The following is a 138,992-nucleotide window of genomic DNA, read 5'->3' on the forward strand; positions in this document are numbered from 1 at the left end:
AAGCCAACTGACCATCCAATGCGTTTTCGCTTCGCTGAGTGGGCCTGCGATCGACTTACAGAAGATGCCGATTTTGCCAAAAAAATCATCTTTTCGGATGAAGCTCATTTTGATCTTGGCGGGTATGTAAACAAGCAAAATTGTCGTATTTGGGGCACAGAAAACCCGCACGCATACATTGAAAAGCCGGTACACCCAAAACGAGTCACTGTTTGGTGCGGATTTTGGTCCAGAGGCATAATTGGGCCATTTTTCTTTGAAAATGAGCAAGGAGTGGCCGTTACAGTCAATGGCGATCGTTATCGGGCCATGTTGAACGGATTTTTGTTCACAAAAATTGAAGAGGAGGATATTGGCAACATTTGGTTTCAACAGGACGGCGCTACGTGCCACACAGCCGAAGCTACACTCGATGTTTTGCGCCCTGTTTTTGAAAAAAAAAAGTTATTTGGCGGACCCTTTATATATATATATATATATATATATATATATATATATATATATATATATATATATATATATATATAAATTTATCAAAAATAACAAAGCCCTGGTGAGCTTGTATATGAGTTTATTATCAGGTTCTTATCTTGACGCATTGTTTGCGGGAAATGCTTAAAAGCGTCTTTTACACACTGTTAGTAGAGAGCGGAAGACGCTTATAAGCATTCTATTTGCTTACTTTTGGTAGAGCGAGAGACACCAAAAAACATTGTACAAATGGGAATTGGGTTTGCGGTTACTTGTGATTAGTTACTGAGGGTCGGGCAGCAAACTGTTTGAGTATAATTAGGGTTGGAGTTGATGAAAAAGCCCCCTTACAACTATGTGTTATGTTCAAGTAACGTCTTACGATGAAAAGATACAGATAATAATCTGCAAAGGCAACGGAAATAATAAACACAATTTTTTTTAAATTGTAGGAAAACAAATACTATTTAGTTTAAAAATTATAAATAGTATAGCTCTTATTTATATACACGTATAAAAATAATGAAGAAAACTAATAAAATCAAGCAATATTAGAATAAGGTGTTTAAATAAATAATATGTAGCTTGAATTGAAGACACACTTTTTTTGTCAAAATTTACATTAGTGCTCACAAATTTAAAATGTCTAAAAACTTTTTTTAAACATATATGATGCGAATAATGACAAACAATTATTATTACTTTTAAAAATCTACAAATATGATATAAATTATCATATATTATTTCGAGAAATAAAAATACTTTGTGTTCTGATCCACTCACATTTTTATTAACCAACTAGTTTTGGCAACAACCTGTTGCCCTCTTCAGGGTTTAATTTATTACTATAATAAATTAAACCCTGAAGAGGGCAACGGGTTGTTGCCGAAACTAGTTGGTTAATAAAAATGTGAGTGGATCAGAACACAAAGTATTTTTATTTCTCGAAATAATATATCAATATGATCCACAAAGTTAATGCTTTCAATATTCAAAACATAAATTATCATATTTTATTTGCTAGATAGTATTGATAAAAATTGACCAAAAATTACATCAGCTTTGTTTTCAAGAGTTTTTTTTTCTGAAATTTTAACAACATAAAACCTGTATTAAATGTGACTTTAATAGACTTTTAAAAACATAACTTCAGTAATAATGGATTTGGCCACATTTGATTTGCATCAGCAATTATTTTTCACATACATTTGTGCACTCAATTTAATCTTTTGTGGATTTTCAAATTTAGACTACATTAGAAAATCAACCAAAACCGATTATAAATAATTACTAATCGCACATATATGTCCATAAAAATTAATCATAATTGTTTCAACGTTGCATTTGATATGTAGATGTATTATTGGTAGTGTTTTTGAACTATTATAGATGGGTAAGGTAAGAGGGTAAATGCAAAACATCAAATGTTCAAGAGAAACAAATCAGTGGTTTATTTAAAAAAAAAATGTTATGATTATTATGCAATAAATTGTGTAACCTGTTTCCATTGTCCGCCTCCGTAGTGTAATGGTCAGCACGCTCGGCTACCGTTCTGGAGGTCCCGGGTTCGATTCCCAAGTGGGGTGAAATAAATATAAGTGATTTTTTCACTGTAATATTTATTTAATATTACCCTAGACTGGTACCTGAAGCGGAGGGCTGATCACCTTTCCTTCATGTGTAAACGATCAAGATAACACTGCGTTTATATGACGCAGTGCCCTATGCACCATTGGGGTGCGGATAAGGGTTTTATTATTTTTTTTTAATTACCTGTTTCCACTATCCAAAAAGTCATTAAAAACGAAACTTAGTTTAAAAGGGCTATATGCTGAACAGCTATATGCTAAAACTATCCTTAGGCATTCAAGAATTGTTCTCACATAATACAAGAAAGCACCTCCCAGCAAAGCATACAATCACAATTAACACACTTTATGGTAACATACATAAACTCCCCGATGGACTTAAACAGAGGAAATATTCAACAAATTATAAATTATAAAAGCCAAACAACTATATGCTAAAACTATCCTTACATATGCATTTAAGAATTACTCTCAAATAACACAAGAAAGCACCTCCCAGCAAAGCACACAAATCACAATCAACACGCTTTATGGTAATATACATAGAACTACATGATCTAAAACCGTGTACTGCAAATGTAATTAAGGAACACCTACCAAATTAAGAAATTTCAGAGGTGCGTATTTACCATATTTATGGTAACATATCGCTCACTCCTTTCGTAATAAATCAAAAAACTTGATTTTTCAGGAGAACGTTTTCAAAGTTTAAAAATATAATACAATGTATAAGAAATAAATATCAAGCTACTTATTGAACTTTTTACTGTGCAACAGATCTTTCTAGGTAAAACCTGAAGATTTTTTCTCCATTTAAAAAATATTTAGTATATTTAAAAAAATAATTAAACAATACCTTTTCTTCAAAATACAAAAACAAAACTTTCTGCCCTGAAGCGGGTAAATATTAAATTAAAAATATGCCTCTTTTGCTGGGATATAGTAAATTTTCTGGGCATTTCGAAAACATGCACAACTGAAAATTGACAATTTTTTATTTATGACGTTCTTGAAAGGAGTGAGCGATATTTAACATATTATGTTTAATGCGAAATGTGAGCCTACTTAACTGAGCACAGGTGATCAAAATTTAGAGCAATTGTGTTATTTTCACAAAACTAGACTTTTTTCTGCGGCACACCTACTAATCACCACGGTACATCAGTGTGCCGCGGCGCACACGCGGCGGAACAATGATCTAAAACATAGAAACACACCAAACACAACCTATCATACATATACCTCTTTTGGTTGGAAGAACTTTGATTATTATGCAATAAAGTTGTACAATATGCTTCCAATATCCAATAACGTCAAAAAAATATAAACTAAACGTAAAAAAGCTTTAAATCATGGGTGACCAACCTTTCAGCAGCCGGGCCAGATTTTAGAAATGACATTTTACACTGGGCCGGAAAAGAAAATTTCTCCTATTATTCAAAGCAAACATTATATGGGTCTTGACATTGTCACGATAGTGAAATACTTCCATATATTCGTTCCAAATACGAACTACGCACGGTGAAATGTTCTTTTGGTGGTTTTGTGTACACTTAAAGAAAAAATATGTGAAATGCTCCGCGGGCTGCAAATAGACACTCGGCGGGCCGCGGGTTGGTCACCCTTGCTTTAAATGACTAATGGAGGTAGGTAGTTCTGAAATAGATTGCATCATTTGGCTATGTCGTATTTGATTGTGTCATAAATAAATTTCTCTCATATACTTTTATAAACAAGCATTGTAAAATGTGCCCTCGGCACAAGAAAACTCAGTGAGGGCACATTATTGTCCTTTGTAATGTATATGACGAATATAAATAAATATTTTTTTCCTGTAAACTGGCAGTGAAAAGTTCTAATTTAAGAAAAATACCAATTTGTCTCTTCCGAGCATTTGACGTTTTGGGTTTGCGCTTCACACCCACCAATATTGTATGGAAATGGTAAAGAGTTTTGTTTTATTTGATGAATCATTTGTACAAATGTTATTTATTGTATTTTTTTATCATAATAATTGTACTTATAATTTAAATTCATGTTAATAAAAATATTCTGGTAAAACTGATTTATTTATTTATTCGACACTTTTACATACTGTTGGTAGAGAGAGGGAGACGCTTATGAGCGTTCTATTTACAACATTCTTTACATCTCACCAATAGATGTCTCTAGTGAAGTTCTAGTAATTCAAGAACAAGGTTTCTAAATTGGTTCATATATATAGAACTTCCAAGAATTTGAGTAGTATGGTTGTCAATAATGGGTAGAATTGGTGAATGTTACACGTGTGTAAAGTGATCACTTAAACCAGCCTATGACGGTCGTCAGCCCCGTAAATGCCCAGACTTCCATATTTTTCTTCATCTTTGATGAGATGTCAAAAAATAGCGTTCTATTTGCTTACTTTTGGTAGAGCGCGAGAGACGACTGCAAACATTGTACAGATGGGAATTGCGTGTTGCGGTTACTTATGATTAGTATACTAAGGGTCTATGACAGGTCATAAGTCCTGGTAACACATTGTAGTCGGGCGCTTGAACAATAGACTCTAGCCTATAGCTGATGTTTTTCGCAATTAGCGCAAAAATATATCGCTTTCTTAAAATTGACAATTTCTAAACCAAACAATATTTTCAAAGAAATCATAAATGACATTTGATCATCAAAAATTAATTACAATCATAATTTTTAATTAAGTATTCTGTATTTCACAATTTTAGAAGCATTGTAAACTCTAAAAAATAGTCTTCCCCTCCGAAGTATCATTCCCTATACAATGCTAATATATTCAAATAATAAAATACCAAACAGTAAACAAAACAGTGCGAGTGGTATGAAAAATAGTCCAATATGTGAAATGACTGAAACTAAACTGGAGATTGAGATCGCATAAAAGCTCTAGATTTCTGGCGATGCCTTTACACGCGGCACACTAGCCAATCCGGACAAATACTCAAATAACGTTGAAAGACTATCGCCTAGCACCCAGATAGCAAATTACCCTTCAACGCGTTTTATTTCACGCTGATAACAAACCCGTATATTGCCGTTTCCCGCTGATAATCGACAGTCGACAAAAATGGCACTTGCCGTGTCCCGCAGTTGACCGACAGTCTGCGAAAAACGGCAAATGCCGTGTCCCGACGACAATGTGTTAATATACCCAGACTTCCATATTTTTCTTCATCTATTTTGAGATGTCAAAATTAGTTACTTATTGAGTTCACAACATTTTGAGTGTGTCCAAATACTAGTTCACAAATCTGGGTTTTCTCCACTTAGGAGTTATTTTTACAAAACCAGCCCATGACAGGTCATAAGCACTGTTAAAATTATAAACTTCCACATGAAAACTTAATTAAGAAAGGTGTGTTGAGATGTCTTAGACATGTGGAACGAATGAGTGAGGAAAGAGCAGTTAAATAAATTTATGAAGCGAATGTAATTGGAAAAAGGAGCAGAGGTAGACCATGAAAAAATTGGCATGATCAGGTAAGTCTAAAGTAAGATACTAGAGAGCAGTCAGCTCATGAGTTGAAATATTCGGTGGATATGTACGAGGAGATGCATGAACGTGGAAGAGGCGAAGAATGTTTACAAAGACAGAGTGGTGTGGCATTCTATTCTCACTGCCTACTTCTGCGGAGAAGCTAGTTAGTTAGTAAGTTGAAAAATGAATTGTTTACCCTCCAACACATCAATTTATATCCTATTTAAATCTATGGTAAAAAATAATACAGCAAAAAGATTCTCATTTTTTTTATTTATAAAATATTTAAACTAAGCATTACATAAATAGGTATTTAAATACATAAACACAAAATGATTTACATTAAAAAAACAATGTATTGTAATATTCATTTAATCTTTAGTTCTTTGGAAAAAAAGCTTACAGTCTATCTTGCAATTGATGAAGAGTCATATATCCACACTCAATAGTTCATAGGGTTCATTCATAACTCGATAGTTGATTTAATAAAATTTAGTTTTTAAAACAAGAGTTAAATAAAATTATATAAATAATATTTATCATGTCAGACACTGGATTATTATATTTACCCTATGGATGAGATGTCAATATTATAGTTATCTCAAGTTGATATGAAACTATATAATATATGAAAGAAGATGGAAGTCATTCCAGGGCTTTCGGCCATATTTCCAAAGTATCGAAAATTGTTCCGATATGTGAAAGGTTCCACGATCATTGTATATATACAGATTTCAAGAATCAATGTATCATTTCAACAATTATACAGGTTTCAAGAATTAATGCAATATGGATGTTCAATAATGGGTAGATTGGTGAATAATGGTGGACAAGTCGCTCACTCCTTTTAAGAACGTCATAAATCAAAAATCGTCAATTTTCAGTTGTGCATGTTTTCGGAATGCCCAGAAAATGCACTAAATCCCAGCAAAAGCGGCATATTTTTAACTTAATATTTACCCGCTACAGGGCAGAAAGTGTTATTTTTGCATTTTGAAGAAAAGGTATTGTTTAATTATTTTTTTAAATATACTAAATATTTTTCAAATGGAGATAAAACATTCAGGTTTTACCTAAAAAGATCTGTTGCACACTAAAAAGTTCAATAAGTGGCTTGATATTTATTTTGTACATTGTATTAAACTTTAAAAACGTTCTCCTGAAAAATTTTTTTTTTGATTTTGACATTCTTGAAAGGAGTGAGCAAAGTGTACAAAAAAGAAGCCAGCCAAATCCCAGGTCATAAGTCCCGGGATGCTCAGATTTCCATCTTCTTTTATAAAAAAGGAAGAATGCATGTTTTATATCAAGTTGAGACAGACAATTTTAAAATTAAAATCTGTTGAAGATCTTGAATTTCATCTATATTTATTATTTGAAAAATATGTGTTTACTTGCCACATTCTTGCAGCTGCGATCAAATTCCTAGCATATCAGTGCTAATATGGATAGATGGCACATGGAAAGAGAACAAAAAAATCAATGCTGGCTTAAATCAATGTTGTCTTAAAAGAAAAATAGTACAAACACCCCATCCACAGACGACACATCACCAAATATAAATTCCGGGACATTCAAACTTACACAGTTAAAAACGAAAACAACTTTTGTTTAAATAGAAAACTTAACACTTTCTTTTGACTCAGTAAAGTTTTGTGTTCCATAACTTTGATTAGTTCAGTTGAATACTAGATCCTTGTAATTGGAAAGAAGGTGATAGTTTGAGACTCGGCAATTGGTAGTTGTTCTCACAACCGTTGTGCGGTCGGCTCTCTCAAAGTTCGCTTTCACTATTTCGTAGTAGCGTCCATCACTGGAAGAAAAATAAATGCTCCAATTATTGACATGTTTATTTATTTATTAAACTTATTGTACAGAATAAATGTACATGACGGTTTATTGCTCATGAACCGTAATAGTGCTTAGATTTTTTTCTTACAATAGTAAATTTGGATAGTTTATACATCCCCATTTTCATAAAATATAAGATGTTTTTTAAGAGGTATACAAATTCAAATTTCCCGCAATAAATTGATGGTTGCACCGGCCGTGTGGCATGTGGCGCCATCTTGTTGAAACCACAGCTCTGTCACATCAATTCCATTCTACTGAGGTACGAAGAAGTCAGTAATCATGGTTCTGTAGCGCTCTCCATTGACCGTAACATTCTGGCCGGAATCGTCTTTAAACAAATATGGGCCAATGATTCCACCTGCCCATAAAGCACACAAAACAGAGACTTATAGATGTAAGGGCGTCTCGACAAAGGCGTTTGGGTTTTCTCCACTCCAAATTCGGCGATTCTGCTTATTGACATAACCATTTAACCAAAAATGTGCCTCATTGGTTAACAAAATTTTCTGTTGAAAAAGAAGATCAAGCTGAATATTGTTTTCGGCCTATTCACCGAATCTACGACGCGCATAATGGTCATTCCAGTCTATTGATGGTGAAATGGCAAAACGTACTGACTACATCAGCTGTCAATAATAATTTTGGAAAAATTATATAAGGAAAGAATGCAAGGCTGAGATAAGCATATCTATATAATAATTTTTATTTTTATTTTTTTAATTTGTTTAATACAGTTACATTTTTCAGTACAACATAATACAATTTCTAAACATTTATACATATCGCTTACTCCTTTCAAGAACTTCATAAATCAAAACACTAGATTTTTCAGGAGAACGTTTTTAAAGTTTAAAAATATAATACAATGTATTAAAAATAAATATCAAGCCACTTATTCAACTTTTTATTGTGCAACAGATCTTTTTAGGTAAAACCTGAACCATGTTTTTTCTCCATTTGAAAAATATTTAAAAAAATAATTAAACAATACCTTTTCTCCAAAATGCAAAACAACACTTTTTGCCCAGTAGCTGGTAAATATGTTAAAAATATGCCGCTTTTGCTGGGATATAGTACATTTTCTGGGCATTCCGAAAACATGCACAACTGAAAATTGATGATTTTTGATTTTTGATTTATGACATTCTTGAAAGGAGTGAGCGATATGTCAAACTTAATGTTTTAGATTCGCTGTGCCTCTCCAAAAAAGAGACTGAGCTCTTGTGCTTGGAGAAGGACCTACACTCAAGGTTTAATGTTTTATATAATTAATGATATAATATGTAATTTATATAAATTTTATTATAATAATATATTACATATTATATGGATAATCTGCACCAAATGATGCATAGAGATGGTATTGTGAAGAAAGAAGTTAGGACATACCTCAGGGCGAGGCACCTCATCTTGAGACACTTGACTCGGAGGATATCGATGGCCTTTTGGCTCTTGTCGGAGAATCTCAGGTTGTCGGGATCCCATCTCAATTCCAACCTCTCGAGAACTGGACAGTTGTTGGCGATTCCATCCATCAGCTGAAAAAGATTTTTATAGGATATGATTTTTTTTAATAACACATTTTTTGTTAGTTTATAATAAAACAAACAGGGAGGTATACCACAATATTTTAAGTATGTTGTTGTTCACAAATCTGGGTTTGTCCACTTATGTGTTATTTATATTGACATCTCAACATAGATGAAGAAGAATATGGAAGTCTGGGTTAGAGTGACTTACAGGGATTTAAGTTTAATAAAAAAAAGTTAAATTATTTGGGAAGAATCTACATATATTTTGTAAGGATCTCTGCTAAATAAAACTTAATCCACTCAACCATAGAGGTTTAATATATAAAACCCTTATCAGCACCCCAATGATGCATAGGGCACTGCGTCATATAAACGCAGTGTTATCTTGATCGTTTACATATGAAGGAAAGGTGATCAGCCCTCCGCTTCAGGTACCAGTCCAGGGTAATAATATTGAATAAATATTACAGTGAAAAAATCACTTTTATTTATTTTACCCCCCTTGGGAATCGAACCTGGGACCTCCAGAACGGTAGCCGAGCGTGCTGACCATTACACCACGGAGGCAGACAAAGGTTTAAAGATTAGATAGAGGTTTAAAGTTTAATAAACTAAAATAAAATTTTTGATGTAGTAAATAGGAGCGAAGAAAGACCGAGGAAAACTTGGCGAGTTCAAGTATTTCAAACACTTGAAAGTGGTCAAGTCGGGTATCGGAATAATCGGCGTGTATATATGAGGAGATGCATGAATAAGGAAGAGGCAGAGATTGTTTACAAAGACAGATTGGTGCGGCATTCTATTCTCTCTGCCTAATGTTGAATTCTGATATAAATGGAGTGGTAACGTATTTTTTTAAAACCCTCATCCGCACCCGATGGTGCATAGGACACTGCATCTTGCGTTATTTTGATCGTTAACTCATGAAGGAAAGGTGATCAGCCCCCCGCTTCAGGTACCAGTCCTGGGTAATATTAAATAAATATTAGAGTGAAAAAATCACTTATATTTATTTGTCCTCCCCCTGGGAATGGAACCCGGGACCTCCAGTACCGCTGCAAACCGTGCTGGCCATTACACTACGGAGGCGGACAATGTATGCATTTATTAAGACGGTATTTTCTATAAGATCATTGAAGAAGTCTTACCTGATCTACGTGTATATTAACACCCAATCTCTCCTGAGTTCCCATCACGAGAATCCTAAAAACATAAACGTTATTAATTCCCAATTCATTTATTTTCTTATATTTTAGTTTTATTATCAACCGGTTTAGTGCTGAGAGTTTTTAAAAAAAAACTCACTCCCCAGATACAGTTTTGTCCGGAGAAACTCACTCTCAGACAGGTTCAATGGTATTAAAAAAATGTCAAATATGAATGTGTGTGATATTTATTGTTTGGACATTCACTTAGTGAATGCCGAAACTAGACATGATTAAATTATAAATAAAACACATGTTTTTTACCACTTAAGTATCGTATTGATACGACTTATTTCGGACGCTACAGATGCTTCCATCTACGGGTTTGAATATAAACTAGATGGAAGCATCTCTAGCTAACGAAACTAGTTGTAACAGTATAATACTCAAGTGGTAAAAAAATCTCTCCTCTATCTTATTGCTATGTGCAACATGTCCAAAGAACTGAGGAATCCGTTGTGTACAGACATTGTCAAGTCAGTCAAGTGTTACTCCTGACGAATGGACTCGTTGGTGCGCCTAGCTGTCCATGGGATTCGAAGCATGTGCCTCCAGCAACACATTTAGAAAGCGTCAAATTTTATCCTTTCTGCTGCTTTTATATTTTATAATCTTTTTACAAAAATGTTAGTAATATTAGTATATAACCACTCACCGAGATTTTGATGTATACCGGTTTCAAGACGTACCCGTCTCTTCGTCAGGACAATCACTACCACAGCATGCAAACAATACTACCCTTCACTACCATAGCACTATTCACACACTTTACTACACAAAATACTAAACACATGCGATTTTGGTCGACCCGTAGACCAACATGCACTAGGTGTTGCAGCACAAAGAGCTAAGGTCTAACATGCACATGCACAGTGCAAAATTACTAACTTTTTTGTAAAAAAAAATATAAAAGCAAAAATGACTAACCACATAGTAAATGCTTTAAATGTTAATAATATTGAGAATATAATATAATCTCTCAACACATTTCGGATTTATTCATCTGCAGACTGCTGGCGACGGGATTTGATAATTATTTACATATAGTTAAGACCTCAACAAAGAGACTGGTATGTAATATTCATATGAAAATATTGGATAGTTACTTCTTTTCTGGCCGGCGCAGAAAGTAAAAATCCCTTCCCGTCCTTAAGCATCAATCAACCAAACGGGTAGAAATACCCATTCGAAGACCTTTCCAGTCCAAAGTATTTTAATAATCTCATAATATAATCTCTTATGCTGCTGAAGCAGCATAGAAATCATATTACCATACGTGTGAGAGTGTTATATTACCATATCACAAAGTTAATAATGCTTTTAAAAGACGTGTGTTAGCGCGTTTACTTGGCATTGGTGAGGATGGGCAAGACACTCTGCCAGAGCTGGTCCGTGATGTGCGGCATCCCGCTGAGCACCAGGCCCCACAGCTGCTGCCCGTACCGCGAGAGGAACTTGTACAGCGCGTCGTCCGTCAGGTTGTCGGAGCTGTCCAGGTCCAAGGCCACCAGGTTCCTGAAATCAAAATGGAACGCGGGGCTCTGAGATATGTTTTGCATAGCTAAAGGAGGGAACTATGCACTAAGGATAATTTTCTTCTGTTTGTGTTATGTCAGGTCTCCGTGACGTCGACTATCACATGAGAGTGATTGTCCTTGTCTTGGGCAGCTCTAAACAGCGCTTCGACAGTCCTTATCCCCGTTCAATCTCGTATATTCCGGAACTAAATACCGTAAATACCACTATTTCTTAAAATTTACTATGACAAAATATTTCTTTTTAAATTCTCTCAAACTCTTCATACACAAATTCTTCATTCTTCATACACAAATCTGATTTATGAACAAGGAACACACCCAAAAATTTTGTGAATTTACTTTCGTATTTATATAATTTGAAAATAAATATAGTAAAATACAGCAAGGGCACATGATTTTAATTTGCACTTATGTGTATGATGAAATGAAAATGAGTAAATAAACTGTATTTCATTGATTGATTCATCAGACACTTTGTGGTAATATTTAATCATTTTTAATTTAAGTTTTACTTGGTAAATACCACTATAAATCAGTGGCGTGCACCGAGTTTTTAATCAGAGTAGACAGTAGAGTTGGGTAGTAAGATAAGGTAGGCAATACTTAATAAGGCATAGTAGGCACTGGTCGTGTTTCTATATGGACCGCGAGTACTCCAGGGTAGGCACTGCTTTTCTGCGTATATAGAATGCATGCCTCTGCCATAAATATCTATAAATTTTAAGAAAAAGTGATATTTACCAAGTAAAACTTTAATTAAAAATAAACCGTATCTCGTTCATCATTCAAGTTGTTACCTCAGGTTACCGGATTCCATGAAGCTCTTGAGAACGGAGTCGTTGAAGCCGTTGAGTTGGCCAGCACTAAGGAAACGGAGATTCGGGATTCTGGTCAACATATCAATCAGGCATTCTGTAGACAGATCCGTCCCGGTGATGTCCAGCTCCTGCACCGAGGATTTCTCCCATTCCACTTGCATCAGGTACTCCGACTGGAGATCTGGAATGCAAAAATAAGAAAGTGTAAAAATCGCTGAAAGATCGAAAACCGAATGTTTGGATAAGAGAATAGACAAAGGTAACAGATGTGGTTCAGAGAATCGCGGAACTAAAGTGGAACTGGGCAGGTCATGTGCCACGTATGTTGAAGATAGATGGACGAAAAAGGTGCTTGACTGGAGGCCTAGGAGCGTGGGCCTAGGAGCGTAGGCCCCAGACAAGATGGTCCGATGACATTAGGAAAGTGGCATCTATACAACCTAGGACGCAAAGACAAAAGCTGGAGGCGCGTTGCAGGAGTCTGGGTCTGACATTGGATCTGTGTTAATTCATTACGTACGATAATGATAGTTAAGTCCCCAGAGCTAGTATCGTACATGATAAAAATAGTGAAGGACATTGGCACCATAAACTAAGCTAGGACACAAAATGCCAAACCTCTTCTAGTGGAACAGAAAGTCTGTTGACGAAAGTAAACACTCCGGCTTCTTCGGAGTTTTCCGTGGTTTCCACCCAGCAATGAGCAAATTATGAGAAGTTCTCGACAAGCCCACACTTGATTATCCCTCCTGTTCCCAACACAGATTAAAATTAAACATTTTTTTAGCTATAAGAACCAAAAATCCACTTAATGATTTATAAACCTTGTACGTTGTTACGGACAGATCGCACACCCCGTGCGGCGGCCCTGAAAAGGAATTCCAGGCGCCTGGCGGCGAGCGAAACGGTCGCCCGTCGGAATGCGGCCCGAAGAAGGGCCTCTAGGAATTATACCAATTTTGATATGGCTTCGGCACCAATGTATTAGATATAAGTAAGGATAAGAAAATGAATTAAATGCGCCTAGATATTAAGTAGAATAAATAGATATTACTGATAGGATAAAATAACTCGTAATTATTGTTGAACTGTTGGAACGGCACCGGTACGGTATAAAAGTGTAACCCGTCCGGCGCCCATTAGAGAGAGACAGAGATATGGCTGTCTCTCTCCCCCGGCCGCTGATTGGCTGTACTTTCCCACTGTCGGGCGGTACGCGATCACGGCCGGGTATATAGAGGGCGCATTTTTGAATAATAAATCAGTTCTGGTGTGACTGCTGAAACCTGTGTTTCATTTCTCCGCTCCCGCTCCTTGGACGACTCGCCGCGCCGCCAGCCTGGACCGTTTCGCCTCATTATACCGATTCACGGACCAGTTTCGGAAAGCCCTTATCAGGGCTATTGAGGTTGACTTGTCGGTCCAGTGCCGCTCTTCCCGGCTCATACATCCAGTCACCTCCGTCCGTATCCAGCTTACTCGGTAACTCGGTACGGCGGGGCCGTCTGGAACGTCACCCCTTACAACGGTGGCATAGTTGGGAGATTCCGAGTGAAGACCAGGCGTATATATTTCTTCAGTCATCGCACGTAACCCTCGCCGGTTACATACGTAATAAACATGGTTAGTAAGAATGCAACTCCCATCTAAAATTTATTTTCAAAGATTTCCGGCAATCCTTGGTATTGAGTGACCATCGCATTGAGAGGTTCGAGAGTTTCAAGTACTTGGATAAAATAAGAGAGAGCTCCTACCCCCTCTTCATCCTTCAACGTCCCAAGGGCACAACTATAAAATTTAGGCTAGGCTTCACATATGGTGTTTGGCAATGACAATGAATGTGTTGAAACACGTGTCACAGTACATTTTAACACAATTTTTACGGGAAATGGTTAAAAGCGTCTTTTACATACTATTGGTAGAGAGCGGGAGACGCTTACAAGGGTTCTATTTTCTTACTTTTGGAGGAGCGTGAGAGATGCCAAAAAACATTGTACAGATCTGAATTGGGTTTGCGGTTACTTGTAATAAGTATTATGAGGGTCGGACTGCAGACTGTCTGAGTATAATTAAGGTCGGGGTTAGTGAAAAAACCACCCGACAACAACGTGTTAATAAATAATGGTACATATTCACCAAGTAATAATTTAAGTCAAAGATATCGAACTCACTTGTTCCACTCATGAGAAGGCACCGCAATCTGCGTGATCGTTGGAAAAGGGTCTTCATGGTGGATCCTGTCACCTTATTACAGTAATTGACAGCCAAACATTCCAACTGAAATATTCATCTAATCATTATCAATTATCATCCATTACTAGCTTGCTTTTGACATAATTTATGAACATTTTCCAGAGCAAAAAAACCTAAAATCTACATATACATAAGCCATAATTTTAAGTAGTATTTATTTTTGACATTATTTTTAAACAATTCATCTTCAGGACAAAAAACATGATGTTTTCTTGATTCGGATTTAAGCGGGTTTGGGATTACGGAGCGTTCGGATTAGTGAGCTGGCACTGTATTTGATACGATCACTATAGTTTGGTCTACACAGCACTTATTGCAATGTTTTTAGTTTGATGTTGGAATTGTTTACCTGTATGCAGTTAGAGCTGAAGGCATCTATATGAGAATCATCCACAAAGTTGATTCCGTAAAGGTTTATCACTCTCAAATTCGGAGTAGCGGATTTTAGTTTGTGCACGTTGATTACTTCGTAAATTTCCTCCTCTTCTTCTTCAATCTTTTCATACGTACCTGAAAATTAATATAAACAATTAAAAATATCAACCATTAATGGCTTTAATTATATTTATAACCATTTTTTACTATTGGCAAACCTAGGCTCTTGTTTGAACTTGAGAAAATCAACGACTCATTCTTTGATGTTTTGATGGAAAAAGACTGAATACAGTCGAGATGCGATCATTCAAACTAATGTGTGGTAGAACAGTAAAGCATGGAATTGGGAAAAGAAGGATGAGAGTAGACTTAATGCAGTTGAAATGCAATCATTCCGATGAATGTGTGGCAGAATGATGTTCAAATGGTGAAATAAGGAAAGAATAAATATTATCAATAAAATTAAGAAAGGTTTGCTGTGTTGGTTTGGAGATGTTGAACAAATGAGTGATGAGAATGTAGTTGGGAATAGAAGAAAAGGACGACCGAGGAAAACTTGGCAAGATTGAGTACTTTAAATACTTGGGGGTGGAGTTAGAATAATCAGTAAATAAAATAATTGGAATAATCAAGTAAAGTGCATATTATAAAACCAATATATTAACACACTAACACATTAACACACAAGGACGAGTGGTTTTTACACCTGCGGACCGCTAGCGATGGGATTTGATAATTACTACTTATAGTCAAGACCTTATCAAAGAGATTGGTACATAATATTCATATAATTCCTTCTTTTCTGACATTGAAATGAGGCTGTTGCAGAAGGTAAAAATATCCTTCCCGTCTGTAAACATCAATTGACCGAACGGGTAGAAATACCTTTCCCGTCCTTAGTGTGTTAATATTCATTTAAAAATATTTACCAATGAGGTGTAATATTTCTAGACCATTGATAAAGTTGTATATTTTCCTCATGAAGCCCTCCATGAAGATGACCTCAGACAGACAGATGCACATGTACTTCAACTTGGTTGGAAAAGCCTGCATCTCGGAGAAGTCGTGCAACTGCATAGCTGAAATTCAAGACAATATTTTCATTATTTAAAACAATTAAAATAAATAACAGTTGTTCTGTTTTATTGGTCATCCGGAAAAATGTCAGCAATAAGGTTGCATAGCCCATTGTCTGAAGAAATGCGTGCCAGGTTCTTTTTCTTTCTCTAACTTATTAATCGCATTCTGTAATGCATAAGTTGTACCTATATTTGTGTTTCAAACTCTGTCTCTTAACACATTGTTTGCAGGAAACGCATTAAAGTATATTTTATATACTGTTGGTAGAGAGCGGGAGACGCTTATAAGCGTTCTATTCACTTACTTTTGGTAGAGCGCGCGAGACGTTTATAAGCGTTCTTTTTGCTTACTTTTGGTAGAGCGCGAGACGCCAATAAACATTGTACAGATCAGAATTAGGTTTGCCGTTACTTGTAATTAGGTTACTTGTGATTAGGTTACTTGTGATTAGGGTATTATAAAAAGAATATTAACGTTGAAAAATGGGTGCTGAGTCTATGGTCTAAATAATTGAGAGAAATTTTATGACCTGTACTGAAGTCCAGAAGCATATGTGTCAAGTTGGGACACTTGTTGGCTAGCTCGTGCAGCACAGTGTGCGTGATCAGCTCTATGGGCAGCTCTATGTAGCGCAGAGATGGACCAAACCGGATAGAGATGAGAGCCAGGAGAGATTCCAATGATCCTGAAAAGTTAATCAAATTTTGTTTTTAAGGAATTACCGGCACCTTTGAGTGTTATATGATATTCTGAATTTTAAGCGAAAATATTGTAGATTGACTTTTTTACAAAAATGTTAGTATAGACACGTACCTGTCTCTTCATCAGGACAATCATGATAGTAGCATGCACCTTGTCCTGACGAAGAGACGGATGCGTCTTGAAACCGGCAGACTTAAATCTCTGTGAGTGATTATATATACCAAAGAAAAATTGATAAAAAAGTTGAAATTACTATCCACAAAGTAAATGCTATAAATATTAATAATACCATCATTTTTATTTTCAAAGAACACTTTAAATGCCAGAAGTTTAATTTTTTTGATAACATTTGGTTAATAGGTCTTGAAAAACCTATGAATATTTCCTTGTGTAACTGAACTCACGTTTTAGGATTGAGTAAAAAATTGAGTAAAAAAACCATATCTACTTTTTTTCTGCAAAATCGATTGTTCATCAGTTAGATGAAGGTTTGCACAGTTATCGGATGGTATTAATCACAAGTTATCTAGTAAATGAGCGGTGAACATGTCACTACCATAGCACTTACAACTACACAAAATATTGATCAAATGCGATTTTGGTCAGTTAGATTTAGACACAGTCCATGTTAAACTTCAGCCTTTAGTGCATGTTGGTCCTCGGGTCGACCAAACATACATGTGATCGATATTTTGTGTAGTTGTAAGTGTGTTCATAATGCTATGATAGTGACATGTACCACATGACATACGTGCCACGTGACCTGACCAGTTCCACTTTTGTTCCGTAGTCATATGGCACGTATGTCTGAGGATAGATGGACGAAGTTTAGTGCTTGACTGGAGGCCTAGAACAGGACGCAGAAGCGTGGGTAGGCCCCAGACAAGATGGTCCGATGACATTAGGAAAGTGGCGGGCCTGCATTGGAAGAGAGCCGCGTCCAACAGACAACTGTGCAAGTCCTAGAGGGAGGCCTTTGTTCAAAACAGTAATACAAGGGTGAAGTAGGTAAGTGACATGTAGTATTGTTTGCATACTGGTGATTATCCTGACGAAGAAACGAGTACCTCTCGAAACCGGTAGACTAAAATTTCGGTGAGTGGTTATGTCCTAACATTACTTACATTTTATCAAAAACTAAAAATGACTAACCACAAAGTAAATGAAAAGTATTAAAATTATTAATAATATAGATTGACCATTCTATTCATATAACTATATATTGATGATAATTTTTATATAAATACATTTTTATTTGTATTGACTCACCAACATGCAGGCCGGAGATCTCTGGCCTCAAGCTGACGTGCTTCCACAAGCGCGTGTCGTAAGCGATCATCCTCCACTTCTTGCAGACTCTGGCCATTCGACATATTTCACGGTGAGGTATGTACGAGAATATGTTGAGGAGCACTTTGTCTGGCAGTTTCTCTATTGTCTAAACAAGAAAAAAGAAAAATTTAAATAATATTCGAAATGTTCTCTTAAAGGTGGAGACTGACCGGAACTATTTTATCGATAATGCTTATCTCAACTTTGCATTCCTTCCTTATTTCACAATTCGAACATCTATCATACATCGTTTTGTCACACATGCTTCTGAGAGATCGCATTTCGACTGCATTCAGTCTACTTTCATCCTTCTATTGCCAACTCCACGTTTCACTTCCATTCATTAGAGTTAGAACCAGAACTCCGTTGTGTACTGCCAGTTTAGCTTCCGCTGATAGGTTTTTTATTTGCTATAACTGATTTTAGTACCCATTCACTTTGTTCCCAGCATTCACTCTCCTTTCTATGTCTTTTTCAATCTTTCCATCCCTAGAAAACATACTACCCAAATATACAAAATCATCTACCTGATCCAAAATCTCTCCATTTACCAATATTTCACACACAGATCTACATTCATCTCTTTCAAAAACCATAATTTTGGATTATCGAGTAGTAAGATTTTAATAAAATTTTAACAGATCGTTTGTTCAGTTGGTAAAACATGTAACTAGCCGATAAATTATTTACAACATTTTCAGTGTGTCCAAATACTTGTTCACAAAATCTGGATTATCTCCAATTACAGGAGTTATTTTCATATTATTTTTTGACATCTCATCAAAGATGAAGAAGAATATGGAAGAAGAAGACATAAGAATAAGAAGATAAAAGAAGATGTAAGAAGAATTATAAGCTTAAATAATAAAAATGAAAATGGCATTTCTGGCGTTTCTCATGTGTGTGATTGAGATCCAGGATTTGGACCTCACATACTAATAGAGTTTCTGCTCAATAAAAAGCTTATTTTCATCTCAGTAATAGATGTCTCTAGTGAAGTTCTATGTGAGGTCCGAATCCTGGATTATAATCACATACATGAGAAATGCCAGAAAATTTCCTTTTCATTTTTATTACTTAAGCTCATAATTTGACCAGATAATTTATTTACAACATTTTGAGTGTGTCCAAACTAGTTCACAAAATCTGGATTATCTCCAATTAATTAATTGGAGATAATTCATCATTCTCCTTCGAACATCAATCAAACTTCGTTTTGCCACACATTCGTCTGAGGGATCGCATTTCGACTGCATTCAGTCTTTGATTTATCGTATAAAAATATAAACCAGAAACATCTATTTTCATAAATAATAAAAATGAAAACTTTTTGATTTATCTAAGGTACTTTTTTATTTCTGATAAGATATTATAATTCATATAATATAAGAGATATAACTTAGCAATATCATACAATATGACATATTCATGAAGTTCTCATCTGAAGACCTTTCATTAAAATTTTAAAATGTAAACAGTAATAATTTACAATTTTATCCCAAAACGGGAATTGACACACTTAGAAAATTTAAATTCGTAATGTCAAAAAAGCAGGTGGAGCAACATAACAATGTATAAATTATCCATAAACCACATAGTTATGCATGTATGTAAATGTAGAAAAAAAGTACTTATTTAGGTCGTACTTTTACAAGAGGGTGTGTTGGATTTTGTGTCGGGTTATGGTCCCGTAGTTAGTGTCGCGGACTCTTATTAAGTCAGATTTTCTCGGTTCGAATCCACTCTACTACAATTTGATACCTATTTTTAATAATGAGCCGCTCATAGAAATAGTATGAAATGGAAATATTTGTGCAAATAATAAAAACACAAATATTTATCTTTTTAAAAAAAAGAGCTGTAATAATTTTCTAAAAGACCACACCAATGCACTTTGATTTGGGGTAAAAAAGTCTTAAATTGTGTTGATTAAAATTGTGGAAATTATTGTACAATCCATGCTTCCCGAGCCCTGAAGTAGGCCTATGTCAGGATTCTTGGCAAATTTCCCTACCTACTGTTAAATCAAATTCTTGAATATATTATCACAGTACGTATTCAACAATGAGGTTATTAGAATATCTTTTGATACTAAAGTATTATACATAGGTTTGCTAGACTCTCATATTAGACCATGTCATCTATATTAGATCATAAAAGCAAAAGCATTTTTTGTTTTATTTTGAAGGATACTTTGCGTCGTTAACATTTATTTCGATGTTAGAATAATGTGAATTTATAATTCATAGAAAAATATCTTAATATTTTTTACATAATTTTTTTTAACATCTCAACATGAAAAAGAATATGGAAGTCTGGGCATTTACAGGGCTTACGACCGTCATGGGCTGGTTTAAGTGAACATTTTACACACGTGTGCACAATCATGGGTTTGTACCCATGATTGACAACCACACTATTCAAATTCTTGGAACTTGTAGATATATTGATGAAACTCGAAACTTAGTCCTTAAATTCGATAGACTTCTCTAGAGACATCTATGGTGGGATGAGGCAAGCTTTTTTTAAAGCATAAACTCTTTCATTGTATGTATATCTTAATATGTTATATACTTATAATAATTATTAAGAATATTAATTTTAATATGGCCGTACGTATTTCCTCTATTGAACTGTTAAATGTTATCTTCTGATATTCTGAACACGTTTTCTCGAAGCTTTAAAATATTGTTTTAACACATTCTGTGCAAAGAAAATGCCTAGTATGTCCATATGTGCCATTCACTGTATTCTCACGACACGCGTAGCGTGTTCATACCCTAAAAACGGTTGTATTTCGCGAAATAAACCTGAGCATATAGATAATGTTGAGATGTCAAAAAATAAACTAAAAATTATCTTTAAGTACTACTAAGAAATCAACTATTTCATTTAGATTTTCTATTGAATTATACTGTTTATTGGGTACAAGTTTTTGGTTTTCACTGCTCACCGTGTCGGCGAATGGGCTTTTCATGACACCATCCACCAAATATACTTGGGACGCCTCCAGCGCGATTTGGCCCCATACGTCTGATGAAATATCCATCTTGTTGTCGAATTACTACTTGCGGCTTGTCCAGAAAACAGAAACTTTTTCAAAAAGTAATCACAAATTCGGTTTTCCGTGACGCGCGTAAACGAATTTTGAGGAAACTGGAAACTTGGATCTCGAGCTATTTTGAGATGCTGCGGATTCAGCTCGCTTGTGAGTGCTCTACGTCAATTATTTATTTATATCCGCAAACATTTTTATGTGCTTTTGTTTGTTTGTAAATAAAATTTTGTCGTTTATAATTTGCTGGTAGATATTATTTATTAACAAAACTGGAATTTAACCATTTTAATATTAATTATAAATGATTATACGATGGGAAAGTATATTTGAATGAAATATATTTATTTTTAAAGTGTCTAATTAATTATCTAAATTCAAAGAATCTGGTGGAACACCCCAAGGGTCGCCTCAAGATCCAATTATTTTCCTAGTATTCATTAATTATATGTAACTCATTAAAACCTGTCCGGGAGTATGGACGTACATGTACGGCCATACCAAACTTTCCTCAAGGGGGTATGGCCGTACATGTGTGGCCAATTCAAAACATGATTTATGATATGATTTATATCAAAACATGTTTAAAATTATGTCAAAACTGTTAAAATTATGTCGAAATTATCGATGTTTCGATAAATCATGTTTACTGGTGTATTTATTATTTTTTTATTTAAGAAAATATGTTGCTTATAGCATCGACTATGATATAAAATTACAAACAGTAAAAAATTGATAAAAAAAACTCACTCCCTAGATACAGTTTTGTCCGCAGAAACTGACCCCCGAATAGAAAATAACCTATCCGGGAATATTATTGTATTTCCTCGTGTATGATTATGATCCCAAGGGTTATCATAAGTTTAACTCAAGGATTTAGAGCTGCCCAAGACAGGGAAAATTCCACATTGGGAGGACCTGACATGACACAAAGAAAAAGAAGAACACAGAGATCTAGTACAAGGGTGGCCAACCCGCGGCCCGCGGGTCGCATGCTGCCCGCCGGGTCTCTTCTTGTGGCCCGCGGAGCAAATCACAATTTTTTTCTATAAGTGTACATAAAACCACCAAAAGAATATTCCATCGTACGTAGTTCGTATCATATCTTGTATATGGAAGTATCTCACTATCGTGACAATTTTTTCTATGGTATATTCGTGATAAAACAATCACAACATTTTGTGATCGACTTTTAAATACACATCGATAAGAATACCGAATGCTATAACCGACTTATTACATATAAGATTTACTGATGAGCATTTGGAAAATTGTTTGCTTGAAGCAAATAGATATAACGTTATCAACATTGACGCACTTAGTTCTGACAAACAAATTCAGACGTCTCACGAAAATGTATTTCATTTTGTTTATTTTTTAATATTATTTTTTGTATTGCCTAACTCTAATCTAATAAATATGTTTCATGCTCATTTTTGTTTTATCTTTTTAAACAACAATGTATTTCATATTTGCTTTGAATAATAAAATAAATTTTGGTTTTACGGCCCGGTACGAAATCTGTTTTCTAAAATTTGGCCCGGCTGCTGAAAAGGTTGGCCACCCATGATCTAGTAGATTGTTCCGCAAAGTGTGTGCCGCGGCACATTTGTGTACCGTGGTGATTAGTTGGTGTCCCGCGGAAAAAGTCTGCTTTTGTGAAGATATCAAATAAATTTTGTTATGATATTATATGTTTTCGCATTATATTTTAATAATAAAACAATATAAAATAAACTTTGTTTTTTCGTTCTTTCTTTGGTATAACTCTGAAATTTCTTATTTTGGCAGGTGTACCTTGAACAGAAAAAGTTTGCAGAACACTGATGTAGTATACCTCCATTTTCAATTGTATTATTCCCATTTCGACATTATTCAACCTGCCATTTTTAAATTTTCTTTTAAGATTCCACTGTTATTCAGCATTCTACAACATATTTCTACAATGAATATTTCAAGCTAAAAGCATTCATGGTTATTTTTAACTAGATAATAAATTTGACAAGGAAAATGTTAACATGAATTTTATTACATTCGCACTTGGAAAAAAAACTGTCTTAAAAATATATATACCTACCTCGATTGTTCAAAGAAATATTGAGTATTTAACGTTTATAAGTTGCTTCCAACTATCCGTAATGTCATTAAATAACGAAACCTCTTATAATAGAACTACTCGTAATTAGGTAATGGAGGTGGGTAGATTTGAAATAAATAACATCATTCGGCCATGTCATACATGATTGAATAACCATAAACAAATTATTATTCTCATAATTTAATAAAAAAAGTATTGTGAAATATGCTCTGAGCACTGGAAAACGGCTGTCCAAACTCAAAACACAGTAAGGGACAATTTTTTTGTAGTACGTTTTTTTTGCATTTTTGGACTAAGTAGATTCTACTTAGCCCAAAAATGCAAAAAAAACGTACTACAAAAAAGATGTCCCTTACTGTGTTTTAATTTTGGACAGCCGAAAACCCAGTGAGGGTACATTACTGGAAATTTTAATTATGTGTATGATAAAAAATAAATGAAAATTGGCCTGAATATAATTTGTTAGTGTAATATAATTTTCTTTCGTAATTTCCTACTCGTGTCATATTGACTACACAGTGGGATAAGCAAACGAATTCGTGGTATAAAAATAAACTAACGGGCTGCGCAATGGCTTGGATACTGAATACGCATCGAAGTGGTTCAGTAGGCCGGGATAAATAATATAATATAAATCAATACAGCTATAACATCTTTTCAGTACATTTTTTATCTTTAAAAATTAATAGAAAATTATAATTTTCAATGAATTTAATATTTTTTATTATGACTTAAGTGATAATACTGAAATCAATCATAGTAACTCTCGTGGGTAGCTTTGAACTATTTGAAAAATTTCGTTTTGCCTTTTTAATACGTCTTATAACTGATGCGGTGTAATAAATAAAAATAAAAAAAAACACAAAATTTGTGACACCATACACGTGATTAAAGTGAAATAAAAAAATAAAGAAAAGAGATTTAGAGAGAGAGAGAGAGAGAGAGAGAGAGAGAGAGAGAAAGAGAAAGCGATAAGGCTCTTTGGTACAAATATACCCATATTCATTCAATTATCCAAACCCTTATCCGCACCCCAATGGTGCATAGGGCACTGCATTATATAAACGCAGTGTTATCTTGGTCGCTAACCCATGAAGGAAAGGTGATCAGCCCTCCACTTTAGGTACCAGTCCAGGGTAATATTGAATAAATATAATAGTGACAAAATCACTTTTATTTATTTGACCCCCCCCCCTGGGAATCGAACCTGGGACCTCCAGTACGGTAGCCCAGCGTGCTGACCATTGCACTACGGAGGCGGACGTATAAAGTCTATATACCCATATAAAGACGTAAATACAACTTAACACAAAAAACTTGATTTCATTATTTAATTTGGCAGTCACTATGTGTTAAAATCCATCCATTATAAATTTAATTTTACTTAGTAAATACCACTAATTTGTCGGTAAAACTTATAAATAACCTAACTTATGCATTTGGGTAACATTGAACATTTAAAAAATATAGTTTGTATTCGGATTTGTTTTCATTATAATAGTCATAATGAAACACTAATTGTAAATCCAAGTAAATTTCAACATTCAGTGTTTTTAAAATGTAAAAAAAAACTACAAAAATACGACAACAAAAAAACCATTTCAATTTGCTAGACAAAATGCTTTTTTCAAGTTTATAGTCGATAATTTAAAACAAATTATAAGTTTTGTTACCCAGATTATCGCATTGTACGAAAAATGTTTTTGTCTAACGTTGTAAAATGAAAAGAAGTTCTCTTCTTTGTCGCAGAGCGGCGCTAGTGCACACAATGTGAAAAACGAATCAAAATTCGCTGGCGGGAAAATGTACTCAAGATTGACAGCGTTATCTAACGTCAAACAAATTATTTGCACTGCCTGCTCAAAAATACTGGCTTTATAAATGTGAAATACGTGTAGGTGCCCCCTTACACTTTTAAATTAAAATATTATAACAATAATGATCCTGAATAATATATTTTTATTTATCGATGATTCGAAATTAAACAAAATTTCAAAAAGAAGAAATTTAACATTTATTTAATTATTCCTTCCAATTTTCTTATGCTTTTCTCTTTAAAAAAAGTCTTTAAGGTATTAAGTCTTTATAATCAATCTTATGTAAAGCACATGCTTCTATATCCTTACTTACGCAGAACGGCTGTCCAAACTCAAAACACAGTAAGGGAAATTTTTTAGTAGTACGTTTTTTTTGCATTTTTGGACTAAGTAGATTCTATTTAGTACAAAAATGCAAAAAAAATTACATTATTACAAAAAATGTCCCTTACTGTGTCTTATATTTGGACAGCCGAGAACTGATACAGGGTGGCGCAAAATGAATCATTCTATCGGAAGACGTTATAATTTTTGCAAATAATGTCGTACGTCAATCATATTTGACATTTGTAAACAAGACAGCTGCAGTATACAAACAAATTGATAAAATGGACACAAATATATATCAATTCTGGCGGCAGCCACTTGACGGATGTCAATTTTATGATCTTTGATGATCTTTTTTACTAAAGGTCAAAAAAAAGATTTCCGTAACCAAAAATATTTATTTTTTATTAAGTAAGAAAGTTATTCAATAACAAAATCGGATGATTAATTTTTAACCACCTGAATCTGTAAACCACAACTGCCTAGTTCAAAAATGTTAAATATGATTGACGTACGACGCCATTTGCAAAAATTGTAACATTTTCCGATATGATGATTAATTTTGTGCCACCTGTATCATGTGCCATCTATAGCAAGGAATTCATATGTTGTACAACCCTCGTACATAAAAAAAACATCATATTCTCTTGCAAATGAACGGCGTTCTACAACAATAAAAAAGACAATGAATTTCAAATGATAATTTATAACCATACCTACCTGTGTACTTTCAAGAATTGTCTATGATGTATTTGTCTATTGGTCAAGACGTCAGTTTACGCATGGCTAGACCTTTGTTTTAACAGAGTTTATATTAACTGTCGAAATGTTGGTTTGAATGGGGAAAAAACGTCTAAACCGCAATTATTATTAGATTATATATAGTTACTTCTTTTTATAATAATCATCCGAAGAAAAATATAATTTTATTTTCGAATATGTATTAGAAAATGACATGTCGCTCACTCCTTTCAACAACGTCATATATCAAAAAACTTGATTTTTCAGGAGATCGTTTTTAAAGTTTAAGAATATAATGAAATATATTAAAAATAAATATCAAGTCACTTATTGAACTTTGTACTGTGGAACAGATCTTTTTAGGAAAAACCTGAAGGTTTTTTTCTCCATTTGCAAAATATTTAGTAAATTAAAAAAAAATAACAATACATTTTGTTCAAAATGCAAAAACAACACTTTCTGCCCTGTAGCGGGTAAATATTAAGTTAAAAATATGCCGCTTTGCTGAGATATAGTACATTTTCTAGGCATTCCGGAAACATGCACAACTGAAAATTGACGATTTTTGATATTTGACGTTGTTGAAGGGAGTGAGCGATGTGTCAGGAATTTGTTTTCACAACATAACACATGAAAAATGACGACTCTACAGCTGTTGTCATTAGCTGACTATTAAATGACATGACTTGGATTCTTTTCAAAGAATTTTGCTTGGTTCAAAAGCAGTCGTTAATTGTTATTCAAACAAAAATAGAAATAAATAATTTGAGGGCGCAGGTAAAGTTGTAATAGTATTTTACGTATATGGGCGTTATCTTAAATTATCCAAAATTATTATTACTACTATTATTCCGTTAATGGGTTTTTCTCATAATGTGTTATTATTGGCTAGTATATTAAAATAAAAATAAATCACAAGACTATGGTAAGTTCTTATTGAAATCTGTAGATAAATAAGGAAGATATGAAGGTTTAAACATTAGATATTCGAATAAAATGAAAAACGGACACCGCATACGTCATCAAATTTTACGTCATCGGCTGTGTTATGGGGCGTATCCCTTTATGTATCTGCTTTATAGAGCTGTAATAGTAGTAGAATAGCAGTAGTAATTGACCCGGGTTCGATTCCCAGGGGGGTTTAATAAATATAAGTGATTTTTTCACTCTAATATTTATTTAATATTACACTGGACTGGTACCTGAAGTGGAGGGCTGATCACCTTTCCTTCATGTGTAAACGATCGAGATAACACTGCGTTTATATGAAGCAGTGCCCTATGCACCATTGGGGTGCGGTAAGGGTTTTTTTATCAGTAGTAGTGTGGATTCGTTTCTGTAATGTCATTCGTTGCCAACTTACGAAAACAACGTTTTTACGAAGGCGAATTTTGCAAATGAAAATGATGAATTAAAATATTGATTATATTGGCTGTTATAAACACAAAACGAGTCTAATAGAATCCTTTATAGGTTGAGTATGTTCAATTGACTTTCAGCTTTTCAGCTAACGGACATCCCCTCCCCTCAGTCCGTAATATCGAGGTTTTACTGTAATGCTATTATCCCATTCGATCTCTAGCACAAGGTGCAGTTTGTATGTTTTTTTTTCAAATATAATGTTTCTTTTTGTTTAGTCTAGTAATAGTTTGGCACAAGTTCCAAGAGATTCCCAGCGACAAAAAGAATCTAAGATTTCAACCGTAAAAAGCTGTCTTTTAAAAAGAACACGTGTGTTTTTTTCATCCGCATCGAAACAGACGACTTTGACATTAATTTTATTTTTTCTGTATTAAATGTTAAATCAAACACACATTTTTGAGTCTACTAAGTAGTATTTTATTGTTAAAAAACACATGAAAATGAATATTGTGACAATTGTTTCGCCTAGTTATGGCATTTTCAAACGAATGTGAAGATTAAATGGACTAACGGTCCTTATATAGTATATATTGTACAGGGATCTATATAGAATTTATTGTAAAATAAATACTAAGTCCCTCTCCAAGATTTAGCACTTACTCTCTTTATTAGAAAGAACTTTTGCTTTATTAATTTTATGATTGTAAAAGTAGAAATGTCTAGAAAATAAATTTAAATAAAAAAAAAAACTTTTGTAGCTATATTTAAAAATAGTAATTAAAAAAAAAAAGATATAAATATTTTGTTAATTAAAAGCATTGATAACCTTGTGCTAGGTGATAAAACACTCTCCTTATCATTCATCGTTTACTTTGTGTAATACCACTTTTATAAAAAAATAAATAAAAATAAGTGTTTTTACACAAAGTGAACGATAAATGATATAAGGAGAGTTTACAACATTTTGAGTGTGTCCAAATACTTGTTCACAAAATCTTTTTCATCTCACCAATAGATGTCTGTAGTGAAGTTCTAATGATTCAAGAACGTTTCGAAATTGGTTCATATATATAGAACTTCTAAGAATTTGAATAGTGTGGTTGTCAATAATGGGTAGAATTGGTGAATGTCACACGTGTGTAAAGTGATTACTTAAACCAGCCTATGAAGGTCGTCAGCCCCGTAAATACCCAGACTTCCATATTCTACTTCATCTTTGATGAGATGTCAAAAATAATATTAATTGTTAAATTAAACACAGATTTTTTTGAGTCTACTAAGCTGTAATTAAAAAAAGATATAAATATGTTGTACATTAAAAGCATTGATAATTTTGTGGTATGGTAATAAATCATTCTCCTTATTTTTCATCGTTCACTTTGTGTAATACCACTTTTATTAAAAATAAAAAATAAAAGTGGTTTTACACAAAGTGAACGATAAATGATAAGGAGAGTGTTTTAAAAGATATAAGACTTACGAATTTTTCTCTTCTTCTAAAACTGCTGTTCATATCATCTCTGGATATTGCCGTGGCGGCAAAATCCACGCTCAAAGCTCCCCACGAATCCATTTTGATGTTCACTTAATCACTTTTAACCAATACAACACAATCACTGATCAAAAGTCTTTAAACTGCCACCGATGTCAGCATAAAGAAGTTTAATCTAGGCGTCATAAATCTTGGAAGAATTGGAGGTATTCGATCTGGCTGAATCCACGGAATACTTGAGGTTTATAACGTAAACACCTCGGTCGACGATTAACTGACTCGGCTACATGGATGATAACGTATTTGATTTGGCAGACAAAAATAAGTGCAGCGTTTGTTCTAGCTCTAGTCCTCCCGGGGTTTGGTTTGAACACCGTTTGATCGCACACTCAGATTTCTTACTCGGTATAGTGTGAACCGAAAGTGATTGTAACTAAAATAACCGATCGAATGTTCGAGCACGTATTTTGTATTCGCCATTAAGGCCCAGCCTTCGTTAAGTCTCAACTGATTTTTTTCAATTCAATTCAATTCAAATTATTTATTCCAATTAATATATACAATACAAACTATACAAAATTTAAATCGTAAACATTAAAATAAAATATATGCAAGAACTGTTGCTAAAGGTGTAGAACAATCCCGCTTCGGAAAATTCCAAATTCGGAAAAAAATGGAACACATCAATATCCAATGAGATATTGTTCAACATAGCGGTAGCTCTTCCTACAGGCATACCCATTGTTGCGGACGTCTGGCCCTGAGCCATTAATATTAAGAATAAAATAAGCGTTAATATTAAGGATAAAATGTATAAATTAAAATAAGCCTGTATCCTATAGTATGTAAGCTCATACATGTAATTTGATGTAGTCCGTACGAGGCAAATCGGTCGACTGAGCTCCGCTCGCCCGGAAGGGAAGGCGGGGAGCGGGGAGCGCGGTCGCCAGCAGAGAGGGGCCCATACGGACAAGGCTCGGATAACGGTATAGTCCCGTTATCCGAGCAACGGTACTTTACCGTTATACAGCGCCGAGAAGCGCCGACACGGCATAAAACCGTGCCGGCTGTAGAAACCTAAATTTGATTAAAGCAGTGTGTAAAAACCGAATTGGTCTTTTTATATTTCTCCATTTCGCTCCTTCGCCTCAAGAATTCGCCGCCGGACTTCGCCTGACTCGCCGTCTCACTGCACCAACAACGGACCGTTGGAAAGCCTTTCTCAAGGCTAGTGAGTACGCTTCAACACACGAGTCAGTGCGATCTCCTTGTGATCCTGCTCTCCGTACCTCAGTCTGGTATCCATTAGACCGATACTCAAGTCGGAGGCCCTTTTCAGGGCCAGTGGATATTGTTCGGCTACGCCGACCGGACTGAGCTGCGGTGAGTCTCTGCCCCTTACAACGGCAGAGCCATAGCTGTGCTACAGACGACGGGCCCCCCAGTGGCATAGCGAGAGTTACGTCAGTAACACCCATCGGCAGGTTGGTCCTGTGTATAGGAATGTGAAACAATCTATGTCAACCGCTGTCTTAGGTAACTATCGGGAACATACAGACCAATGTTCCGGATAATTTCAGGATTATCGATCATACCGCGCAACAATCGATAAAAATGCGTAATCAAATACACATTCCTTCCAGTCTTATTCCAGTCAACTATTGCAGCCAAGCATGGGTATGGTTTCTCCAGGGTTGGAGAAACTCGGTCGGGTAGAGCCAAGGATAATAGCCGTACTCTCTCATGTAGAGATACCTCAGAAACTTTTTTTTCTCTAAATCCGGGTAATATTTTACGTAGGTAACTGATTTTTTTTCTCGAAACGTCGTTTTTGCATTTAAAAAATAAGGTTGTCTTAGAAATATATTTATAGTACCCAGACTTCTATATTCATCTTCATCTATGTTAAGATGTCAAAAAATGTTAAAATAAATACAGTACTTAGTAGAGAAAATCTTGATTTGTGAACAAGTATTTGGACGCACTCAAAATGTTGTGAACATCGCTTTTAACGAGACTTCGAAAAAAATTAACTCGGAAAAAAATCTAATGTGGAGGTCCTCATTAAAAAGTTAAATTTCCAATATTGCACAAAAAATCCTTTGAATGCAAATCTGTTCTGTTTACAATATTCTATCGAAATTTTGATTAAAGTTGCGACAAAACGTGGTCAATCCTCTGTTAAACCAATATAAAATCATTAAATCGCACCAAAAAATAACAATTTTACGAGCTATTATAGAATTATTGATAACTTAATATCATTTATAATGGAAGTGTATCGTTTTGGTGAGGACCTTCACAAATAATGTAAATAGCAAAGCGAACATTTTCTTTCGTGCTTAAGAGAAACCAATTTAAAAATTCCTTCTCTGTCCAAGCAGCCTGACTATGGAATGAATTACCTCTCATTGTAAAAAATGCACCCTCTCTGATAACTTTTAAGAAACGTCTGAGATATTACTATCTATCATTAGATATGTCCGCCTCCGTAGTTTAATCGTCAGCACGCTCGGCTACCGTTCTGGAGGTCCCGGGTTCGATTCCCAAGGGGGGTAAAAATAAATATAAGTAATTTTTTCACTGCAATATTTATTCAATATTACCATGGACTGGTACCTGAATCGGAGGGCTGATCACCTTTCCTTCATGTGTAAAACGATCATGATAACACTGCGTTTATAAGACACAGTGCCCTATGCACCATTGGGGTGCGGATAAGGGTTTTATTATTATTATTATTAGTATCATTAGAATCCTAACTATCCATCAAACCTCATCCCTTAGATTTTCTCTCTACCTCCTTCTCAAAACTCCCTTTTTACTTTGCCTACTTACTATCATCAATTTGTAATTTTCATAAATATTTAATAAAATATAAAGTAGTTACTCAATCCTCAATTCGTAATTTATGTTTTTTTTATGTCCAAGCACTATCTACCCTCTGATTGCAAACAGCTATATATGGCATCAAACGTTTTTACTAAAACCACTAGTCTGTTTATTGGTTGGTTGGAAGTTATTACTTTTTAAGCAATAAGCCCTCCAATGTACACATTTTTTTCTTTACATGAAGTTTAAGTAAACAAATAAATAAAATTTATTTTATACGATATAAAAAATTAAAATCACACCAGACAAGCAAGCTATTAAAGGGTAACCCTGTAGTCCATAAAGGTATTAGTCGGTCGGTTAATTTGGAACAGAATTTGCAAAGTTCATGGCGGAAATTCCGACTTGTTCGACAGAGACGCGTTCGTCATGTTATACAAGTGTATAATTTGAATAGGCCCATTTTAACATCATTAAAAACCTTTTATATATCGTGGGTGTACTGGCAAAAAAGATTAACTCGAAAATATGCAATTTTGACTTAATTATGCAGTATTATAAAAATTTTCAACGTTCTATAAACTGGCAAAATACACTTAGTTGTTTAATGTGGTTTTACAAGTAAATGTAACTTTAAGTCTAATATTTTATTCAGGCTAAAAGCTTTTAATAACAGGGATTATTCAAACAGGGATTTTAGAGTTAACATTTTTTTCCAGTATATCCACGATATATTCATGTCATAAAGTCACAGATATAAATTTATTGTGTTTTTATTATTCACACAAATATTACTATTTCTGTGAGCCTAAGCGGCTAATTATTAGAAATACGTATCAACTTGTGGTAGAGTGGGTTCGAACCGAGAAACTCTGACTTAAGAGTCTGCGACACTAACCACGGGACCACAACCCGTTACATGTAATATCAAAGACACACAGGTTTTTATCATTATTTAAATTTCAATAATATATTATTTTCAATGGTCAGCACGCTCGGATACCGTACTGGAGGTCCTGTGTTCGATTCCCAGGGGGGTTCAAATAAATGTAAGGGATTTTTTCAATTTTTTTATAAAGTGTTTGAAAATGATAGTTTCATTCATTGGTTCGGCAGTCATTTTGTGGTAATATCTATCCATTTTCAATTTAAATTTTACTTTATTTTTGTACATCTCAACATAGATGAAGAAGAATTTGAAAATCTGGGTATAAGTATGTATCTATATAAATAAAAATGTATGCATATATGGATTATCTCCAATTAAGAGTAATGGAAGAGTTAAGAAAAGAGTTAAGAGTTAAGAAAAGTATATATAAGAAGTCTGGGCATTTACAAGGCTTACGACCGTCATGGGCGGGTTTAAGTAATCACTTTACACACGTGTAACTTTCACCAATTCTACCCATGATTGACAACCACACTTTTCAAATTTAAGGAACTTATATTGATTAAGCTCGAAACAGTCCTTGAATTCAATTGACTTCACTAGAGACATCTATGGTAGCATGAGGCAAGCTTTTTATTAAGCAGAAACTCTTTCATTCTTTCATCTATGTATGTTGAGATGTCAAAAAAGAATGTAAAAAATAACTCTTAATCAGAGATAATCCAGATTTGTCAACAAGTATTTGGACACACTCAAAATTTTGTGAATAAATTTTACTTGTTAATTACTACTATTTCTTTAAATCTATTGTGAAACGTGTTCCGATGCATTCCGCATCATTTTCAAACACTGTAAATGTGTTTGAAAATGATGCATCGAAACGGAATGCACCGAAACGCGTGTCACAACAAATTTTAAACTTTATTTTGGGTCGTTTTGTGGTTCCGTGGTTAGTGTCGCGGACTCTTGAGTCAGAGTCTACCAATATTTGATACCTATTTCCAATAATGAGCCGCCTAGGCTGACAGAAATATTATGAATTTTAAGTATTTTGGTAAGTAAGGAAAACACGAATATTTCTCTTTTAAATAAATTTGAAGTGAAATTTCAATTCAATTCAATTCAAACCCTTATCCGCACTCCAATGGTACATATGGCACTGCATTATATAAACACAGTGTTATCTTGATCGTTAACACACGAAGGAAAGGTGATCAGTCCTCCGCTTCAGGTACCAGTCCAGGATAATATTGAATAAATATTAGAGTGAAAAAATCACTTATATTTATTTGACCCCCCCTGGGAATCGAATCCGGGACCTCCAGTACGGTAGTCGAGCGTGCTGACCATTACACTACGTAGGCGGAAGTGAAATTTAAATTGATAATTTTAAATTTTCGTTTTTTAAGTCACTCTAATTAAAAACCTTCATTCCGTTTTTGAGATAAAACTAAGATGAATCGCTCGGCTTATGGCAAGGGATATTTGGATCTTCTGGAATGGTTTATCAGGAAATAGATCTCCATGTTGAAAAAATACCTTCGCGTCGGCAGATTTCAAATATCGCTCACTCCTTTCAACAACGTCATATATCAAAAAACTTGATTTTTCAGGAGATCGTTTTTAAAGTTTAAAAATATAACAAAATGTATTAAAAATAAAAATCAAGCCATTTATTGAACTTATTACTGTGCAACAGATCTTTTTAGGTAAAACCTAAATGTTTTTCTCCATTTGAAAAATATTAAGTTTATTTAAAAAAATAATTAAACAATACCTTTTCTTCAAAATGCAAAAACAATTCTGGGATATATTACATTTTCTGGGCATTCCGAAAACACGCACAACTGAAAATTGATGATTTTTGAAAACTTACATAAAACTTAACTCATGTATTTGGGTAACTTTGAACATATAAAATATATTAAAAAATAAATTCTGCATTTGGATTTGTTTATAATATTTACTATATTTAAAATAAATATTTAGTTTATTTAAAATAAAAAATTAAACAATACCTTATGCTGGGATATAGAACATTTTCTGGGCATTCCGAAAACATGCACAACTGAAAATGATTTTTGATATATGAAGTTGTTGAAATGAGTGAGCGATATGTAGCTCGTGTGGACTCATATATTGGACGCGTGCCACAATTTCATTAGAAGAATTAATATCATTTCTTGTTATGTTGTATCATTACACATGTTTGGATATAGGAGGGAATTCTTTGAATTGTAAAAAACGGAGCATTGTTTACGCGTCTACGCTTTTTGAGCTATGGCCAACGCTTCGTTGTCAGCCGATAACCCAAAACAAGGCTGCCACATCGCCAAACTAACTTTAAAAACTCCCGCCATATTCACAGGTCTGGTAAAATAATAATAATAAATCTTAATTCCAGCTTGACTAAGTGGTGGGTGCAATACGTAGTCAGCCATAAATGTTTTACAACATTTTTTTTATAAAATGAAATTCAAATTACAATAATAAACAAATTAAAATAAAGAAAAGAAACGGCGAAAGAAAAAAGAGAAAAAAAGTTTTTTTTGGAGAGATGTAGTATATGAAGATTAGCTCTTGAACTCTTGGTTTCCATTCGGAGTCATCCATTAAAAAAAATGAGGTTGCAAAGATTTTCGTAGTCAAAGATTAAAATTATTACTAATGGCTTCAAAGTCCCTTTCACTATCAGCGGGGCATGTAAGTTAATAAACAACCATCTAACTAGGCTCAGCGGCCGTCTGAGAGAATAAAACGCCACACCGCTGTACACGCCACTAAAGATACGAACAACATCATTGTATTTTTTTTGTTCTCTTAACCCTTATTCGCACCCAATGGTGTTATAGCGCACTGCATCGTATCGACGCAGTGTTACCTTGACCGTTAATTGTATGTAGGGAAGGTGATCGCCCTGCGCTTCTTGCGCCAGTCCAGGGTGATATTAAATAAATATGAGAGTGAAAAAACCCATATTTATTTTGAACCCCCCTGGGAATCGAACCTAGGACCTCCAGCACGGTAGCCAAAAGCGCTGACAACTACACTACGGATGTGGAATAGGTTATTTTGAATACGTATTCAATATTATTTTTCATGTCTTACCAGAGAAAGTGCTGAAAATATGACACTTTTTACAATGTTATTTTAATACTTTTTTGGCAAGATTTTCATATTATTTGCACATACCGCATAGGCGTCTAGAAATAATTAGTCTTCTTCTTCTTCTTTTTAATGGCTTTTCACCCATCTTGGGTGATATGGCCAGTATCGAGTTATTAATAATTAGGCTGTCGATGGTTTGGCCAACACTGCTCTATACTATACTATACATATAAATAAATAAATAAATAAATAAATATATATATATATATATATATATATATATATATATATATATATATATATATATATATATATATATATATATATATATATATATATATATATATATATATATACAATGTGTTGCTTTGTAATTAAAGTTTATTCTATACAATATTTATTGTTTATTCTATACATTATTTATCTTTACATTATTTTTCTATCTATCTATCTGATTCTGACAGTTGACAATATTATTTTTTTTCTATCTGATGTCTTTTGTTTTATTCAGTGCGACGCATGCGACATCTGGTGGTAGAACTGTTTTATGTAGGTACTATTTGTAAGTACTTAATAAAATGTATAGGTAGGTACCTAGGTATTTTATTACACACAAATATATATATATATATATGTATATATATATATATATATATATATATATATATATATATATATATATATATATATATATATATATATATATATATAAATATATGCAAGAAGGAAATCTGAAAAGATTAATTTTTCTTGTTTTAGTACTGATCCCATAGAACGAATTTCTTTATTCCGTCATATATATTATGCTCTATAAAGGCCAACTACTCGACCTTTATAAAGTTCATATTATTTCTGTGAGTGCCATTTTCGTCACATCGGTAAACTGTTTTAATATTTTGAGGGATTTTACAAAGGCGATAATTTCAATGATAATTTAATGAACTTCAATTATTTAATTGAAGTTTATTTTAAAATATCGCTTTGAAAAGTAAAAATAAAAAATGATTTTGTTATACCCAGATACTTTTTGATTGTAATCATTAAAACTCTCGTCCGCACCCGATGGTGCATAGGGCACTGGATCGTATAGAATCAGTATATATCAGAAAATAATAGGCTAAAAAATCACTAGTATTTATGCGGCTTATGCAGCACCTAGGAGCGATTCTGGAAAAACAAGTAACTAGTACAATTTAGAAATACATTTTAGTGAATTTAGAAACAAATGTATCTTCTCTAACTCGTTACACATTCAAAGTTCTCTTTAAATGTGTAACTAGTAAGTTATGCGAAATTATTAAGTTATTCTACATGTTTGCGTATAATGAATAATGAATGGTGTATTTCCTTTGTTGCAACATGTCTACGTTGTAAGAAATGTCATGACGTTTATTTCTGCATCAATTTTCTGCACATGCTGCCAAAGTCTAATAATAAACATCTCAACGAAATAAATCTCTTGTATGTACCGAGCGCCATATTTAAAATGTACCTTGTCATTCAGTAAAAATCCCTTTGTATATTATGAAAGTTAATGGTGATAAACTTGACAAAGTTAAAAGTATAAATAAAAAATGTATAATAAAATAAATATAAATGGAATATTTTCAATGTCTATTATTGCTTTATTTTTGTCGTTAAAATTTTGTATATTCGGGCGCGCTTCTATATTGTTGGCACCACTGCTTCACATTTTTCGTTGTAAACGCATAATGCAAATAGGAATGTACAAAGGGGAAAAAATGATCCTCAGTACCTTTTTATCTAAAACTAAACTAAAAACGACTAGTCGAAACGCAATTTCTTGATTTCTATCCACGCCTTGACGGTGTATAGAGCGCTTTGTCAGATCGAAACTGTGTTGACTCAAAAATGAATTAAATGGAAGTAACGTGTGATACTGACTAATACTGCGCTGTAGGATTTATAATTTAAGAGTAGAATATGTTCGATGGAATTGAGATAACGAAAGCAAAGCGAGCACAAAGTGAAGGACATTCCTGCTAACATAAATGGAAAAAGAAACCAACCATTTTATCTGGGGCACTCAAAGTTTCATACCTGTACTCATACTAGCTTGTATGACTTATACAGTGTCTACGAATCCGTTGGGGACTATAATTACATTTGGATAATCCAACCAAAATGAGTGTGTAAAATAAGTAGTGTGGTAAAAAAGCAAACACTTTTTTTGTACAATGCTCATGAATATATTATTCGAGCATGAAAATGTTGTATTTTCTCTTCATTGGGAATTGAAAAAGTTTAAAAATCTTCCAACGGAAAAGTTTTTTTTCAAACACATCAAATACCTCAGAATCTATGACGAAGACGAAGATTATCAAATATTTATGTCCATGTACATTTAAACACATATTTTCATCAGTACAAGATTATGTGATGGTACCTTTATAAATATTCAGTAATCTGTAATTCTGCACATGCTGCTTATTACGAATCGGATCACTCTCGCTTTTTTTTATTTATTATTTTGATCGCGTTCGTTGTGTTGGTAACGGGACAAATATTTTGCGCCGAGCTGTCATGTGCGGAGCGTTTCCGTTGTATTATTTCCATTGTTTTGGAAAACTTTGATCAATTGACAAAGGAGTGAATTTATCGGAACTTGGCTCAATCTCAGTGTAGATTAGCCGATCCGATCTTGATAAGCCGGCGAACGGTCGCGTGATAATTTATAACAATTTGTCAATCAGTTGCCATCTGAGCTCGAACTGTCAAACGTCACCCGCTCGCGATACGCAGTTTGTGTGGATGGTCGCGAAAGTATAACTAAAAAAAGTACCTACATCAGTATTATTGCATGTTTAAAACAAAATACGTAGCGCGTTACGTATTTCCAGATTTAATTAAGTGTCGTTGTGCGGTTTATTAAACTGAATTATAATGATTCAAGGTTAAGAAAGACTTACGAATCTATAACTCCAGTGTTTTTCATTCGATTATTGCTAAAATGGCAAACGTAACGGAGGATGGATTAAGTTATGTGTACAATGAAGTTGTCAAATTAGTTTTACCAGATTATTTAATAACTTGGTCGGAAAGTTTGGAGTATCATCCGTGGTTATTTGCGTTTTTGGGTTCAGCTCTCGTGGGTCTTAGTGGAATTTTTCCGCTTCTAGTCATTCCTATTGACGATAAAGCCGCAGTCACAAGCAATGGTGAGTCAAAATATTGTACTAATCTCCAAAAATTAAACTGTTATTAAGTATTTAAATATATATATGAAAAAAAAACTAATTTAAAAGTTGTAGGTTAGGATAATAATAACAAAGGAAAGTTGGCGCGTAGTTTTTATATAAAATATACGTTGTCATCACAAAAACATGGTATCTAAGTATGTATGTAGTCAGCGCAATTTAGTGCATATGATTATGAATGAAAATAATTTAATAAGCGGTTAAAAGTTTTATTTTTTTATTTTTATATAAAATCTTAAAATTCCCTCTCTTTCCTTAGAAAATGGCAACTTACTTTTTGTATGTGTAATATGGGTAGGTACTGTGTATACATAGTACATAATTTACGTGCAAAAGTTTTCTGTGGGTAGGTATTTAAAAAAATAAATAATAGGGACCTGTTTGAATATTGTTTTTTTTTATGTGTGGCATCACTTTTCGAACATTATAAAAAATAATTTCAAAACGCTCGTTCAAATTTTTTTTTTTGTTCCATCGTCTTTTTGGAGCTAGCGATATAATTTTTCAACCCATAGCTTTCGAGATTTTTATAAGAGAAATTTATGTTTTAAAAATCAATACATATACTTATACGGGTTATTGTACGAATAATAGTTAATATTAGAAAGTGGATACCGCGGCCACATCGTGTTTTAAAACGAAATATTTTCTCAATAATAAATCATTATACGTAAATTTCCATTATTCCACAGAAGAAAAAATATTTTGCCCAAAAGCATTAAAATTTTATGAACCCTTGTGTATAAAAGGTAAATTACGCTTAGCTGGAAACAAATTTGTGATGCAAATAAGCGAAACATGGAGTTGGCAAAAGAAAGATGAAAATAGACTGAATGCAGTCGAAATGCGATCTCTCAATATGGCAAAACTATGTATAGTAGATGTTCGAATGGTGAAATAAGGAAGGAATGCAAAACTGAGATGAGCATTATCGATAAAATTAAGAAAAGTGTGTTGAGATGGTTTTGACATGTAGAACGAATGAGTGAGGAAAGAACGGGTAAAAAATATGAGGCGAAGTAGTTGGAAAAAGGAGCAGAGGAAGACTGAGAAAAATTTGGCACGGTCAGGTATGTCAAGTACTCGAAAGCGGAGGTCGAGTTAGGAGTCGGAATAATCGGCAAGTATGTATGAGGAGATGCATGAACTTGGAAGAGGCGAAGAATGTTTGCAAAGACAGAGTGGTGTGACATTCTATTCTCCCTGCCTACCGGGGACGAGCCAGTTGGAGCAGCAATTAAGGCTGAGATCTCAAACGCACAAATTCAGAACGCGACCAGCCGCGCTAGAGGCTAGACGTTTTTCCGCGAACAATTTTAAAAATATATACGAGTATGTATTGAAATTTGATTTTTTAAAATAATGTATGTATATTGAAAAAATTTTATTTTTGAATGAATTATGCTCGCTATGGGAGGTTCCAATGTATAATTATAATCTAAATAAATCTCTTTTTTTTTTACATTTGACCGGATTTTTTGTTTGTTATATCCGTCGTTCGTTAGTTAGAAGTTCGTTAAATCGAGGTTTTACTATGCAGCGGAGATAACGTTTCGAAATGGTGGCAAGTCGGCGCTTAGGCGTCGATATGATATTCAGCTAATTGATCGAAATTCGGTCAGTACATATCTTCCATCTATAATCTAAATGATTATTATTGTTTTATTACTCTCAGTTCTGATTTCAATCGATAAAAAGACGATAAGTATAATCGATTTGCTTGTTCAAAAAGACATCTCTTTAGCTGATCAAAATCTATGCATTCAAAATTTATCTCATATTGTAATTTTAGACGGATGGCTTTAAGCAATGAATTTATGAATTTATGAATTTACCCAAGCTCGTAACACGTAGGAACAATGCTGACCTTATTTTCCTGCATATTTTTTAAAATAATTATGTAGATTGCCCAGAGTTTTTATCACCCATCAATTTTAGAGTCCCGGGAGCAAAGACCAGAAACAAAAACTTATTTAAAATCCCTAAAATGCACACCAAGTCTTACCAAAATTCATTTTTAAATATAGCCTGCGATATCGCTCACTCCTTTCAAGAACGTCATAAATCAAAAATCGACAATTTTCAGTTGTGCATGTTTTCAAAATGTCCAGAAAATGTACTATATCCCAGCAAAAGCGGCATATTTTTAACTTAATATTTACCCGCTACAGGGCAGAAAGTGTTGTTTTTGCATTTTGAAGAAAAGGTATTGTTTAATTATTTTTTTAAATATACTAAATATTTTTCAAATGGAGAAAAAACCATCAGGTTTTACCTAAAAAGATGTGTTGTACAGTAAAAAGTTCAACAAGTGACTGGATATTTATTTTTAACACATTGTATTATATTTTTAAACCTTAAAAACGTTCTCCTGAAAAATCAAGTTTTTTGATTTATGACGTTCTTGAAAGGAGTGAGCGATATGTGCAGTGTAATACTTAATGAAAGGGTGCACCATACATAGATATAAACAAATTGAGCCGCCAATAATTTAGCAATGTTACCAATATTAAAGTTTCTGTGACGTCATTCATTACCAACTTACGAAAATAACGTATTTACGAAGGCGAGTTTTAAAAAAAAATGAATGAAAATATTAATTATACTGGCTATTATAAACACAAAATGAGTCTAATACAATCCGTTATAGGTTGAGTATGTTAATTAGATATTCCTCCCTTCTGACAAAGATCCTTTAAACAGTTTTGGACCCATGAAGATTAAGTGTCTGCGCGAGTCTGGATTTGAAAAAACGATGAATGATAATTTATGAGGCGAATGTTAGTGGGAAAAGAAGCAGAGGAAGACCGAGAAAAACATGGCACGATCAGGTATGCCAAATACTTGAAAGTGGTCAGGTTAGGAGTCGTAACAATCGGCGGGTATGTATGAGGAGATGCATGAACGTGGAAGAGGCGAAGAATGTTTGCAAGGACAGAGTGGTGTGGCGCTCTATTCTCTCTGCCTACCCCTGCGGCGAAGCGGCGTGATTGTTAGTTAGTTAGTTAGTTAGTTAGTTAGTTAGTTATGAATGATAATGAGAGCGTTATATTCAAAGAGTTTCATTCGGATATGTTTTATATCGATTACGAAAAATCACAATAATCGGTCAATTTTAGATTTCCAACTATGTAGTGTCCCGCCTTAACCCTTTGAGTACAGAATATAAAATATTTTAGTAATACATTTTAATTTCTAGAAATTATTTACAAATAAGTGTATACAGCAACTGAAAATTCACTAAAAATTGTGCACACAGATTGGTACAATATATATCCCTCAGCAAAATTAAAAATACACATTGTGTGCCTGGTGGTTAGCAACAAAGACCATGATTTTATAAAGTATAAATAAAAGCATTTATTCTTGAAAATATGACGTAATATATAACACTACTTATTTTTAGTATTATTATGACTATAACTCACCTGTCATTTTGTTTCTTTCGTTCAATAATCTCACAAAATTTATAAAATAAGATACAGATAACCTATAAAAATCCCGACATGTGCACATCGCCACAATTAATAGTCTGAAATAAGCTCCAAGACAATGATACCAACATGAAATCTATACAAGCACTATTTCTGTTACATAGCCAACACATATTGCACTACGGTTTTAACTAGAAACCTGTAGGCACTTACACAATTTATTTTAAATTTGTGGTTAGCAGCTGTAACCAGTTGTCCTGAAAGGGTTAAGGAATTTTTCATACCGCGAGTTCCGCGTCCAACCGCGATGGTTGCTATGCTGAAATTTTTGTTTGTTACTAGGAAACGATTCAAACTGATCTGATTTGTGAATTTCGGCACTGTAGAATTGCGTCATCTTTATCTGAAATTGAAAGTACGCTTAATAGTCCGTAAAAATGTATAGGGTGTTTTTTTAGAGGTATATAAATTCTAATTTCCCGAAATAAATTGATGGTGCCACCCGCCGTGTGGCATGTTGCACCATCTTGTTGAAACCACAGCTCTGTAAAATCAATGCCGTTCAACTGAGGTACGAAGAAGTCAGTAATAATGGGTCTGTAGCGCTCTCCATTGACCGTAACATTATGGTCGATATCTTCTTTAAAAAAATTATGGGCTTATGAACTTTTAATTTGTACGCCTCTAAAAAACACCCTATCTTGAAAAAAAACATGCTTATGAATAGATTTACAAACAGATTTTTAATCTCTTTTCTTCTGGCAGGTCTGTAGCCGTATACACTACGTACTGCATATACTGCAGCTGTCTAGTTCACAAATGTCAAATATGATTGACGTACGACGCCATTTAAAATAAATATAACATCCTATGATAGGGTCATTAATTTCGTGTCACCCTGTATATATGTGACTTATGTGTGTAATATGTTTAAATAAATAAATATTACGATTGATATGCACTAAGTCAGTGTTCCCCAAACTTTTTCTATTCAAGGTACATCTGCTAAATCAAGAAATTTTAGAGGTGCACTAAAGAAAAAAAGTTTGTTTAACCTCAGATAACTAAACTATATTTGTAGATACACAGTATCTAAACATTCGTCAGGCGGACTAAGCAAATAAAAACGTGAAAATTATCAAAAGTATTTATTTAAAATAGTAACTGGTTACATGACACTTAACAATAATAATAAAAACCCTTATCCGCACCCCGATGGTGCATAGGGCACTGCGTCAGTATTATCTCGATCGTTTACACATGAAGGAAAGGTGATCAGCCCTCCGCTTCAGGTACCAGTCCAGGGTAATATTGAATAAATATGACAGTGAAAAAATCACTTATATTTATTAAACCCTATAAAGGATTGTATTAGACTCGTTTTGTGTGTATAACAGCCGATTTAATCAATATTTTCATTCATCATTTTCTTTTGGAAAATTCGCCTGCGTAAATACGTTATTTTCGTAAGTTGGTAATGAATGACGTCACAGAAACGATGGACTTATTTTAATATTGGTAACGTTGCTAAATTATTGGCGGCTCAATTTGTTGATGTCCATGTATGGTCCCCACCCCCCCTCCCCTCATATTTGTATAACACAAATGGTAGTGTAGTGGTAAACAAACAATCTACACTACTACTATTAAAGCTCTACAAACCATAGGCTATAAACCATATGACGTCATAAAACGTTCAATGACGGAAATTTGATGACGTATGCGAATGCACGTTTTTCGTTTTATTAAAATATCCAAAGTTTAAACCTTAATATCTCCCTTAGTTCTCTACAGATTTCAATGAGAATGTTATCGATAGTCTTGTGATTTTTCATATTAATTTATGCCAACCATATTACATATTACTAGCCAATAAATAAACCAACATCGTTTATCGTTAAGTGACTTTTTCCGCGGCACACCAACTAATCACCACGGTACACCAGTGCAGTGCGCCGCGGCACACACTTTGCGGAACACTGGACTTAGTTGTATTTAAGACTAATGTATAACAGCCAATATGCCTCCTTATCTTTCTAGAGTGTGGACTGTATGCATTTTAAATGCAACGATGACAAATTGTGCTTATCTGCAAAAACCTACTTATAAATATTTAATAACGTCTATTCACAGTTCGAGGGTTCAATGAAATGGTAAAATCGCATTGTCAGCAGACCTTGGCTAAGAATTTACTACTACTACTACTACTACCATCACACCGTTTCTCCGCAGGGGTAGGCAGAGAGGATGGAACGCCACACTCTTCTGTCCTGACATACACTCCTCGCCTCCTTCACATCCATACATCTAGTCATACATGCCCTCCGATTATGCAGACTTTTGACACCGCCAGATTTTAGGTTCTGATTGATCTGATCGTGCCAAGTCTTTTTCGGTCGTCCACGTTCTGTTTTCCCTCTCACATTCGCCACATATATTTTCTTAGTCATTCTCTCGCTATCCATTCGCTCCACATGTCCATACCACCGCAAAGAATTCTTCCTAATCTTTTCAATTATTCCTCGTTCAGCCTTACATTCCTTTCTTATATCGTCGTTTTTAATTTTGTCATTGTAATAATATGCTGAAACATTATACAGTATGTTATTTTTTGACGATATTTTGCAAATTTAAAAAAAAAATATTTCAATGGCCGCAAGCTCGTCTTCAGAATCTGAATACACAATTTTATAATTTATTTATATTTTGTATATATTTTGAATTTTTGATTGAATTTCTAGTCTTTTTGTGTTTTTAAATGAATTAATAAAGTTCCACTTTTGTTTTCTTATGTAAATATTATTCATTTTTTGACATTTAAGGACATAATGAAAAATACGGTAACCTATCCTTGATGTTTATATGATTTCCAATAGGAAATACCAATTGACTTTGCGTTATTTCAATTTACTACTACTACAGCTACCATCACGCCGTTTCCTCGCAGGGGTAGGCAGAGAGGATGGAACGCCACACTTTTCTGTCCTGACATACACTCCTCGTCTCCTTCACATCCAAACATCTAGTCATACATTTGCGTTGCAATATTTTGGAACGTATCCACGACGCAAAGTGAGGTCTTTGTGAATATAAAACCAAACTAGTGCATTTTCTTTCCATGGTTTTTTATACTCAATAATAAGTATATAAAACCAAGTTGTTGCTAATGCTAATGATAATTCATTCAATAGTTTTATGCTTTTATAAGTATATAAAACCAAGTTGGTGCATTTTCTTTTGATGGTTTTTATACTTGATAATAAGTAAAACCAAGTTGGTGCATTTTCTTTTGATGGTTTTTATACTTTCTAATAAGTATATAAACCAAGTGGGTGTATTTTCTTTCAATGGTTTTTATACTTGATTAGAAGTATTTATTTAGAAAATCCTTATTTAGAAAATCCTTCCTTTCCCAGAAAATTAATATAAGGGTACATACCTACATCCCCCATTAGCTACTGTTGTCTCCCATAAATTATTGCTGCACGTGTTAAAACTGTCACTTAGAATTGTATAGCTACATAAGGACCGTAGTCCATTTGATCTTCACATTCGTTTGATAATGCCCTAACAAGGCGAAACAATTGTCACAGTATAATTTTTTATGTGTTTTTGTTAATGAAATACAACTTAGTAGACTCAAAAATCTGTGTTTGATTTAAAATTAATACATAAAATGATTATAAGTATATAAAACCAAGTTGGTGCATTTTCTTTTGATGATTTTTATACTTTATAATAAGTATATAAAACCAAGTGGGTGTATTTTCTTTCAATGGTTTTTATACTTGATTATAAGTATATAAAACCAAGTTGGTACATTTTTTTTCAATGATTTTTATACTCAACATACTCAATCGATATTTATCATGTCCATTTGTCATAAGAATCACTCTTGTTATTGTTGATAGATTGATTACATTTCTTGTTTTTCTCAATACTCTGGATAGTTCTACTGCAACGAGTAGATGAATAAATAAATACGTTCTGTATCAACAACTGGTTTTTGCACACGTTCGTAAAATAAAGAATGATATCATAATTTATTTACATAAATAGAATTAATTGTAGCATCTAATCACTGTTTGCCACAAAGGATTGCAAACTGTTATTCCAGCATTTCATTTGGTATGAGTCACTAGTATCAGATCAAAGAGTCAGAGATGTGCGAAGTATTGACAAAAATGGTGTTTGAAAGCTCTCTCAACCGCGGGAATCGAACCCGGGACCTCCAGCGCTGAAGCTAAACACGCTAACCATTACACTAAGGAGGTGGAGTCCACTTGATTGTATAGGTGTTTTATTTAGAGGTAAACGAATTCAAATTTCCTGCAATAAATTGATGGTGGCACCGTGTGGCATGTTGCGCCATCTTGTTGAAACCACAGCTCTGTCACATTAATGCCATTCAATTGAGGTGCGAATAAGTCAGTAATTATGGTTCTGTAGCGCTATCCATTGACCGTAACATTCTAATGCATAATTCCTTGTTTTTCAAATATTCATTCTTGTTTAGATACTTTTCAAACCAATAATAAAACATTATTTTTTCATAAAGTGTACAACTTGTATGATTTATGTACAAATTGACTACGGCCGTTAATAAAGAAAAAAAAAAGTAAATAAATATCTTCAAACGGTAACCCCATCTATAGTCGTAAACAAATCAATAATACCTCAATTAATTGCATATTAAATCAGAAATTCCGAATGAATACAAAAAAAATTGCATAAATTATATTGTTCGTTCCATTATGTAAAATTTATATTTCCTGTTTCAGCAGTATGAATGTTTGTTTACCACTTTTTGCTGATGTTTTTTATAATATATTTTTCTTACATAACATTTTTTGCATAACCTTGTTTTTTTGAAAGTTCAATGTCATTATTAGTAAACAAACATTGTTATGTTTCGATTTCTACAATATAAAATAAAAACCAACTAATTATCATGCTGCTTCACTGTAGTGGTAGGCAGAGAGAATATAATCTTTCTAGCAAACAATCTTCGCTTTTTCAATTCAATTAAATTTAATTTATTCAGTAATAATTGACATATCGCTCACTCCTTTCAAGAACGTCATAAATCAAAATACTTGATTTCTCAGGAGAACGTTTTAAAAGTTTAAGAATATAATACAATGTATAAAAAATAAATATCAAGCCACTTATTGAACTTTTTACTGTACAGCAGATCTTTTAAGGTAAAACCTGAAGGTTTTTTCTCCATTTGAAAAATATTTAGTATATTTAAAAAATAAGTAAACAATACCTTTTCTTCAAAACGCAAAAACAACACTTCCTGCCCTGTAGCGGGTAAATATTAAGATAAAAATATGCCTCTTTTACTGGGATATAGTACATTTTCTGGGCATTCTAAAAACATGCACAACTGAAAATTGACAGTTTTTGATTTATGACGTTCTTGAAAGGAGTGAGCGATATACATTACAAACTAAAATTTCAAGCATATATCGGTAGTGGAAAGGCAAAGGGGTATATCTGTCTCAGACCAAATTTTACAGGAGAGCAAAAAAAACTTGAAACCGTGAAAACGTGAAATTAAATAACTCATTTGTTTTATGTATTTTTATATAAACATATCTTAAGAAAACTAAATAAGTATTGCAACTACAGCTTTACTCTTTTGACAGATTATGGAACACACTATTATAGATATTTTGTGGAACAAACTTGAAAGAAAATGAAAAATTTAACAGATATATATTAACTTTGCCTTTACACTACCGATATATAACTCAAAAATTATAAAGTAAGCAAGAAAAGTCTTGTTAAAGATGTAGAAGAATCCCGCTTCGGAATACCCCCTCAGACACATGGAACAGATCAATTTCCGGCGTGATATTGTTCAGCATAGCGGTAGCTCTTCCTACAGGCATAATCATCGGCAGGTTAGTCCTGTATATAGGAATGGGAAACAATCTATGTCGACGCAGTCCTTAGGTAACTATCGGGAACATACAGATTGATGCTCCGGATAATTTCAGGATTATCGATCATACTGCGTAACAATCGATAAAAATGGCTAATTAAATACAAATTTTATCACGCTGCTTCACTGCAGGGGTAGGCAGAGAGAATATAACGCCACACTGATCTGTCTTTGCAAACAATCTTTGCCTCTTTCGCATTCACGTATCTTCTCATACATACCCGCCGATTATTCCGGCTCTGACCACTTTCGAGTATTTGACATACATTTCGATCATGCCAAGTTTCCTCGGTCTTCCTCTGCTTCTATTACCAACCCCATTCGCCTCATAAATTTGTTTTACCTTTTTTTCCTCACTCATTCAATTCACATGTGCAAACTATCTCAACACACCTTTCTTAACACATTTAGGACAGGTGTTTTTTAACATCTGCAGACCGCTGGCGATGGGATTTGATAATTGTATACATATAGTTTACACCTTAACATAGATTGGTACATAATATTCATATATAAACCTATCAGCGGAAGCTAAACTGGCAGTGCACAACGGAGTCCTGGTTCCAACTCTAATGTATGGAAGTGAAACATGGAGTTGGCAAAAGAAGGATGAAAGTAGACTGAATGCAGTCAAAATGCGAACACTCAGAAGAATGTGCGATAAAACGATGTATGATAGATTTGCGAATAGTGAAAGAAGGAAGGAATGCAAAGCTGAGATAAGCATTATCGATAAAATTAAGAAAGGTGTGTTGAGATGGTTTGGACATGTAGAACGAATGAGTGAGGAAAGAACGGTAAAACAAATTTATGAGGCGAATGTTAGTGGGAAAAGAAGCAGAGGAAGACCGAGAAAAACATGGCACGATCAGGTATGTCAAATACTTGAAAGTGGTCAGGTTAGGAGTCGTAACAATCGGCGGGTATGTATGAGGAGATGCATGAACGTGGAAGAGGCGAAGAATGTTTGCAAGGACAGAGTGGTGTGGCGCTCTATTCTCTCTGCCTACCCCTGCGGGGAAACGGCGTGATGGTTAGTTAGTTAGTTAGTTAGTTAAAAAAAACATTACATAATTCCTTATTTTCTGACTTTGAAATGAGGCCGGCGCAGAAGGTAAAAATACCCTTCCCGTCCTTAAGCATCAATTGACCTAACGGGTAGAAATACCTTTCTTGTCCACAGTGTGTTAAACTAACCAATATCCACCGACTTTATTAAAAAAAATTGACACATTTTTCATTGTCATTGTTCGACTTCTCCGAAAGTTTGTGTATGTAAATTCGCTGCATAGTTATGTGTGCATTTGAAAAAAAAACAATTTATTGTCTGCTCCTCTGAGAATTCCATAATTGTGTTTTTAGAGGAAAAAAAGAAGCATATTTTTCTCAAAAAATGAACAATGAGATCCTAACCGGATTGTTTTACATACTGGGATACACCTGAAAATGTTATTTTAAATTTTTATGCAGCTTATAATTTAATCCGCCTCAGTAGTGTAATTGTCAGCATGCTCAGCTACCGTTCTGGAGGTCAGGGGTTCAATTAAAATAAATATAAGTGATTTTTTCACTCTAATATTTTTTCAGTATTACCCTGGACTGTTACCTGAAGCGGAGGGCTAATCACCTTTCCTTCATGTGTTAACGATCAAGATAACACTGCGTTTATATGATACAGTGCCCTATGCACCATTGGGGTGCGGATGAAAGGGTTTGAATGAAAATGAATATTTACAATTAACATACACATTACAAACTTAAAATTGAAAGCGTATACATTAAATTAAAAAATATGGAAGATTACTAAAGGTGTAGAAGAATCCCGTCACCATCAATAACCATCGGCAGGTTGGTCCGGTTTATAGGATTGTGAAACAATCTATGCCGACGCTGTCTTAGGTAACTATTGGGAACATACAGACCAATGCTCCGGATAGTTTCAGGATTATCCATCATACCGCGCAACAATCAATAAAAATGCGGAATCAAATACACGTTCCTTCTAGTCTCTAAACTATTGTAGCCAAGCATACCCGGGAGATTATAAAGTGATTACTTATACCAGTCCGCCTCCGTAGTGTAATGGTCAGCACGCTCGGCTACCGTACTGGAGGTCCCGGGTTCGATTCCTAGAGGGGGTCAAATAAATATAAGTGATTTTTTCACTCTTATATTTATTCAATATTACCTTGGACTGGTACCGGAAGCGGAGGGCTGATCACCTTTCCTTCATTCGTTGACGATTAAGATAACACTACGTTTATATGATGCAGTGCCCTATGCACCATTGGGGTGCGGATAAGGGTTTGAATGAATGAAAATGAAAATTATACCAGCCCATGACGGTCGTAAGCCCCGTAAATACCCAGACTTCCATATTCTTCTTCACCCATGTTGAGATGTCCTAAAATTATATTCTTCTTTGTCTATGTTGAGTGAAATATCAATGGTTTTATCGCCAGGGAGTGAGTGTTGTCTAGAGAGTGTAATAAGTTCAATATTTTCAGGCAATGTCAAATTTTATCAGAAGAATCCATCTCACGTACAGATTATCTATGGCCACTTGAGAGTGGGATAGCATCAAAACGTGTTTTTATTACAATCCACAACAGTCGTGTGGAGTCTTGTTTAAACAGTGACTAAAAATACACTTCACCTTTGATGTAAACTAATAATATTTATTCAACGCTGCTTCAACTGGAGTACCTATTGATTAAAAAAATACATTTTTTTATTGAAGCAATTATTTTCCATTTTTAACTGCAGACCTTCTTAGTGAGCTGCAATCTTTGTGATGATTGGCTTGCGTCTTTCATGGTCAGTCACCATTTTCTCATTTATTTTCTTTTATGTACATTACAATTCTCATCATAAAAATATAAATAGTATAAGTCATTCCATATACATACACACACACACATACATACACACATAGATATACATACATACATGCATGTATATGGACAAGTACATAAGGGTGTTAGGTTAAGTTAGGTTAGGTTAGGTTAGGTGTTAGTTGAAGTTTGCCGGTTTTACTCATAGATGTCGCTAGAGATATGTATACATTTCTATGATTTGGCATCTTTGTCATATTTTTCTATGGACATTAACCTTCAAAAATACATAAGTTACATTCTGCCAAAATAATAGTGTCATAGTTGTTTACCTAAGTGAATATGTCGAGTTTCGTTCCAAGTGAATCGCATTTGCGGCACTCGTTGCTTTTCTTGTTTCATCAAAAGAAAAAAGCAGTTGAAGCTCATCGGTTGCTGGTAGAAACTTATGGTGAACATGCTCCAGTGATTAGAACATGTGAGACATGGTTTCGTCAATTGAAAAGTGGAGATTTCGATTTAACAGACAATGAGCATCCTGGTGCAACGAAAAAGTTCGAAGACGAGGAATTGCAGGCGTTATTGGATCCCAAGACCCAACCCAATCGCAACAACAATTGGCCCAAACACTTAATATGACCCGAGGAGCAATTTGCCAACGTTTAAAAGCCATGGGAAAGATCCAAAAGTATGGAAAATGGGTACCACACCAAATGAACGAGAGACAAATCATGAGACGAACATGACAATGCACCGCCTCATACATTATCGCACCCGTCGTACTCTTCAGACCTTGCCCCGTCCGACTATCACCTTTTCGCATCGATGGGACACTCACTCGCAGAGCAGTGCTTCGCCAATTTTGAAAAAGTCGAAAAATGGCTCGTCGAATGGTTTGTCTCGAAAGAGAATTTTTTTTTGTTGGAATGGTATCCATGATTTGCCTCAAAGATGGGCAAAATGTATAGAATCCGATGGTCAATACTGTGAATAAAAAAAAATTGAGATTACCTTGAGAATTAAGCGTTTTCTTTATTGAAAAAATCGGCAAACTTACTAAACTAACACCCCTGGTAGATAAGATATTTTGTATATAAAATGATATTTTCTGGCGTTTCTCATGTATGTGATTATAATCCAGGATTCGGACCTCACATACTAATTAAAAGAATTTCTGCTCAATAAAAAAAGCTTCTTTTCATCTTACCAATAGATGTCTCTAGTAAGTTGTAGTGATTCAAGAACAATGTTTCAAAATTGGTTTGAAAAATCCCTTCTTTTCCCCAGATTAAATCCAAGCATCCATACTCCCGGTCAGGTCTATTGTGATTAAAATAAGACGCATACTGATTAGTGTTGTTTGTTTTGTTCCCAGCTAATTCACCAGCCCTTAAGGTGTTGCTCAGTTTTGCAGTCGGAGCCCTGCTTGGGGATGTGTTTCTTCATCTCCTGCCGGAAGCTTGGCTCTACGCATTGCAGCATACGGAGGGTACGTTATTATTTTAATTTTTTTTATTTATTATTACTTTTTACAATACATTTTTAATTTTTTGATGAACGTCTTATTTTCATTTACATATATGAAAAAAATATTATTTTGAAATTACAAATATTATAACATGAAATATAAAATAGTTTTGTTAACAAAATGAGTACAGTTAACGCAGTGAGAAATTGACAAGTCGCTCACTCCTTTCAACAATGTCATAAATCAAAAATTTACAATTTTCAGTTGTGTGTGTTTCCGGAATGCCCAGAAAATGTACTATATCCCAGCAACAGCTGCATATTTTTAACTTAATATTTACCCGCTACAGGGCAGAAAGTGTTGCTTTTGCATTTTGAAGAAAAGGTATTGTTTATGTACCGTAAAGTGGGTATACTTTGCACCATGGGTGATACTTTGCACCACCTTCTGTAAAGAAATTGTAGAGCTGGTCATCTCTGATACATGTCATTTTTCATTCTACTTTCTATTGTTTCTGATAGATGGCACTTCAATCTACTTTTTAGTTTACAGAAGTAACAGTCGGTCGCTATTGCTTCAATGCGTTTTTCCTGTCCGAACGTAAAGAAAGTTTTCTGTCTGAAAATTGTGTCCGAAAAAATCCAGTGGAATCAGTATACTGAAACTAGTTACAACAAGTGAGTGGTCTCTAAATCATAGGTAGATAGGCCCTGCTTTTCTCAAATACTGTATTTTTTAGTTACGTTGTCAAGTTTATGTAAAAATAATATTTTTTTAAGAACTGACTTGTATTGGCCACATTTGGGGTAACATTGCACCAAGTGCAAAGTATCCACAAAAGGCCATAGTTAATTAATTTGATGAAAAGTCTTAAAACGGATAATACAACTTGACATGTTTGCTAAATATCTATTGGTTTTGTGTACTTACTTAATTCCTGATGGTATATTTTTTTCAAAAATGTCAAGAACACACAAACAGCGGCCTTATGCCAGACGATACTGCAATTTTACACCGAAGAGAGTGGAGCAGTGTGTGGAGGTCATTCGAAATGGTACAATCAGTCAAAGAAAGGCTGAAGAAATTTTCAAAATCCCCAGAAGGACGATTAACTATAAGCTCAAAGGTCAGCACACAAAACCTGTGGGAAAACCTCCGATATGTGACAAGTGCGAAGAGCAATCCTTCGTAAACTGCATAGTAGACATGAGTGAGTACGGTTTCCCAGTGAGTGTTTTTAACATTCGCTACATTCTAATAGCCTATTTGGATAGATTTGGCAGAAGAGTACGAATATTAAAGAACAACGTACCAGGCTCTAAATGGATAAGATCATTTTTGCAAAGACATAAAACCTTGACTGTTGCTAAAACTAGTCAGTTGCTTAATCGGTTGCCATTAAAAGCGTATGACGATGACGTGCGCCAGAGTTTTCAACAGTTTTTGGAAGAAAACAGATTCAACCCAAAGAATTCAGTCTTAAAACGCAGGAAAACAATACCGATAGAACCAGGTTAGAGCATTGCTCACAATCCAAATGTCGAAATGAACGTTGACGAGACACAAATGCTACCTGAACCAACTACATCAATGATCCCACCTTCCCCATCGAAACTTCCAGCATATCTAGCATTAACTGATTATAGTTGACACGGAAGCTTTGAGGAAGAGGGAGAAGAACAAAAACGATGACTGAAACCAGTTATCGTATTTGTTCTTCCGTTTCATTAGGACCAGTAAAAAAGAAGGTGGGAAAATATGTCGTATTTCATTATGAAGGAGAAAATTTTCCGGGACAGATTTTGGAAATAAAGAAAGACAGAGCTGTTAAATCCATGCAGGAGAGTCTCAAAACGTGGAAGTGGCCGATGAAGGATGACTTTCTTCAATATTCTTGGAAGGATGTAGCGGGTTCCATAAAAGAACCGAAAATGCAATCCAAAAGAGGTTTCTTTACCGTCCCGGAACTTGACCATATTTAGACCTAATTTAATTTTGATTCCTATTACCTATATAGTACGATATGTTTTAATATCCACCTTTTATTTTATATAACTTTAAACCTTCAGTATTGAAAAAAAAAACATTTTTGTTAGATTTTTCAATATTTAAAAAAAAAAAATTCTATCAAGTGTCTTATTTTTCCATAATTATACAATATTATAATCTGCATTTAGTGAACTGTGAGCCAAAACCCTTCATAAGGTGCAACAAAACTTGTAGGATAGCCTTTACTTTGCATAAATTTGGATTCTAGTACGAAAAGTGTAGAAAAAATATCATGGTGCAAAGTTGTACTTTACCCCGGGATACTTTGCACCAAAATATAAATATAAAAAAAAATACAGGCAAAATAGATAAAAATTTAAAAACGTATCAGACATGTTACAGGTATATGTGTTATTACATTGCAATAGTTGAAACCTCAGAAAAAGTAAAAAACCTGATCTGAATAGACAATTTTTTGAAAAAATGCAGTATTTTGGTGCAATGTAAACCCACTTTACGGTATGTTATGTTTATGTATAAACAACATTCAGGTTTTACCTAAAAAGATCCCGTTGCACAGTAAAAAGTTCAATAAGTGGCTTGGTATTTATTTTTAATACATGTATTATATTTTTAATCGTTAAAAACGAAATTCATTTTATTATATTTTTAAGCAGAGTGAACACTGTTGAAATGCGCTCCCTCAGACGAATGTGTGGAAAATCATTGTATGACAGAATTAAAAACGAAGATATAAGAAAGGAATGTAAGGTTGAACGAGGAATAATTGAAAGATTAGGAAGAGTTCTTTGCGGTGGTATGGACATGTGGAGCGAATGGATAGCGAGAGAATGACTAAGAAAATATATGTGCGAATGTGAGAGGGAAAACAGAATGAGGACGACCGAAAAAGACTTGGCACAATCAGATCAATCAGAACAATCAGAACCTAAAATCTGGCGGTGTCAAAAGTCTGCGTAATCGGAGCGCACGTATGACTAAATGTATGGATGTGAAGGAGGCGTGGGGTGTATGTCAGGACAGAAGAGTGTGGCATTTCATCCTCTCTGCCTATCCCTGCGGGGAAACACCGTGATGGCAGTAGTAGTAGTAGTAGTATTAAAAAAAGATCTGAAAAATCAAGTTTTTTTTTATATATGACGTTGTTGAAAGGAGTGATCGAAGTATGCAACAATAATAATATGGTTAACTGACGCACCAACAAGTCCATTTGCCAGGAACTACACTTGGATGGCTTGACTCTGGCCAATGTTTGTACACGACAGATTCTTCAGTTCTTTGGACACATTGCGTGTGGCACTAAGGAGTAGCCTGGAGAGGAAGAGAGGGAGAGTAGCATAGGTAAGAAATAACGGGAGAAGAGTCATTGCTTCCACAAGGGTCAGAACCCTCAGTAATGAGGAATAAGACGGAAAAAAACTAACTTTATTTATGTGGGGCGACCAACTGTAGGAAGGCACTTTTTAACTTACAATTTATATTTGAAGCACTAACTTTGTGATTTTCTATTTTATAATTAAAATCTTACTTTGTTTTAAAATCACTATAAATATTTTATTATAACTTAATTATAATGTCTACTGGTTTCGAAGCTAACCGGTAGACATTATAAATAAGTTATAATAAAATATTTATAGTGATTTTAAAACAAAGTTACATTTTAATTATATTATACTTTTTAACTTTTTTTTTCTTAATTTTTAATTTTTTTATGTGCGAAACATTGTGTAGTTTGGTAACCAGGTAAATGAAGCCTCTGACCAAATTCGGTTACAATTTTTGGTAAATTACATATTATTTTATTGGTGCGTTATCTGAAATTCTTTATTATGTATATATGAATTATTATTTAATAAATTGAAAAAAAAAAAATTGAAAGTAAGCCCCGTAAATGCCCAGACTTCCATATTCTTCTTCATCTGTATCGAGATGTCAAAAATAATGAATGAATGAATGCTGTTTTGGTTACAGAGAGCGGTCATGTGTCTCTCAAGTGCGGATCGTGGGTGCTCTGCGGCCTGCTTCTCTTCATCATCGTGGAGAAGCTGTTTGCCGAACCTCACGATGAGCAGGACTCCGACGGTGGCGTTCCGAAGCCCGAGGAGGTGAAGGAGTCCCCCGCCGAGCACCCGGCCCTTACCAAGCAGAAGGTCTCCTCCAGCCAGTTGGAGATTGAAGACATTCACAGGTTTGTGGGTGACTATATAATTTGAATATCGAGGTATGCAGTTGACAAAAATTTATGAGGCAATAAGACATGGGGTCTTATTTCGAAAATATGAGGAATAAGACAAATAAATGAGATTTGTGACAAATCTTGATTGATATAAGATATAGCGTAAAGAATACCTTAGAATTTATCGATAAAACCAAAAATTTAGTCATTCCTTCAAAAGCTAAAATTATTTCATTTGATACTGTAAATTTATTCACAAACGTCCCAATAGTCCCTTCACTTTTGCCCTCCATTTTTCCTTTGTTTTCTAACTTCGCCCCTTTGAATAACCCCCCCTTTCCCCTAACTTACCCCTCTACTTATTTATAGAACAGATAATTATTTTTTATATTTTAGTTTATATGTATTTGACCAGAATATACACGTACATAGCTTACGAAATTAGTCGTCATAATAAAATAAACTCAAGTGGTAAAAAACAAGTGTTTTTCTTTTACAATTTCATCATGTCTTACCATAAAGTGAATGCCGAAACAATAAATAAAATATAATTTAATTTGTGCTAATGATTTCAATGCCGGAAGGTGTTTTTTTAATGGCAATTTGTAATTCATGTTTTTTTGAGTACTATCTACCCTCTGATTGCAAACAGCTATATATGGCATCAAACGTTTTGATCAATATGACTAGTCTGTTATTGGTTGGTTGGAAGATATTGCTTTTTAGCGATAAGCCTGACAATGTACTTATTTACTTTCTGTGCGTGAAGTTTAAATAAATAAACATGGCCGCACCCAGCAGGCTGTATTTTTTTTCAGCAAAAATGTGAAAGGTTTTAGAAAGACTGTAACTTTGATAATATCGGTAAATTTTTTAATATTTTCATCATCATCATCAAACCCTTATCCGCACCCCAATGGTGCATAGGGCACTGCATCTTATAAACGCAGTGTCATCTTGATCGTTAACACATGAAGGAGAGGTGATCGGTCCTCCCCTTTTTTTTCCACTTCTGTAATATTTTAGTATTTCTTTATGTTTCTAATACACATTTCTATATATTCTAATTAAAAAATATTGCCATTGGATTTGATATTGGCTTGCGACAAGCTCAAATGAAAGCGTATTATTTTGTATGGCCGGCCTGGCGAACACGGAATTGGAGAGCGCGTTAATGCGCTTGTGGCACTAAACCGCTTAAATTGATTTTCAGGTTAGTGGCACTGAAGAAGTTCAACCGTTAGGAGTTTCATTGTAGTATGAATTGAATCTTTAGTTTTTGGGTACCGCCAATTTTCCTTACGATCGAAAGTGCTCCTTGACTTAAAGGTTCAGAACCTTTTTCTAAACAATTAAATTTCTGCTATTCACATTTCCGGTGATGTAGTTTTGTTAATTTATTATTATTAAACCATATCCGCTCCCTAGGTAGAGCATATGGAGTCCACAAACTGTCTCCAAGTTTTTCTGTCGGCTGCCAGCCCCCTTGCATCCTCCCAAGTCAGATCCGCTTCTTGAAGTTCTGACGAGAACTGCCAACGAATTGTCAGCAGTGGTCGTCCTGGGCGGCGCGAACCTGATGCCTTGTAAAAGAGGCAAGCTTGATTAAGGCTCTCAGGAGGCAAGCCGAGTACATGGCCAAGCCAACTGAATCGCCTTTTCTTGAAGACAGTTGTGACCAATATTTGCTGCGTATCTCTTCATTCCTCACAAAGTCAAACCACCGCATGCCTAAAATTCTCCGCAGACACCTATTCTCAAAGCTCAGTACACGGCTGCTCTGGGCCTTTGTAAGGTGCCATGTTTCACAGCCGTATAAGAGAACAGGAGCAATGCAGGCATTGTATAGGCGGCATTTGGTCTTCACCGAGTATAAATCCGATCTCCAGACAGCCTTCATACTGTTAAATGCGGACTCTGCAAGTCCTAATCGTTTGTTAGTTTAATTAAATAAATAAATTTTCAGGCTAATCGCGATGGAGAAGACCAAGCGCGAGAAGGCCGGCGGGGACGCTCGGAACGGGGGCGCCGTGCTGTGCGACGACGGGCACGCGCCGCTGGCCGAGAGCTGCTTGTTCAACAACAACGCTGAGGGGGCGCAGGCCTCCTGCGGCCTGGTGCTGGGCGACTCGGGCGCCTGCGGGGGGCTGCTGGCCGACGGGGTGGCGCGGGGGCGCTGCCTCAAGGGGAACCGCTGGATCGGCCGGACCATCCGCGAGACGCAGAAGAAGGAGCAAGGCGACAAGGAAAAGGCCATACACGTGAGTACAGTCACCTGAAACACTCTTCTTATGATCACTTTGTGTAATACCACTTTTTAAAAATATTTTTTATTTTTTTTTGACATTTCATCAAAGATGAAGAAGAATATGGAAGTCTGGGCATTTACGGGTAACATTCACCAATTCTACCCATTATTGACAACCACACTACTCAAATTCTTGGAAGTTTTATTTATATGATCACTAGAATTTTCACTAGTGACATCTATTGGTGATATGAAGAAGCTTTTTATTAAGCAGAAACTGTTATATTTGTATGTGAGGTCCGAATCCTGGATTATAACCGCCCGACAACAATGTGTTGAGGTCTATAAAATAATAATAATAATATATTTTATAATATCTAATCTTTTTCTGTATATTTTTTTAATTTTTAATTTAAATTTTACTCAATAAATACCACTATTTCTTAAAATCTACATCGACACATGTTTCGATGCATTCTGCATCATTTTCAAACACCGGTGAAATACGGTGGTATTTTAAGAAATAGTGGTATTTGATGAGTAAAATTTAAATTAAAAATGGATCGATTTTACCACTAAGTTACTGCTGAACCAATTAATGAAAAGATTTTTTTTGTTAAAGTATTTGTAATTTATATTTTTATTTGTGTGAATTTGAAATTGCAAATAGTTTCCAGAAATTTTATTAGAAAGTTTGAGAATTTTGTCCGCTAAATATATTTAATTGATTTTTTATCGGCCAACATCGTTTCCTGCCGCAAATTACTTTTATTACCAATCGCCTATAATCTGTCGATACTGGGTCAGAGTTGGTTGCCTTATCGGTTATTGTTAATACCGAGATATAAAGTCACTATCTGAGAATGAAGAAAGCTATCAGTGTTGCATAACGCAAAGTGGGTACGTTTAATTGACGATTTAAAGGTCGTCGAGTGTAGATAATTAGTAGATTGCCGCCAACATTGTAATCTTACAATTGGAATATCTTGTCAATCACATTTATAAATAATTGACAATATATCAAACCTTTGTAAATTTTACAATTTGCCGTTTCATATTTTTTAAACCAATTTTTATTACTAACGATATTTCTAATTCATACTAACTGGTTTCACCACAGTACGAAACAAAACTAAAAAAATAATAAACTAAAAGCTCGAAGGACCTTTGTTTGGCACGTGTGAACAAACACGCGGGACCGATGGTTTCGCCACAGTGCGAACAAAATTACAGTGAAACCTATCTATCTATCGTTCCTCGAATAATCGTTTTCCCGGATGTGTCGTTTAATTCTTCTATCCCGAATTTATTTCATACAAGATAGATCGCATCGATCGTTTCTATCTAACATTTTACCGCATTCATCGCTTGAATCACGCTGCACATTTGATATATTTTGTCTGTTTTTTTTTACAGTCTTCTCAATTTTGTTACAATCGATGACAATATTCCAACGTGTGGGATAGAAACTATAAAAAAATTGTCCGACTTAAGGTTGACAGATATAGCAGAGGTCTATATTGATGAAGAGGAGCCGCTGCCTGTACTTTTATCTTCAGAAGCATGCACACTCTTTTAAAAATTAAAAGCTTTCTACTACGCACATTCAATAACTGACGCCAAAAAAATATATATTTCCAAAGCCCAAAATATACTGTTGATTTACTAAAATAAAACAGTCAAAAAACAAATGTCCATCAAAGATTATTTACACTGCATGAAACATTCATATTTTTTTGGTTCTGTTAAATAAATACATTTATTTGCATCTAAAATTTGTATTCTGCCTCAAATTTTATTTTACCATTGTTATGCAGATTGGGAGGACGGTATCTTTACTCAATTGTATCTTCTTGTGTGTTGACTTCTTAATCCCGCATTCATTGTTTTCCCGCATTCATGGTTTATTTTAATAGGTCCCTTTAGAAACGATAGATAGAGGTTTTGCTGTACCACATGTAATTTCAGGACCAAGTGTCCTCAAATTATTGGCCACCACGTGGTAGCGACACGTACGTTCGAAATATCGGGAGAATCTCATGTTCTCTCTGTTAATGAGAGGACGATTGGAGTCGTGAAATCTCTTCAAGTTAGTTCGATGATGTATCATCAGAACCTTCAAGACAAGGGGGCGGTGATTCCGACAAATGCTAACACTACAGATGAAATAAAAGAACTGACCTCTTATGCTTGTTTGGTAGTTGATCCAGCGCTGGGATCAGGGTGATTTTCTCTTTATTGGTTGTCCTTTTGTCAGTGGCACAATGAAATGAGTAGCGCAAGACTTGTCCGTTGCGGAGTATGGAAAAAACGCTACTAATTGGTTCTTTTGTTTTTAATTGGGGTCTGGCGAACTCACACTTGAAGTCGTTCTAATTTCAAATGATGTGCGAGCGATACCCGCCAAACCACTAACATATTTCAATAATTTTTGTAAATTATCTTTATATTCTGTGAAATTGTGTCATTTTGCTACCTTTTTACTTAAAAATAAATATGATCAATATTTGAAGCATTAATTTTGTAATAGTGTCATTAATATCGAAGATAATTTATTATTTTTATTATTATTACTACCATCACGCCGTTTCCCCGCAGGGGTAGGCAGAGAGGATGGAACGCCACACTCTTCTGTCCTGACATACACTTCTCGCCTCCTTCACATCCATACATCTAGTCATACATGCCCTCCGATTACGCAGACTTTTGACGCCGCCAGATTTTAGGTTCTGATTGATCTGATCGTGCCAAGTCTTTTTCGGTCGTCCTCGTTCTGTTTTCCCTCTCACATTCGCCACATATATTTTATAAGTCAATCTCTCGTTATCCATTCGCTCCACATGTCCATACCACCGCAAAGAATTCTTCCTAATCTTTTCAATTATTCCTCGTTCAGCCTTACATTCCTTTCTTATATCTTCGTTTTTAATTCTGTCATACAATGATTTTCCACACATTCGTCTGAGGGAGCGCATTTCAACAGCGTTCACTCTGCTTTCGTCCTTCTGAAGATAAATTCAGAAGATAAATTATACTCTTTTAATTTGTACTGGTCCTTTGAGGTCGACTTGTGTCATTAACCACCCTACTCAAGTTAAATCGTACGGGTCCTTTGAAAGTCGAATTGTGTCATTAATGACCAAAATAAATTATACACTGCTGATTTTTGCAGGTCAATATTATACAGTGATAATTTATATTAGTTTCTCAAGGTCTAATTATGTCAATAAATTATACAGTACTAATTTGCGTCCGCCTCCGTAGTGCAATGGTCAGCACGCTCGGCTACCATTCTGGAGGGACCTCCAGAACGGGTTCGATTCCCAGAATATTACCCTGGACTGGTACCTGAAGCGGAAGGCTGATCATCTTTCCTTCATGTGTAAACGATCAAGATAACACTGCGTTTATATGAAGCAGTGCCCTATGCACCATTGGTGTGCGGATAAGGGTTTTATTATTATTAATTTGTATAAGTTCCTTGGACGAGAACCGGTGCATTCAACATGGTATGGTCGTTTTTGTCCGCCTCCGTAGTGTAATGGTCAGCACTCTCGGCTACCGTTCTGGAGGTCCCGGGTTCGATTCCCAAGGGGGGCTAAATAAATATAAGTGATTTTTTTCACTGTAATATTTATTCAATATTACCCTGGACTGGTACCTGAAGCGGAAGGCTGATCATCTTTCCTTCATGTGTAAACGATCAAGATAACACTGCGTTTATATGAAGCAGTGCCCTATGCACCATTGGGGTGCGGATAAGGGTTTTATTATTATTAATTTGTATAAGTTCCTTGAGGTCTAATTATGTCAATAAATTAAACAGTGCTAATTTGTATCAATGACCACTTAATAATATCAGCTATTAATTTTATCATTAAAAAAAAATCAACATCTCTATCATTCACACGTTTGAGATAATAAGTGAGCGATTCATCAGACATTTAAATTAAAGTGCTATTTTAATATTACAGTATCTAGAATCTAACAGTTAGTCAGGTTGTGGATTGTGTCCATAAATATATATATATATAAAGTCAATTTGTGGTCTGGCCGCGTTATCTTTTTTTTTTAAATATCGGCAAATAAAACCTATCTGTCACGTAGTAGAAGGTGCTTGAAAGATTACCATTTTTAATACATTCAGTAAATATGTACTTAACAGTTCAATACACGTTTTATGCGCTTTTGTTAGAAATTCATGTAAAATGTAAGGCTGAACAAGGGATAATTTAAAATATTAGAAAGACTTCTTTAAATTTGTTTTGGGTAATATATCCAAAATTTCACTCCTTTCAAGAACGTCATTAATCAAAAAACTTGATTTTTCAGGAGAACGTTTTTAAAGTTTAAAAATATAATACAATGTATTAAAAATAAATATCAAGCCACTTATTGAACTTTTTACTGTGCAACAGATCTTTTTTGGTAAAACCTGAATGTATTTTCTCCATTTGAAAAATATTTAGTATATTTAAAAAAATAATTAAACAATACCCTTTCTTCAAAATGCAAAAACAACACATTCTACCCTGTAGCGGGTAAATATTAAGTTAAAAATATGCCTCTTTTGCTGGGATATAGTACATTTTCTGGGCTAGTGAGCTATATATATGATAATATGTGACGCGTTTCATCTTATTCTAGGTTTCTGGGTACCTGAATCTGATGGCCAATTCTATTGACAATTTCACCCATGGCTTGGCTGTGGGAGGTTCATTCCTAGTGTCCTTCAGGGTGGGAATGCTGTCCACATTCGCTATATTAGGTAAGAGAAACTATTATTTATTTACCTGTAACATTTAAAGGAAAGACTACGATAATTCACAGAATACCGCCCATGGTAAACTAAACAAAAATTTTATTAAGTAAAAATGAAAAGTATAATATTACAAATAGTGTCAGGTTGTGGTCCCGTGGCCAGTGTCCCAGACTCTTGAGTCAGAGTTTCTCAGTTCAAACCCACTATACCACGATTTGATACCTATTTTTAATAATGTGCCGCTTAGGCTTTTGTAATCTTCCTACAGGCATAACCATCGGCAGGTTGGCCCTGAATATAGGAATGGGAAACGATCTATGCCGACGCTGTCTTAGCTAACTATCGGGAACATACAGACCAATGCTCTGGATAATTTCAGGATTATCCATCATACAGCGCAACAATGGATAAAAATGCGTAATCAAATACACATTCCTTCTAGTTTAAACTATTGTAGCCGAGCATACCCTGGAGGAACTCGGTCCGGTAGAGCCAAGGATAATACCTGTATACTCTTATATTATCCACAATTGACCTTACCGGGAGTATGGCTATACGTGGTCGTCCAAAAAAAACTTTCCTCAAAGGGTAATGCCAAATGCTCAAATAGGTAGAGCCAAGGATAATGCCCGTACTCTCTCATGTAGAGATACCTCAGAAACTTCTTTTGGACTAACTCCACCATAAGAGGGTATTTAACCCTTAATTACTCACAAGGAAAATACATAACTGCTTTTTATTTATTAAATAAATAAGATAATAAAACTTTATTATTATTAAAGTGCTTTATTGATTTTATCATATTTAAAATAAATAACATGAACTAAATATCAAATGCGAAGCAGAAAATGGTTAATTTTTTTATGCGAAATTGCTTTGACCCCATGCGACTAATTGATGGTTAAGCTTATGTGGCCCCCAAATCATGGAGCCACTCTCGAGTCTACTTCGCACCAAGGAGTCCTAAAGAGTTCAATCATGTCTTTGTGTATTGATTTTAGTGCACGAGATTCCCCATGAAGTGGGAGATTTCGCCATCCTTTTGAGAAGCGGCTTTTCACGGTGGGATGCGGCCAAGGCTCAATTGGTAAATATGACACTTTTTATTTGTCCGCCTCCGTATTGTAGTTATATCAAAGTCCAGAAGGTGTTTTCATTTACAATGTAATCAAATACACATTCCTTCTAGTCTCTAAACTATTGTAGCCAAGCACACCCTGGAGAAACTCGGTCGGGTAGAGCCAAGGACCCGTACTCTCTCATGTAGAGATACAGCTTCTTTTCCAACTACATTTACCTCATAAATTTGTTTTACCGTTCTTTCTTCACATGTCCAAACCATCTCAACACACCTTTCTTAATTTTATCAGTAATGCTTATCTCGGCCTTTGCATTCTTTCCTTATTTCACCATCCGAACATCTATCATACATATCTTCTTCTTCTTTTTGTAGATCCTACGGATCTGTTTGTACATTCCAATTTTGACTCCCAAACAGTCTTTTTACCTTTTTGGAGGTCTTCCTGGGGGTCTGCGAACTTCAGGGTTTCCTTGAAGGGCGATACGTGGAAGTCTGTGAAAATCATACATATAATTGATTATATAAATAATGGGTTATAGAATTTTACTGTCAAAACGATGTGTGATAGATGATAATCTGTAAGGGTTAGAAGAAAATAAGTATTAGCACTAAATGATATTATTTCTTTCACAGGCTACTGCCACTGGTGGTTTATTTGGGGCCATGACAGCCGTCGCCTTCAGCGGTGCCAACAATACTTTGGGTAACTTTGTTTTAAATATTCAAACATAAGGGATTTTGAATACTTTTGCACTGGATATTTTAGTCATGCTTTATCAACCGCACACACACTGTCTTATTTTAGCCATGCATCTACCGCACACACCTCCAGTGTCCTATTTTGGCCATGCGTTATCCGCATAAGTCCTCGTTGTCTTATTTTAGCCATGCGTTATCAATGGCGTTTGCCACATTTTTCGCTATATGCAGTGTTGCTGACGAAAAAAAAACATTACCTGATATTTTTGCTTTGTTGTTTCACTACTTATTATCAGGATATTACTTACGAAATATGTATCAATTAATGATAGAATATAACAAAAAATCTTGTTTTTGACAGATGACAGTCATTTTAATAGATACATATTTCATTTTAGTGTATTGTCATCGAGTAGTAAAATTTCAACAAATCTCAAAAGCCCAACAGAGTTTTGGACAAAGAAATACAGGAGACAGTTGCTGACTGATATAAAGGTCTGGGACTGCTCAGGACCTTGTCCGAAAGGCGTGCAAGATGGATCGGCCATGTAATACGTCAAGAAAGTCTCTTGCATGCCATAATGGGGACAAACTCTAGTGGACGCCCACGCCCAGAGTACCTGGAGGACCTGTGCTGAGACTAGGACGTGCGCTGCTCATCATATGCACATTTCAAAAGAGCCACACAAGACAGGGAAGAATGGAAGAGAAGAATTGAGGAAATCGCCGCAAACCAATCCCAGGATTGAAACCAGAGAAGAAGATCAAGGTTCGGAAGGTGTCCTATCTGCGGCATGTGCTGACAGGAGACAAGTACAATCTATTGCACCTAATAGAGGGCCGACGAGGTGTGGGCAGAAGGCAGATCTCCTGGCTCCGGAATATACGAGATTGGACGGGGATCAGGACTGTTTAGAGCTGCCCAAGACAAGGACAATTACTCTTAAGTGATAGTCGACATCAGGGGATCCGACATGACTCTAACAGATGAAGAAAGAAATACTGTTTTATGTTTGTGAAACGATTGTTATATTTTTCAGAGGCCAAAACCAGTTGGATATTGCCGTTTACAGCCGGCGGCTTCCTCCACATCGCCCTAATCACCGTACTACCGGACCTTCTCAAAGAGGAAAGCCCCATCGAATCCCTGAAGCAGCTGACGGCGCTCATCGCCGGCATTGTGATAATGGGAACCCTAACCGTCTTAGTGGACTAGATCCATTCCTGTGTAATATATTATACCGTCAACAAGAATGGTTTCTTTAACCTTTTCCTCCCGGTGATATGGATTTACTACAACTCTACTTTAAAAATAACAATATCAATATGAAATGTAATAGGTTATTTTTGTATTCCTCCGTAATACAATAACGTATTATAATATAAAGTCCGCCTCCGTAGTGTAATGGTCAGCACGCTCGACTTCCGTACTGGAGGTCCCGGGTTCGATTCCCAGGGGGGGGTCAAATAAATATAAGTGATTTTTTCACTCTTATATTTATTCAATATTACCTTGGACTGGTACCGGAAGCGGAGGGCTGATCACCTTTCCTTCATGTGTTAACGATCAAGATAACACTGCGTTTATATGATGCAGTGCCCTATGCACCATTGGGGTGCGAATAAGTGTTTGAATGAATGAAATGAAATGAATATAAAGTTATTCATTTGCAGTGATGGAAACAAATAAATTGTGAAAAAATCGGGGATAGAATCACAAACGTTTCTCAGTGTGTGCTTGCGTGCCGTGCTTTACGTACACGCGCACACGGCTTGATACTGTTTCCGCCGATCTTCTTTTACTGGCGCGTAGGTCGTCCTCCGCGGCGGTCGTGTCGCTACGCCAGCTATTGCGGCTACTTGCGATGTATTTTTTTCTTCTCATTTTCAGATACTTACCAAAGCTAACATTACAAAATTGTTACCAAAGCTAATATTACAAAATGAAAGCAATATTTATGAATATTCACATTTTTCCCGTTTTTAAACCACATTTTCATATGGTGTACAAAATACATATCACCGTTGCACGCAGTAGTTTTCAGCACCGTAAGGGAAAGGTTAATGTATCATTGTTGATATTTTGATCGAATTATTTTTAGTTGTTTTATTAAGACCTATGTAATTTTATGCTTATATTAGGTCACTAACCTGTTTGGGAGTATGGCCGTACACGGTCGTCCAAACAAAACTTTCCTCAAAGGAGTATAAGCGTACATGATCGGCTGTGCTTATAACTAAAGCCCGGTGATATTTATCTAAAATGGCACTTGTACTGCCATCTGTTGTCATATTCAAACACTAAAACCGCACTTTATACTATTTTTCTGTTTTACCTACATCATTTTAATTAACCACTTAGTGCTAGGGTTTTAAACTAATCAGCTTACTAAAAATAGCTGCTTATTTTATATTTTATCTAACCTATCCACATATCAGTTTAAAAAATATATATATGTATATAAATATACTAATTAAATGTATCCCCGAAAGTAAAAAAGTTGCCCCGCCCGAAGGGGAGGTGACACTGTTTGTCAAAAAATGAAGCGCTAATATTTTTCACCTGATAAAACGAGAACAAACATAGAAATAATGTTTAAATGCAGAAAAAGGTCCAACAAATCATAAAGCTCACGTGTGACTCATACTTTTGAAGCGTCAAAAGCGTTCAAATTGAACAGAGTTATAAAATAAACTGTGTGTATAATTTTATGTGTAACATAAAATTAAAACTATTACTGTTATACCAATAAATAAAGTACATATAACTCTTACGCACATATTTTATGTATTGTCTAGATCAGGAATGTGATAAATTGACAAAAAACATGAAAAAAATAACTCAGTAAAACATTGTGCCGGGGATGTAAATTTTTAAATTTTTACTGATTTTAGTTGATATTTTACTCAAAATGATAATTCTATCCTTACAGGGACATCTTTGGTCAAGTGCAATTAATAAATTTGTATAAAAATAATGATAAATAATGCGTTACCAAAGGTTTTCTTATATGATATGTAGATATCACCCGAAAGTATCTTTATAATATGAATTAGCCTGCGGACAGAGGTGTGCTTTATACCACGGGTCATATGCGAATGTAAAATGACGGCTGGTATGCCGATGGGTTAAAATATGGGTCCTTTTGTGGTAAAAAGGTCAAATATTTTACATGGGGAATAGGTAAACACATGTTATCACAGTATACCTACAATATTTGTGTACAATTATTTTAGATTAACCAAAAAAATATTTACTATATATTTTTACGACATTTATTGTAATAAATAAATCAATGAGATTTTCGGGGTTGCATTTGACTTGCGAGTATTTTTATATAAGCTTGCATTTTTTAAGTAGTTACGCGTAGCATTGCGTCCAGGTGTGGATCCGATAACCGCAATCAGTGTTAATTTTTTCGATAATTCAGAATTGAAAATGTTTTTTCACAAATTTACGTACTACCAAACATAGTAATTACTTGCTGAGCAAATTTTTTAAACGCCTTATAGTTTTCAGAAGGCAAACTCCCATAGAAATCCGCCAAGTTGGTTTTTGCCTTTGCGGGCCAAGACAAAAACAAAAATAATATATTTATTTTGCACTCTAGTATTGCGGCAACTGTGCTTGCTTCCTCTACAGCACTCCAGCACTAAGGGTTAATATTTTATTTCCTAGAATTAGTTATTTTAAAAAAAAAAGTATTGTGTAAAATGATACTTTTTTTTTACAAAACTAACTACTGAACAGGTCAAGAAAAAATGTTAAAAAAGTCATTTGTACATACACGTTAACAAATTATAAAATTCATACACTTAATATATATATATATATATATATTTTATATTGATTTGTTTGAAATATAAATATATTAGAAATAAGATGTAATTATTTTTAGAGAAAATACAAATATATTTTTTAATTGTAGAAATAACTTTTGTAGAGTAACAAATCTGTTTTTAGGGCATGCAGTCTGACTGCGTAAAAAATGAGATTTTGCATGGAAAATACTAGTTTTAGACTAAACAAATATATATATATATATATATATATATATATATATATATATATATATATATATATATATATATATATACAGTATCTACTCAATGAATTAGGGCCACGCAGAATTTCGCGCAATTTCTCAATTCAAACAGGAATAACTCAGAGAAAACCTTGAATAAAACAACATTGAATTTTATTTACACAAGAACACTTTATTACGCTTAAATTATGCATATATTTTCATATAAATATAGTTAGTATTTATTATTTCCACCTTTGGCAGAAATAACTGCCTCAATTCTTTTTGGCATACTTAAAATGCACTGTTTTATCGTGTTTTTTATTTCTTCGTCTTCTGACCTAATTTTTTGAATTTTTTTTTTAGACAGTCTACTGTCGGATTTGAGAATGAGTATACCTTATTTTTTAACATGCTCCATACGTTTTCTATAGGATTAAGGTCCGGAGAATTTCCAGGCCAGGGGAGCAAAGGCAGATTTTTGTTAGACAAAATTTTTATTATTGATTTAGCCCGGTGGCAAGGTGCCCCATCCTGCATGAAGGTGTATGGACCTTCTGTTGGGTCGAGTGTATGGTAGAAGGGCAATAAAATTCGTTCGAGGACCTGCTTATAGGAATTTTGGTTCATTGTTCCTTCCACGAAAAACAACGGCCCAGGTAAATTGTTAATAATACATGACCATATCATTGTTGCAGGGGGGTGTTTGATAACTTTAACCACACAGGCCTCATTGTAACGTTCCATTGGTGTTCTCCTGACGAATCGACGGCTCTCTGTCACGGCTTCTAACCGGCACTCATCACTAAAGATGACCTGAAAAATAATGAAAATTTAAGTTTAATTCAAATATATAAGTTTATTGACTAAAATGATATGTTGAAAATTCAATTTAAATAAATACCTTTTTCCAATCATCTACCGAGTAATTTCGATGTAGCCTGGCCCATTTTAATCGATCCGCTTTCATTCGTGGTGTCAATTTTGGTACTTTTACAGGGCGCCTGCATTTCAGATTTACTTCGTAAAGACGTCGCCTCAGTGTTGATACCGATATATTTATACCCTCTTCTTCCAATTTTATTTTTAATGTTTTTGCTGATGCACTTCGGTTTTCTAAGGCACTTTGAACGATTTTTTGATCAGTCCTCGGTGTTGTTTTTCTAATCTTACGACAGTTCTTTCGCTGATTGCTGGTGGCGGGTGACTGATTTTTTATTGATTTTGAAATTTTGTCCACTGTTTGACGAGAAACGTTTTCTTTTTTTGAAATTTCTCTATTAGATAGTATTCCTAATTTCAGTAGCACTATAACACTAGACTTTTTTTCCTCAGAAATGTCTTTACTTTTTCCCATTTTGTCCTTTTCAAAAAAAACACTTGTGTTTACAAAAAAAAATTATACTTTATGAACTAAAATTAAAAATTAAGTTTTTTTCACAAGACACGATAACTATATAACCTCTCTGAACAAAACAACAATCAGAACTCAAGAAACTTCACTAATAAATGAGATAGGGCTTTTTTTTGAACTTTCAACTATCTGTCTACCTGTGCTAATTAGGGACCTTTCTCAGAAAAAGGGTTTAAAATTTTGTAAACGCTTAAATAATCCAGGTATATTTTACATATTATTGAAGGTAATATACATGATATTAGATGTCAATAAAAAACTTAAAGTATTTATGTAAAATAAATGTAATAATCCAAAAGATTTCAGAGTATTCAAAAAAATAATGGGTGGCCCTAATTCATTGAGTAGATACTGTATATATATATATATATATATATATATATATATATATATATATATATATATATATATATATATATATATATATATATATATATATATATATATACATATATATATATACATATATATATATATATATATATATATATATATATATATATATATATATATATATTCACAAATGTATTCATATCATTATTACTGATATCATGATATCGTGGGTGTACTGGCAAAAAACCTTAACTCAAAAATACGCAGTATTATAAAGTTTAAACATTCTATAAACTGGCAAAATACACCAAGTAGTTTGAAATGTCATATTTATGTGGTTTTAAAAGTAAATTCAATTTTAAGTTTCTTCTTCTTCTTCTTCTTTCCATGTTCGCTCCCTAGGTGGAGCATATGGCCAACACGAGTCGTCTCCAAGTCACTCTGTCACGCGCCATCTCCTTGGCTTCCTCCCAGGTCAGTCCGGCGTCTCGAAGTTCCGCTGAGTATAGTCGGTGAATGGTCGTCAGCGGCCTTCCGGGGCGCCGGAATCCTCGGGGTTGGAAGAAGAGACATGAGGGGTTGATGCCCTCAGGTGGCATTCTAAGGACATGTCCCAACCATGTCCACCTTCTTCTCTTCAGGACTTCCAGTATGAGGGGCTGTTGAGTTCTTCTCCTCACATCGTCATTCCTGACGAAGTCATACCACTTTATACCCAGTATTCGCCTCAGGCATCTATTTAAGTTTAATAGCGGGTATTTTATTCAGGCTAAAAGCTTTAAGTAACAGGGATTATTCAAACAGTGATTTTAGAGTTAAAGTTTTTTTGCCAGTATACCCACGATATATTGTTAGTTATAAAATACATAGATACGGTATTTTGAGTGTCAAAATTTGTTCACAAATCTGGGTTTTGTCCACTTGTTTTATGTTTATATCTCAACATTGATGAAGAAGAATATGGAAGTCTAGGTGCGGGGCTTATCACCTGTCATAGTCTGGTTTGAGAGATCACTTTATACGCGTGTAACATTCGCCATTTTACCCACGGTTGACATTTAGACACCCGAAATATTGTATAAATTTATAGCTTGGGTTTTTAAACAAAAAAATCGTTTAAAATTTGAAATTAATCTGTTTACTCAAATATCCGTTTTGATTAATTATTTTATTAAATAATTAAAATATGCACAGTATATCCAGATTTTATTATGATATTGTCTCGTAAATTATGTAAATAAAAAAAATATTTGTGTTTTTATTGTTATGTAAAAAAATCATATGTACTATATTTCTCTTGAATTATTTTCCTTTGGAGCAGAGGTTCTCAAACTTTTTGGGCCCCTTGGCTCCTTGCCCCCTCAGAGGTTTTGAATTTTCCAGTTTCTAACATAGTTTTAATTTTATTTTTACCTCCAAAACTTTTGTTTTTTACAAAAATATATTTAATTTTAATATTTATTTTACCTCTGTCCGCCTCTGTAGTGTAATGGTCAGCACGCTCGGCTACCGTTCTGGAGGTCCCGGGTTCGATTCCCAGGGGGGGTCAAATAAATATAAGTGATTTTTTCACTGTAATATTTATTCAATATTACCCTGGACTGGTACCTAAAGCGGAGGGCTGATCACCTTTAAACGATCAAGATAACACTGTGTTCATATGAAGCAGTGCCCTATGCACCATTGGGGTGCGGATAAGGGTTTAATTATTATTATTATTATTTATTTACAACTTTAAAATGAGGCTCATCACAAATTTTCCAAAATAAGTAATTTATTTTAATTTAAAATTATTTCATACTGAAACATATTTGTTGTTTCTTTTGTAAGGTACTTCTGATCTATGACTCATTATTTAGTAAAAAAAATGATGTTATTTTGTAATAAAGGGTGGCACAAAATTAATCACTCTCAGAAGATATGTTAATGTTTGTAAATACGTCAATAATATTTGACAATTGCGAACTAGACAGCTGCAGTATACAAACAGATTTAGGGTGGGGCAAAATTACTCATCCGATTTTTTTTTTTTTTGATAATTTTTTTAATAAATAATTTTTTTTATCGAGTGAGAGAAATCTTAATTTGGACTGTTACATTTTTTTCCGTTGGAATGAAAAAGTGGAAAATATGATATCCGTCAAGTGGCTGCCGCCAGTGTTGTTACATATTTTCTGCCCGTTTTATCAATCTGTTTGTATACTGCAGCTGTCTAGTCCTTCTTCTTCTTTTTGTAGATCCTAGGGATCTGTCAGTGCCTCCGCATGTCGCTCTTGGGATGTTCAATTCAATTCAATTCAATTTATTTAATAAAAAAATAATATATACATTAAAAAAAATATTCAAGGCGTATATATTATGATAAAAGTAAGCAATAAGACTTAAATGTGTAGAAGAATCCCGCTTCGGAAAACTTCTTCGGACACATGGAACAGATCAATATCCAATGTGATATTGTTCAACATAGCGGTAGCTCTTCCTACAGGCATAACCATCGGCAGGTTGGTCCTGTGTATAGGAATGTGAAACAATCTATGCCGACGCTGTCTTAGGTAACTATCGGGAACATACAGACCAATGCTCCGGATAATTTCAGGATTATCGATCATACCGCGCAACAATCGATAAAAATGCGTAATCAAATACACATTCCTTCTAGTCTCTAAACTATTGTAGCCAAGCATACCCTGGAGAAACTGGGTCGGGTAGAGCCAAGTATAATAGCCGTACTCTCTCATGTAGAGATACCTCAAAAACTTCTTTAGGACTTTCTCTACCATAAGAGAGTACTTAAGCTCGTGTGGCCCCCAAATCATCGAGCCATGTTGACTCCCAGCTGTCTCTCCATCTTTTCGGAGGTCTGCCTGGGGGTCTGCGTCCTTCAGGATTGCCTTGAAGGGCGATACGTAGAAGTCTGTCTTCTGACATTCTGTTTACATGATCATTCCAGTATCGCCTTCGTTGTCGTCTTCGCGATATCCTACATCTTACACGTCCTCCAGATGTCGGTATTTCTTACTTCTTGTCCAGTTCACATTTGAAAAAATTAGAACATCTTCCGATAGGGCGATTTATTTTCTGCCATCCTGTAGTAATATGACAAAAATGTGAGTATTTATAATGTACTAAAGTCGTTTCGAAGTATTTTTATGTTTTTTGAAATTATTACAAAAGTAGAACGTTATTTGGTATTTTTTACCTGAGAAATTAATATGGAGGCTTTGACAACATAGATTATGCCGTATTGTGTTAAAGAAATGTAATTTGATGCTGGCGATATTAAATCACATCGAAAGAATGATGACAGAAAATAATCAATGATATTTTTCTGTCATACTAATGTGTAAAGGCAACTAGGCGTAACTCAAGTTGCGGCTGTATGGCGTAACACGGCCCAAAGCATTCTTATAAATGGCCTCTATCATATACAATCACATATTTCGCTCTATCTCTTTCCTTTACCGAGATATTCATTATCCAAATAGCCGCATAATTGCATAATTTGATACATGTTTTGGCACAAAGCATCATTTTATGTTAAATGTAAACTCGTTTATCTCAAAACTACTGATTTTAACTTGCGGCTATTGCCTTTGCACATTAATATAGTGACACCTATCCGCTACACAGCAAAGCAAACATAATAAGAAATTAGACGTTTAAGACGCGATTTTTTACTATGAAGTTTAATGTAAGCGTAATACGTGCATATTGCCGCAACATAAGGTTTCTAAAACGCACATATATGTGTAGGCCGTAAACATTCTGTTAATAACAAAAAATAGTAATATATATTTTTTTTTAAACTTAATGTCTTTGCCATCCTTCGTACGAATGATTTCAATATTTAATGGTACATTAGCATAAAAATGCTTGTGTAAAAAGGTTAGACTAAGAAAACAAAGTCTTCTCTACAATACTAGATAAAATAATGTCTTTTTTACTCGAGAGTGTCTCGTTGAAATTATTGAAAAAAAATTGTAATACAATTTTAATCTAAAATAATTAAATGGTAAACTTTGAGTACTGTTTTATTTGAATTTTGTTAAAGACATTCAAAATGTACTATTTTTATTATTTGCTGTATTAATTTTTATAGTAAAAAATAGCCTATAATTTCACTCAACAATTGTAAGAAAAATAATACTTTTCATTATAAATCAATGAAAACTTTTTACTTTTTGAATAGTTTATTATTATTTTTTTTTGATAAGAGTGTATTCATGATACAGTGGAACCTCTCATAACCAGCTCCTCTCATAGCAAGCAAAAAAAATGAAAAAGTTGCTTCCTTAACGAGTGACATTTCGCATAACGAGTTACAGAGAAATGGCAAGTCCCTTTTTTGCAACATTCACTTGTGAGCCGGGACTTCCGTGCCAGTCAAAACAAAAAATGTTTTTGCTCAAAATGTAGACTGCCAACTATGAGATAACTTGTAGATTGCGTTCTTTGCTAGGATGCTGACTAGGTGTTATCTCCTACTGTGTTTACTTGCCATATTCCTGTAACTACCATCTAATTCCTAGTATATCAGTGCTAATATGGGTAGGTGGCGCATTGGAAGAGTACAAAACATGATCAGAAAATTTATGAATAAATTAACAGAAAATAAAATTATGAAAAATGTATTCAAAATCAAGAAGTAAAAAAATATTTTTAAAGAATTGGCTTTTTAGACTGGAATTCTAAAAATTGCAGTGGCAGCCAGCGTTTTAAAGAGTATTTCTATTAATGAGTAAGATTCTGGAAGGAGTTATGCTCATTATAAGAGGTTCCACTGTATATATCTTTAAACCATAAGGTCACATATTTACTTACATTAATATAAAAATTGTGTCATATTTTGTTACCACATATTGTGCATATCGCTCACTCCTTTCAACAACGTCATATATAAAAAATCGACAATTTTCAGTTGTGCACGTTTTCGGAATGCCCAGAAAATGTACAACATATATCCCAGCAAAAGCGGCATATTTTTAACTTAATATTATATTTACCCGCTACAGGGCAGAAAGTGTTGTTTTCGCATTTTGAAGAAAAGGTATTGTTTAACTATTTTTTTTAAATGTATTAAATATTTTTTAAATGCAGAAAAAACTGGTTTTTCCTAAAAAGATCTGTTGCACAGTAAAAAGTTCAATAAGTGGCTTGATATTTATTTTTAATATATTTCATTATACATATGTTTAAACTTTAAAAACGATCTCCTGAAAAATCAAGTTTTTTGATTTATGACGTTGTTGAAAGGAGTGAGCGACGTGTATTAAGTATTTACCCATGTTTGCTCATACGTACAATATAAGAGATTAAGATCAATAATTCAGATTATATAATAATTTGATGACATTTTTGGATTAATTTTTAATTCCGGAATGAACGGTTTAGCATTTTATTTAATAAATTGTAAATATTACACGCATAAATGTCTGAAAGAGATTTATAAAATACATATATGTCAACTCAGATGTATAGACTGAATAAAATGAAATTGAAATACCATAGACTTGTTTTACTAATATCGCCCTATTTACGACAGCGGCCTTGACGTAGTTGGGTAGAAGTTTGACTGTGAAACTGGCGTCACGGGTTTGTTTTCCGCCAATGGATCATTGTCAGACGGGAGGTATATTTACTTTAACATAATCAACCTATAAAGGATTGTATTAGATTGTCACAGAAACGATGGACTTATTTTAATATTGGTAACATTGCTAAATTATTGGCGGCTCTATTTGTTGATGTCCATGTATGGTCCCCACCCCCCCTCCCCTTATATTTGTATTACACAAATGGCAGTATAGTGGTAAATAAACAATCCACACTACTACTATTACAGCTCTATAAACCATAGACAGTAGACCATAGACGTTCAATGACGGAAATTTGATGACGTATGCGAACGCACGTTTTTCGTTTTATTCAAATATCTAAAGTTTAAACCTTCATATCTCCCTTAGTTCTCTACAGATTTCAATAAAAATGTTACCTATAGTCATGTGATTTTTTAAATGAATTTATTAGCCAATAAACCAAGAAGTGACAAAAATCTATTGCTAAATAAATTTAAGAAAGATTTATTTTCAATTGGGGGGTGTTTGGGATGTATTTTTCACATCTATATTCCCCATCCTTGTCCACCTCCATGGTGTAATGGTCCACACGATTCCCAGTGGGGGAGGGGTCAAATATATATAAAAGATTTTTTCCCTGTGACATTTATTCAATATTACCCTTTTAAATGTAAATTCACAGTAAAATCGGGATACAATTTTATATTGTTTCACATTTTCAACAAATTTCGCAACTTAGTTAAAAAAAAAAAATTGCTTAGCAAGAGCAGATCTGTCAGGAAGCCTAGATGCTTCTGTATCAGATCTGGACATGCGGTGGGACAGCTTTCAAAAATATTACCCTGGACTGGTACCTGAAGCGGCAGGCTGATCACCTTTCCTCCTTGTGTTAACAATCTAGATAACACTGCGTTTATATGATGCAGTGCCCTATGCACCATTGGGGTGCAGAAAAGGGTTTTTATATTCCCCATCCTATCTATGAAAGAGGATTACTATTATTATTTTATTGATATTAAAGTTAAAAATCACTAATTTATTTCGACCCCACTGGGAATTAAGCCTGTGTATGTAATCCAGCCATGTAATGTGCGCCTATGTAATCCAGCATGGTAGCCAATCGCGCTAAATGCTAAAACACTACTGAGGCTGACAAAGATTTTCCCATAGATTTAAAATAACCTATTTTAAATACTGATTTGTAATACGGATCTGCGATGCAAATTGATGGGGCAAGTAAACAAGGCTGCAGCCATCTCAGGATGCCTGAAAAATGCTATATGGAAAAATCCTGAGATAAAGATCGGCAGCAAAATCAAGATTTAAAATACTTGTGTTCGACCCATCATGACCTATGGAATCGAAAGTAGGGCAGACACCGTTGGCACAAAAAACGCGCTTAGATTGTCAGAAATGAAGACTCTAAGAAGCATATCAGGCAAGAGTCTTCGATATAGAATAAGAAACGCCAGGATCAGGGAAATATGTGAGATCGAAGATGTCGTTAGGTGGGGAAGGCAACGAAGGAGACAATGGTATGCGCATGTGAGGAGAATGGAACTATACAGACTCTCCCTCATCGCTCTGTACGGCCAACCCCATGGTAGACGCCTCCCGGGCAGACACTAAAGAGATGGATCGATAGCTGGGAATCGGCATCGCCGGAGGCTAATTCCTCTTAAAAACAGGCCACAAGGTCTGAAGAAGAAAAAGAAAATTTATAATATAATAATAAATATTAATATGACTAACACTTTTTTATTGAAAATCTTATATTTTCAGATAATCGACTATTATAGTATAGTATAATCTCTACTTGCATTTTCACCACGAAAAAATCTTCATTTGAATGCTTTTGCCCCCTCTACATGCATTTTTGCCCCCTTTGGCACGAATTGAAAACATTCTTCACAGTCTTCCTTTTTGCGCATAGAGGGTGATGACGCTCCCACCATTTAAAAAAAAAGAAATATTATATTAAAATATCAATTCCATCTTGTACTTTTGTATGGTTTTATTTAAAAAAAAAAGAAAGTAGATCTTGTGGTTCATTATTTTGACGCTAGATGGCTCTATCTCTACTCACCTGCCGCTAATTTCAGGTAAGTCATCTAAACTAATAGGTATCACAAGCTTAGTATAAAAATTTCGGGGAATTAGATATTGGAATATCTTTATCCCTATTACTTCAATATAAACTACCGGAGATAGAAAGAGAGGGCAGGATATGACAGGTGTTAAGATCCGGTTCCATTTTGTGATCATTAAGAACGGATCAATTGAACGATGGATCTTTTTGGTCATTCAGTTATTTGTTCGTCAATTAATTCATTCGCAAATAGATGAAGCAAAGGTTTACTCGTATAAATTGTTTTCAGCAAAAACATTACCACAGTCGTTATGATAAATAAATAATAAAACATAAAATCTTATTTATTTTCTTTTCATGCATTTCCGCTTAGTTTAAAAGGTACTTCTTCTTCTTCTTCTTCTTCTTTTAATCCTTATAAATGAAATAAATAATTTGACAATGTTGGCTAACAATGCATTTAATTACCTAACGTTCAAGTGACTCTGAAATCTAGCTACGGCTTACGCTTATTTTTTTAAAGTTTTATAGCCTATACCTACCTGTGAGAAGGTTTACTCTTTATGTTTAAAGTTAATTTAATTTCATGTAATTGATGAGTGAAACTTCTAGGCAAAAACACACGCTGCTAACAATGCATCTTGGATCGTTAACGAGATTCGTTCTAACTGGGATTCGAATCTCTAGGTATCTGAGCAAATTATTAAGATCTGGTAGTTCACGAACGACCCACGTCGTGTGGTGTATCAGTCAGGAAAAGAAGAGATTAAGTATATATTGTATTGCGCTATCTTTGTCTTTCTAGCTTCGCGCGGAACGTAGAATCATAAAAAAATACTCTGAGCTTACGATCTATATAATGTGTTCTCAATGAACTAAACAACTTTTTTTTTAGAATTTTACTGTCAGTTCGCGACTGGTTCACGAAGTTTGCTGGAGTCTGTTGAGCTAATGTAGAAGGTGTCATCTATGAAAGTTGATATTATATCCGCTGTGACATACTTTTGACACGTCCGGCAGAGAACACGCGTTATATTGTGCATTAAAAACAAGTAAAATCGTTGTGCAGTGCTTCGAAAGTTACTCGGTAAATAATAATTTTCTAAAAGTGTTACTAGCACTTTGTTGTGAACTTGTGATTCAGGATACCAATTCATTTCGTGATCTCACGAATTTCACGGAACAATGGAATAAAAAGTCAGTTCTTTAAGGTTTAAATAAATTACTTTTTAACGTAAATACAAATTCTATCATGTCTAGATTTTATACATATATATTTACATGAATATTATTGAAATCCGACTGAAGTATATATGGGTTTTTGTGTTGCGCTGTTTTTGCTCAATATTCACACGAATCTGTGACATAAATCCGCGGTTTTTAATTAATTTATGGTAAGTTTATTCATGAATAACAATAATGTAATTATTTCGTCGAAACCGAGAAAAAATTACTTACTATAAAAATATTGTACAGTGCATGTTCGTTATTCGTTTTCCTCTATATTCGTACAACTCTTAACAAACTAACTATCACGCCGCTTCTTCGCAGGAACAGGCAGAGATAATAGAACGCCGCACCACTCTGTCTTTGTGAACATTATTCGTCTCTTCCACATTCATGCATCTCCTCATACATACCCCCTGATTATTTCGACTCCTGACCCGATTGCTTTAAAATATTTGACATGCCTGATCGTGCCAAATTCTCATCGGTCTTCCTCTGCATATTCCAACTACATTCGCCTAATAAATTTGTTTTATTGTTCTTTCCTCACTCATTTGTTCCACATGTCCAAAAGAACATAGAGTTGGAAAATTAAGGATGAAAGTAGACTAAATGCAGTCGAAATGAGATCTCTCAGACGAATGTGCGGCAAAACGATGTATGATAGATGTTCGAATGGTGAAATAAGGAAGGAATGCAAAGCTGAGATAAGCATTATCGATAAAATTAAGAAAGGTGTGTTGAGATGGTTTGGGCATGTCGAACGAACGAGTGAGGAAAGAATGGTAAAACAAATTTATGATGCAGATGTACAAGAATGTTCGAATATGGAGCAGAGGAAGACCGAGTAAAACTTGGCATGATCAGGTATGTCGAATACTCGAAAGCGGTCGGGTCAGGAGTCGAAATAATCGGCAGGTATGTATGTATAACATAATTGATGATCAAGTTAACACCGCATCGATCCGTGTCCTATGCATCATCTATGTGCGGATAGTGTCATAGAATTTCTATAGAATAAATAATTCGGTATTCGTGCAACTCGTAATTTGTACGATTCTTGGAACTATAATTGTGTACAAATAGCGGGGTTTTCCGCTATATTTGCTGTTAAATCCTATTTTATATCGTGGAAGTTCATTTTCTACGTTTACAAACATTGCTTAAGTATATTTATCAAGTTGACGATATTAAAAAAGTTTACTAACGAAGTAATATCGTAATACTTGTTGCATCCATTACAAATTGTCGCCCAGTTTCGAGTTTTGTAATGAAAATGTTGTATTTTCTCACGACAAACCGGATTTGGAAAAGAATGCCCCTCAAACTGGTATTTCTGTATTTTAATAACTTACAACTCGAGATTTTTTTAGTATTATCATTTTCAATCAGAAAAGTTAGAATTATAAATATTGATTATTGAAAAGAATGAAATAAAAATAAAATAAAGAAAGAAATTTTAAAATGGCACATTTTTTAGCATTGGTCGCATTAATACCATTTTCTATTTCATTTCCATGAAAATTCAAATAATAAATGGTATTTTTATATATATATTTTTAATGCATATTTAAAAATAAATTGCTGATACTTTGAGGTACATTTTATAAAATAAATAAAATACAATGGTTGTCTTTAAAGCGGGATATTTGGTAGCCTGTCCTTTAAACACAAGTAACATTTGGCTTTAATGATTTTTTTGTTTAAAACACCATTTTCACCATTGTCAAAATACGTTTTTCTTGGAAATAAATATATGGTTTTGAAAACCACTTTATAACTTTTATTTTTGCTACCATTATTTTACCATATAACAATCGGTTTCGACAAGCACCTTGTCTTCTTCAGACATTATTCTACAAAATTATGTATTTAAAAAATGTATATACACCTACGTAGTGTAATGGTCAGCACGCTCGGCTACCGTTCTGGAGGTCCCGGGTTCGATTCCCAAGGGGGGTAAAATAAATATAAGTGATTTTTTTCACTTAATATTTATTTAATATTACCCTGGACTGGTACCTGAAGCGGAGGGCTGATCACCTTTCCTTCATGTGTAAACGATCAAGATAACACTGCGTTTATATGACGCAGTGCCCTATGCACCATTGGATGCGGATAAGGGTTTTATTTTATTACATATCATATATAAATTTACATAAAAATAGAATTTACAGCTTATTGAGTGTGTCCAAATACTTGCTCACAAATCTGGATTATCTCCAATCAGGAGTTATTTTTTATATTATTTTTGACATCTCAACATAGATGGAGAAGAATATGGAAGTCTGGGCATTTACGGGCCTTATAAAAGTGTTTCTGCTCAGTAAAAAGCTTCTTTCATCTCACCATAGATGTTTCTAGTGAAATTCTAGTCAATTCAAGCTATATGTTTCGAAATCGAACAATAAATACAGAAGTTCCAAGAATTTGAGTAATGTGGTTGTCAATCATGGGTAGAATTGGTGAATGTTACACGTGTGCTAATTTAAGTGATCACTTAAATTAGCCTATGACGGCGGTAAGCCCCGTAAATGCCCAGACTTCCATATTCTTCTTCATCTATGATGAGATGTCAAAAAATAGGATTGTTAATTGATTTGTTTTAGTTTTGTAATCTGTACGAGTGAAGATCAAAGAGCTGGTCACTGCACAAGTATGTGGGAGGGGTTATAATGTATGGATCACGGCATTATTATGTAATTCCTATTTTTATTGACACTGTAGGATACAGTATCGAACAGATTAATTGAAACAAAACTTTTTGCTGTTGTATTTTCGTAAAAAACTTTTGTAAAATCTTTTGTTTATTAGTTAGGTAACAAATTATTATTTAATATGATCTCGTTTGGGCTCAATCAAAGACTTTACTCTTCTTGGCATCTATTATATAAGGTTTTGGCACGTGGCTGCCTTTTTTTTGTTTCGAAACCGTACCTGAATTATGGACAAAATGAGCTTTTCCACCGTGGTGCAATCAATTTTGGAGAGCCGATTCTTACAGATTGCTGATAGATTTTCAATTAGGTTTATGTCTGACAAAATTCTTGAGCAGTCCATTTTCCAGAGCGTTTTTGTGTGAACATTTTTTTTTGATTTGTGGCAGGGGGTTAAATCCTGCTGAAATATTTCATTACCCATATAAACCTTCGTTTTTGTATCTCTGGTAGTATCTTTTCCAGTAGAATTGGGTGATACTTCTCGCTATTCATCATCTCAGTCACTGAAAGAAGCAGCCCTGGTCCATAATACGAGGAACACTCCCCAAACATTTTTTAGAGGGTGTTGAATATACTAAAAAAAATTGTTTCAATTAATCTGTTCGATACTGTATATCTGGAAAATGGACCATTGCAATTATTGCTTTAGAATTAGATTTTTAACATACAGTATACGAATGTATAGCTCTCTTTCTTATTCCCTCTACGTTATATCTTTCTTCTCTCTCATGTAACGATATGTGCCTAATAAACGTGACGCGTCATTGAATTTTCACTCTCAATTCTCGCCCAATAATCGATTATCGAATCGCATTTTAGAAGTTCAACTAAAAATATATAAGTATTTTAAAACATTAGGAAGAAAAGTGAATTCAGAATATGAATGTATCGATTTATAATATAGTATACAAATGTATGGCTCTCCTTCTCATTCCATCTACGTTATATCTTTCGTCTCTATCATGTAACGAAATGTGCCTAATACACATTGATTATTGAAAATAATGAAATAAAAACAAATGAAAGAAATAAAATTAAAATAAACAAAGGAATTTTAAAATGCCACATTTTTTATCATTGGTCGTATTAATACCATTTTCTATTTCATTTCCATGAAAATTTGAATAATAAATGGTATTTTATATATATTTTTTAATGCATTTTTAAAAATGAATTGCTGATACTTTGAGGTACATTTTATAAAGATCAGGGCTGTTTAGAGCTGCCCGAGACAAGGACAATTACTCTCAAATATTAGTCATCTTCAGGGAACCTGACATGACACGCACAGAAGAAGAAGATTTATTCATTCACCGGGCTAAATGCTCCAATTTAATACAAATTGCTAGACCTACCTCCAAGTCGGTAGCTACTAGAAAATTTCTCGTGATCACTCACTCACCGCAAATGTAATGATACAGTACTAATTCAATAACATACTTTTGTCCATTCTTACGTAAACGATGAAATCATATGTATTTATGAAATTACCATCACATACATATATTTTGCATAAGTTTTTCCAAGTACCGTAGAACGGGGCTACTTGAACTTTGATGTGTTACTTGAGCCCAGTACAAAAAAATATTTAGATCTGTCTTTGGTCTACAATAATGAACGTATCGACATGATGCATTGTTCCCCTGACAGGTGACACTTATTGACACAGTATGTTCATTATTGTAGACCAAATACAGATTTAAATCTCTTTTTTGTACTGGACTTTTTGTATTGATGACCAAATACAGATTTAAATCTGCTTTTTGTAATCAAAGTTCAAGTAGCCCCGTTCTACGGTATAATACTGTGTTATGTTTGTGAAACTATTGTTTTATAGTTTATTTAAAAATAATAATAAAACCCTTCTCCGCACCCCAATGGTGCATAGGGCACTGCTTCATATAAACGCAGTGTTATCTTGATCGTTTACACATGAAGGAAAGGTGATCAGCCCTCCGCTTCAGGTACCAGTCCAGGGTAATATTGAATAAATATTTCAGTGAAAAAATCACTTATATTTATTTGACCCCCCCTCGGAAGCGAACCCGGGACCTCCAGAACGGTAGCCGAGCGTGCTGACCATTACACTACAGAGGCGGATTTAGAGTACGCTAACTAAAGTAAACTAAACTGAGGTCAAAGTGGTATTACACAAAGTCAACGATGAATGATAAGGAAAGTGTAATATTACCATACCACAAAGTTAACAATGCTTTTAATGTACAAAATATAAACTGAGGTTCACTTAAAATGTTGTAAATAAATAAACTGGTCGAATTATAAGCTAAAATAATAAAATGAAAAAGATTTTTCTGTGGCGTTTCTCATGTATGTGATTATAATCCAGGATTCGGATCTCACATACTAATACAAGAGTTTCTACTCAATAAAGAGGTTTTTTCATCTCACCATAGATGTCTCTAGTGAAATTCTAGTCATTCAAGCACTTTGTTTCGAATTTGAAAAATATATATACTTAAATAGAAGTTCCAATAACTTGAGAAGCGTGGTTGTCAGTCATGGGTAAAATTGATGAATTTATTTTTTATTTTTTAACATCTCATAAAAGATGAAGAAGAATATGGAATTCTGGGCATTTACGGGGCTGACGACCGTCATAGGCTGGTTTAAGTGATCACTTTACACACGTGTAACATTCACCAATTCCACCCATTATTGACAACCACACTACTCAAATTATTAGAAGTTCTATATATATGAACCAATTTAGAAACCTTTTTCTTAAATCACTAGAACTTCACTAGAGACATCTATTGGTGAGATGTAAAGAAGCTTTTTACTAAGCCGAAACTCTTATATTAGTATGTGAGGTCCGAATCCTGGATTATAATCACACACATATGAGAAACGCCAGAAAATACCATTTTCATGTTTATTATTTAAGCTTATAATTTGACCAGATAATTAATTTAAAACATTTTGAGTGTGTCCAAATACTTGTTCACAAAATCTGGATTATCTCCAATTACAGGAGTTATTTTCATATTATTTTTTAACATATGATGTTAAAAAATAATGTGAAAATAACTCCTGTAATTGGAGATAATCCAGATTTTGTGAACCAGTATTTGGACCCATTAAAAATGTTGAAAATTGATTAATGTTACACGGCCGTAAGCCCCGTACATGCCCAGACTTCCATATTCTTCTTCATCTATGTTGAGATGCCTTTAGTATTGATATATCATCCGTAGGAGGAACAGTCCAGTGTCTGATGGAATGAATAATATTAATATTGTGAAAAATTAAAATCTAGCTACAATTTTATATACATTACCTTAGTTTCGCGCTTATGTGCGTTTGAATCTCTTCATACAAAAGCGAGTATACCGTTTTTTTTTCATTTTGTCATCGGTCAAAGTCGGTCGCCACATTATAGAATGCTGATGTAGCAATTTGTTGACATGTCGCTCACTCCTTTCAACAACGTCATATATCAAAAAACTTGATTTTTCGGGAGATCGTTTTAAAACATTAAAAATATAATCAATTGTATTAAAAATAAATATCAAGCCACTATTGAACTTTTTGCTGTTCAACAGGTCTTTTTAGGTAAAACCTGAATGTTTTTACTCCATTTGAAAAATATTTTGTGTTTATAAAAAAAAAAAAATAAACAATAAACCTTTTTCAAAATGCAAAAACAACGCTTTCTGCCCTGTAGCGGGCAAATATTAAGTTAAAAATATGCTGCTTTTGCTGGCATATAGTACATTTTTTTGGGCATTCCGAAAACATGCACAACTGAAAATTGACGATTTTTGATATAATAATAAAATAATGATAATATATTTTTATTTCAGCTTAACTAAGTGGTGAGTGCAATATATAGTCAGCCATATATGTTTTACAACATTTTATAAAATGAAATTTTAATAACAATAATAATTAAAATATGACGTTTTGAAAGGAGTGAGCGAAGTAACACTCAAACACGACAAAATCCACATCACATTTTCTCGCTACAGTCACAACTGAAAATTGACGACTTTTGATATATCGCTCACTCCTTTCAAGAACGTCATAAATCAAATATCGTGAATTTTGAGTTGGGCATGTTTTCGGAATGCCCAGAAAATGTACTATATCCCAGCAAAAGAGGCATATTTTAAACTTAATATTTATCCGCTACAGGGTATAAAATTTTGTTTTTGTATTTTGAAGAAAAGGTATTGTTTAATTATTTTTTTAAATATAATATAATATTTTTCAAATGGAGAAAAAACCTTCAGGTTTTACCTAAAAAGGTTTGTTGCATAGTAAAAAGTTCAGTAAGTGGTTTCATATTTATTTTTAATACATTGTATTATATTTTTCAACTTTAAAAACGTTCTCCTAAAAAATCAAGTTTTTTGATTTATGACGTTCTTGAAAGGAGTGAGCGATATGACGTTGTTGAAAGTAGTGAGCGATATGTCAATATTGTGCGATCCACAAATGGCATTATATCTACAAATATGGTTTAGTTATTATAAGGGACACCCCTTTACACCAATTAGTCCGTTATAACGAGGTTTTACTGTAATTGTGTTCTCTGGTCCATTCGGAGCCTGCTAGTAAAGCACAAAACGCACAGAAAAACACGGCAATGTTGCAAATCGCTTCACTAAATTGCGACACGATCATATTATCTTAATCGCTTACTTGTGTACTGTCTTGCAGCAATTTATGACCAGGATTAAATATTAAAACATTTCGTCACATCTTGCGGCTGCAGAAGGCCGAAAAAAGACTTACCCACTTAATTTTTTTCTCTGTAGGAATGGATCACTATCAGACAGGAGGAATATCTAATTTAACATACTCAACCTATTAAGGATTGTATTAGACTCGTTTTGTGTTTATAACAGCCGATATATTTAATATTTTTATTCATCATTTTCTTTTGGAAAATTCGCCTTCGTAAATACGTTGTTTTCGTAAGTTGGTAATGAATGACGTCACAGAAACGATGGACTTATTTTAATATTGGTAACATTGCTTATATTATTGGCGGCTCTATTTGTTGATGTCTATGGTCCACCCTCCTCTCATATTTGTATAAAACAAATGGTAGTGTAGTGATAAACAAACAGTCCACACTACTACTATTACAGCTCTATAAACTATAGACAATAAACCACATGACGTCATAAAACGTTAGATGACGGAAATTTGATGACGTATGCGAACGCAAGTTTTTCGTTTTATTCAAATATCTAAAGTTTAAACCTTAATATCTCCCTTAGTTCTGTGTTCCGGGTTCGATTCCCAGGGGGGGGGTCAAATAAATATAAGTGATTTTTTCACTGTAATATTTATTCAATATTACCCTGGACTGGTACCTGAAGCGGAGGGCTGATCACCTTTCCTTCGTGTGTAAACGATCAAGATAACACTGTGTTCATATGAAGCAGTACCCTATGCACCATTGGGGTGCGGATAAGGGTTTTATTATTAGTTCTGTAGAGATTTCAATAAGAATTTCGATAGTCTTGTAATTTTTCATATTAATCTATTAGCCAATAAACCAACATCGTGACAAAAATCTATTGCCATTATGTTTTTAGACGCTCGCAGAAATCATTACGCATAAAAAGACAGTTTTTGACAAAGGCCAATGAGTTGGTTTTGCAATACAGGTATAACAACAGAAATTGCTAGTTACTTCATTCCATTTCTAACCTTAAGAGGTGAGTTGACGTGCGACAGTAATGATGCCCGCTAAGGGCGTTGGTCCACTACACGGAATTACTCAGAATTTTACCGTCCGGCACGTCAGTTAGCGTTTGGCTTGAATTGGCTTGTGTTTTTGCCCATCTTTCTTCGGATCGGTGCGTGAACACGTTGCGGGTAAATTCGATCACGCTAAACTGTCGTAGTCGCTTTCATTTTTCAAAACTGGACTGCCGGACGGTCAAATTCAAATTCAAGTGTCGTACTGTTTGGCTAGTGAGAGATGTTTAATTTTTCATTAATCGATTCGGCAATCAATTTTTATTTTATGTATTAATTTTAATTTATGTATTAATTTTAAATCAAACACAGATTTATTGAGTCTACTAAGTTGTATTTTATTAACAAAAACACATAAAAAATTATATTGTGACAATTGTTTCGCCTTGTTAGGGCATTATCAAAACGCCAAATCAATAAATAAATCAATTTTTAATTAATGTTTTACTCACAACATTTTAAGTGTTTCCAAATACTTAGTCACAAATCTTGATTATATCCAATTATAGGAGTTATTTTTTATATTATTTTTTTGACATCTCAACACAGATGAAGAAGAATATGAAAGTGATGAATAATATGTATAAAGAATATGAAGTCTGGGCATTTACGGGAATCACACTTTACACACGTCTAACGTTCACCAATTCTACCCATGATTAACAACCACACTACTCAAATTTTCGAAATTTTTATGTATCGTAGTCGTACAGGAGAAAGTGACCAACTACCAAAACGTAAAATGTTCAGGAAAGCCATTTAAGTCACTTTTGCTTGGTAAGAAAATAAACATCAATGCAGTTAGTCATTTTTACCAAGTCAATATACATACATGCATTATACTTCCAAGTTTAAAATCCTTTGGGATTTTTTCAGGGCAATATTAAGCTAGTAAGAAATCAAATAGTCAATGATCACGTTTTTGTAAAAACAATGTGCTCGGTCACTTTCTCCTGTATAACTAAGATATATATGATCCAATTTCAATTTCAGACTTCCATATTCTTCTTCATCTATGTTGAGATGCCAAAAAATAATACGAAAAATAACTCCTACAAAATGTTATTTCTATCATACATCATTGCATTCAGTCTACTTCCATCCTTCTTTTGCCAACTCCGTGCTTCACTTCCATATATTAGGGTTATTATTTTATTTATAGTTAAATTTTGTTGAAATGCGCTCCCTCAGACGAATGTGTGGAAAATCATTGTATGACAGAATTAAAAACGACGATATTAGAAAGGAATGTAAGGCTGAACGAGGGATAATTGAAAAGATAAGAAAGAGCTCTTTGCGGTGGTATGGACATGTGGAGCGAATGGATAGCGAGAGAATGACTAAGAAAATATATGTGGCGAATGTGAGAGGGAAAACAGAACGTGGACGACCGAAAAAGACTTCATGTCCAAACCATCTCGACACATCTATCCTAATTTTATCGATAATGCTTGTCTCAGCCTTGCATCTTTCCTTATTTCACCATTCAAACATCTATCATACATCCTAATTAAAATAATAAAAACAGAACGAGGACGGCCAAAATACGGGAGACGGGTGATGGCACGATCAGATCAATCAGAACCTAAAATCTGGCGGTGTCAAAAGTCTGCGTAATCGGAGGGCATGTATGACTAGATGTATGGATGTGAAGGAGGCGAGGAGTGTATGTCAGGACAGAAGAGTGTGGCGTTCCATCCTCTCTGCCTACCCCTGCGGGGAAACGGCGTGATGGTAGTAGTAGTTAAATTTTGTAGACTGGCCTCTTAATTTGGAGAAAGGAAATTACTCAAACGCATCGCTAGTTTTGTGTTCTGTGTTTTCAGGCCAAAAGTACTCTGTGGCTTATGTCATTCTCCGAGATAATGGAGACATATTAATCTGTGACGTATCCACGTGTGTTCATGTGTGATCACGAAGAGACTTCGTGCAGGTAGAAACAATAAAAAATTAAAACGAGCAAAGAAGAAGACGAAAAGTCGAGATGTATTATTATTTTTGAAATACGAAAGTGATTAATTAAAACAATCCTTATCATTCATCGTTCATTTTGTGTAATACCACTTTAAAAAATACTAATTCTTGACTACCGGTTTCGGAATAATAATTCCATCATCAGGTCATTAAAATGAAATTGTTACGGTATGACATTTAAACAAAAATAAAATTTTGAAAGAGAGAAAGAAGACAGATAAATCACAATGGGAATATTTTTAAAAGCGGATTGAGGTTAAATTGAATGTGAATGAGTTAAGAAATAACAGTAAAACAAATTTATGAGGCGAATTTGCTTGGAAATAGGAGCAGAGGAAGACCGAGGAAAACTTGTCACGACTAAGTATTTAAAATATTTGGGAGTGGTCAGGTCTAGAGTCCGAATAATAACGAGATGCGTGAAAAGGCGAAGAATGCTTGCAAAGACAGAATGGTCTGGCATTCTATGCTCTCTGCCTACTCTGCTTGGCGTAGTGGTCAATCAGTTAGATATAAGTTAGAATAAGTTTTTTTTTGTGTTAAACAGGGCTTATAACCTGTCATTGGCTGGTTTATTTGAATATCAGCTGTTTTGAGAATTGGAATATGTAACGATATGGATTTAAAGTGGACTCTTTTCATTACAAGGTCAAATTTTAACTGGTTTTGTGAATTCGGACGTTAGCCGGTAAAGTTGTTGATCTTCTTAGAGTAATGCAGTAGGGTGATGTCTCACATAACGAATGTCTCGCGTAACGAACTTTTTGTTCACTATGTGACTCACACAACGAATATCGCTTCACACAACGGACTGTATCGTATTTTAATTGCCATTCCAACGCTTGAAGGTCACACGCAGTTAATGCACTTGAAATTGAACGTTTTTTTAAACCCTTTGACTACCAAAATCCGATATATCGGCTTTCGATACTCTAGCTAGAAATACCGTCGGATCTGACGTCATGATTTATAAAAGTATCAGATACATTTTGTGACATTCGTACAACGAACCAGCTCATGGAACGAATTAAGTACGCTATGCGGGACATCACCGCATATCCAGTAGTTATTATTACAAAGTTATTTATAATATTAATTTACGAGTATGTTAGTTACTGGTCAAGTCAGGTTTTATATCGAGGTCGCGACCTATATAAATATAATAAAAAGATCTAGAGTGACTACCACACGATTTTCTAGTTTTTATTTAAAAAAATGTCATTACATCCACGCTGACTTTCGTTACACATTATTTTGCAAACTAATGTTTACACATGTCATTATTCTTATGTAATATTTGGCATTAAGTTTTTGCTGTCCATCTTTTCATACGAGATATTGAGTCATTTTCTTTACAGCATCATAAAAATTCTACGTCACATACTTATGTGTTGCCGATAGCATATCGATGTATGTCCAAAATCAAAAATAAAATCTCCTTCTGCTGGTGAATATTTCTTGAATTTATTTTGCAATAGATTTTTGTCACGACGTTGTTATGAAAAATCAGACTATCGATAACATTCTTTTTGAAATCTGTAGAGAACTAAGGGAGATATTATGGTTTAAACTTTAGATATTTGAATAAAACGAAAAACGTGCGTTCGCATACGTCATCAAATTTCCGTCATCGAACGTTTTATGACGTCATATGGTTATTGTCTATGGTTTAAGGAGTTGTAATAGTAGTAGTGCGGATTGTTTATTTACCACTATGCTACCATTTGTGTTATACAAATATGAGCGGAGGGGGGATGGGAGGGTGGACCACAGACATCAACAAATAGAGCCGCCAATGATTTAGCAATGTTACCAATATTAAAATAAGTCCATCGTTTCTGTTACGTCATTCATTACCAACTTACGAAAATAACGTATTTACGAAGGCGAATTTTCCACAAGAAACTGATGAATAAAAATATTGATTATATCGGACGTAATAAACACAAAATGAGTCTAATAAAATCGTTTATAGGTTGAGCATGTTAAATTAGATATTCCTCATGTCTGATAATGATCCATTGGCGGGAATCGAACCCACGACGTCAGTTTCGCAGTCGAGCGTCTACCCAACTACGCCACGGCACCTCGGCTGTCCAAATTTAAAACACAGTAAGGGACATTTTTTTGTAGTACGTTTTTTTTTGCATTTATGGACTAAGTAGACTCTACTTAGTCCAAAAATGCAAAAAAAACCTACTACAATAAAATGTCCCTTACTGTGTTTTAAATTTGGACAGCCGACCTGCCATATATCATTAATCTCATGGCGCTGTACACATGAGTTCACAAGAGCCATCTATGTTGGATTGAGATAGCTTTCATTTTTATATTTGTGTTGTGTATACGAAAGCAATGATTGATCGTATTAACGAGTTCTAAGACATCCGTGTACTTTCGCTAGACGCTGATTGTGAGAATTGAGAAAAAAATGTTCTCGAAATGGAAGATGGATTGGTAGGCGTGCTCGACCAATCATTATTCGTATCCGATTATTATACATACTCGTATAAATTGTATATTTATACAGCTCTTAAAAACATAATGTCTTAAAAATGTACGAAAAATGATAAATCCACTATTATAACGTTTTTTCCATAATTTTAATTTTATTTATTTAAACAAATTACATATTTAAGTCCAATATACTATAATCCATATTATTTTTGACATCTCATCAAAGATGAAGATGAATATTGAAGTCTGGGCATTTACGGGGCTGACGACCGTCATAGGCTGGTTTAAGTGATCACTTTACACACGTGTAACATTCACCAATTCTACCCATTATTGACAACTACAGCATTTCCATATAATAAATATAAAAATGATATTTTCTGGCGTTTCTCATGTGTGTGATTATAATCCGGGATTCGGACCTCACATACTAATATAAGAGTTTCTGCTCAATAAAAAGCTTCTTTTCATCTCACCAATAGATGTCTCTAGTGAAGTTCTAGTGATTCAAGAACAATGTTTCAAAATTGGTTCATATATATAGAACTTCCAAGAATTTGAGTAGTGTGGTTGTCAATAATGGGTAGCATTGGCGAATGTTACACGTGTATAAAGTGATCACTTAAACTAGCCTATGACGGTCGTCAGCCTTGTAAATGCCCAGACTTCTATATTCGTCTTCATCATTGACGAGTCGTCAAAAATAATATGTATTATAGTATATTGGACATAAATATGTAATTTGTTTAAATAAATTAAATTAAAATTATGGAAAAAACGTTAAAATAGATGATTTATCCTTTTTCGTAAAGTTAATTTTTTTATACAATTTCTACTTAATACAATCTTGTAATTTTATTTGCGCTGAGCCTCTCTTAAAAAGAGACTGAGTTCTTGTACTTGGAGAGGGACTTTTTTGTTTTTGATAGTATCATGTTTTACATTTGTTTTAAAAATTACCGAAGGACATATATTTTTATGCGGTACAAGGGAGTTATCTTGTTTAGTTTTCTATTGTAAGGTCTGTATATGTTTGTAATGTTCGTTAAGTTTATTTTTTACTCTGTTTGTCTTATATATTTTTAATTTCTTAAGTGAGACTGTTGAATTTTTTTTATTAATTAGTTAATAATTATTTTTATTATAAAACACCATTTTGTAAGCAAACTGCACACTTTAGTGCACCGATGTCTGTTGATTCGAGACGTTGGATCGTACTTTGGTTGGATCCATTATTTGCGTAACAAGTTCCCGGAAGTGCTTTAGAGCAGTCGCCAGACCGGAACCAGGATATGGCGTGGCAATCTGCCTCATCTCAACTTTGTTTACTTACCTCCATATTCCTACAGACAATCGTGAAAAGTTTGCATGCGAGTTCAAGGACAAATTCTCACAACAAAATGTTCAACCAAGTTATGGGGCCTGGAAAAAAACTGGGAAAGCGTATTAAATTTATATTTTGACTTATCAACATAGGTCAAGAAGAATATGGAAGTCTGGGTACTAACAGGGCTATGTATTAGGCTGGTCAAGTGATCACTTTACACAGGTGCAACATTCACCATCTACCCATGATTAAAAACCATACTACTCATTTTTTTTGAAACTCCTACATACTTATATTAGTGTCGCCTACTTTCAAAATCCGCCAGATCCAATTTTATAAGATTTAAAATAAATACTCTATCGGAATGCCAATTGTGGGTTTTATTGTTTAAAAAATTTATATAAGTACTTGAAAACCCTGATAAAAATACTTAAAACAGCGTTGTATTTCAAATTCCGATATATTCATGAAACTTGCCTTCTGACCCATATTGGCCAATCAGAGAGCGGGGATAGGTTAAAAATTAAGATGACGTCATTATCAGTTTGTGACTCGTGTTTTTTTTTTTAATACTGAAAAACTTTCCAAAAAATGGGAAAATTCACTATTTTATAATATTTTATCTAAAGATAGACAAATCTTTGAAACATAAATGTTACCCGGAGAATTTGGCATTTTTTGTAAAATCGACTTATATGGATCTGGCAGATATTGAATGTAGGCGACACATATCGCTCACTCCTTTCAAGAACGTCATAAATCAAAAAACTTGATTTTTCAGGAGAACGTTTTTAAAGTTCAAACATAAAATACAATGTATCAAAAATAAATATCAAGCCACTTATTTAACTTTTTACTGTGCAATAGATCTTTTTAGGTAAAACCTGAATATTTTTTCTCCATTTGAAAAATATTTAGTATATTTTAAAAAATAATTAAACAATACCTTTTCTTCAAAATGCAAAAATAACACTTTCTCCCCTGTAGCGGGTAAATATTAAGTAAAAAATATGCCGCTTTTGCTGAGATATAGTACATTTTCTGGGCATTACGAAAACATGCACAACTCAAAATTGACGATTTTTGATTTATGACGTTCTTGAAAGGAGTGAGCGATATCATTAATCTCATGATATATGAGTTCATGAGATTAATGATATATGTACATATGAGTTCACATCAGCCATCTATGTTGGATTGGGAAAGGTTTCAATTAGCAGAGACCCTTTTACTTGAACCCCGGATTATTTTTGCATATTGGGATTAGCCTTAAAACATGATTATTTGTGCAGCTTATAATTTGATCAGATGTTTATATTAAAATTGTGAGTGTGTCCCCAAATACTTATTCAAAAATTACGGTTTTTCTCCGTTTTTTTTTTTAAATCTCTAAATGGAAAACAAAAAATATACAGTGTAGGAAAACCTTAAAAACATCATAAAAAAACTGTTGTATTCAATTTTTTCCCAAGACTAAATACAAAATTTGGTGAAATCCATGCCAAAACGTATTGAAGCAGTAAAAAAAGGAGGAACAACAAAATAGGTTCTCATTTTGTTAATTTTTTATAATTGTTAGTATTATGTTTAAAAAAACCCTTACCGCACCCCAATGGTGCATAGGGCACTGCTTCATATAAACGCAGTGTTATCTCGATCGATTACACATGAAGGAAAGGTGATCAGCCCTCCACTTCAGGTACCAGTCCAGTGTAATATTGAATAAATATTAGAGTGAAAAAATCACTTATATTTATTAAACCCCCCTGGAAATCGAACCCGGGACCTCCAGAACGGTAGGCGAGCATGCTGACCATTACACTACGGAGGCGGACAATAGTATTAGTAGTAATATATAGTATTATATAGTATTATATAATACTATATATAGTAGTATAGTAGTAATATATAGTATTATGTGCCTATGTAATTATATTTTAAATAAATGTGGTTTTTAAAATTGTATGTCCGCCTCCGTAGTGTAATGGTCAGCACGCTCGGCTACCGTTCTGGAGGTCCCGGGTATTCCCAAGGGGGGTAAAATAAATATAAGTAATTTTTTCACTGTAATATTTATTCAATATTACCATGGACTGGTACCTGAAGCGGAGGGCTGATCACCTTTTCTTCATGTGTAAAACTATCATGATAACACTGCGTTTATAAGACACAGTGCCCTATGCTCCGTTGGGGTGCGGATAAGGGTTTTAATAATAAAATTATATGAGCATTTTTGATTTTTGTGCGGAAAACTCGAAATTTTACAAATTAAGTATAAAATTATGAAAAAACATTTTTTGGTAACTTTTTGGTGTGTCATCTTCAAACAGTGTGGTTAAATAATAAACTGAAAAGCTATCAATGAATACCTATTTTTTTTTATTTAAAAAACTGATATTTTCACTCTGGAAACGTTTGAGTGCTCGCTACTGCATGTATTATGTAATTATGATATTGTTCGTAGTTCGGCTTGTATTAGACACAAGCTTGTACCTTATGTGTTACGTCATCGCCGGATAGAACCTTTTGATAATATAACGCATCGATGATTCCTCGTTCTTAGTTTTTTTTTCGTTTTCGCTGCTATTACCTTGTGCGCATGCGTGAAGCGCTAAAACTATGCGATGAAAAGAAAATAAAAAAATCATCTCGATGTATTAAATTTTTCAATTTGCAATTTTCATGTTCCTTGATGTGATTATGTCTTCTTCGTCGATGTTGAGATGTCAAAAACGTCATTTAACGAATAATAGGCGTTAATCATCTTTCTATGGATCGCTGTGTGCACTTGAACTCTGCATTTCTCTTTGTCAGAGTCATAGTCTGTAATACATCGCTCACTCCTTTCAAGAACGTCGTAAATCAAAAATCGTAAATTTTCAGTTGTGCGTGTTTTCAGAATGCCCAGAAAATGTACTATACCCCATCAAAAGCGGCATATGTTAAACACATATCGCTCACTCCTTTCAAGAACGTCATAAATCAAAAAACTTGATTTTTCAGGAGAGCGTTTTTAAAGTTTAAAAATATAATACAATATATTGAAAATAAATATGAAGCCACTTTTTGAACTTTTTACTATGCAACAGATCTTTTTAGGTAAAGCCTGAACGTTTTTTCTCCACTTGAAAAATATTTAGTTTATTTAAAAAAAAAATTAAACAGTACCTTTTCTTCAAAATGCAAAAACAACACTTTCGGCCCTGTAGCGGGTAAATATTAAGTTAAAGATATGCCGCTTTTGCTGAGATATAGTACATTTTCGGGGCATTCAGAAAACATGCACAACTGAAAATTGACGATTTTTTATATATGACGTTGTTGAAAGGAGTGAGCGATATGTGTTGGCTGGCAGTATGTAGGATTCGTACACTTTTTTGAGTTTGAGTTTCCCAAAACATTGTGAATTTTTTTTTTGTGTTTAAATAGCAGCAGTTTTCTCGATTGTGGTTCAACATTTTGTGGTTAATTTAGCCTACATAATCTGGTTCAAAACGAGTATTATTTGCACGGTCTGTTTCCTTGCCTTTTAGTGGAATTCAACTCGCAATTTTTTGCACGTATTCAAAACATTGGTATCTATGCTAATTTAAAAACAAAACATTTGGTATATGATCACTAACAGAGATTTTAGCGATGTATGACAGATGTTCGAAAGGTGAAATAAGGAAGGAATGTAAAGCTGAGATAAGCATTATCGATAAAATTAAGAAAGGTGTGTTGAGACGGTTTGGACACGCGGAACGAATGAGTCAGGAAGAAACGGTAAAACAAATTTATTAGGCGAATGTAGTGGGGAAAAGAAGCAGAAGAAGACCGAGGAAAACTTGGCACGATCAGGTATGTCAAATATTTGAAAACAGGGCGGGTATAATTGAAGTGGGAATAATCGGCGGGTATGTATGACTAGATGCATGAACGTGAAAGAGGCGAAGAATGTTTGGAAGGACAGAGTGGTGTGGCGTTCTATTCTCTGTGCCTACCCTAGGTCAGGATTATATAGGTAGAAAGTGGGTGATGATAAATCTTGCTTATTCAATGATAAATCAATGTTGACAGAAAATAAAAAAAATATGATTAATCACAAAGTATGGTAAATGCTATAAATATTACAAATATATGTATGAATGTGGAAGATGCGAGAATGTTTGCAAAGACACAGTGGTATGGCGTTCTATTATCTCTGAAGCGGCGTGAAGGTTAGTAAAATATTTTAGTCTACCGGTCTCTTCGTCAGGACAGTCACTATACCAGCTTGCAAACTATACTACACGTCACTAGAAGCGGCCTGACGGTTGGTCAGTTGGCAAGCTACAACGAGAGTGAGTTGATCTCCTGATGACGTCACTTCCGCTCCCCTTCTGCTGTGCGCACAGACCACTGAAGCGAGACACCCTAGTGTAGCTCCAAGGATAAACTAACACCATGCTTCTAGTAATGACTAGGTGCCTCACAATTAATTGCGCCGTGTAAAACCATAAAACCATGGTATACCAACGGATATCCTAGCCTAAAACGCAATTTAAAAAATAATTAAATAATAACATAAATTTTTTGAAAGTTCTCCGCAGATACTTTGTGGCACATTTTAAAAACTTTATAAAATAAAAACAACTTTGTTTTAACCACTTTTTTATTATTAATTATGAGTATTTTAATGTTTTAGATTTTAACTGTCCGCCTCCGTAGTGCAATGGTCAGCACGCTCGGCTGCCGTTCTGGAGGTCCCGGGTTCGATTCTCAGGGGGGTCAAATAAATAAAAGTGATTTTTTCACTCTTATATTTATTCCATATTACCCTGGACTGGTACCTGAAGCGGAGGGCTGATCACCTTTCCTTCATGTGTTAACGATCAAGATAACACTGCGTTTATATGATGCAGTGCCCTATGCACCATTGGGGTACGGATAAGGGTTTGAATGAAATGAATGAATTTGTTTGTACTTGTAATTATAATATATTGTGAAATTCAAAAGAATTTAAAATAAACAGAATATATATATATATATATATATATATATATATATATATATATATATATATATATATATATATATATATATATATATATATATATATATATATATATATATATATATATATATATATATATATATATATATATATATATATATATATATATATATATATATATATATATATATATATATATATATATATATATATATATATATATATATATATATATATATATATATATAAATATATATACATATTGGGTTGATGCAAAAGTAATGACCGTTTTTTATGATCCCAGGTAAAAAAAAAAAATTCATAAATTATGAATAGTATCTTCTTTTTTTATGATTCCATTGTATAAAGGATGCTTTCCCTCTACTTTCTATTCAGTTTTGGCCTGGCCAGAGTTCAGTAATAACCCCTTGTATTTTTTCAAAATGTCGTTCGATAAAGTGCATTTACGTCATTGTTTACTTTATGAATTCCGTAAAGACAATACCGCGAGTGTGGCAACCAAAAACATTTTTGAAGTGTACGGAGCAGATGTCATCAAAGTTCGACAGGTACGAAGATGGTTTGCAAAATTCCGATCTGGAGATTTTTCACTCATTGATAAACCACGTACCGGGCGGCCATTGAAGTCTGATGAAGACGAATTAAAAGTCATAATTGACACCAATCCACGTCTAACCATCAGAGAGATTGTGTCAATGATGGGAGTCAACCAAACAATCGCATTAAGACATTTGAAGCGTATGGAAATGGTTTCGCGGTACGACGTTTGGATACCTCATCAATTGTCGGCTGCCAATTTATTGGATCGTGTTTCAACGCGCGTTGCTTTGAGTGCGAGACAAAAACATGAACCTTTTTTGCATCGTTTGGTGACGGGAGATGAGAAATGGGTTGTGTACAACAACGTGACAAGAAAAAGACATTGGACTATACCTGGACAAGCCCCATTAACAACTTCGAAGGCCGAAATCCATAAAAAAAAAAGTTATACTTTGTGTTTGGTGGAATAATAAGGGTATTGTGTAATTTGAACTCTTGGAACACGATAAGACAAGTACAACAGAACGATATTGTCAGCATTTATCCAAATTGAACATGGTCCTTCAAAAGGATAGACCAGAATTGGTAAACAGAAAAGGGGCAGTGTTTCATCACGACAACGCGCGACCACATGTGGCTATGATGACCCAACACAAGCTAAATGAGTTAAATTGGGATGTTATCAAGCATCCACTGTATTTTCTAGATCTTGCTCTTTCTGAATTTTATTTATTCCGATCACTGCAAAAAAATTTTAATGATGAAAAAAATTATTCAATAGAGCAGGTAAAAACATCCCTTACTTCATTTTTCCCATCAAAATCCACGGAATTTTATACTACTGGTATCAATAAGTTGATAGAAAGATGGGAGAAGGTTATAAGAACTGATGGAAATTATATAATTTATTAAATAAATAATACACAAGAAAAAAAATATTAAAAAAATATATGTAAAAAACGGTCAAAACTTTTGCATCAACCCAATATATATATATATATATATATATATATATATATATATATATATATATATATATATATATATATATATATATATATATATATATATATATATATATATATATATATATATATATATATATATATAAATATCCGTAGGGTAAATAATCCAGTATCTGATAATACTAAATAATAAGAAAAATCACAATATTTAAGAAAATGTTCTGTTGAGTATAGCGCGTGTTATTTGTTTTTTCTTCTTCTACAAACTATGCAGTTGTGAGAGCGTTCGTATCGCAAAAATGTCGGTAATTGTGTACACTAAAGCGCTCATTGTTTTCTGATAAATATTTTTTATTAACCGATCTTTAATAGTCCCCATTGTTACAGGCAGTCTCACGCCACACCGCCCGGCCGACGATGTGAGAAGAGCGCGAGGCGCAGACGCCGCGAGAATGCCAGCATCCTCGACAATGATAATCAGAAAGCAGAATCGCAGAGATTACCCAATGAGCGAGCTGTCGACCCGATAGAGACGTCCCAGAGAACAGAAATCGACACCACTCTAATCGACAGTCCATCTAGAATCACAAACAGCCACTTCAATGTAAGCAGAATATTAAAAAAAAAAATAACTAACCAAAAAAAAAGTTACGATCAGGTATGCCAAATACTTGAAAATGGTCAGGTTAGGAGTCGTAACAATCGGCGGGTATGTATGAGGAGATGCATGAACGTGGAAGAGGCGAAGAATGTTTGCAAGGACAGAGTGGTGTGGCGCTCTATTCTCTCTGCCTACCCCTGCGGGGAAGCGGCGTGATGGTTAGTTAGTTAGTTAGTTTAACTAACCATCACGCCGCTTCCCCGCAGGGGTAGGCAGAGAGCATCGAACGCCACACCACTCTGTCTTTGCAAACATTCTTCGCCTCTTCTACATTCATGCATCTCCTCATACATACGTTTTCCTCTGCCTCTTTTCCAACTACATTCGCCTCGTAAATTTGTTTAACCGTTATCTCCTCACTCATACGTTCCACATGTCCAAACCATCTCAGCCTTGCATTCTTTCCTTATTTCATCATTCGAACATCGTCGTTTTGCCACACATTCGTCTGAGGGATCGCATTTCGACTGCAAAATATTTATAGAAGTAATTTGTATTTGAAGCATGCATGTGAAATTTATATAATTTATATTTGAAGCACTTTGTGATTTACGATTTTATAATTAAAACATAACTTTGTTTTAAAATCACTTTAAATATTTTATTATAACTTAATTATAATGTCTACCGGTTTCGAAGCTCACCGCTTCTTTTTCACTGATTAATACTAGTATTAATCATAAAGCTTTGTTTATATACATATATATATATATATATATATATATATATATATATATATATATATATATATATATATATATATATATATATATATATATATATATATATATATATATATATATATATATATATATATATTATATATATATATATATATATATATTTAAAGAAACTTATTTTTTCGATGTATAAATTATACAAATTTATCCGAAAAATTCAAAAACGTGAAATGTTACCTGGTCTTACAGAAAATAAGGTTTTTATGTTTTTAAGCGATTTAACGAATACTGGGCCTTAAATGTGAAACGTGGCTTTCTTTTGTCTCTGCCTGCCCCTGCGGTAAGCGGCGTGATGAGTTTTATTTTTAAATTTTATTATTTAGTGTTAAACGTAAGTATGCAGGAAAGTTTATCACGAGGACATTGAAGTCCGACCGTCGAAAGCTGACACGAAGACCACGATTTGCGTGCTTTGAAGTTCTTCACGAGACGTCGAACCTTCTAACTTTCTTGAGATTCAATTCTCAGAATGTTGAATCTCAAATAAATTACACGCTGTCTCGAATCAGTGGTCGGCAATCTTTTAAGCTAGAGAGCCAAATATGCACATTACATTTTTTTATAATTAAAATATAACTTTGTTTTAAATTCAAATTTAATTTGATTTATTGTCCGCCTCCGTAGTGTAATGGTCAGCACGCTCGGCTACCGTTCTGGAGGTCAAGGGTTCGATTCCCAAGGGGGGTGAAATAAATGTAAGTGATTTTTTACTGTAATATTTATTCAATATTACCCTGGACTGGTACCTCAAGCGGAGGGCTGATCACCTTTCCTTCGTGTGTAAACGATCAAGATAACACTGCGTTTATATGACGCAGTGCCCTATGCACCACTGGGTGCGGATAAGGGTTTTATTATTATAATTATTATTTAAATTCACTTTAAATATTTTAATTATAATAATATTTAAAGAAATAAAAAATAAAAAAATAAAAATTATTTTAACTTAATTATAATGTCTACCGGTTTCGAAGTTAACCGCTTCTTTTTCAATAATGGAATGTAATAACAACTATGTAATTTTTTCCACATGAATTTTATTTGACCAGCAATCGGGTTTTGCCGTAACCGACATCATCAGATTGGTGGAAAAAATTACATAGTTATTACTTTATTCTATAAAATGGACTGATATTGTACGTAAATATTACCTTGGACTGGTACCTGAAACGGAGGGCTGATCAGCTTTCCTTCATGTATTAACGATCAAGATAACACTTTTTATATGATGCAGTGCCCTATGCACCATCGGGTGCGGATAAAGGTTAGAAAAAATAAAACGTACACCCACACACAAGCCATGCCTTTGTTTTTTTTATATTTATATCAATAATAATTTTTAAGTTTTAATATTTTTGTACTTGTAATTATATTATATTGTGAAATGCAAAAAAAATGTATAAAAAAGCCCCATACGGCTCCGGAGCCACACTTTGCCGATCCCTGTCTTAAATGAAGTGTTATTTTTCATTATTATAGGTATTATTATGTACAAAATACCATAAAAATTGCCTCACGTGATTTGCACTCTACAATTGATTAAAAGAAAATTGTGTGAAATTTGTATGTCCATTGTTACGTATAGTATGTACTTTGATTTATACGTACTTAAAGCTAACTCTTGAAAGTGAAACTTTAATTTTATTATAAAGTAGCTTTATAGTTATCACGCGATTTGATATCCAGATAATTTTATGCATTGTTTTAAAGATAACATCGTAGATTTTTATAAGGAATTCATCATTCGATTTGAATATAAAAATAAATCTTTACTACATTGTAAGTGTGTCCAAATACTTGTTCACAAATCTGGATTATCTCCAATTATAGGAGTTATTTTGACAAAAAATAACATGAAAATAACTCCTTTAATTGGAGAAAATCCAGATTTGTGAACAAGTATTTGGACACAAAATGTTAAGTTTTATTTTCATATTAAAATCGAATGGTAAATTCCTTATAAAAATCTGCGATGTTATCTTTAAGACAATGCATTAAATGAATCTAATAAATGAATGAAATCTTGATATATATATATATATATATATATATATATATATATATATATATATATATATATATATATATATATATATATATATATATATATATATATATATATATGTTTAATAAAATACTTAGGTACCTACCTATACATTTTATTAAGTACCTACATATAGTACAAATCTACCACCAGATGTCGCATGCGTCGCACTGAATAAAACAAAAGACATCAGATAGAAAAAATATAATATTCTGAACTGTCAGAATCAGATAGATAGACAGAAAAATATTGTAAAGATTAATTAAGAATAAACTTTAATTATAAACTTTAATTACAAAGCAACACATTGTTTATTTTATTATTATACACCCACTTTACATATTATTTACACCCAATTTACAAAGAAAAATACAAAGTGTTATTCAATTCTGTAAATGATGAATTGAATAGAAAAACAAAAGGTATACAATCAATTTTAAAATAATATTTATCACCATCGTAATAATAGGTTTTTATGTGCATGTATTTCCTGGTAAATTTTCGACATACGAGGTTGAAGTTTATAACAATTCTCTGTGTATAAATGCATCCTTGACATTATCCAATTACTTGTTATCAAACATCTGAAACATGAATACAATGTCCTTGTTTGTATCTTTATAGATAGTATCTTGTAAATGTTTGCATCCATACACTTGATATGTTTGTAAATATACCGTAGTCGTACAGGAGAAAGTGACTAACTACCAAAACGTAAAATGTTTAGGACGGACATTTAAGTCACTTTTGTTTGGCAAGAAAATAAACATCAATGCACTTTGTCATTTTTAATAAGTCAATATGTTATACTTCAAAGTTTAAAATCCTTTGGGATTTTATCAGGGCAATATTAAGTTAGTAAAATATCAAATAGTCACTTGGTCACTTTCTCCTGTACGACTACGATATCTGACAACACATCGCTCACTCCTTTCAAGAACGTCATAAATCAAAAATCGTCAATTTTCAGTTGTGCATGTTTTCGGAATGTCCAGAAAATACACTATATCCCAGCAAAAGAGGCATATTTTTATGTTAATATTTACCCGCTACAGGAAGGAAAGAGTTGATTTTGCATTTTGAAGAAAAGGTATTGCTTAATTATTTTTTTAAATATCGGAAATATTTTTCAAATTCAAAAAAAAATTCAGGTTTACCTTAAAAGATCTGTTGCACAGTAAAAAGTTCAATAAGTGGCTTGACATTTATTTTTAATACATTATATTATATTTTGAAATTTTAAAAACATTCTCCTGAAAAATCAAGTTTTTTGATTTATGACGTTCTTGAAAGGAGTGAGCGACATGTTGAAATGTCGAAATGTTTTATTTTTATAACTAAAACATCATGTTTTTCCACAAAAATAACACATTTTAGAAGGATTTTTTTTGTATAACTATATTTTTTTCTATCTTTATCAAGACTGATACTAGTATTAATAAGTCTTGATAAAGAGGCGGTTAGCTTCAAAACCGGTAGACATTATAATTAAGTTATAATAAAATATTTATAGCGATTTTAAACTGGATATGGGAATCCTCCAGGATATAATAAGTGGATGTATCGATAGTCTGGTTTTGATTTCCGAAATAATGTATAATGTACCCGGCTACCATACCCGTTACACGTCACAATCTTTATTTAGAGTACCTGTCCTTCCAACTAATTAAGTGCGGAGTTCACCTATGTTTCCAATGGCTAGTGAGTACAACGCATGTTTTAGCCAAGTTGACATTTTCCATTGCGGAAAATCTGTGTGGAAAAGTTGAATGGTGAGCATATTGTCCTCTCGGGATCTTTAAAAACTATGCTTCTCTGCATTGTATGTATGTTCCTACTGGAATCAACACACACACACACCCTCTTACACACATTTTCTCCCATAAATACTTGTTTATGTGCTAGATCTACACTAAATATTTTGTACTAATTTTTATGTTTCTGTGGTTAACTATAATTGGCTTGTTTGATGTTTTGTTCTACATATCGCTCACTCCTTTCAAGAACGTCATAAATCAAAAATCGTCCATTTACAGCTGTGCATGTTTTCGGAATGCCCAAAAAATGTTCTATGTCCCAGCAAAAGCGGCATATTTTTAACTTAATATTTTCCCCCTACAGGGCAGAAAGTGTTGTTTTTTGCATTTTGAAGAAAAGGCTTAGTTTAATTATTTTTTTAAAAATAAACTAGTTATTTTTCAAATAGAGAAAAAATCTTCAGGTTTTATATACCTAAAAAGATCTGTTGCACATCAAAAAGTTCAATGAGTGGCTTGATACTTATTTTTAATAACTTGTATAATATTTTTAAACTTTAAAAACGTTCTCCTGAAAAATCATGTTTTTTGATTTATGACGTTCTTGAAAGGAGTGAGCGATATGTTGCTGTTGTTAACCCAAATAAAAAATAAAAATAAATAAATAAATAAAAACAAAGTTATATTTTAATTATAAAATGGAAAAACACAGAGTTATTGCTTTAAATTGATAGTCCCAAGAATTAACAGTAAATATGGGAGTCGAACACTGCAATATATCGTTCCGAACATTTTTAATTCCTTGCCGATGGAGGTTAGAGGTCAAAATAAAATATGGATCAAAGGCAAAATAAAGGAATGGGTAAATGATCAAGAGTTAATTCTATGAAAATTGTTAAATGTTTATATTCTTAATTTTTTCTCTTTTTTTGTGTCTATATTAGGTTAAAATCGTTAAAAACAATAAAAAATGTATTAAAAAAGAACTCCACCGACACGACACATAGGGTGGGTGGCTTGGTTGGTCTCTGCAAAAAAAAAAAAGTTCTAAATATGTATAAATTGTGATTTGAATAAATGTATACAAATAAAAAAAAAAAAAGAATTATAATAAATAATGAATTGAGTTGTTTGGTTTCCAGCCCGAGCGATGAAACCGTCGGCCTTCCGGCGCTGCCTGGTGCTGGGCACCTTCGTGGGCAGCTGCCTGGCGGGCGCGCTGCTGGCGGGCGCGCTGGCCACGCCGCGCTGGGCCACCGCGCGCGCCACCCGCGCGCACAGCGCCGACAGCCGCGGCCGCGTCTCCTTCGGCCTCTTCGCCGGCAGCCGCGAGCTCAACGTGGCCTACGGCTGGAGGACCTTCCACTTCAGCGGTCAGTCCACACCTAGCTTTGGAGCTATTCTAGTATATCTTCGGATCTCTCATCTCACGCCTTACTTTAAGGTAGAGACTGACCGGAGCATTTCGTCGTAACGTAACACGTTACGATGCGAGCATTCAGGCAGTCAGTACACCGAGCCGAGCGCTCCATCCATAGTTTCGGATGCTCGGTGATGCTCGCCGCGAGCGATGTTACGACGTTATGTTACGACGAAATGCTCTGGTCAGTCTCTACCTGTAGAGCTATACCAGTATATCTTCGCATCTCACACCTTACTTAAGAGTTACCATATACCAGTATCCCTTCGCATCTCACACCTTACTTAAGAGTTACCATATACCAGTATCCCTTCGCATCTCACACCTTACTTAAGAGTTACTATATACCAGTATACCTTCGTATCTCGCATCTTACTTAAGAGTTACCATTTACCGGTATATCTTCGCATCTCACACCTTGCTTTAGAGTTACCATATACCAGTATACCTTCGCATCTAGCACCTTACTTAAGAGTTGCCATATACCAATATATTTACGCATCTCACACCTTACTTAAGAGTTGCCAAATACCAATATATCTTCGCATCTCACACCTTACTTAAGAGTTGCCATATACCAATATATCTACGCATCTCACACCTTACTTAAGAGTTGCCAAATACCAATATATCTTCGCATCTCACACCTTACTTAAGAGTTGCCATATACCAGTATACCTTCGCATCTCGCACCATTCATTTGAGAACACACCCCGAAAAATGTGGTTGTCAATCATGGGTAGCTTGGTAACTGTGACATCATTTAAATCAGCCTATGTCAGGTGGTAACCCCTGTAAATCCCCTTTTAAAAATCTTACTAAAAAGAAGAAAAAGAAGGAGAGAGGTATTCAAATCCGTCACGAATGGTGAAGTTCATAATATTTTTATTTTTAAATAAAAGTGAAATATTTGTGTTTTTATTTTTTAGAAAAATACTTCAATTTCATACTTTTTCTGTGAGTCCAAGCGGCACAGTATTAGAATTAGGTATCAAATTGTGGTAGAGTGGGTTCAAACCGAGAAACTCTGACTCAAGAGTCCGCAACACTAACCATGGGACTACAACCCGCCTTCTCTGAATATTATATATAATATAGCCTTGTTCAAGATCCTTGGCGCAACAGCTATAAAAAATCTGTCCAAATGTTCAAAATAGAGAATAAGTACACAATTCGCAAGTTCAAAGACCACTCTTTCAAAATAATTTTCAGCCGTAACAATGAAAACAGCTTGCGAACGAGCGAAGGCATAAAAAAATGACTTAAGTTCAAAATCCATGCATCTTTTACCCGTGGGAAGGCACCATGAAATATTGACCATTGTCTAATACAGCCCATGTTCGGATTATGTTGTAGAGGTGGGCAGGCCATAAATAATGAATTGGACTGTTCAAATTACACGGCTGAGTTTAATATTATGGTGAAACGTTTCAACGGTGACCTCAAGGTAACGCAATTACCATTTTGTAACGTGTCATTGGTCATTGTATCAAACAAGTCAAATTATAATATATAGTATGCAATTTGGGATAAAAATAAGAATAGTTTGACTGAAAATAAAATTTGACAAGCCAAAGTAGGATATATAGTTTGCAAATTAAATAAACTCTATCTAAATTTTATCGAAATGCGATCTCTCAGAAGAATGTGCGACAAAACGATGTATGATAGATGTGCGAATAGTGAAATAAGGAAAGAATGCAAAGCTGAGATAAGCATTATCGATAAAATTAAGAAAGGTGTGTTGAGATGGTTTGGACATGTAGAACGAATGAGTGAGGAAAGAACGGTAAAACAAATTTATGAGGCGAATGTTAGCGGGAAAAGAAGCAGAGGAAGACCGAGAAAAACATGGCACGATCAGGTATGCCAAATACTTGAAAGTGGTCAGGTTAGGAGTCGTAACAATCGGCGGGTATGTATGAGGAGATGCATGAACGTGGATGAGGCGAAGAATGTTTGCAAGGACAGAGTGGTGTAGCGCTCTATTCTCTCTGCCTACCCCTGCGGGGAAGCGGCGTGATGGTTAGTTGGTTTTTAAATTTTATCATTGATGCTTAATAATCTATCATTTTAACCTTTAATAACTAAAATGATTTGCAAACGAGTGAAGGCATAAAAAATTACTATTCTATTCTATTCTCTCTGCTTACCCCTGTAGGAAGTGATGGTTGATTAGTTTTATTACCGAGAGATGGATACTGGACATTTTTACAACCTCTGTGCTTTTCGAAGCTGAATGATTACAGCCAATTGAACACGCTGTAAATGAATTCACGGTGAAATGGGCTATGTAATGTTTAGGTAGCCAGCATCGGTATGTTATTGTCTTGTTAATTTTCCAATGACTGACTTTTACAGCCACATTATTGGTGCTATTCTCAAAGCCTTCTGTCAATCACAATTTTTTATTATTTTTTCATTTTAAATTTGACTCCATAGTGTAGTGGTAAGCACGCTAGGCTACCACTACACTATGGAGTTCGTTTCCCAAGAGGGACAAAATGAATATTAGCGAGTTTTCAGTCTAATATTTATTTAATATCACCCTGGACTGGTACCTTTCCCTTATATACTAAACGATCAAGATAATATCTGCTTCTATATGATGCAGTGCCCTATGCACCGTTGGGTGCGGGTAAGGTTTAGAACTTATTTTACTTGTGATTACCACTATTTCTTAAAAAAAATTGTGAGTTTTAAAAAATAGGGGTATTTATCAAGTAAAGCAGTGTTCCTCTAACTTGTTCTAACCTACCAAAATAAGAAATTTCAGAAGTGCATATTTACTATTTTATGGTAACATATTTAACAAATTAGGGTGAAGACTGACCGGAGCATTTCGTCGTAACGTAACATGTTACGATGCGAGCATTCAGGCAGTCAGTACAGCGAACTGAGCGTTCCATCCATAGTTTCGGATGCTTGCTGATGCTCGACGATGTTACGACGTTTTGTTACGACAAAATGCTCCGGTCAGTCTCCACCTTTATGTTTAATGTGAAATGTGAGCCTACTTAACTGAGTACAGGCAATCAAAATTTGGAGCAATTGTGTTATTATCACAAAACTAGACGTTTTTTCCGCGGCACACCAACTAATCGCCACGGTACACCAGTGTGCCGCGGCACATACGCGGTGGAACAATAAAGTAAAATTTAAATTCAAGATGGATAATATTACCACAAAGTAACCTTCAAATCAATTCATTAAAAAAAATTGAGTTTGTCCATAATTTTGTTTACAAACGCTGGATTTCCTCAACTTAGGAGATATTTATATCAAGATTATTATTACAATGATTAAATAAAACACTTCTTTTTATACCACCTTTATATCACTTCAAGTGGTATAAAAACAAGTGTTATATTCAATCATTGTAATATGTCGCTCACTCCTTTCAAGAACGTCATAAATCAAAAAACTTGATTTTTCAGGAGAACGCTTTTAAAGTTTTAAAATATAATACAATGTATTGAAAATAAATATCAAACCACTTATTGAACTTTTTACTGTGCAACAGATCTTTTTAGGTAAAACCTGAAGGTTTTTTCTCCATTTGAAAAATATTAAGTATATTTAAAAAAATAATTAAACAACACCTTTTTTTAAAATGCAATAACAACACTTTCTGCCCTGTAGCAGGTAAATATTAAGCTAAAAATATGCGGCTTTTTCTGGGATATAGTACATTTTCTGAGCATTCCGAAAACATGCACAACTGAAAATTGACAATTTTTGATTAACAGCATTAACTTTGTCTTACCACAAAGTTAATGCTGAAACAATTAATAATGATTATTTTTGATATTTCAATATGGTGTTTCTTGCTCTCCACCTAAAGTAAACAAATATAACCCTTATAAGCGTCTCCCACTCTCTACTAACAGTATGTAAAAGACGCTTTTAAGCGTTTCCCGCAAACAATGTGTTAAAATTATACATAATGGATGTGTTTGTGAATAGGTCCCATATTAGTACTCACTGGAGTTTAAACCGTGAATTGATTTTCAACCCAAGTTGTCACTTGCCTATAATTTGAAATGCTTTAGAATAGAAAATAGACCATTTGATTTTAATTAATCCATTGTAATTAGAACAGTAATTGCTATTTGAAATAATTGGAAAACACAATTATAGTGACATTGAAGGGACTGTACATATTATTTTAATATAATCTTGGCATGATCAAGTATGGCAAATACTGGTCTGGTCAGGAGTTGGAATAATCGGCTGGTATGAATGAAGAGATGTATGGATGTGGGAGAGGCCAAGATTGTTTGCAAAGCGATGAGCCGTATACTTTGCTTGGAGAATAGATGTCTGCGACGATTACAAATGCAGTGGTTTGACTTTGTGAGGAACAAAGAAATACTACTCCCGGACAATCGAGTCTTCAAGACATGGTAATTTAGTTGGCCAGGCCATGTACTTCGCATGCCTCCCGAGAGCCGCCATCAAGCTTGCCCCTTTTACAAGGCATCAGGTTCCACCTCTCAGGATATCCACTGCTGACAATCCATCGGCAGTTCTTGTCTCAACTTTGGAACCTGACTTTTTTTGGGGGTTTTGTGGATCTGACTTGGAAGGATGCAAAGAAGCTGGCAGCCGACAGAGTAGCATAGAGCAGTCAGGACATTTCTTCTTCTTCCTGGCTACATCCCAACTTATCGTCTTTGTAGACTGCTGAGGTCAGCTCTCCTCATCTTCAAGTTGTAGGTCCTTCTGTCATGGACTACGTCACCCAGGCCATGTCTTCGAACCATGTTTTATCTTTGCAGCATCCACGAATTTTTTGGTCTTCCTCTAGATATCTTTCGAGGAAGATCCATTTCTATTGCCTGATTCGCGACATGCTCGGGTTCTCTGCGTCCTATATGCCCACACCATCTCATCTTTCCTCTACCTTCCTAGTTATGTCTGTTACGCCCAGGCTTCCACGAATGCGTGAATTCTTTATTTTGTCTCTAAGGGACACTCCTGGTGACCATCTAAGCATTCGCATTTCAGTCAGGACATTTCTCACTGAGTAAAAGAGTTAAAAATGTCCCCCATTTATGTACATGATCATTATCTCTTTCCAGTGCCAATGATGGTCCAGTCGGAGCCGGAACTCCTGCATCCTGCAGCCTGGATGGCCACCGTGGCCTGCACCGGGGCAGGACTCGCGCTGACTGCTCTCGCAGCACTCTTCGCCGCTGTGAACACAGCCACAGTTCCAGCATCCAAGCTAGCTGCTATCCCAGGACTGTATTTGTGGAACACTCTAGCAGGTAAATAACTCTTTACGGTCTCACTAACTAAGGTATCGTCCCAGGTATCCTAATTGAAAAATGGTTTTGCATCGTCAGGGACCAACAAACAAAATCCCTCAAATAAGGACTTGTATTGTATCGTTGATTCGCGCGATGATTGAGTTGTATCAGGACGACACCTAAGTGTTTGGCCAAAAACTCTTTGATCTTTGAAACCTGAATGGTCTAAAGTGGCCACATAAATTAAAATTAGAAATAATTAAATGAAAGACAAGTTAAAAAGAGGCTTCTTGATATGGGACACAAGAGCTGCCTAAAGTTGGTCACCCCACCTAAATAAAGTCAGCTAATCATATTATCATTATTGCATACTTATCAATTTCTCACTGTGCTAAGTTATCTTTCTGCAGCATCCATGAATTTTTTGGTCTTTCTCTAGACGTCTTTCGAGAAAGATCCATGGCTATCGCCTGGTTTACAATATGTCCAGGTTCTCTACGTCCTATGTGCTCATACCATCTCAATTGCCATTCCTCTACCTTACTATTGATACGTGTTACAGCCAGGCTTCCACGAATGCGTGAACTCTTATTTTATACGTTAGGGACACTCCAGCTGATCATCTAAGCATGTTCATAAAAGACATATTTTTATAGTCTAATATTTTAAAAGCATTTTTATTATTTTTAACTTGTAACAGTAACTAATAAAAGTATTATGATATGTCGCTCACTCCTTTCAAGAACGTCATAAATAAAAAATCATCAATTTTCAGTTGTGCATGTTTTCGGAATGCCCAGAATTTACTATATCCCAGCAAAAGAGGCATATTTTTAACTTAATATTTACCCGCTACAGGGCAGAAAGTGTTGTTTTTGCATTTCGAAGAAAAGGTATTGTTTAATAACTTTTTTAAATATACTAAATATTTTTCAAATGGAGACGAAACATTCAGGTTTTACCTAAAAAGATCTGTTGCACAACAAAAAGTTTAATAAGTGGCTTGATATTTATTTTTATTACATTTTATTATATTTTTAAACTTTAAAAACATTCTCCTGAAAAATCTAGTTTTTTGATTTATGACGTTCTTGAAAGGAGTGAGCGTTGTTTGACTAAGTTTGTGAACATTAGGTTTATGAAGGGATATCGTTACTTCCTATGTAAAACTGTTTCTGCGAAAAGTGATATATACAATTACCAAAAAATAAATTGTTGAAAATTGACATATTACATTTATTTCATTCAACATGTTCTGTTTTTAGTGCTAGCAGATATTGGAGCGGTCGCGATTTGGGTTGCGGAGTATTACACCAAGATCCAATATAACGTGCTCAGTAGAGAAGACCTCAACAACAAGTGGACTTCCGATGGGATGGCTGATTTCGGGAGATCTTTTTGGTAATGTATATTCTAACTAAATCACATCTCAAAGCAAATTGAAACATAAAAGATTAAAAAATCTTAATTGATAGAACGAAATATTGAAAGGATTATCTGGGTATGAAGTTAGTAGTAAACTTATCCAAATAATTGTGACGCACTCACTCGCACACGAAGTCACATCCTTGGAGGACCTCTACTGGACTCCGAGAAGGTGATGCTCCTACCACCAAGAGAGGTCGTGAATCACATGACATACGTAGGTCTTGGGAGTGAGCTGTGATACAGAGAGAGGTCACAATAGACATAATGTGGTCGCAGTGACATAAGGGATGCAAGATCCCTTGACCTCAAAAAAAAAAACTTATCCAAGGCATTGCAGCCTTGTATGAGGATAGCACTTATTTTCATATTGGTTTGTCATCTCTAAGAGTGTTAAACAGGGATGTGTAATGTCACCGTGGCTGCTTAATTTATACATAGATAAAGTAGTGAAAGGTTTAAGTATTGGAGTTAAAATGATAGATTTGATTTTTGTTGTCTTTTGTATGGTGACGATGCTGTGCTTCTTGCCGATAGTAGAGAAGACCTGCAGGCGTTGGTGACAAAGGTGTATAATGTATGCAAGAGAAGTGATTTGCTGATGAATGTTAGCAAATCCAAAGTCATGGGTTTTGGAAGAGATGAATGTATTATAGATCTGGGTGTAAAATATAAATGGGGAAATTTTACAACAGGCAGATGATTTCTATATCGTAAGTTTTCTAGGAATGGAAAGATAAAGATAAAGAAAGGAGAGTGAATGCTGAGAACAGAGTGAATGGCTCCCTAAAACCAGTTATAACGGAGTCTTTGTACTTACCCTAATGTATGTAAGTAAAGCATGGAGTTGCCAAAAGGAGAATGAAAGTAGAATGAAAGTAAACTGAATACAGTCAAATTGCGATCTTTCAGACATGAATATGCTCTGTAAATAGCTAGACTGCCATATTCTTCTTCATCTACATATGTTGAGATGTCAAAATTTCAAAATAACTCCTAAGTGAAAAAAACCCAGATTTGTAAAAAATTACAGTAAACCCCCTATATTGTATAACATTGAGATAAGTACCGATAATCGGAGCAATTTTATAGAGGGTGAATGTTTTTTAATTTAATTTTTATTTAAAAATGACTCATTTTAGTCATTTCCGCTGGTTAAAATTTAAAAATACAATTTAAAACATTAACTTCTTATAACATTCCCTCCGATAACGTGGTACCTATCTCAACGTTATAGGGAGGTTTACTGTATTTGGACACACTTAAAATGTTGTGAATTACAAAACTGGTCAAATTACAAGCTGCATAAAAAAATTAATAATGTTTTCAGGCTTCTCCCAATATGCAAAATAGTTCGGTTAGGATCTTGAGTACAAATCTTTATTCGAATGCTTAACCCTTACTGGTCCAATGTCAAATCTCATTCGACATTGATTTTTTCCTCTTAGGTCCTATGTCGGATGTTGTTCGACATTTTTTTCTTCATAAGTATTATTTATTTAAATTCCAAGCTTACATTTTTGTCACTCGTATCTATTACAACATTATGTGGAGCTGAGAACAAAAGATTTTTTTTCAATTGGAATGTAACTGTCCACCTATATTTTTTTTAAATTTTGGGGGACCGGAAAGGGTTAAATGTTGAGAAAATGTATGTGACCTTGTACTAGATAGTTGGTTGGAGTAATTTACATATATTTACTAATTCAGTAAGGATAATTTGACATGAGTTAAATAGTTTGTCATCTGAATACTTCATTTCACCTGTGCTAACAGGGACATCCTCAGTTACATACGTAAATATACTATATACACACTTGCGGAGAAAAAATGGAATATATTAAAGTGTCAATTCGAGTTAAAATAGACTAATCGTTGCATTTCTATCAGTAGCATTATGGCATTATTTTATTATTAATATCTTCTTCTTTCTGGCTCCATTCCAACTTATCATCTTTGTAGACTGTTAAGGTCAGCTCTCTTCCTCCTCAGGCTATGGTCTTTATGTCTTAGGTAACGTCACCTAGGTCATGTCTTCGAATCATGTTTTCTTTCTGCAGCATCCATGAATTCTTTGGTCTTCCTCTAGATGTCTTTCGAGGAAGATCCATGGCGATTGGCAGGTTCACAATATGATCAGGTTCTCTGTATTATATATGCCCACGCCATCTCAATTGCTTTTCCTCTACCTTGCTATTGATGTCTGGTTCACCTAGGCTTTCTCCAATGCGTGAACTTTTTATTTTATAATTAAAATGTAACTTTGTTTAAAAATCACTATAAATATTTTATTATAACTGAATTATAATGTCTACCGGTTTCGAAGCTAACCGCTTCTTTATCAAGACTGATTAATACTTAATAAGTTACATTTTACCTTTTTTTATATTTAGGATTTTTATGGAGTGTGTGGAAGTTTTTTTTTTGTGAAAGTATTCTAGTATTTTTAATGTTTTATTTTTATTATTTTATTTAAAATAAACCCTGATGAAGACAATGCACTGTTGAAACCGGTAGGTTGAATTATATAAATAAAAAAGTGGTGAAAATAAAGTCTATTAATTTTATAAAGATATTATAAAATGTACCACAAAGTATCTGCGGAAAACATTCAAGAAAAGTTACATTTTAACTATAAAATGGAAAATCACAAAGTTAGTGCTTAACTAAATATAAATTATACTTATTTATTTTGTTCCTAAGTGACACTCCAGCTGAGCACTTAAGCATTCGCATTTCAGCAGTTTCTAGTTGCCTAGAGCAGTACATCGTCCAGCATTCGGAGCCTTAGAGGAGTGCGGGTCTGACAATTATTTGATAGACTTCTCTTTAACGTGGCTGGCATTTTTGGGTCACTTAGTATAAAAGTATTTTATGGAAGGATATTTTTATTGACAAATTAAAAAGTAATTATTGATTTCGTAATTAAAATATAACTTTGTTTTAAAATCACTATAAATATTTTATTATAACTTAATCATAATGTCTACCGTTTTCGAAGCTAACCGCTTCTTTATCAAGATTGATTAATACTAAAACACTATCTACTTAACAAAATTCAAAATATTTTGACGGCTAGGCAAAGGAGCTTGGGTACATCTCAAGTGGCTTTTTTTGTGTTGATTGGCAGTCACAGTCAAAAGGGATCAGGGATGATGAGTGATTGGAAACATATTTAATAACGGACTTTTAGAAAAACCATTTACAGTGAAACATCTATCTATCGTTCCTCGAATAATCGTTTTCCCGGATGTGTCGTTTATTTCTTCTACCCTAAATTAATTTCATACAAAAATAGATCGCATCAATCGTTTCTATCCACCATTTTACCGCATTCATCGTTTGAATTATGCTTCATATTTGATATAATTTGTGTGTTTTTTTTACATTCTTTTAAATTTTCTCAATTTTGTTACATTCGACGACAATATTCCTGTGTGTGGGATACAGACTATCGAAAGCTTGTGTGATGGATACAGCAGAAGAAGTCTGAAGATCTTTGGGTTCTGTTCAACTTTGTATTTTTTTGTTATTTAATAAATACATTTATTAACATCTAAAACTTGTATTCTTAAAATTTCAACCTACCAATGGTTATGCAGATTGGGAGGACGGTATGTCCTTGTGTATTGACTTCTTTATCCCGCATTCATTGTTTTCCCGCATTCATAGTTTATTTCACTAGGTCCGTTTAAAAACGATAGATAGAGGTTTCACTGTACTTGTGTATTTATTCATTGTAAATTATTATTAATTGCCTTTTTAATTTCTAATATAAATTATATTGATTTTGATTCCAGGTTTGTTGTTGGGGCTACTATAATCTCAGTCTTGAACATCATCACGCTAATCATCGCCATGGCCGATGAACGAGAAAAGGACCCCATCGCTCCGATGCTTGAAGAAAAGTCCAACGGAGCAATAATGCTCTACTGACACCTCCATAGAATCGTTGTGCAATTTTTTTGAGAGATGACTTTCTATTTTTCATACAAAACGACAATACTGTTCAGTGCTTCGATTTAACATTCATTTTCATGACTTTTGAAGTGTTATATACAGTAAAAGATGATTAATTTTAAATTCAAGTGATTGAGTTATGCAAAAAAATAATTTTTAACACTCCTTATCTATTTTAAATTTTAATTTTACTTGGTAAATACCACGTCCGCCTCCGTAGTGTAATGGTCAGCACGCTCGGTTACCGTACTGGAGGTCCCAGGTTCGACTCCTAAGAGAGTGTCAAATAAATATAAGTGATTTTTTCACTCTAATATTTATTCAATATTACCCTGGACTGGTCGGTACTTGAAGCGGAGGGCTGATCACCTTTCCTTCATGTGTTAACGATCAAGATAAAACTGCGTTTATATGATGCAGTGCCCTATGCACCATTGGATGCGGATGAGGGTTTGAAGATGAAGAAGAAATACCACCATTTCTTAAAATCCATAGTGTTTCGATGCATTCTGTATAAATTTCAAACACCGTACTGGTGCAGAATGCATCTGAACACGTGTGACAATGGTTTTTAAGAAATAGTGGTATTTAACAGGTAAAATTTTAATTAAAAATGGATAGATATTACCACAAGGTGAATCAATTAATGATACTCTTCTTATCATTCACTTTTTGTAATAACACTTAAAAAAAAATCATCAGGTGAACTATACATAGTCAGTAATTAATCATTATTATATGAATAATTTGTATGTAATACTTAACATAGTTTCCAAGGACAATTGTATATATTTTTGCAAATTATATATATACATATAAATTTAAGATAAATTATACTTAGGTATATTGAATATTAACCGCCCTACCCATACGAACTGCGCCACATCTATTCATGAAAATATTCCCTCATTATCTTCTTCTTCCTGGCTCCATTCCAGCTTATCGTCTTTGTAGACTGCTGGAGTCAGCTCTCCTTGTCCTCAGGTTGTAGGTCCTTCTATCATGGACAACGTCACCTAGGCCATGCCTTTGAATCATGTTATCTCTCTGTAGCATCCATGAATTTATTGGTCTTCTTCTAGATGTCTTTCGAGGAAGATCCATGGCGATAGCCTGGTTTACAGCATGTTCAGGTTCTCTATGTCCTATGTGCCCATACCATCTCAATTGCCTTTCCTCTATCTTACTATTAATGCCTGTTGCACCCAGGCTTCCACGAATGTGTGAACTCTTTATGTAGCCTCTAAGGGACACTCCAGCTGACAATCTAAGCATTCGCATTTCAGCAGTTTCTAGTTGCCTAGAGTAGTTGTTATACATTGCCCAGCATTCGAAGCCACAGAGGAGTGCGGGTCTGACAATTATTTGGTAGACTTGTCCCTCATCTATAGTAGCAATCAAATCTTAATTTTTATGATGTTACAGTAATAGTTCATATTCTTTTAGTATAATTCAAGTACAGATCTACTTTACCAACTTAACTGATTACACTTTCCCGAAAGGGTTGAGTATAAGCTCTGTCGACTCATGATAAATCAATATTTAAAATGCCTCCAGAGTATCTAAAAGAGATGTTTTCCCTAATAATTGGTTGACATCTCACGCTTCAATCGGCTACAACAACTGCTATAGGTAAAGTCATCTTACCATTTCTCGCAAGCAGTGCACTAAATTAAGTGAGCGTGTCTTTGCTGTCGCCGGACCGATGACGTGGAATGCTCTTCCACCAGAAGTTAGAAACAGTGAGAGTGACATGTGGAGGTCCTCACAAATTTTTATTATTTTTTTTAATTACCCAACGTTCAAGTGATTCTGAAATCTAGCTACAGCTTATGCAACGCCGTTTATCATGTCCCTACTCAGGCTTCAACTTTATTAGTTTCATAGCCTATGCCTACTCGTGAGTGGATTTACTCTTTATGTTTAACCTTTTAACCGCGTTAACTTTGTTCCTAAGAGACGCTCGTGCGCGGCGGTATTTTGCCATTTTTTAAATGATTACTTTTATCATGTATTTAGTCATGAAACGATTTATTTTCCTAAACAAAAACGTTCAATGGGATTCATTGTGCCTTTTTGGTACTCTATAATACACGTGTGTCACATTATTCTTGAAATATATCGTAATATGAACAAATTAGATCGTAACATAAATAAATCAAAGCACGCATCGTGTGTCACTCTTACCCACTGGCGATGCGTAGCGTCGAGAGTGAGACAGATATAGGGCATGATTATGGCGCGGACTAATTACCGACCGCAAGAAAAATCAGGGATCTGTTCTTTTATTTATCCTTGTGATGTTACAAATTATTAGTCAGATATTTCAACAGATGTCATAAGGCCAAGGATTGACATATTATTTTATCCAAAGTTCCACACCATGAAAAAATCCCTCCAAGTTGAACTGAGGTTCGAAACTTGGAGCAAAGTGAAAACACAAACGCTTATATCAGCCGCGTATGGGGCATGTTTTATTAAAACACATACGGTTATGCGAGCCGTGTGGATCCGGTTAAAGTTACTATAATTTCATTTAATTCATGAGTGAAAATTCTAGGCAAAAACACTCGCTAGGTCCTCACCAAAACGTTATATTTCCATTATAAATGATTTTAAGTAATCAGGAATTCTAGCTTGTAAAATTGTTACGTTTTGGTGCGATTTAATGATTTCATATTGGTTTAACACAGGATTGGTCACATTTTGTCGCAACTTTAATTAAGATATCGATAGAATACAGTATACAGAACAGATTTGCATTTAAAGCTTTTTTGTGAGGACCTTCACAGATGATTTTAGGAAACAAAAAAAAACTAAATACACAATTGTTTGCTACATCATTTTCACTATCTCTTTTTCCCTAATTCAATCACAATGAACCTCCCTTGGGGTAGTATTTTACGAAGATGGCGCTATATAAATTATCAATATTATTATTATTACAATGTTATGTTTTATTTATAACATATTTAGTGCCATTAGATTGTAATTTAAAATATGTATGTAATAATTAGAACGTAATATCATTCTATCATGTAAGTATTCTAGTTTATATACCTTTATTTATTTTAATGAAAATATTGTTACATCTTGTTAATAAACATTTCATATACTTGTATTCATTTTTATTTCTTACAAGACCCACGCAGTTTTTCCTAGATATATAATAATAAAGGTGGTCCAACCATAATGCACAATGTAAACACCTTAACGACCGCATGTATTTACATATATTTATATCGATCAGAAAGCGTATGATAAGGTCGATAGGATAAAATTATGGAGCGTGCTGGAAAAATATGGAGTAGACAATAAACTTATACAAGCAGTTGCTTCCCTCTACGAGGGCAGCACAGCTAGTATAAGAGTGAATGGGGACATCACATCATGGTTTGCAATATCCAAAGGCGTAAAGCAGGGATGTGTAATGTCACCATGGTTGTTTAATCTCTATATGGACCATTGTATGAAAGAGATTGAAAGTATGGGAGTCGGAGCGAAAATGATGAATATAACTGTTAGTTGCTTGCTGTATGCGGATGACGCCGTACTGCTAGCGAGCAGCGCGGAGGATTTGCAACTAATAGTGTCAAGAATGTATGATGTATTGTAATAGTCGAAGAATATTACTCCTTTATATTTAAGTAGGCCATTTCCGCTCTCAGTGCGTCGAGTGCAAACCACACCCTGATCGAAACCATTCCGGGAATTACTTTCATAGAGTGAAGACGCTAACAGTTGATTGCCGAGAATTCTCTCGTTGCATCACATTTTTATACAAGTACACTGTTGATAGAAGTAATATAAATTGTAAAAGTGCATAAAAATTCATAGTTGTTGAATTATTCCTATTCAGTGAGCGTGAAAACGAAAATTAACCTACAAAATGGAGGTCACTACGACGCTACTACATCCTCGTACAAAATAATGTTCTCCAGGAGTGTTTATCTGGACACTCCCATGATATAAATCACTACCAGATATCAGATGATGGCCCCGTCACTCAAGAAAATCCAATCTCACAGACGCCTTATGTTATTGCCACGTGGTTCTATCCAGACGTGATTTCTCCAACACGTGTGCATTGGCGTCATATTAATAATCACGTCATCGTCTTTAACATCCTATGCCGTCATGCCTTCAGATATACAACTGTCCAGTCCCGAAGTCTCCTCGACTCCATGAGTCCAGCGCCCATAGCTGCCTTACTTCGCATCGCATCAAACCCGGAGTTCCTGTAACATCTGTGGCCTGTGTCCATATCAACAGGATGCCTCTTTCCTCCCGTATGACGTCATCACAAAACTACAAATACTTAGGTACAGTCGTTCCATTTAGTCAATAAAAATATAGATAACCGATACAATCAATTAGATACTTACGTCTGGTACTATTTATCTGTAAATGTAGTATTTATTTTATATTTCTTGTTTGCTCATTTAGAAATTTTCCTAACCGGTCAAATGTGAATAAAACATTTTGTAATTAATTTGAATTGTTTCATTTGATGAGAATGTTGTCTCCTTAAGTAAATATATGATTGTGTGCAGTTGATGATCCACGCTTTAACACCCTGAGAATATAAAGAGATTTGTTCACCTCTGAGCTAGAGATTTAAATAAATAAATAAAATATAGTAATTGTATTATTACAGTATGTATGGAAAATGATCTGGCAATGAATGAAAGTAAGTCAAAGGTCATGGTGTTTGAAAGAGAGAAAGATTTGACAGAATACAAGATTATCGTGCACAATGAATCCCTAGAACAGGTGCAAGAATTTTTATATCTAGGAAGCATGTTCACAAGGGATGGAAAAGTGGATAAGGATATTGAGAGAAGAGTGAATGCAGGGAATAGAATAAATGGTGCTTTGAACAGAGTGATTGGGAATAAGAATATGTCCATGGAAGCCAAGCTAGCGGTTCACAACGGCGTGCTAGTACCGACACTAATGTATGGAAGCGAAACATGGAACTGGCAAAGGAAGGATGAAAGCAGAGTGAACGCTGTTGAAATGCGCTCCCTCAGACGAATGTGTGGAAAATCATTGTATGACAGAATTAAAAACAACGATATAAGAAAGGAATGTAAAGCTGAACGAGGAATAATTGAAAAGATTAGGAAGAGTTCTTTGCGGTGGTATGGATATGTGGAGCGAATGGATAACGAGAGAATGACTAAGAAAATATATGTGGCTAATGTGAGAGGGAAAACAGAACGTGGACGACCGAAAAAGACTTGGCACGATCAGATCAATCAGAACCTAAAATCTGGCGGTGTCAAAAGTCTGCGTAATCGGAGGGCATGTATGACTAGATGTATGGATGTGAAGGAGGCGAGGAGTGTATGTCAGGACAGAAGAGTGTGGCGTTCCATCCTCTCTGCCTACCCCTGCGGAGAAACGGCGTGATGGTAGTAGTAGTAGTAGTAGTATATCGCTCACTCCTTTCAACAACGTCATATATCAAAAATCGACAATTTTCAGTTGTGCATGTTTTCGGAATGACCAGAAAATGTACTATATTTCAGCAAAAGCGGCATATTTTCAACTTAATATTTACCCGCGACAGGGCAAAAGGTGTTGCATTTTGAAGAAAAAGTATTGTTTAGTTCTTTTTTTAAATACTCTATTATTCTCACTCTAATATTTATTCCATATTACTCTGGACTGGTACCTGAAGCGGAGGGCTGATCACCTTTCCTTCATGTGTTAACAATCAAGATAACACTGCGTTTATATGATGCAGTGCTCTATGCATCATTGAGGTGCGAATAAAGGTTTGAAATGAATGAATGATTTTTTGAAATTTACTAAATATTTTTCAAATGGAGACAAAACCTTCAGGTTTTACCTTAAAAGATCTGTTGCACAATAAAAAGTTCAATAAGTGGCTTGATATTTATTTTTAATACATTTTATTATATTCTTAAACTTTAATTCGATCTCCGAAAAAAATCAAGTTTTTTGATATATGACATTGTTGATTGACATTGAGGATGTACACATCGGCCATTTTGGCTAAAAATTCATCTGTAATAAACATAGAGGCAAAACCATCTACATTTACAGTTTTCTGGATTTTTTTTAAATTCCCGGACTAAAGCTCTGATTGTTTTGTGGAGTGTCGGTCTCTGACCAGTCCATATCAACATACCTGTCGTATTTACCATTCCGGGAGTATGGACGTAAATGAACGTCGGTGCGAATTTTCCACAAAGGCGTAACGACATTAACCCTTACTGGTCCAATGTTGAATCTCATTCGACATCGATTTTTTCTTCTTAAGTCCCATGTCGGATGTTATTCGATATTTTTTTTATCATTGGTATTATTTATTTAATTTCCAAGGTTACATTGTTGTCACTCATATCTATTACAACAGTATGTGGAGCAGAGGACAAAAGTATTTTTTTTCAATTGGAATTTAACTCTACCTATATTTTTTTTTAATTTTGGGGGACCGGAAAGTGTTAATGAACGTCGAAGTCTATATCGCTCACTCCTTTCAAGAACGTCATAAATCAAAAATCGACAATTTTCAGTTGTACATGTTTTCAGAGTGCCCAGAAAATGTACTATATCCCAGCAAAAGCGGCATATTTTTAACTTAATATTTACCCGCTACAGGGCAGAAAGTGTTGTTTTTGCATTTTGAAGAAAAGGTATTGTTCAATTGTTTTTCAAATATACTAAATATTTTTCAAATGGAGAAAAAACCTTCAGCTTTTATCTAAAAAGATCTGTTGCACAGTAAAAAGTTCAAAAAGTGGCTTCATATTTATTTTTAATACATTGTATTATAATATTTAACATTAAAAACGCTCTCCTGAAAAATCAAGTATTTTAATTTATGACGTTCTTGAAAGGAGTGAGCGATATGTCAGTTGGTATGATGTAATTTGTATAGTAATGACATCTGTGGATATTTGTATTTAACTTAGTCATAAAATAAAACCTAGAGATGGTGAGCTTTATTTTTTTAATTAAATTATTTTTACAAAATTTCTATCGCAATAATACAAAGATTTTATATATTTTTTTTATATATTTAATGAAAAAAAACACCCACTCCCCAGAGAAAGTCGGACATAAATTATTGTACTCCTGGAAAGGTTAATTATCAGAATCCTTCAAAAGCATTCGGATAACCCGAGGACCTCGAGGAACGCGACATTTATAAAAGGGTTTAGACATTTAGTAATGATCTGTATCCGTACACTATAATTATTGTCTATTTCTATAGAAATTTACTGATTTTCTAAACATTCTACCCGCTTTTACACATCTTCCATGTCATTTAAGAAATGGTAAAACTCAAATATTCTAACGGCTTTTATATTGCATCTCTCCCTGATTGAGGTAAGTTAAACCATAGATTAATTATTGAAGAATGTAATACAGGTAATATATTTTTGTAAGCCTGGCTGCAAACGTGCGATTTCCTCGCTGCATTCGGAATTTCGAATGCGTGAATCCAATACAAAAACTCTGGTGCCACGCGCAAGGACGAAAATAACTACAGAAAAAAATTGCTGTCGTAAAACTACCCAAAAATCGAAATTATACTGAAGGTTAACAATAGCTAGTACCTACCTTGTATTTTTTATTTATTTCGAAAGTAGTTTCTAATTGGAGAGTGACGATGTAGCGATAAATAATACTACGATAAAAATGTAGTCTTCTGAAATCGTACGTACCTACAAAGGTAATCTACAATTGTAGTGTTTGCAAGATGTAACCGTTAAATAAATAAGTGTCAATATGGGAGGGTGGGCAGTTTTGTTCTACTTCTGTTGATCAATGTGTTTTCTTGTTTGTTATTAAAATTTATCTTTTATCTTTATTATTATTTATTTCTTTTTAATTATGAAACCTTACTTTTTGGTTTGGTTCTCCAGACTATTCTCCTCATATAGTGTTATATTGAAATTGAAATTGAATTAAAAATTTATTTAAAGTCGACAAAATGTGGGCAGAAGTCAGATCTCTTGGTTCTGGAATATACGAGATTGGACCACGATCAGTGTAGTTATTTATAGCTGCCAGAGGCAAAAGACACATACTCTCAAGTGATAGTCGACTAGGAGGGATCTGACTTGATACATAAAGAAGAAGAAGAGTACCTACCTTCACTTGCGAGTGTTTTTGCCTAGAGCGAGTGCTTTTGCCTAGAATTTTGACTCATGAATTACATGAAATTATAGTAACTTTTTAAAGTTATGTTTACATAAAGAGTAAATCCACTCACGAGTAGGCATAGGCTATGAAACTTAAAAAGTTGAAGCCTGAGTAGGGTTATGAAAAGCGGTGTTGCATAAGCCGTAGCTAGCCTACACCTACCTTCACTTGTCGCTCACTCCTTTCAACAACGTCATAAATAAAAAAACTTGATTTTACAGGAGATCGTTTTTAAGGTTTAAAAATATAATAAATGTATTAAAAATAAATATCAAGCCACTTATTGAGTTTTTTACTATACAACAGATATTTTTAGGTAAAACCTGAATGTTTTTTCTTCATTTGAAAAATATTTGGTATATTTAAAAAAATAACTAAACAATACCTTTTCTTCAAAATGCAAAAACAACGCTTTCTGTCCTGCAGCGGGTAAATATTAAGTTAAAAATATGCCGCTTTTGCTGGGATATAGTATATTTTCTGGGCATTCCGAAAACATGCACATCTGAAAATTGACGATTTTGATATATGACGTTGTTGAAAGGAGTGAGCGATATAACATAGCGCTACAATTTAGCACTACGCACTGTGTGGCCATCACTAGTAGGTGTTGAAAACTTCAAATCTTTTCCCTATAAAATGGAGTTTTTATGTGAAGCCAAAATAAGCCCGCCCAGTATGTACGTGTTACACATTCTAAACATTTTTTATCCAATGAAATATACGAAACTATGTACGCCAATTTTTTTTAAATTGACAAGTTAGTGACAGAAATACCGGCGGAACCTTTTTATAACGTTGAACAAAAAGTAGAAAAAGAAAAAAAAACGAATCTAAACTTTTTTCAATACAATTTTGTGGGGACAAATAATCTGATAGACACTTTGGATATAGTTTGGAAATGAAATGGAAAATTTCTAAGGCTAGTCTATTTGCCTACTAAGCGCTCATATGTTAGGTTGACCATGCGGCTTACATTATCATACAGGTTTTTCACTTCCAATTGGACGTTTTGCAAACCAAATTGGACGCCTAACAAATCAAACAAGACGTTTTACAAAAAAAAAATTGGACGTTAAAAGTATATTGTATTTTATACAAAAGAGAGAATTAAAAAAAATAAATTAATAAATTGTCAGTGTGAATTCCTGGCCACATATTTTATTCTCAAGACTAGCAAGTGCGTTAGTCGTCAAGTTGGCAAGCCTGCGTGGCGCGCTGTCATAGTCTGTGCGCGCGATGTGTACTTAAGTTTTAAGACAAGATTTTTAATACTACTTTAAATCATGAGTACATTTTTAAAAATTCAAACTTTTTATAAAATACAATGTAACGTCCAATTTGTTTTATAACAAGTCCAATTTGATTGATAAGGTGCCCAATTTGATTTTAAAACGTCCAATTTGAAATGAAAAACCTGTACTAAATATACTGACACACTTTCTTCCGCTTCTATAGTGTAGTGGTCACGGCGTTTGGCTACCGTGCCGTATGTTCCGGGTTCGATTCCGAGGGGCGTCAAAATAGATATAGGTATTATCACTCTAATATTTATTTAATATTGCCCTGGACTGGTTCCTGAAGCTCAAGACTGTGCACCTTGCCTTCACATACTTAATTAACAATCAACTTACATAAGTTGATCGTTATCAATGATGCACACGGCACTGCACTTGCGGTGCCCTACGCATTGGGCGCGGATAAGGATAAAAAGAAACAAGAAGAGTTTTGGCACGTGTTTCGACGCACTCAATATTACTATTATTATACCACAAAGTGAATTTGTATAAATAAGTTATTTTTTCCTTTTTTTGTGTAATCGTGGAATAAAAAGTGTAAAAGGGGAGTTTAGTGTATTATTAGGAATAGAAAGCGCCTCTCTTCGAATATTAGGGTGCTGAATATATTTTTTGGAAAATCCCGTATTCGTATAAATGTATGAGATTTATACAAACAGTGAAACCTCTTATAATGAGCATAATTCGTTCCAGCTTCTTACTCGCTAAGCGAAACATTTTTATCCTATAGAAATCAATGTAAAATACGAAAATACATACGTCCCATGCCGAAAGAAAAATCAATTTTAAATATTTTTTTAAACGTTTATTATAATGAAATTACTTTTAAATTGTTAAGGAGTGTAACAACTTGGAATATAATTTAGATTTGAAAAAAAAGTAGTAAAAAATATGAATTTGTGACAAATAATTAATCCATTTTAACTAGAAAACTGTCTGATGATATTTATTTCTGACAATATTTTAAAATTTGGCGAAAATATGTCACAGCATTAGCATTTAATAAATTTGTACCATGAGTAGCCACCTCCTTATTAGGGCGATTCTTCTTGCATGATTCTTCTTGTACGATGCAACAGTTTCCCATGCTTTCAGACTAACCAACTAACTAACCATCACGCCGCTTCCCCGCAGGGGTAGGCAGAGAGAATCGAACGCCACACCACTCTGTCTTTGCAAACATTCTTTGCCTCTTCTACATTCATGCATCTCCTCATACATACCCGACGATTATTACGACTCCTGAACAGGCCACTTTCAAGTATTTGACATACCTGATTCACTCATATGCTCCACATGTCCAAACCATCTCAACACACCTTTCTTAATTTTATCGATAATGCTTATCTCAGCCTTACATTCTTTCCTTATTTCATCATTCGAACATCTATCAAACATCGTTTTGCCACACATTCGTCTGAGGGATCGCATTTCGACTGCATTCAGTCTGCTTTCATCCTTCTTTTGCCAACTCCATGCTTCGCTTCCATACATAAGGGTTGGAACCAGAACTCCATTGTGTACTGCCAGTTTACCTTCCGTTGATAGATTTTTATTTGCTAAAATTGATTTTAGTGCACCATTCACTCTGTTCCCAGCATTCACTTTCCTTTCTATGTCTTTATCAATCTTTCCATCCCTAGAAAACATACTACCCAAATATATGAAATCATCTACCTGTTCCAAAATCTCCCCATTTACCAATATTTCACACTCAGATATTTCCCTTATTATGCTTGAGGATTGTTGCTCTGCTACTTCCTCCTCCTTCATGAACAAACTCTTCTCCATAATGTATTGCCGTGAAACACGATGCAACTCCATAAGCTCTTCGGTGGTCAGCTCTTGGCTGTGCTTTTTCACAAGCTATTCTAAATCGTCGTTTTCCACCGCGAGTCCCATGATATTGGCTAATGACACAATCTCGTTGACTGTAGACTCCACAGTTACTGTTTCAAAATCACACTCGACAACACTCTGGCCAAAGTTTTTTTTCCTAGGGTCCTCTTGGTAACTCTTTCCCAAGCCGCGGAAGTCCCTGCTTACGAGTGAATGTCCTGAAAAAGGGACTTTCTATTTCACATAACGAGCAACATAGAAATGTTGCTCGTTATGCAAAATGTCGCTCGTTAAGGGAACATGTGTCGGGTTGTGGTCGCGTGGTTAGTGTCGCCGACTCTTAAGTCAGAGTTTCTCGGTTCGAACCCACTCTACCACAATTTGGTACATATTTCTAATAATGAGCCGCTTAGGCTGACAGAAATAGTACGAAATTGAAATATTTGTGTCAAATAATAAAAACACAAATATTTATTTATAAAGTAAAAAAACTTTTTAACTTTTTTTGTTCGTTATGCGAATTACTCGTTATGAGAGGTTCCACGCTGTATTCGTTATGTTTTGAAAGTCCAAAATCTCGGTCTATATTCAAAGAAATATCCCCCTTAATAATATTTATATAATTCTTCCATCCAATTCAACTTCCATATGTTATTTCGAGGGGCTTTGAATGGTAAATGTATTTGCTTGAAAGGCTGTTTATGCGAGATCTGAATACCTTCAATAGATGCCAACTTTGTATAAAGAAGGAACTTTAAAGGACTTGTGTAGGTACTCTGTCCCATAGTGCATGTACGTGTATATTAAATATTATTATTATCAGTGCCTTCTAGATAAACTGCCTTTTTCCTTTGCCTTCCTTATTATCAATAATTTTTAATTAATGTTTTTTTTAATGTTCAAGTATTATCTACCCTCTGATTGCAAATAGCTATATATGGTATCAAACTTTTTGACCAATATCACTAGTCTGTTTTTGGTTGGTTGGAAGATATTGCTTTTTGGCCATAAGCCCGCCAATGTACTCATTTTTTTCTGTACGTGAAGTTTAACTAAATAATTAAGCTTCTTGTAGGAAAATTGGGTGCAGGTAGAAAAATATTGTAGAGTGACGTACTGAAAATGTTAGATCTCATTGTTTTCAACATTTTTGGCATAAAATCTAGATACAAATGCTCATTAGGGCACAGCTACTTCTTCTTCATCTTCTTCAAACCCCCACCTGCACCCGACGGTGGATAGGGCACTGCATCATATAAACGTAGTGTTATCTTGATGTTAACACGCGAAGGAAAGGTGATCAGCCCTCCGCTTCATGTACCAGTCCAGGAAAATATTGAATAAATATTAGAGTGAAAAATAACTTATTTATTTGACCTCCTCCTGGGAATTGAACCCGGGACCTCCAGTACGGTAGCCGTGCTGACCATTACACTACGGAGGCGGAAAATTCAAGTCTGGGTTTGAAATTATTCCTTACAAAAATATTTGTATTTTTTTAGGCGTATTTATGGCCAAGGTAAACTCGTGTATAGGTATATTTACTAACTATCTTACCATCACGCCACTTCCCATAGGGGTAGGCAGAGAGAATAGAACGCCACACCAATCTGTCTTTGCACAGAATCTTTGCCTCTTCTACATTCATACATCTTCTCATACTACCCTCCGATTATTCCGACTCTTCCTCTGACCACTTTCAAGTATTTTAAATACTTGACTTTGACAAATTTTCCTCGGTCTTACCTCTGCTTCTATTACCAACCACATTCGCCCCATATACTTGTCAATATATCCTTTTTTCATACACAAACCATCCCAACACGCCTTTCTTAATTTTATCGATAATTCTTATCTCAGCCGTGCATTCTTTCCTTACATCATACAACGTTTTGCCCCACATATATTAAATTGTATTATATTTATACGAATATACTCGTTATATTGGTTAGGAAATCCGTCAGCATATGGTATTGTAATATTATATTAAGGTAAAGGTATGAATATGATTTATTCATGCGTGTATGGAGTTAGAACACAATAGAACAGCTCTCAAGAAAAATACGCAAAATGTCAAGTTTGTTAATATGTATGTTTATATTATCATATTGGAATTATAATGATCTATGTTGGGAAAACCTGATTCCAGGATGTTTTACGAGTATTAATAAATTTACGAAAAATTCCAGTGACGTATTTATAAAAAAAGCATATTAAGAAATATATCCACATAACATGGATGTTCACTGGTCTCAATATGTTGGTGTATTAACATATAAGTATAACATGTCTGTAGGCTTGCGGTTCTCAAACTTTTTGAGCGACGGAAGCTTTTAAAATACGATATATTTTGTGGAGCACTTAAACAAGTAAAACCTGGTTTAATGTTCTAATGAACATAAAACTAGGTTTTGCTTTGATTTTAATTGATTTATTTCAAAAAAAAAATTTAAAATCTGGAAAGACCGAAGTGTGAGTAACAACACCAAGATAAAGCTTGTCAGGAGTTTGGTCCACTCCATTTTTCTCTACACTGCTGAAACATGGACCATAAAAGTAGCAGGAAGGAGAAAAATTGACGCTTTCGAAATGTGGTGTTTGCTCCAAATTTCACAGACAGCTAGATGCACCAACGAGTCCATTCATCAGGAATTACACTTGGATGGTTTAAGTCTTGCCAATGTCTGTACATGATAAATTCTTCAGTTCTTTGAACACGTTGAGGAAAGCCTCACTCGGTGTACTTTCTATATCATTTGGGCAGATTTTTTATAGCTGCTGGATTTCTAGATAGAAGAAATAAAAGACTACACTTTCTGTGCGTGCCATGTCATGGTCCTCCTGACTTGAGAAGAATCTTACATTTACATATCATATCATAAGTTACATTTGGTTACTCCGCATGAACACTCGTACGCTGTATTGGTCTGCTATTCTGTTTTTTACTTACTTTTCTAACAAGAATCTTCTTTTTCTTTATGAGCCCTCTGACCTCCACTGCTGAATATAGGCCTCTTCCCCTTTTTTTCATTTCCTCCGGTTGGTTGCTGCTCCCAACCAGTTTCTACTCCCGACAGCGACAATGTTGTCAGACCATATTTTTGGGGTATTTCGACACCTCTTTTGTTCTCCCAAGTTTTACATCGTTGAACTCTTGGGGTCCATCTTGTGGGGACCTGTCTTGCAATATGTCCTGCCCACTGCCTTTAGAGTTTTAACACGCGATCCATGATGTCATCTACTTTGGTGTTTTACTGGTATTAACATAAAGAATATCACCACTACAATTATAACAAGTGCGTGTCTCGTTTTTGTATTTTTGTGTTCTAAATGTCAATACAATATATGTGAAGACCTAAAATTGGCTTTGTGTTAATTGTTTTGTATTTGTAGCTGTTGGTTTACCTAAAATAAAATAAAAAATAAAAAAATACGAACGACTCTTGACGGTCGTCATCAGGAGTCCCAGGGCTCCGCGCAGCACACTTTGAGAACCGCTTTGTAGCCACTTATCCGAGGCGTATTCAAAATCGCATTATTTGCCGTTCTTGACGGAGGAAATTAATGTGAAGTAGCTACCTACCCACGCATTGTATACTTGCTTCCATCATCTGGCCATATTTTTCCGGAACGTTTTGTTTTTGATGGCTTCGCCCCTTCAGACTGACTAATAATCCCCCCCCCCCTCCCACTTTCGAGAAATAATTCCCCTGCGAGGACTTCCGTAGTCGAAGGATTAATCTATGTAGATACAAATGTAAATGATCATTTGCTCAAAATATTAAATAATTTTGAGTTGATCTGAAAAAATACTTAATGGAAGATATATTGGGTAAAATATCCAATATTTTTATATATATATATATATATATATATATATATATATATATATATATATATATATATACATATATATATATATATATATATATATATATATATATATATATATATATATATATATATATATATATATAAGTATATATATATATATATATATATATATATATATATATATATATAATTATATATATATATATATATATATATATATATATATATATATATATATATATATATATATATATATATATATATATATATATATAAATGTATATATATATATATAATATATATATATATATATATATATATATATATATATATATATATATATATATATATATATATATATATATATATATATATATATATATATATATATATATATATATATATATATATATATATATCGTTTTTCATACAAAGAGTCGCTTAAAAATTATATTTGTTTTAAACTCATATATTGACCAGTTCCAGAATATTTTGAGTAGGTCCAAATCATTGTTCACAAATCTTGGAGTCACTGTCCAATAAGGGGTTATTTTTGCATCTCAACATAGACGAAGAAGAATAAGGAAGTCTTGGTATTTATAGGGCTTATGACATGTCATAGGCTCATTAAGTGATCACTTTACACACATGCAACACTCACCATTCTACCCATGACTGACAGCCACACTAATTCAATTTTGGAACTCCTACATTTATCATAAATCTCATGACGATGTACATGCGAGTTTAATAGAGAAAACATAATATTCAATATTTTTTGCAGAAAACCGCGTTTTCAGTGTGTAAAATAATACGGTCAGTATCTTGCATACATCCAAATAAAAGGATCTCTGCCAAATAAAGAAAAATCCAATCTAACCACAGATGGATAATTTATGACAGGTCATAAGTACATTAAATACCAAGGCTTCCACATTCTTCTTCATCTATGTTAACGTGTCAAAAAAAGAAGATAAAGACATTTATCCCCAAAAGTTTTTAAACCATTACGTTTTGTGGTTTAAATCTTCAGATTGTCTGACGGCATTATTATCATTAATTATCCCATCTGCAGATAATCCTCTAAAAAAAACTTTTGCGGGTTATTCCTTAATAAAAAAAGTTTATTGTGCGCTGAGGTCCTAAAATCAGAATACCAATTATCCATTGATACTGCAGGTCCGCATATTGCCAAAGCCTTTCTTTGCAGGTTACTGTAGCTATGACCGCATCTAACGATGAGTCGAGCAAAGTACGGTATTGGAACGGTTATAGCAATTAATTTTTACAATCAATTTATAGAGGATCGGAAAATATATCGGAAAGATGTCGTTCATATTTTGATTGGTTTGGAAATACTCGAATAGTTTCAAAACACATTGAATGAGAGTCGATTAAAATTGATTTTATGTTTATTTATTGAAACATATTACATACACAAGTCACATATGTAGTATTCCCGATGAGTAATCGGGAATATTATATATGTGACTTATATATGTATTTCGTATGGACTTATGTAATTCCATTATCTACTCATTTTGGGACATGGAATTAAGGTTAACAAGACTGAAAAACAAATGAGAAAATAACAAAAAAGAGAAAAATAGAGAAAATGTAAAATATAAATCTGTAAAAGGTACAGTAAAAACTCATAAAGTAAAAAGGCAGAGGAAGACCTAAAAAAAATTGGCACGATCTGGTATGCCAAATACTTGAAAGTGGTCAGGTCAGGTCAAGTGGTAGGAGTGGTAATAATCGTCGGGTATATATGAGGAAATGCATGAACGTGGAAAAGGCGAAGAATGTTTGCAAAGACAGAGTGGTGTGGCGTTCTATTCTTTCTGCCTACCCCTGCGGGGAAGCTGCGTTATGTTTAGTTAGTTAGTTAGTTAAAAAGGCATATAAAAAATAAGATAAGAAGCGTGTTATGGAATGAATTACCTCTCCTTGTAAAAAATGCACCTTCTGTAATTATCATTAGAATCCTAACTGCCCATCAAACCTCCTCCCTTAGTTTTTCCCCTACCTCCTTCCCTAAACTCCCTTTTTCCTTTGCCCTCCTTATTATTATCTTTTGTAATTTATGTTTTTTTAAATGTTAATTTGATTTTTTTTAAATGTTCAAGTACTATCTACCCTCTGATTACGCTTGTAATAATATAACTGTTTAGCTATACATAGTATCAAACGTTTTGATCAATATCACTAGTCTGTTTTTGGTTATTCGGAAGATATTGCTTTTTGGCAATAAGCCCGCCAATGTACTTATTTATTTTCTGTACATGAAGCTTAAATCAATAAATGTTTAAAGAAAAAAAATAGATTTTAATAAAATTAATTAACTTATTTTTCACAACTTTTTTTATTAATACAATTCAACCTACAATAAAAATAACATTTAAGATTTTTATGGAGTGTGTGGAAGTTATTGGTGAAAGTATTTTAATGTTTTTTATTTAAAATAAACCCTGACGATGACAAAGTATTGTTGAAACCGGTAGGTTGAATTGTATTAATAAAAAATTGTGGTGAAAATAAATCAAATTAATTTTATAAAGATTTTGTAAAATGTGCCACAAAGTATCTGCGAAAAACATTCAAGAAAAGAAAAAATAGAGAATATAACTAATCACTAACACAAATATCTTTCCAATAAAGTATTTTTTCAGTTAAGTCATTTTTGATCCCTGACTGGGTTCTACTTTACACATTTACCATATCGCCCACTCCTTTCAGGAACGTCATAAATCAAAAAAGTTGATTTTTCAGGAGAACGTTTTTAAAGTTTTAAAATATAATACAATGTATTAAAAATAAATATCAAGCCACTTATTGAACTTTTTACTGTGCAACAGATCTTTTTAGGTAAAACCTGAAGGTTTTTTCTCCATTTGAAAAATATTTAGTAAATTTCAAAAAAATTTTTAACAATACCTTTTCTTCAAAATATAAAAACAACACTTTCTGCCCTGTAGCGGGTAAATATTAAGTTAAAAATATGCCACTTTTGCTGAGATATAGTACATTTTCTGGGCATTCCGAAAGTATGCACAACTTAAAATTGTCGATTTTTGATTTATGACGTTCTTGAAAGGAGTGAGCGATATGTCAGGCAGCTGGTTGATTCGTATATTTCTATTATTTGTATATGTATTTTTTGTTGTTAAAAAAAATCGAGTAGATTTATATAAGTTCGTTACAGTGACACTTTGGCGATACCTGTCTCAGGTCAAGTTGCTTATCACCAACTAAGGTGAAGTGGCTTCCTTTCTTTTTCTTCGACAATCCAGCAGTCGTCAACCATACAGTTTACTTTTTTGTTGACATACACATTTCGGACGGGTGTTGTTTACGCCTGCAGACCATTGGCGGCATGTACATATAGTACTTTAACAAAGAGATTGGTGCATAAAATTCATATAAAAACATTTAAGATGTAATTCCTTTTTGTCTTGACTTTGAAATGAGGCCGGCGCAGAAGGTAAAAATACCCTTCCCGTCCTTAAGTATCAACCCATCCGACGGGTAGAAATACGTTTCCCGTCACTATTCTACCTATTATTGACAACCACGCTAGTCAAATTTTAGAAATTCTTAAATATATTATCAATCTCATGATACAGTACATATGAACTCACAAGAGCCATCTATGTTGGATTCAGAAAGCTTTTATTTAGCAGAGGTCCTTTTTGGATGTATGCAAGATCCGAACTCGCATCCAAGCTGGTACTAAATTTGGCCAGCGTGCCTTTGCTGTTGAGGGTTCGATAACGAGGAATGCTCTCTCAGACGAGTTTTCGGCAATACGATACACGACAGATGTTCGAATGGTGAAATAATAAAGAATGATAGGCGAAGATAAGCATTATCGATAAAATTCAGATATGTATGTTGATATGGTTTGGGCATGTGAATCCAATGAGTGAAGAAAGGATAGTTAAACAAATTTTTAATGCACTGGTTGTTGGTAATAGAAGCAGAGGAAGACTGTAAAAAACTTCCCATAATCAAGTATTTCAAATACTTGGGCATGGTCAGGCCAAGAGTCGGAGTAATCGCAGGGTATCCATGAGGCAATTCATGAGAGTAGAAGAACATTTTGAGTGTGTCCAAATACTTGTTCACAAATTTGGATTATCTCCAATTATAGTAGTTATTTTTCATATTATTTATTGACATATATTTTTTGAATTTGAGTAGTGTGGTTGTCAATACTTGGTAGAATTGGTGAATGTTACACGTGTGTAAAGTAATCACTTAAACCAGCCTTTGACGGTCGTCAGCCCCGTAAATGCCCAGACTCTCATATTCTTCTTCATCTTTGATGAGATGTCAAAAAATAATTACAGTAGAAGAAGTTAAGATCGTTTGCAAAGACATATTTGCGTGGCGTTCTGTTCTCCCTGTCTACCCCTGCGAGGAAGCGGCTTGATAATTAGTATTAGTCACATTTTGGTTCAAACTTTCAACCCAATACAACAGATTTCTCTCAACTTTCTCCGGATCATACAATGTACATAAATTACCTTATATAATATGTGATTCCTCTTAACTTAGCGCGAAATTCATTCACTTTGAGAAACCGACTGTCCCAATCAAGTAAGACAAAGACTTGTAATTGCTTTAAGCTTATTTGTTTGGTGATCTCGCCTAAGGTTATGTACCCCTGGCATTCAAGTACGTTTGTATTATAGGACTGTGTTATGGTGGCTAAAACACACCCAGGTCAAATTATTGTGAATCATATTATTTTTTACATCTCAACTATAGCTCACTCCTTTCAAGAACGTCATAAATAAAAAATTGTAAATTTTCAGTTGTGCGTGTTTTCGGAATGTCCAGAAAATGTACTATATTCCAGCAAAAGCGGCATATTTTTAACTTAATATTTAACCGCTATAGGGCAGAAAGTGTTGTTTTTGCATTTTGAAGAAAAGGCATTGTTTAATTATTTTTTTTTAAAAACTAAATATTTTTCAAATGGAGAAAAAAAACTTCAGATTTTACCTAAAAAGATCTGTTGCACAGTAAAAAGTTCAGTAAGTGGCTTGATATTTATTTTTAATACATTGTATTATATTCTAAAACTTTAAAAACGTTCTCCTGAAAAATCAAGTATTTTGATTTATGACGTTCTTGAAAGGAGTGAGCGATTATGAAGAAGCATTTGGCTGGTTTAAGCAATCACTTTATAGACCTGTGTATCGCTGCCCATGTTGCCCATTACTTAACATCCAGATTGCATATAACTTATTTTTGTTGGAATGGAATAGTGAATGTTACACCAATATTAAATGATTACTTAAACTAACCTATGACATGTCGTAAACCCTATTAATACCCAGACATC

The 138,992-nt window shown here is 34.2% G+C and overlaps 3 protein-coding genes across 5 annotated transcripts; 2 read left to right on the forward strand and 1 right to left on the reverse strand.

Moving 5' to 3' along the window:
- Nucleotides 1-5,805: 5,805 nt before the first annotated feature.
- Nucleotides 5,806-29,510, reverse strand: FipoQ (F-box/LRR-repeat protein FipoQ). Of its 2 annotated transcripts, none has more exons than XM_088268146.1 (11): nt 29,120-29,510; nt 18,177-18,345; nt 16,735-16,890; nt 16,055-16,204; nt 15,100-15,260; nt 14,669-14,774; nt 12,477-12,678; nt 11,489-11,656; nt 10,085-10,139; nt 8,794-8,942; nt 5,806-7,363 (listed from the first exon to the last, which is right to left on the reverse strand). In XM_088268146.1, the coding sequence occupies exons 1-11, from the start codon at nt 29,210-29,212 to the stop codon at nt 7,228-7,230; spliced, it is 1,545 nt and encodes a 514-aa protein (XP_088124272.1). In that variant the 5' UTR covers nt 29,213-29,510; the 3' UTR covers nt 5,806-7,227. The 2 variants fall into 2 exon arrangements, with proteins under 2 accessions (XP_088124272.1, XP_088124271.1); XM_088268145.1 differs by lacking the exon at nt 29,120-29,510 and adding an exon at nt 21,193-21,438.
- An 8,928-nt stretch (nt 29,511-38,438) lies between these two features.
- Nucleotides 38,439-67,787, forward strand: Zip99C (Zinc transporter Zip99C). Its single transcript, XM_088268148.1, has 8 exons — nt 38,439-39,139; nt 52,775-52,888; nt 56,849-57,065; nt 59,020-59,314; nt 63,949-64,069; nt 65,065-65,150; nt 65,778-65,847; nt 66,884-67,787. The coding sequence occupies exons 1-8, from the start codon at nt 38,932-38,934 to the stop codon at nt 67,057-67,059; spliced, it is 1,287 nt and encodes a 428-aa protein (XP_088124274.1). The 5' UTR covers nt 38,439-38,931; the 3' UTR covers nt 67,060-67,787.
- A 12,400-nt stretch (nt 67,788-80,187) lies between these two features.
- Nucleotides 80,188-119,179, forward strand: LOC148304533 (uncharacterized). 2 transcript variants are annotated; one of them, XM_088268143.1, is made up of 6 exons: nt 80,188-80,367; nt 101,610-101,826; nt 107,567-107,797; nt 112,929-113,117; nt 114,365-114,500; nt 118,325-119,179. In XM_088268143.1, the coding sequence occupies exons 3-6, from the start codon at nt 107,575-107,577 to the stop codon at nt 118,458-118,460; spliced, it is 684 nt and encodes a 227-aa protein (XP_088124269.1). In that variant the 5' UTR covers nt 80,188-80,367; nt 101,610-101,826; nt 107,567-107,574; the 3' UTR covers nt 118,461-119,179. The 2 variants fall into 2 exon arrangements, with proteins under 2 accessions (XP_088124269.1, XP_088124268.1); XM_088268142.1 differs by having other exon boundaries at nt 80,188-80,477; nt 118,325-118,634.
- Nucleotides 119,180-138,992: the final 19,813 nt, after the last annotated feature.

Source organism: Brachycentrus maculatus, unplaced genomic scaffold (assembly GCF_059751285.1).
Source record: "Brachycentrus maculatus isolate JH-2025_06_01 unplaced genomic scaffold, ASM5975128v1 h1tg000313l, whole genome shotgun sequence".
Classification (NCBI taxonomy): Eukaryota; Metazoa; Arthropoda; class Insecta; order Trichoptera; family Brachycentridae; genus Brachycentrus; species Brachycentrus maculatus.

Excerpts from the sequence above, each read along its gene's own strand:
- FipoQ (XM_088268145.1), bottom strand. The coding sequence starts at position 21,288 with ATGGATATTTCATCAGACGTATGGGGCCAAATCGCGCTGGAGGCGTCC. Across the intron at positions 18,346-21,192 it reads AAAGCCCATTCGCCGACACG|ACAATAGAGAAACTGCCAGA; the intron begins GTGAGCAGTGAA and ends TTTCTTGTTTAG. Across the intron at positions 10,140-11,488 it reads CCCATCCTCACCAATGCCAA|GATTCTCGTGATGGGAACTC; the intron begins GTAAACGCGCTA and ends TTATGTTTTTAG.
- LOC148304533 (XM_088268143.1), top strand. The coding sequence starts at position 107,575 with ATGAAACCGTCGGCCTTCCGGCGCTGCCTGGTGCTGGGCACCTTCGTG. Across the intron at positions 107,798-112,928 it reads GAGGACCTTCCACTTCAGCG|TGCCAATGATGGTCCAGTCG; the intron begins GTCAGTCCACAC and ends ATCTCTTTCCAG. Across the intron at positions 114,501-118,324 it reads GATTTCGGGAGATCTTTTTG|GTTTGTTGTTGGGGCTACTA; the intron begins GTAATGTATATT and ends TTTTGATTCCAG.
- Zip99C (XM_088268148.1), top strand. The coding sequence starts at position 38,932 with ATGGCAAACGTAACGGAGGATGGATTAAGTTATGTGTACAATGAAGTT. Across the intron at positions 57,066-59,019 it reads GAGATTGAAGACATTCACAG|GCTAATCGCGATGGAGAAGA; the intron begins GTTTGTGGGTGA and ends ATAAATTTTCAG. Across the intron at positions 64,070-65,064 it reads GTCCACATTCGCTATATTAG|TGCACGAGATTCCCCATGAA; the intron begins GTAAGAGAAACT and ends TATTGATTTTAG.